The 144,179-nt window shown below is 40.9% G+C and overlaps 2 protein-coding genes across 6 annotated transcripts in view; one reads left to right on the plus strand and one right to left on the minus strand.

The window, feature by feature from the left end:
- The first annotated feature begins 224 nt into the window (after positions 1–224).
- MAP3K4 (mitogen-activated protein kinase kinase kinase 4) lies at positions 225–109,515 on the plus strand. 5 transcript variants are annotated; one of them, XR_011235508.1, is made up of 28 exons: positions 225–524; positions 34,417–34,607; positions 45,649–47,012; positions 64,599–64,841; positions 67,355–67,501; positions 73,804–73,961; positions 77,529–77,645; positions 79,120–79,219; positions 79,325–79,408; positions 80,400–80,666; positions 81,929–82,078; positions 84,025–84,186; positions 84,669–84,802; positions 85,637–85,715; positions 86,794–86,872; positions 89,935–90,031; positions 90,800–90,937; positions 94,386–94,486; positions 95,225–95,305; positions 98,479–98,670; positions 99,783–99,853; positions 101,130–101,246; positions 101,339–101,429; positions 102,145–102,304; positions 104,223–104,345; positions 104,972–105,078; positions 107,054–107,233; positions 108,808–109,515. XR_011235508.1 is itself a non-coding variant. In XM_069487658.1 (27 exons), the coding sequence occupies exons 1-27, from the start codon at positions 394–396 to the stop codon at positions 108,826–108,828; spliced, it is 4,794 nt and encodes a 1,597-aa protein (XP_069343759.1). In that variant the 5' UTR covers positions 225–393; the 3' UTR covers positions 108,829–109,515. The 5 variants fall into 5 exon arrangements, 4 of the variants coding, with proteins under 4 accessions (XP_069343759.1, XP_069343760.1, XP_069343761.1 ...); XM_069487658.1 differs by lacking the exon at positions 101,339–101,429; XM_069487659.1 differs by lacking the exon at positions 101,339–101,429 and having other exon boundaries at positions 86,794–86,860.
- Positions 109,516–121,634: 12,119 nt separating this feature from the next.
- The window catches only part of AGPAT4 (1-acylglycerol-3-phosphate O-acyltransferase 4), a 65,471-nt gene continuing 42,926 nt past the window's right edge, over positions 121,635–144,179 (minus strand). Inside the window, exons 3-8 of the mRNA XM_069488368.1 lie at positions 132,319–132,480; positions 131,857–132,010; positions 129,890–129,992; positions 127,197–127,272; positions 125,174–125,372; positions 121,635–121,845 (exon numbers count right to left, since the gene is read on the minus strand). Of these exons, the coding sequence (XP_069344469.1) occupies positions 121,751–121,845; positions 125,174–125,372; positions 127,197–127,272; positions 129,890–129,992; positions 131,857–132,010; positions 132,319–132,480 (789 nt within the window). The 3' untranslated portion in view covers positions 121,635–121,750. The remainder of the gene's footprint in view (positions 121,846–125,173; positions 125,373–127,196; positions 127,273–129,889; positions 129,993–131,856; positions 132,011–132,318; positions 132,481–144,179) is intronic.

The raw sequence follows: 144,179 nt of genomic DNA on the forward strand, positions 1-144,179 counted from the left end.
AGGGCTCCGCAGTCACGGCTAGCGAGCGAAACCAGGCGCGCGGGCGAGCCCCGACCGGGGCGGAATCGCGCTGACACCTGCAGGCCTCCGGGACCCGGGCGCCGGGACCCGGGCGCCGGGACCGGCTTTCCTCCGCCCCGCCCCCTGGCCGACCCCGCCCCGGCCGATCCCGCCGCCGCCGCCGCCCTGGGAGGCTTGTCCCTCGCCGCCCGCCGTAGCCCGGCGCTCGGCCGGTCGCCGTTTCCAAGATGGCTGCGGCGCGCGCGGCTCCTGCGGCGGGCTAGAGGCAGAGGCGGAGGCGGAGCCGAGTCACTCCCGCACTTCGGCGCCCCGGTCCCCCGCGCCAGGCTGCAGCTTACTGCCCGCCGCGGCCATGCGGGGCTTCGTGCACGGATGAGAGAAGACGCCGCCGAGCTGGCCCCCCCGCCCGCCTTCGCCGTCACTCCTGCCGCCGCCATGGAGGAGCCGCCGCCGCAGCCGGAACCAGAGCCCGAGCCCGAGCCCGACTGCTGCCTGACGGCGAGGTGAGTGTGGCGGCCGCAGCAGGCTGCTCGCTGAAAGCGGGCTGGGTCCTGGCCGGAGCTCGGCCGGGGTCTGAGGGCCTCTGCTTCCCACCAGGTGGGGAGGGAAGCATCCAGGCTCTGCGGTCTGGGGCGGGAGGGGCGCGGTGCATCTCTGGGTCCCAGGGAACCGCGACGGAGTCCGCCGAGCGACTCCCCCGGGGTTGCGGCGTCGCAGGGGTCCGCTGGAGTGCACAGCCTGCTGGCCTCACTGCAGGCTTCACCAGCTCACCCTGAGCGTGGCGGGGGCTGGGAGCAGAGTGCGGCACCCTCTCCCCCGCCACGAGCTTCTGAAGAGTGGCCGCGCTGAAATTCCTCTCAGCATTACTGAACGAAAGTGGTCCCTCTTTTCCGCCCCCATTCGGGTAAAGGAGACACTCGGGAATCGAATGCACACTGGCGGTATCCTCGCGTTCTCCTTCCCTCCTTTTGCCTGCTCCAGAGAATGCCTTCTGCCTCTCCGGAGAGAAACTGCACATAGACTATGCAGACAGGCAGGTTGTTTTCTTTTCCTCAGGGTTCTTTACTGTCCTTTAATGGTAGCATTGTGCAGATTGTTGCTCGCACGTGCACGTAAAGTAAGGATTGATTTGTCTCAAACTTTGCTACCGCAGGAAGCTCGAAGATGGAACTTTGGTACCCAAAGCATTTATTGCGTTCTCTCATGGTGACTCTATTAATTACATTTATGTCTTTATTTTTTAATTGGAAGAACAAACTCACTATAATTAAGAATTTTTCTTTTTATGTGCCTATGTTTATGTTTCTATGTTCGAATGTCCTCTTACTCCTTGTCCTTTTGCATCCCAGAGTAAACTTGCAAACTGCTGCCCCCTGTCCCCTACACTGAAAATACTTCGACAGTTCTTGTTGCATCTTAACCATCTTGCTCTGTAGTTCTAAGAATAAGGCAGTAAAGTGTCCTCTTTCTTTTTCTTACTTAAAGAAATTGTAAATCCGTAGCTGTACTTAGAACTGAACACAGGAACCACATTCTTGCTTGTTGTCATCGTCCAGTTGGCCCAGACAAATTTGTTTTATAAGCTGTGTACAAAGTCGTTGCTTCACTTTCCTTAATTCTGAGATACTTCTGTGAACTTTTAAGGAATAACTTCTCTAATGGTACAGGGTGTAATGAGACTTCCTTTTGTTCAATTTGAATACATCTGATATTTTAGAAGTTTTGTCAGAAGTTTATTATATAAACTTGTTAATGGATTCAGTTGTTGAGCAATTTTGACTCCTTTAAGTTTTTCTTTAAAAATAATAGCGAATACTTGTCATCTGCTGGTTTGTCTAAAAAATAAAAAAATGATGAACACTTATGAATTGCTTAAAATAGGCCATTGCCTTTACTTTTATTAACTCATTTAATCCTTACAACAGCCCTATGAGATAGGTGCCATTATTGTCTCCCTTTTGCAGATGAGGAAACTGAGGCACACAGGTTAAATATCTTGTCCAAAGTTTCACAAGTTGGTAATGACCAAAGGTCTGGCTGCACAGTTCATGTCCTTAACCAGCATGAAGAATCCATTATCCAAATGGTCAGATCAAAAGTTATAATTCTATATAACCATATTCTGGGAAGCAATGGACATGAACATTCTTAGTTAAAAGTTAAAAAGGGCAGAGGAATGAAAATATGCTGTAAAAACGACTGCTTCTCCAGTGATAAAAAGAAACCTTGATTTTTCAGCCAGGTTTCTGTCTGTCTTTGTTATAATAAAAATAGGTCAGGATAATGGGCTTCATCCAACTTTAAATGAACAGCAGTGTACGGAACAAGAAGATCTTAGAAATATTTTTCTTAGCAACATTGCAGTTAATTTTACAATAGCAAATGTATAAAGCAGATTATTTGACAAAGCTGTTATTTTCTCTTTTGTATGCCCTTGTCACCATCTCTTTAACACAGAGCTAACCTCTGACAAACTTCAGTAGATCTTTGGTAAAAGATGTTGCAGGGGTTATCCAATTGTTTAAGTGAATTTTTTTTTTATGTTTTTACCATTTTAGAGAAGCTCAATATACATGTTCAAAATGTGCTGAATGCTACCTTTTAAAACATTAGAGACCAATAATGTGGTAATTTGTGCTACCAGGTTAACTGGTTTTGCCACAGACCTGAATAGATGCTCTCTCTGCCATCTTTGTCATGTTATGTCTGTGTGTCATTGATTAGAAAGGTATTAATGCACAGGGCTTTTGTAGAATTCAGGCCTGTACATGCTGGCTTTCAAAGCTGTACCGCAAGTGCACCACTGCAGGAGATGCCAGCCAGCCCAGCACATCTGTTCCGTGTGTACTCTCCTCCTGACGTGAGAATTATGCAATGATTAAAGAACACAAAACAGGCTGAGAGGTGATAGTACTCTATTATAGTTTTACTGCTTATTGTTAGTTGTGAATACCTCTTGTCCTTATTTTTGAAAAGAATTCATGATAAAGAGAGCAGTTGTGATTGTTAGTGATTAAACTTTGAAATAAACCTTACTTATAATTTTTTTAAGCTTCTGGGTCAGTTTTAGGAGGATCCTGAGATTACTAGGAGAGCTATTAAAACTAATTTGGAACCATGTACCTTTGTGATTTCTTGGGTCTATGCACTTAAAGAGACTAAATTGCATATTTAGGGTGATATAATGCTCTTGTCTACTGTAACCTTTCATTTAAACTATTATTAATATATTTATGTTAAAGATAGCCTCACTGTTCTCACTTGCTGACCCTGTAAGTACATGTTACATGAATTTAACAGTAACTTTTTTAAACCAATGACTTTATTATTTACTTTATGTAATATGGTTCTTGTAAATCCATTTGAAAAAATGGGCTTCACTACTAAGAAGGTACTTGAATATCATCTCACCTAGGCGATTTGCTATCTCTCTCTCTCTCTCTCTCTCTCTCGACTTGAATGCCCACTTTGAGCCTGCTTGTTTCAGTCTTGAGATTGGATGTCACCTGTTCTCCCTGGTGAAGTCAGCCTTTTGTGAAGCTCCAGATTGTTGGTGCAGCATCGGTCATGGATGTGCCTTTAGACCACTGTAGCAATAGATATCATTGGTGGGTGTGGCAGAGAGGAGGAGTCACCAAGCAGCAGTAAGAAAAGGCTCCAGTGATGGCAGAAACTTCATGTTTTGATAAGGGGACAGCTCAGCTCTCAAGAAGACTTTGTGGTTCCTTTTAATTGTCTGTCATATTGTTAGAAGTTGCTCTACTTCCTTCATGTGTGCTCTCTTGGTGTCCTGCATATCTTGTTCTGAGCTCTACTGAAACATAGGGTTATAAAGGTCTTACTGCTTACTGGATACATTTGCCTTAATAACTTCCTGTTACTTAATAATTCCTCATTCCTCAATGATTATCTTTTTACTCATAGCATTCTATTGTCTCAGCCCTCTCATTTGACCAGGTGGTATGTATTGTTTAAAGACTCTTTAATGTTGCCTATCAGTCAGGCTACTGGAACTAGTTTCTTTAAAGAGAAAATGGAAGCACTGTCAGAAATAGGAGATAGGTTAACGACTCTGCAGGTGTTCATAAGCTGGCATTACCTTGGCAGGATAATCAAGGTCCAGCACTCAAGGTGCTTCAGCTTCTCAGGCACAGATACTCAGCTTTGTACACCTGGTTAGTCAGTGTGTTCTCTTGTCTGTAGAAAGCCAAAGTATAATTAAGAGATTGATTGGTAAGCATGACATTAGCAGGGGAAGTGAGTTGAGTGACCTTAGTGACTGATGTTAGCAGACCAGCAAGGTTGGCTTGCATCCCTGTCAGGCGCACCCTTGTTTCTGGTATGAAAGGTAGTGTAACAAAGTCTTATTCGGAGGATTTTATTTTCTAGGCGTCACACAGGCTGCTTTCTTCCCTCTTGTTACAAACTTCCCTCAGTTGGTTGGGTTATAGTGTGTTTGTTTTTAATCTTCAGTCTTTAATTAGATTTATGACAAATCTTGCTTTTCCTGCTTGAAGGGACAAGAATATAATATAGCCCAAATTAAAGACATTTGTTTAAAAAAAAAAAAACAACCCTCAGATTTTTACTAATGGTAAGTCTCAAGATCACCTATTGTTTCCACCCTTCCTGTAATCTCTCCCACCCCCCAAAGAATCCTTTGGCATAGTTTCTGAAAAAGGTGTGACAAAGATGTCAGTGGTTGGCGTTTTCATAAAATTCTTTTTGAGTATTGTGTTCAAAAAGGATCATGATGGCATGTGGTTTTTCTGGATTTAAGTCATAAAATTAAAAAACTTAGAGCCACATCAGAATTCTGTACAGTTTTTAGAAACTGTTTTTAAAGACTATTTAGTGACATGGGAAAATGTTCATGGTACAAGTCCTTTTGGGTGGGACCTGAATATCTATTTTCAAAAAGCTTCTCAAGTACTTCTGTTGTATACATAGCTACCACTGTGTTCAATGCAAAAAGCAGATTATGGAGCGGTATTTGCAGAAGTTGGTGGCCAAAATTTGAGGTGACTGCTCAGCTCATACATATTTCTCCACCAGCTCTGTCCTTCCCCCATTTTTTCCCTCTCCTTCATTTGGGGAAATCCTTCTCTTAGCTCTAGCTGCATGGTACAAATTGGAGCTGTGCTCTTCTCACAGACTCCTGTCTGTAGGGATGGACACTTGGAAATAGTCTCTTTAAAGAGAAAACAGCCATTAGGGTTCTTCCCTGGGATTTTTCAAATTGGTGTTGGATGAGATAAATGCTTATTTTCATAAGTGAAATACATACTGTGAAGTCATGAGCCCAGAGACAGCTCCCTGAAACTGTGGTCAATCTCACAGGGAGGTAGTTTGGTCTCAAACAGTGATGTTAACACCCAGAGAAAAGCAGAGAGGCTGAAAGAGGTCTATGGCCAGTTGCCCTTTATGCTAGATTCATCCGTTTTATCCCTCTTGATATGTGAACTAATAGATTCTCAATTTGTACTTACAATAGTATTAGGTCATTAAATATGAAATGTCCAATTTTGAATCAAAGTTTAGTTTATTATAGCTCAGACAAGAAGCAGTACAATTAACATATGCGCCTAAACCAGGGGTCCCCAACCTATGGTGAGTTGTATAATTATTTCAATGTATATTACAATGTAATAATAGAAATAAAGTGCACAATAAATATAATGCTCTTGAATCATCCCCAAACCATCCTCTCCATCCCCCCCAGTACATGGAAAAATTATCTTCTATGAAAATGGTCACTGGTACCAAAAAGGTTGGGGGACCGCTGGCTTAAACTATCCACACAGTTTTGCCATCTTAACAGTAACTTGTTTATACCAGCAATGAAAAAGCCTGGAGAGCAAGTGGCAATGAAATCGCAAAAGGCGTTTCCACGACTTATTGAGAATTGAGTATTTTTCCTTGCAAGAAGTGATCCAAAGCCTGGAAGAAGTGTTAGTCAGTTGGTGCAAGGTCTGGTGAATACAGTGGATGACAGTTTCCAAGTTCAGCCTCTGTAGTTTGAGCAGCATTGTTTGGGCGACATGTGGTCGAGCGTTGTCTTGCAAGAGGATTGGCCTGTCTCTATTGACCAGTCTCAGCTACTTAATCACAAGCATCCTCATCATTTCATCCAATTGATTGTAGCAGACCTCCAGTGTAATAGATTGACCAGGTTTTATGAAGCTGTTAGTGGATAATACCAGTGCTGGGCCACCATTCGCTTTTTTTGATGAATATTGTTTTGGACTGTGTTTCAGCACTTCATCTTTATCCAACCTTTGTGCCAAATGCTTGTGATTGTCAAAAAGAATCCTTTTTTTTTTTTTTTTTTTTTGAGACAGAGTCTCGCTTTGTTGCCCGGGCTAGAGTGAGTGCCGTGGCATCAGCCTAGCTCACAGCAACCTCAAACTCCTGGGCTTAAGCGATCCTACCGCCTCAGCCTCCCGAGTAGCTGGGACTACAGGCATGCGCCACCATGCCCGGCTAATTTTTTTTTTTTCTATATATGTTTTAGTTGGCCATATAATTTCTTTCTATTTTTAGTAGAGACGGGGTCTCGCTCTTGCTCAGGCTGGTCTTGAACTCCTGACCTTGAGCGATCCACCCGCCTCGGCCTCCCAGAGTGCTAGGATTACAGGCGTGAGCCACCGTGCCCGGCCAGAATCCATTTTTCATCACATGTAACAATATGGTGTAGAAATGGTTCGCTTATGTTGTGACAGCAAAGAAAGACAAGCTTCAGACTATTTCTGATGCTCGTTTAATTCACGTGGAACCAACCCATCTATCCAACTTGTTTACTTTGCCGATTTTGTTTCAAATGCTCTAATATTATTGGAATAGTAATGTCAAACCTTGCCGCTAATTCAAACGTAGGTTGAGCTGGATTCACTTCAACTATAGCTTCCAGCTCATCATTATCCACCTTGGTCTGAGGTCGCCCACATGGCTCATTTTCAAGATTAAAATCACCAGAATGGAACTTCTTAAACCATTGATGTACTGTACATTCATTAGCCACGTCCTTCCTGAACACTTCGCTGGTATTTTGAGCTGTCTATGTATCAGTGGTTCCACGGCAGAACTCATGTTCAAAAATAATACGAATTTTTGACTTATCCATGGTTCCACAAAAATTGCTCTAAACAAAAATTTGAAAGCTAATCCTAAGTCAAACTGTACATTTAAAAGACCGAGGATGTTCCTTCACAATAAAAATAAAGCCAAACGTGTCAAAATGAAATGTTACAGATTTCAACTGTCAAACTCAGTACTTAAGGAAATCAGACATTTCATACTTAATAACCTAATAATTTAAGTTGGGCTTCTTAAAATCTTAACTAATACTCAATATCCCATTTTAAAAAAAAGTGTATGGGCATAGAAAAAAAATTAAAGGATACATACTAATTTTTCCTAAAATTTTTTTATAATGAACACATTACATGTTTTTATACTTTAAAATAAAAAGTTACAGAGCCCAAATTCTTAACTAGTACATTATAATTTTAAGCCTCCTTTGAATTGTTACTAAAGTTGAAATTGATGAGATTCCATATGTCACGTAAAGAAAATATGTTGCCAGATTTTATATAAACTTTTATTTATTTTTGGTATCTGAACTATCTGAGCTGACTATAGCAAGCTGGTCCAGCTAGTTTTCTTTAATTATTTAGTTCATCCTGGGTAACAGAATTTGTAGATTAGAAACAACTTCAATAACAAAACAGACACACAGCTAGGATTATGATGGTCTTTTATATTTATAGAACTATTTAAAATCTATAACTGTGTTCTCAACATGTATATTATGTTAAAATGCTTTCCCCCTTTTAAGAGGTGTATTTTCAATGACCATATTTTAAAAGGAGCATTATAGCATTGGCAGTAGGTGTGGTAGGTGCATTGTTAGATCCCTGCAGACCTCATGCTTGTGTGATGGAGTGCCGTTGGCCTTTACAATATTTATTACAAATGTTTATTCACTAACAGGCAAAATGAAGATTTGTTTTTGACTTACAAGTACATTCATTTGTTGTATTTTGTAGACCTCAGTAGAAGTATTAGTCTCATGGATCATATGGATGCCACATGTTTATAAAGTAGCAGGGAAAGCTATTAAAAATATACTAGGCAGTCTATCAAAAGCATTTCATAAATGGATTTCATTCAGCATTATTTCAGAAGAAATAAGCCAGTGGAGAAAAGTAGATACTAAGCTTTAAAGCTCATCAGATTCGATGTTTTTAGTGGAAGCTTCTTTGCATTAGAGCAAGCTATTTGACAATACTGCTGAACTGCAGAACTTTCTGAATAAGGCTTGTTAGAGGACAGCTAGTTTAGAAATGTCAAATTAATAGAAATTGACAACCTTTTTAATCTTTCAGTGGGGAAATTTTGGAAGAAAATTTGATAACATTAATTTCATTTAAAATCCTAAAGTCTTTATGTAGGAACATAAAAATGTCGGTATAACTTGTTTTCTTGCAAAAATTTTGAAGTTGAATGTGAAAGTATTTAGGTCTTACATAAGGAAGTAAGCATTTGCTAATGCAAATCTTATGGGTGGGAGGACTCTTAATGTTCATTTTGTGGGGAACCTGTGGCTTCAAGGCCACATGTAGCCCTCCAGATCCCCAAGAGTGGCCCCTTGATCAAATCCAAACTTCATAGAACAAATCCCTTTATTACAAAGACTTGTTCTATAACATTTCGATTCAGTCAAAAGGCCGTACTCGAGGATCCAGAAGGCCGCATGTGGCCCCACGGCCACAGGTTCCTTACCCTCATGCCTCTCATTTTAGAGACAAGACACCTGCCTGGCGAGGCTGCAGCTTCCCTAGGGCTGGGCTGAGGGCACAGGTGTGCAGGCCCTTGCTGCCCTTGGCTAGGCTGAGCTACCCTGGTTAGGGTCCAAAGCCAGAGATGTTCTTCTGCTACTTGACTTACCTAGCCCAGCTTCAGCTCAAACCCACATGAACAGTTACTTGGCAACTGTGGAATTCTATATTTTCTGGATTATTTAGACTTTATAGATCGAGTAGAAGTGAAAGATTCATTTTCGGAAGAAAAAATGCTAAGAAAAAATATGAAATCTCCCCAAAACTCACTGTACACAATTTTTTCCCCCATGAAAGTTTATTTCTTGTTCATGCAATAAAGAAGAGCCAATGCTCAAACTTTTTTATATATGTCGTTCTTTTCAGTGCTCAGTCTTTAGATCTAACAGGCAGTAAGATTCTAATTTCTGTCTGGGATAGTGGTTTTGAAACTGTGGTGATTGTGATTTACAGTAAGAAGTATATTTTACAAGAGTCTTATGTATGCTGTATAATTGAAACAAAAAATTTATGAAACAGTATTTAACTTTGCAATATATGATACACTCCAATAATTTTTATTCTGCTCTATTAAAAAAAGGTTCATCATGACCTACTAAATTGATTTTATTAACCATAAATGGGTTGTGACCTTCGGTTTGAAAAAGATGGCGCTACCAAAAATAAAAAAGATGCTATTATACTTTGTACCTTGTCTCTTGAGACTGAGTCAGGAGAACAAGTTACAGTATTTATCCACTAAATGATCAAATGGAATTGTGAAAAGCTCGGCACTGGATACTTTTCCTTGAAAATAGTATTATTACTTGAAGGCAAGAAGTAAGGATGCATGTATCCTTGTCTCTTAAGGTTGTTCTCTTGGTTGCATATTCTTAAAATACAGGAATTGTAAAGATCAGTCTAAAATTCTGGATTAATTTTAGAGTTACAATTGGGGTTGGAATATGTGAGTCCCTTAGGTAATTTATTCATTTTTCTCTAAAACACTGTGCTGTATTTAAAGTTTTTACATAGAGCAGTCCATAAGAAAAAAAGGAACTCATTCTTGATGTATACATATATATCTGATGTATATATCTCATGTATGAATGATATGTATACATTATATATGCCGTATATATACCTGTTTATGTCGTATATAACGTTAAGGTATAGCAGTTTTGCTGCATGTCTTCTCTCAAGCATTGCTTACTTTTAGGGTCAACTTTGAAATCTTCCTCCTTCCCCTTGGCTAAATTAGGTCCTTCTGTTATATGTCCTAAGAGCCCTTGTAGTTTTGTCCCCTAGTGCATGCCACCATTTGCCATTATGTATTTGTGCACATATTTATTGTCTTTGCCTTCAGTAAACTCCATGATATCCCAATTCCTGGCACAGTGCCTAGCGGTTAGTAGGCTCTTTGCCCATACTTGTTGGATGCGGGAGGTAGTGAATATAGTTGGTTAGAGCATGGGTTTTGGTATTAGAGAGGCTTTGAATGTCACCTCTCTTAGTCTGTTTCCTCATTTGAAGTAAAAATAATAGCACTTCTTAGCTTGCTATTACAATTAAACGAAATAATACCTCTTATAGTAAGTGCTCAGAATTAGCTGTCCTTGTTACATTTCTCTTTTCTTACTATTTTTTTTTTGGTTTAAAGTGAAAAGGAGGGTGTCCTGTGGTAATTTGCTTAAAAAGTCATCAAATATGCATTGAAACTAGATACTTTTAAAAATAGCTACAATAATCTCCATTATTCAAGAAACATTTTTTTTCCCCATTGTCTACAGAAGCCATAGAAATGAGAAAAGGTTTATGGGACCCAGCTTTTCCAAATTCCCTCTTTTGCTTTAATTGTGGTCTATTTTGCATGTTATTCTTACAGGTTTTTGGAATTCTGCCTTGGAAAGTCATAAATCATGCTACTAAACTCAGAAGTGTAACACTGCTGATTAAGTGACTTGTTTAGGTCAATAGGCACAGCTTTCTTTTTCTTTGGAAGTTTTTTTTAGTTCATTTAACTTGATGTGTCTTTATAGCTTGGATTAATACTCTTTTCATTTTTTTAAATGTTTGCACTATATTCAAGAGTAATGTTTTTCAGATCTAGCTGCTGCCTTAGAAAAGTGAATGGAATATGTTCACTCAATAAAACTAACAATCAGTTAGAAATCTGATTATAAAAGCAACACATGTCCATTATGGAAAAATATGGAAAGTATAAAGAAGAAAATAGGCCAGGCGTGGTGGCTCATGCCTCTAATCATAGCACTCTGGGAGGCTGAGACGGGTGGATTGTTTGAGCTCAGGAGTTCGAGACCAGCCTGAGCAAGAGTGAGACCCCGTCTCTACTAAGAAAAATGGAAAGAAATTATATGGACAACTAAAAATATATATAGAAAAAATTAGCTGGGCATGATGGCGCATTCCTGTAGTCCTAGCTACTCGGGAGGCTGAGGCAGGAAGATCGCTTGAGCCCAGGAGTTTGAGGTTGCGAGTTTGAGGTTGCTGTGAGCTAGGCTGACGCCATGGCACTCTAACTTGGGCAACAGAGACTCTGTCTCAAAAAAAAAAAAGAAAAGAAAATAACCAGTTTTAATCCTACCATCTGAAAATAGTCACCATTAACATTTTGGCATATTTCTTTTCTGGGCTTTATCTGTGTGTATATGTATTTTTTTTTTGTTTTTGTTTTTTGGAGTTTATAAACTATTACGAGCGTTTTCCTATGATAAACGATGGCAGACTGTATTCCTCTCACAATTTTAATTGTTTGAATTATTTGATAACATATTTAGAACAGTTTGTGACATACATGATTCCACTTATAATTAATGACTTGATAAAAATATTTTTGTAAACCTTTCAGTATTTCAGATTATTTCTTTAGGATAGATTCCTAGGTCATAAGATATTTAGAGTTTTAAGGCTCTTAAGATGTGTTGCTACATTTCTTTCTAGAAAAGTACTAAGTTACTTCATACCAGTATGAAAGACAAACTGCCCTGGACAATTTAGTTACAAAATTGTTAATGGTGTCTATTTTAGTTACACAAACATAGTCTACTAAATTGTAATGAGTTATAGATAGCTTAAGAGAAAAAAGAGAAAGGGATTCTTTACATATCCAGAAAATAAAACATTAATAACAACAACAGTGTTCCAAACAAAACCCACAGACATTCCCCATTCTTTCAGTCCTAGATAATTTCTTATTCCACTTGATCTTCAGGTAGCAGTCTCACGAATCCATCTTCTAGATTAGAGTTCTAGAAAGCCGGACACAGTCCACTGGTATCTTCTCAAAGCTGTTTAAACATGCATGCCATCAGCAGCCTTTACTCAAAAGTGTCTGGCATAGTCCTTTTCCATAGGCCCTGAGATCGCCCTCCATGGTTGGAGACACGCACTCTGGCCTGTAGCTGATTGCACGTGCTGTCAGGGAAACAGTAGAGTTAAACAAAAACCTATCTGTAGATGACAAAGTGGTTGTGGTTAATTTATTACTGATAATTTTCAAAAGTGAAAGATCTAATGAGAATTCATTACAAGAATAAAGTAATTGATAAAGATACTTGGTTGTTTCTGTGACATGCAAAACAATATATGTCCAAAATTTTTTGCCAGAATATTAACAAAGATAGTGATTAACTCTATTTTCAAGAAAGAGTGGGTATTGCATCTAATTTATAAAAATGGAAACACAATCTTTACTGAGGAAAAAATGTTCAGTTATAATTTATGATAGTCCTGATATATACCAAGAATATACCAAGCATATAGTTTAGAATATACCAAGAATATATCAAGTAAAGAGATTCTGTAAGTCTGGAATATGTCCCAAACATCTGTGTGTATTAATAAAATTCCACAGGTAAGTGATGAGAATCTCCAATTGAAAACCTAGCTTAGAAGGTTTTCCAATTGAAAAACTGGCCTAAAAGATGCTAGATTCAAATTAAAGAAATTATGTCATGTTTGTATCAATGACTTGAACATCCAGGATCTTGGTTTCCATGGGATCTTGGAACCAATTTCCTATGGACGTCAAAAGACAACTCTACTTATTTATCTGTAAGCCAGTCAGGATAGAACTCCTTTAAGAGATTTTATAATCCAATTTGGTAATACCATCTAGAGGTGAAAAATACACACACACACACACACACACACACACACAATGAGAAGTAAAGGTTTTTCTGAATTATAGACATAAACATACACAGAAAGCCTATATATTCAATTTTAAAATTTTAGCCATGAATCAAGCATCAATACAAATATAAAATTCACTAGTTCAGAGATCCTCTTCTTGGTGGGTGTGAAATTAATTGATTTGAGCTCAAAATAGACAACTAGAAAAAAAACTAACAAAACATCTTCTGTCATCTTTCTCTAGAGACAAGATCCCTATAACCTATTAATTTGTTTGTAGAGATTGACAAACCATGAAACCAAAAGAAGCCAGCGACAAAAATAAAGCAAATCTCAAAAAGAATCAAAATGAGTTCCTTAATCTGCTCCTGATAGCCAAGGGCCAAACCACAGGACCAGGACTCAGACTCACAGTTGGGTCCCTGGGTCACAGGTCAGGGACAGGGAACAGAGGATCCCAAAGGCCTTGTAAACCTGGATTGAGTCAACTGGGTTCTGAAGACAAGGTCTTAATCCCATACTTCTCTGAGTCCTGGCTTCAAAATGTGAAAAGCAAAGCAGTCTGAACCGTTAAGGAGATGATTTTATTCTGGCTATTGCAGTGATGAAAAATGTTCATTAATGAGGAATGTCTTGAGAAAGAAAACTTTGGGGTTTTAAAAATCATGGGAATCACTGAGAAAGATAGAAGTGGGTCTTATTTCAGAACATACCAGGACATGGAGGTCCTCTGAGGTTAGCCATTTCTTGGGATACAACAGGGTAAGGGTATTTCGTACCTATTGCTCTCTTAAGGAGCACAGGGCTCAAAGAAAATTCAGTAGTTATCAAAAGTGATGTTGGTGCCCAGCCCACTCTGTTCTTTACAGCATTGAGTATTTTCGTTTGTATCAAATAGTTTGAAATAATTTATTTAATTGTAAATACCTAGACACAATTCTTTATAGTCTCTGAAAATCTATAAAAAAAAGTTTTCTCTTTTTTTTAAAAAAAATGCTTTGGTTCATATTTGGTGCTTCTGCTCTTGCATAAACTTCATTTCTAGTAGTCATACTTAGCTTCTTGATATTGAGCTTTTAGAGCGTAATATTTCATCAAATATAAAATGCCATCAATTATAAGATGCACTGTAGTTTTATATATCACTAAGGAGAAAACACTGCAATGAAACTATGACATAGTACTGCTTTATGTCTTTTGTAGGATGTAGTGAACTATCAGAGATATTAAGATGTGGAAAAAATGTGTTTTAAAATCAGTGAAATATGGCCTTGAGTCTTTCTTGCTTTTAATTAAGCTTTTAATGTGATAAACATGGTAATGCAAAGCTGCTGGTTTCTTCGATGAAATCCTGGTAAATTTACGAAGCAGAAAGAAAATAGGAAGGCAGAAAGTGGGATAGAGTGGAAAATGGGATGCGGTGATTTTTATTACATAATATTTGGCATAACCTCAGTCTACTAGTAGGAACCTCTCTTGTGTAGCAACTGTGTACTGACTTCTGCCGAGTGTTTTTGATGTTTCTCTTCTAGGAAGCTGTTTGCGATCTTAATTTAACCAGTCTTCTGTTGGACTTTTAGTATGTTTCTATTTCTTTTGCTATATAAGCAACAATGTTAAAAGCATTGTTTTAGATCAATCTTTATGTCTATTCCAGATGTTTTATTAGAATAAAATCCTGGAAGTATAGTTGGTGTATAAAAGAGTGTATATATATATAAAATACATATTTTAAAGTTATCTGTTTTCATTCATAATTTCACGTATTGAATTTATATATGTTAATAATAGGGGCACCTCTGTAGCTGTTGACAGAATGTGGTAATACAGAGATAAAGGGGACAGTTGACTGATTTTTCCAGGACCTCATAGGTTCCCTTTTTTCTTTGTTTAAATTTTTGTATAGTATTTATTGTTATATAACACAGACATATGTACATATTAAATTTATAGTCTGATGAATTGTCCAAAAGTGAATACAGCCTTCTAAAGTTCACCTATGTGAAGAAATAGAAATGAGCAGCGTCCTAGAAAATCTCTCTTTGCCCCTATACGTACTACTCTCCCTTTCCGCTACGTACTACTCTCCCTTTCCGCGTTATCCTCACATTTACTGATATTTTATATCAGCTTCTGTCACTCAGCATGGTGCTTGTGAGGTTCATCTGTGTTGTTTTGGGTAGCAGTGGGTCGTACATTCTTGTTACTGTCAAATATTCCATTGTGTAAAAGTGTATTCAATTTTTTTTTAAACCATCTTAACTTTTGTTTTTTAAGAGACAGGGTCTTGCTCTGTCACCTGGGCTAGAATGCAGTGGTGTGATCATAGTTCACTGCAGCCTCCAACTCCTGGGTTCAAGTGATCCTCCTGCCTCAGCCTCCTGAGTACCTGGGACTATGGGCGTGTACCACCACGCCTGGCTAATTTTTTAATTTTTTATAGAGACCAGGTCTCGCTGTGTTACTCCAGGCTGGTCTTGAACTCCTGGCTTAAGCGTTCCTTCTGCCTTGGCCTCCCAAAGTGTTGCGTAAGCTACCACGCTCAGCCCTTCTTAACCATTTTTAAGTGTATAGTTCAGTAGTGTCAAGTACATTCGTTCACACTATTGTGCAGCTAATCTCCAGAACTCTCTTTATCTTGCAAAACTGAAACTCTATATCCATTAAACAGTAACTCCCCATTCCCCCTTGTCCCCCCCCAACCACTGTTCTACTTGTAGTCTCTCTGAACGTCACTGCTCTAGGCACCTCATTAAAAGTGAAATCATACAGTATTTGTCTTTTTGTGACTGGCTTATTTCATTTAGCATAATTTCCTTAAGGTACTTATATGTTATAGCATGTGTCAGAGTTTCCTTGCTTTTTAAGGCCGAATAATATTCTCTTGTACACTCATACCATACTTTGTTCATCCATCCATCGTTGGTAGACACTGTGGTTGTTTCCATCTTTTGGAGTGAACATTTTTTTAAGATCTTTGGTTTATATTGTCAAATGCTCAGAATATTTGTGCTGATTTCCACCAGGAATTTGAGTTTATTTTTGCCATTACAATTATAATTTTTAAGTTTTTGCCAGTTTGATAAGTTAAAGAAAGTTCTTAGTTTTAAATTCTTGCATTTTCTTAAATTATTTGTGAGATTGAATGCTATCTTATGCCAGTCATCTATTTACATTTCTTCCTATCATGTTTTAAAAATTATTCATGTGTCTGTCTTCTCTTGACTGTGAACTAGCTACTTGAGAAAAGTGGCCATCATCTTAGGCATTCTATCTTTCCCTGAAGTGCCTAGAACCATCCATCACATGAGAGGCTCAGGATGTTTGGTAAATGAATGAGTAAATTTGTTTGTGGACGTTTTGGAGCCTTATAAGATTGTATCCTTACACTATTTTTTGATATGACCCATTTTAAAAATATTTCTTAAAATAGTTACATAGTAAATAGTATTAAGTAGTATTTGATTAGAAATTATCTCTATTTTATAATTGTAATGGCTATCTCTTTTCCATGTCTTAGGTCAAAATAATACAGTCTATGTGTTTTTTCTCCCCAAATGGGCAGCCTTAGAAAATTCAGTTTAAATAAAAGTCATTTTTATCCATTAAATTTCTTTTTGCTACTTAGTTCTTAGCCCACCTAAGTTAATTGTGCAATTGCCTACTCTTTATTTTAAGTAGAGCAGAAAAGCTTGACAGTATTATTAAGCCTAGGTTTAGAATCAGATTACTAATCACTTTGCTGTATTTACTGTCATTAACCCTTGCTAAATAGTCAAACACGAAGAGTTGATTTGAAAATTTAAAGACGACTTTATCCTACCACATGTAGGTGTCTGATAGAAAGCACTTTATGCAATTTTTGAATTCATAATTCTGGAAATTTTGAGTTAGGGTTCATTGAAGGCTTTGAGATTATCTTTAGTGTATATAGCTTTGGTTGTGCTTTTTTTGATGCCTTGTATTCCTCAGGGTATTTGAAGTGTATGATCCTCAGTACCATAAGGCAGTCCCTAAAGTAAGAGCTGTACCACCACTTCATGCTTTTGCTTTAGATACTTCATTAGTGTGTAATTCTAGAAGTTCTTGTAAGGAGAGTGGATAAATGAAGAGAACAGTGGAAAGAGGGTGAGGAGTTTGGGACTGCAAAGAAGAAAGAGAAAGTGGGTAGAAAACAAGATGCTGTGTTGCTTCATGTGGCATTCATTGTCCCAGTAGGCTCATGAGAGGGAAGTCTAATGAAGAATTTTAAAGTAAAATGCTTTTAAGGAAAGTTTCTCTAGAAGAGTAAACCAAATTGACTCTTCTAGTGCAGAGGTTCCCAAACAGATGACGAAGTTATCAGCCTGCAGTAAATTGATAAAATGACAGTGTAGTGATTTTTGTTCTATAAAGTTAAATTTATTTTCCAGGATTAAATGTTTTCTTTTGGAAACAGTGGTGGCAGTAGATTTTATATATGTTTAAAGTCTACTTGGCAAAGTTAAATGGTGGCAGCCTTGTGTTGGTTGCCTTTCAGCCCCATCCCTCTACCAATCACATACTTAATTTTGGAGATTGCGTCTTGAAAAAAAAATAAGTGATATAGTAAGTGTTTCATTATATTCATTTATCTGAAAAAGTAGAATGTCAGAAGTAAATTGGGGAAAAGTACTTCTGGAAACACCAGAAACATTTGTCATGAAACTTCAACCCAAGAACTGTGCTTTTAGTTTGTAAAAGAAGCCCTTATCGTTTTACTTGGGCCTTTGAATATCTAAGAGCTGTTTAACAGAAAATAAAAAGGAGTATGTGTATATTGAGGAATGATTACTAAAAAGGGAAAATAATTAGCCTGACTGGGCGAATGAAATTTAAAAACTAAAACTTTGCTGACTCAGAGTCGACAGTGGCTTACTGCTTCAGCCCATCCTACCCTCCCATTTATCCATTTCCCTTGTAGACTCACTCATTTTTAAGTGCCTGCTATGTATCAAGCAGTGCTAGTGCTAGACCATGGGGCCCCCAGTGGTGAATACAATCGACATGGTCTCTACTTACTGACCAGGTCCTCTAAGACCGTTGATTAGGCCCAGAGAGCTTTCTGAATTGGAGATTTCTCCACCCTCAGATTTACCTAGAATTAGGGAGGCAATGAATTTTAAGTAGAGTCCACATTGTGAAAAAGCCTTCACTTGCATCCTGTATAAACTTGTTGCTCAACAGTAGTCCAGTTTGAGGCTCTTTTAGGCTTGAGGTCCAGGCCATATAGTCCTCACGAAGCCCTTGCCTGTTAGAATTGAGAGTCACTGGACATCTTCCCAGTTCCTGAACATTTTGTATTCTTTCTCAACTTCATGCCTTTGCATAGATGGGTTCCTGTATATCAGGTGCCCTTTCCTCTCTTTTCTTTTGGAGTCATTTCGGTTGGCACTTCTCTTGCGATTAGTCCCATACTCTCCAACCAGATAATCTTTTTATTATAAAAATAAAGCATATAATAAAGCATGCCCTGCTTTTGAAGAATTTATAATCCAGTTGAGAAGAAGATATATGGTTATTGAAAATGTGTAATTCACAGCCTGGCACAGAAATGATAAATTTACACCTATCATCTACCTGTATGCCATCATATGAGTGGTGTAACATATTTTATATAATTATTACAGTGAATTTTTAGGTGCACATTTTCAGATGAGGGAAGTGAGGCTTTAAGGGATGTATTATTACCGCATATGTGGAGCCTGGTCTCAAATAGATATTTGTTAATCTATTTTGTGTTATCTCCTTAGACATAAATGTGAAGAGATGTGGTGAAAGGTTTAAATAATACTTCATTACAGCAATAAGAGAGATCACAAGAATGATTAATTGCCAAATAAATTATACAGGGATGGGAAGAGGTCCCTTTAGGCTGAAGTGGGCAGTGATATCTGAATATATTGCAAGCGTTTGCCATGTTAGTAAAAATACTAAAACAACATTTTGAAACCATTTCATCATATTCCCTTTTATGGTTATACTGTAATCCATATAACTTATTACTAGTTTGTTATTATTCTAGATGACATTGCAGTGAACCTATTTGTATGCAAATCTGTCTGTTCTTCTGACGACTCTCTTAAAAGAATTTCCTGAAAGTAGAATTTGAAAGGAGTATGAACAATTTTAAGGATTTTAATATCTATTGTTAAAAATTTCCTTCTGGAATGATTGAAAGAGGTATAGGTCACATGTAGTGCTTACCTCACTATACTCTTTCTAGCTTTGGGTATTAGTTTAAAAGTGTTTGCTAATTTCATAGGCCAGAAAGAGCTATCTTGTCAATTTGGGTATCTGGTTATAAGAATATGTGAAACCTATTGCCATTTAAATGTTTCACTGCTCTTTAAATTTATTTTGTGAATAGTCTTTTTGTGTTTGCTCATTTTCTTATACAGTAGTTTTCATGTTTTATTGCCATTTATAGTTGTGAATTTTAGTGGTGTTTGCACATTTTCTTGTTGGTATCTTAGAGCTTTTCTTGCCAGTTTTAATGAGCCTTTTATAAATTAAGAGCAATATCTTTCTTTGGTTTAACATTTAATATGGCTTAGGTAATTTTTTTTTTACACATATTGAAGTTTTAAACATTCACATCATTAAATCTTTCCTTTTAAATCTTCTTCCTTTAAAGTTAGAAACTAACACATAAAATTAAGGGAAATAGTTTCAGATTTGTTTTCTGGAAAAATACCTTATTCTGTAAGCTATAAAAGAGCTTTTAATGTGGATTTTATGTATTTTGTATATCACTGTAAGTCTTGTTCAAGTAACCATGCACATAGTAGGCACTGAATAAGTAACTTGGTGGAATGAATAAGTTAATCCAGTGAGTTATCACTGACGTGACTTTTCTAATAACCTTGGCACCTCTTTGTATACTCAATATGCTTTCATTTTCTGAGAATTAGTGAACTAATAGGAGTGCCCTTTCTTTTTATGCTTCTATGCAAGATTTCTACTCCTTTTTGCACCACCAGGTACTATATCTTGTGTACCTGGTAAAAGTTTTTTTTCTTGGAAATGGTATTTGAAGAGTTAATGTAGAACTGTTCGTAAAATCCCCATTTCTCTTTGTTTTAACATAAATAGGATTGTCTTCCTTTCAAATCCTGTTAGTTTGCTGGTGGTTTTTCAAATTAATTTTCTGGAATTTGAATAATAGGTGATTAAAATGAGCTAATTTGGTTATGCATAGATCTGTACAGTTTCCCAAATTTATTGCTATTTATAATTTCTTCTACAAATAACAGGTGAGATTGCCTTTCTTTGATTTGGGTGTTGAAAGCTTATACTAATTTTAAAGTGTATATATTGGAACTATCAAAAAACATATCTCTAGGATATTAGAAAGTATTCTAACTGGAATTGGAATTTATATGGAGAGTAAGAGAACTATAGGAATAGGGATCTTGCCTTTACTTATTTTTTTAAAATAGCTTTCTTGAGATATAATTCATATACCATATGATCTACCCATTTAAAGTGTCCAAATCAATGGTTTTAGTATATTCACAGATATGTGCAACCATTACTGCAATTTTAGAACATTTTAACCACCTCAAAAAGAAACCCCGTACCCTTTAGCTATTATCCTCCCCCTGCGAAAACAAAACCTTATCCCTTCCAATCCTGCTGATCTACTTTTTACTATTTTGAACATTTTTGATAAGTTGAATCATATAATATGTGGTTTTTATTGTGACTGGCTTATTTGAGTTAGCATAATGTTTTCAAGTTTCATCAGAGCATAAATCATACTTCATTCCTTTATATGGCTAAATAATATTCCATTTAATGGGTGTCCTAGTCCATTTGTGTTCCTATAAAGGAACACGTGAGGCTGGGTAATTTATAAAACAAAAGAGGTTTATTTGGCTCACGGTTCTGCAGGCTGTACAAGAAGTATGGAGCCAGCATCTGTTTCTGATGAGGGCCTTGGGAAGCTTCCACTTGTGGCAGAAGGCAGAAGGGAGCTGGTGTGTGCAAATCACATGGTCAGAGAGGAAGTGAGAGAGTGATAGCGCAGGAGCCCTTGCTCCTGTTTGTGTGCGGGTGCCTGCGTGAAGGGCAGGTGCAGGGAGGTGCCAGACTCTTTAACAGCCAGCTCTTGGGGAACTCTTGTGGGAACTAATGGAACAAGAATTAGTTAAAATTAATTCTTGTAGAGGAGGGATACATTTATATAACTAAATGTAAGTTTTCAAAAATTGAGTGGCTTCTTAATTAGTATATTAGAATTTTTGTTTGGATGACCCTAGCCAAGTCAGAAAAACTTGGTGGCATACTTGTTTCTGTTAATGATTTTTCCCTCTCGGTAATGGCGATTAGAGCAATGGAATTACTTACTGTTTTTCTGACAGGCACATGAGGAAGTGCTGAAAGTGTTATTTGTTGGTCTTCTTGTACCATCTGTAGTTGAAAAGTACGTCATTTTTGTTTTATTAATTTGGATATTTTAAATGGTAACAGCTTTGTCTGTTAAATCCTAAGTTTTAGATTTTTTGTATTCTTTCTTAAAAGTTAGATTCACAAAGAAGATTTGTGATTTTTGTGTAAGTTGTGGAGACTAGGGCCCAAGAGGATAAATTGCTATAAAATAAATGGCTTGAATTTGACTACCTAAATATTTTAACTTCCATAATGAGATGATTTTTGCCTTTTTTAAATTTATTTTTGTTTTTAAACAAAATTTCCCCTCTCCTTTATTTTCTAAAGAAACTGCTATATAATCCTTTCATAAAATACTTAGCTACATTGTGGAATTAGTCACTTTGAAAGTCAAGTATTGTTTTCCTATATGTATGATGAAGTAGATAGTGCATCATTTCATTGTAACAGTAACAAATACACAGAACAATTTTTAAAATTAAAGTGTAAGTATACTGTGTTTTAAGAATATATGATCTAGTCCCATGATAATTGGAATAGACTTAAATATAGAACAACTGTTTCCAGACATTGGACAAAAGGCTATACATGATGGTAAAATCCCAGAGACAAGGGGCACAAATAAGGTGAGCCTTATGATTACCCTGGCTCTCTGCCTGGAAGCCTGTTCCAAACTGTGGTGCAGGGAGGGGAATCCCAGACAAAGTAAAGTAATCTTGCTGATTGGAGGAGGCAGATTGGAGTTTGGAGAGGATGAGGCAGTTGGAAGTTGAGGATAGAGTTCTGGAAAGGAAGGAGCAATGTAGAAAAAGATCTCCGGCAATCTATATAAGGCCCCCTTGAGTCTTTGATGAATAGACAGACTGTGTAAGGTAGACACTCTGCAAGATGAGGCAAAGAGCCTCTGAGGAGCTGTGAGCTGAAAGGCTCCCAGAGCTCACACAGGGTTGGGAGGCATTTGAGTACCAGTTGGTCAAAGTGGAAAGTCTTTGTTGAATTGATCATTCAGTACATAGAGCAAAGATTTGGAGGATTCATAGCTTTGTAGTGGGTCTAAACTATTCCTAAAGACTTCTCTGGAATTAACCTTAAGCAAGTTTGAAAACAAGTCTTGAAAGGATAAAAAGGAATTGGAAATAATTTAACAGCCTATAGAAAAGCAAAGCCTAATCCTTTTTAAAGGAAGACGGCAAATCCAGATAACAACATAAATTCATCATGTCCTACATCCAGTCAAAAATTACTAGACATGCTGACTGGTTTAGTCTCATTCTGTGTTCTTGGTTCTTGGCATGCTCATGGAGGAAGAGGGGGGAGCAAGATAGGATTATAGAGCAAGAGCAAGATGTAGGTTTACAGAACAAAAATCATACACCACAGATGATGACTGGACCCCTTGTTGTAGCAGAAAAAAGATAGTTTGGTTATGGCCTGGGTCTTGTTTTATGCCGTCTGGATAGGGATCTCCCCGTGGTTCAGATGTCACCATGGAACCACTTTGGACAGTTGGGCGTTGCATGACCCGAGTCTTACTATGCATGTGGGTTGTTCTAGGTCACTTTCTGAACCCTATCGTACCTATGCTGCTTGGCCCGTGGGCTAGAGAATCCTCTGCATGCTTTTGCAGTTGGTGTGCTCAGGTCTGACTGGCAGATTTGTAGGGTGTTCCCTCCTACCTCGGGTGTGGCAGTTACTCGGGACTGGATTAAGGTGGGGCAGGGCCAACATGGGGGCCTGGGACCCACTCCTGTCCTTCCCGGGTGGGGCAGTTGCACCAAGACAGGACACCCACTTTCATCCCTAGGAGATCTGGAGTCCCTTGATGATCTACGTAACAATGCCAGTAAGTGGGAAGATATGACCTGTTTTAACCAGGAGAAAAATCGGTAACAATTCTAGAAATGTAGAAAATGACAGAAATAGCAGAGTTGTTAATTGTAATTATTTCCTTACTTTAGATTCATTCTCTTTTAAAGAAGTCAAATTTATTTTAAAAGGAAACTTTATCATGATGGTAAATATGGAAACCCTAAAATAACTTTGTCATAAATAGAAAATAACTGTACTAGTAAGTGACTTAAACTATACATGTGCCTCCTGAAGTAAAACCAAATTATGAAAAACACTGCACATATGGTCTTCCATCATGCTGACCTAGAGCCATTATTAATCAGCATTTTTAGGTTATGCTTCTTCATCCTGCTCCTGGGTAAGAAATGGTAACTTTTCCATGAGGATTTAGGAATAGAATTTGCCATTTAAATGGGAACAAAATGCACTATTTATGACAGTTGCCAAGACTCTCACGGCACTGGACCATGGATCAGAAACTTCTGTAATGATTGTTAAAATAAGTATTTCCAAGCCCTGTTCCATACTTTCTGATCAGAATTTCTAGTGGAAGACATTGAAATCTGTATTTTTAACAGGAAGATTGTGAATTCTGATGTGCGTGCCAGTTTTGGGAGTCACTGTTTTAAATGGCTTTTCTTCAACCTGCCATTTAGAAATTGTTTACAACCATAATTATCAATGTTTTTATAAAGAATTGCTTAATTTTATAATTTTACATTTTTTATTTAGTTTTGGCTCTTAGTCTTTTGTATCTAGACAGCATATTTATTCAGCATTGTCATCAAACTGTTTCATATAGTGTGGTATAATTAATTTTTAAATAAAGTTTTAATTTTAGAATTGTTTTAGATTAGAGACAGTTGCAGAAATAGTACAGAGAATTCCCTTATGCCCAATTTCCCCTTTTGTTGAATCTTACATTACTGTGCACCTTTACCACAACTAATGACCATATTAGTGTCATTATTATTAACTAGGTACTTTATTCCTATTTCATTTGTTTTCCCCAGATGTTCTTTTTCTGTTCCCAGATCCTTCTTGGAGGATACCACATTAGTCATGCCACCTTAGGCTCCTCTTGGCTGTTACATTTTCTCAGACTTCCTTTGTTTTTGATGACTTTGACAGTTTTAAGGAGTAGCGGTTAGGTATTTTGCAGAATGTCCCTCAATTTGGGTTTTTATCGTGGTTTGACTGAGGTTGTGGGTTTTTGGGAGGAAGGCCACAGAGACGAAGTGCCCTTGTCATCATGTCATATCAGGGGCATGTGTTGGCAACGTGATTTACCACTGATGATGTTGACCTTTATCACCTGGTAATGTAGTGTTTGTCAGGTTTCTCCATTGTAAAGCTGCTTTTTTCTCCACCTTTCTACACTCATTGGAAGTAAGTCACTAAAAGTGCAGCCCGTACTTAAGGGGTGGAGAGTTAAGTTCCACCTCCTTGAGAGGTAATTGTCTACATAAATCATTTGGATTTTTTTATGTACAAGAGAGTTGTCTCTTCTCCCATTTATTTATTCATTCAGTAATTATTTATATGTACTCAGGGATCCATGGTTGTAATCCAGTACTACCTCATTTATTTTGTTGCTCAAATTGTTCCAGTTTTGGCTAAATGAGAGCTCTTTAAGTCTGCCCCTGTGTCCCTTTAGTATACCCTATTGTTTTGTTTTTTTGAATACTTTCTCAGTTGCTAGTACTGCAAGATGCTCAAGCTCATATTGCCCGAGTCCTAGAAATAGTCATTTCTCCAGAATTCTCTTTTATTGGAGAATGGTATTGGAAACCAAGGTCTGGCCCCCAGATAAATGAGCACTTTCGTGGTAATGTCAAAGCAGTAGTGAGAGATTTTCGTGTCCAAATTGTCCTCATTTGCTTTTCCCACTCTTTCCATTTTCCTTCACTGAAAACTCTGGGAGAAAATATCTCATATGCTTATATTTCCTTGATTTATCTTCCCAGCAGTTGGAGTTCATGGTTTTTTTTTTTTTTTTAATTAATTAATTAATTTATTTTGAGACAGTCTCACACTGTTGCCCAGGCTAGAGTGCTGTGGCGTCAGCCTAGCTCACAGCAACCTCAAACTCCCGGGCTCAAGCAACCCTCCTTCCTCAGCCTTGCGAATAGCTGGGACTACAGGCATGTGCCACCATGCCCGGCTAATTTTTTCTATATATATTTTTAGTTGTCCATATAATTTCTTTCTATTTTTAGTAGAGACGGGGGTCTTGCTCTTGCCCAGGCTGGTCTCGAACTCCTGAGCTCAAGTGATCCACCCTCCTCAGCCTCCCAGAGTGCTAGGATTACAGGTGTGAGCTACCACACCCCGCCTGGATTTCATGTTTTGAATGTATGATGTATGTCATAGGGCATATTTACAGTTAACTAATTTTACAATCCAAATTTTAAGAAAAGGTAACTAGAGCTAAGGAGATCTAGGTAGCTCCTCTGTTTCCTACAGAAAATGGCTCTTTAGTTACTTGATTTCTAAGAATACTAGGAAAGATAATTCATGACATAAAATGTTTTTTCAGAAATTCTGTTTAGAGTAAGGAGTTTTTTTTAATGTTCTTATTTGCAAAAGAGTAGGTCTAGAAGGAGATCATAATTCATTCTTTTTGCTACCTTTAGTGAAAGGTTTAAACATTTTGCTCGTTTTTCTTTAAACTTTTAATGTTTTGTCTTTGACATAAGCCCCTTTGTTTGTTTTTCCTCCTGGCTTTGACATAGTTTTTTATCTTCCAAATTTCCCTACCTTACCCCATAGTTCTCTTTTAAGCCTAAAACAACTGTTTGAATGAATCATCACTTTTATTTTATGTTTCTTTCCTTTGAATATTATTTGGTTGGCATTTCATTGTAGAATGTGTCCACAGTAATACTGATGCAATGATTATTTTCCCTTCTTGTATTTCAGGGACATGCTCCCACCTGTGTGCCCTGCTGCACTGCCCCTGTACAGTCAGGCGAGTCTGAGAAGGCTTTTCATGCAGTTTTGGTTTTCTTCTTGCTAATCTGTACACACATGGTCTGGTATTCATTCTCAAAACCTTAAATGAAGAGATATATATATATATATATATATATATATATATGTATATATAGTGCATATTTATATATACACACACACACATTTTTTGGAGGTATTATTAATAGATCTGGTAAAAGATAAGAAAGCACACCTGAAAAATATCTTATTCTTTGTCCCGTTTTTAAGTCGTCAACTATTTGCGGCAAAATTGCTAAAATAACAGAAATAATTACATTTGTCTTTTCACGTATAACATGAAATGTTATGTGTCTAAATGCCCAAAGGTTCTCTTTTTCTATTTTTTGTTCTAGTGTTTTTCAGAGTCTTTGTAGTTAAACGGAAGTGAAAGATTAGTATGAAGTCTTTAAAGCATTTTACTATTTTGTGTTTTTATGTTTTTTGAAGAGTTTATTTGCTGAAAGCCTTCATCTGAAAATATTTTTAAACAGCTTGTAATTACTTTTCTTTCTAATATTGAGTAAAATTTCTCCAAATGGGGTGGTATGTCTCTTTATATATATTTGTTTTCTATCTTTATGCATTCTTTTTTGTTATGCTTAGTTCAGGACTGATAAGATACACTTTGTGTAAATCTGTGAGTGGAACAAAAATATTTATACTAGAAGATAAAAGTCAGGCAGGCCTCATTCAGTCGTCTACCTTTCCAAGACCATTTCTGGCCATTTCTTCTATAAAACATACCAAATGATGTTCACAGCATCACAAATGCTTATGGCTGATAGACAACTCTGTAGAATGCCTGTGATTTTCTCTTCCCACCAATTGAACTCTATGTACTTATCGGGAGTTCTTGGTTTATTCCTAAATCTATTAAGATCTATTTTACTTTTTAATTGTAATTGCATAATTTAGTAGACTATTATACAAATCTATAAAATGTGAGTACACAAGAGAATTGTGTTTGTACATAATTTGGAATGCTTTGCAAAGTCTCAGTATAGGTGAGTCACATGTGAAAAAATTGCCATCAAAATAGTTTTAGGAGGCTGGGCATGGTGGCTTATGCCTGTAATCCTAGCACTCTGGGAGGCTGAGGCAGGAGGATTGTTTGAGGTGAGGAGTTAGAGACCAACTTGAACAAGAGCGAGATGCTGTCTCTACAAAAAATAGAAAAATTAGCTGGGCACAAGGGCAATACCTATAGTCCTAGCTGCTGGGGAGGCTGAGGCAGGAGAATTGCGTGAGCTGAGGAGTTTGAGCTATGATGACGCAACTGCACTCTAGCCTGGGTGACATAGCATGAGAGCGAGACTCTGTCTCAAAAAAAAAAAAAAAAAAAAAAAGTTATTGGAAAGAACTGTTAAAGTTTAGGAAGAGAAAATCGTGAACACCCAGAAAAATTCCTTCACAAAAGCCTTTAAATTTTTGTTCTTTTTAAAGAAATAGAAAGTAGAGATTGTGCGTCATCTGATATGCCATGAACTTGACTCTTTTTAACTTCTATCAGTGGACCTACACTAAAAGACAAGCCTGTAGCCTTAATCAAAATAGTAATTGATTAAAACCCACCGTGGATTTAAAGTGAAAATAAAATTGAAGGTTTGTATGTGTGCCAGTTATCTGTTACAGTTTAATAAACCATACCAATGCTTAATGGCTTAAAATAAAAACCACTTATTACCTGTCATGGTGTTAAGCGGTTTTTTAGCTGCTTGTGCTGTTGGCTGGCAGAGTGGGGACAACTGGAAGATCCAAAATAGCCTCACTCACCTCCCTCACAGGGCTAGCAAGTTGGTGCTGGCCGTCAGCTAGAGGCTCAGCTAGACTTTGACCTCGCTAGCTTCTCTTTGGTGCAGCCTCTCCACCTAGCTAGGTTGGGCTTCTCACAGGATGGGAGTACAAAGGTGGCCTTCTTAAGGCTTAGGCCTGAAGCTGGCCCAGTGTCATTTTTGCTACATTCCATTGGTTAAAGCAGTCACAGGGTCTTCCCAAATTCAAGAGGAGGTGATTATACAAGGGTGTGACTACCAAGCGGCCAGGTTCATCAAGGGTCACCAAAGTAACAGTCACTACAGTATATTTCAGTTTTTTATTTATGTATTTCATTTTTAATGCTTCTAATATATATATTTTTAATTCACTGGCCAACCATAAGTTTTAGTGGCATTGGATAAGACTTTTAAATTAAAGTGTTTGCAAGAAAACATACTAGTTTGGTTAGAACTTGTGTTCTTACTAATAACTATGAGGGCATAGGGGTTTCAGTCCATGTTAATCTCATTCCGAAACCATATTGCTCACACCGTACCTCACTGCTGTTAATTTGGTTAGTGGATAGTAATCTTCGCACCCAGGGTTGCAGTATCACTTAAACAACAATATTGTCAGAAATCAATAATCTTTAATTCTTGTAGCCTTATAAAAAATATATTCTAAAGTATAATGAATTGTGATTATCATAATCACAATTATATTAATGGATAATGAAATATTGTATCTTAATAAAATTTGAATAACAACTAAATCTAACATATCAAAGATAAAACCATTTAACTTGATTTGTTTTTTCAATTAACAAGTCGTTTTGATTCCATCGTTTGCACCAGGCACTGTTCTCTAGACACTGGTGAAACTGTGATAAGGAAGTCAAACAAGCTCATGTTCTTCAGTTATAGTTGAGATAGTTGCTTATTTATTTTCATAGGAAATCTATTTTTTACTCTACTTTTTAAAAATGAATTTTAGTTAAAAAAAAAAAAAAAAAGTCAGAGTGTCCATCCTGAAAAATAATCAAGACCAGTTAGGTTTGTAAAGACCCTGTGCTCTGAATCAATGCAGAAGTTTAATAGTGCGGGTTGGATAAGCTTGAGGTTTGACGTTCACTTGGAGCTTAGCTGATAAATGTTCAACTATAGGCTGATAATAAAGGTTAACAAACTTATTAATAAAGTTGTTGGCTTTTGTAATGTGAACCAGCCGTGCAGCCTCAAACTTAAGTTAGCTTCCTTTGATTTATACTGCAGGCAAAGCAAACTATACAAATTCTTAAAAGAAACCTAGAAAATCTACTCACTTTGCCCACATCCCACTCCCCTTTCCCCCAATAGCAGAAATCTCCCTTTAACTAATACATAATACGGAACAGGTTAATGGGGAGGTGGAGGTGTGGTGGTGGATGAGAGACGCTCACACAGATGAGTACTGTACTTCAAATGTGAATAAAATACCCTTCTAATTCTAAGGAGATTGCTAAAGAACTTTTATTGAAGTTAAAAAAATTTTTAGGGCTTTTGCAGAACCACAGATGTTTTTGAACTCATCTTATCCAACTTTGTAATTTTACAGATGAGCTATTTTGGGCACCATTGTGGTTTACCTAATGTCCAGAGCAGAACTATTTAACTCCAGGTTACTTGAATTTTTCTCTTGTTTCTTTTTCACACATTTTTCATTAAAAACTATACCAAACTCCCTTGAGTTGAGTTCAAGCCTGACTTTTCTTAGACCAGAGATAGTGTAAAGTGTATTCACTTTAGCAGGGTTTTATGTTAAAAGAGTGAAGCATTGTTTTATGTGACTGTCTGAGGTTTAGTACCAGAAAGACATTTCACATTTTTATGTTTTTAAACACAAGCAAGGCAAATGTTTCAGGGGCAGCTGATGTAGACCTTGCTCTACTTTCCTCATCCAAAATAATTGGTATCCATGTAAACATTCTGAACTGGTCAACTGACCACATTAGCTCATCTCACATGAGCTATTACAAAATGAGGTTTTGGATGCTTATGGTTAGTTAAGTGAAATGATGTAAGTTCTTTTGAACTTACCACTAGTATTTTTCTAGATTTTGTGCATAAATTTTTTTTTTTAAGAAAAATGAATAAACTTTTGCTTGATGTCTTTCCCCCCATTTTGTAGTACTTCTAAGACTCCCAAACTAAATGGTTTTTCTCTGGCTACTTTTCACATTTTTCTCATCACTGATTTTCAGCAATTTGGTTATGATGTGCGTAAGAAAAAAACTGGCAGTTTTCTTTGTAGTTCTGCTGCTTGGGGATCTTGTTGTATCTGTGAGCTCATGGTTTTCTTCAGATTTGAAAAAATTTTCGAGCCTTCAAAGATTTTTTTTCTGTGCTTCTCCTCTCTAGTTTTGGGTTCCAGTAACACGTTAGACTGCTTGTGGTCGTCACACAGGGTACTAGTGCTTTATATTTCTCTCCAGTCTTTTTCTCTCTGATTCATTTTGGTTACTTTCTGTTGCTGTGTCTTCAAGTTCACTGATTTTTTTCACCACTGTATCTAATCTGTTAAACACATCCAGGGTATTTTTTATTCCAGATAAAAATATTATTTCATCTCTAAGTTATGTTTGAGTCATTTTTGGTCTATTGGTTTTTCTTCTGGTTTGGGCCCTATTTTTCTTTGATAGGGTGGCAGACATTGTGAATTTGGTTTACTGAGTGCTAGACTTAAAAAACATTCCTTTAAATAATGTTGGATTTTATTCTGACATGTAGTTAAGTTACTAAGTTACTTGGATGGAATGTAAACTAGTATCATTTCCAACAAGTGTGAATACCATTTTGACTAAGTAAATTCTAAGAAAGTATTAAATGCATAGCTTCACCTTTGTGTAATGCCTGTCCTAAAACTCATTTTAATTATAAGTGATAAATATAATAACTGATAGTACCACATGACATTTTTCCTAACTCCTTTTCTGTGATGCATAATGAACAAGGAAGGGTGAAATGTATTATCTTTTGTCTTATTTTAATATATTGCTTATGACAGTATTTATCTTCATTTCAATGTGATTTTTAAGTGTTTGCTGTTAGAATAATTATATAATTTGGAAATACTTTGAAGTCAGTAGTTTATTTTGTCCATGTGAAGAAATAAAGACTAAGGTAGGTGACTTTTTGTTTCGTAATAGATACAGCTTGGAAAACAGGGGTTTGTCAGCTTCTGTAGAATTATTACAAGGATTTATTCTTCTACTTTTATTTGGGGAGTACAGCCAAATTAATTTTTCCATGTGTGAAGAAATAACTTGTCCACAGTTGGAGGACATCACAACACAAATAATCTTTTCCTGCTTCCTTAAGTTAAAGTCTTCATAAAAGTTAACCGGTTTATTATATGTGCTTTCCTAGACTCTGTTTATGTGCTAAAGCACAGGATTCATTTCCATGATATACAGACCAGACACGGATACCTATTTATTTTAAAAAATCAGCTCTGCTTGTCTTTTTAGGTTATGACTCTGTCCTCAGTCAGGGGGCTTGCCATTTGGATCACTCGAATTTGATATTGTCAGTTCCTCTTCAGAAAAATCCTCTTCTGCTTTTACTTTGTATCGTATTAATTTATTCATCCATGCAATACTGCTGGATACTAGTAAAACAGACCACTTTATATTTTGCATAGCCCTTTATTTCCATTATTTTGTTTAATTAAAAAAATCTTCACTGAATTTCCTGTAATATTTCAGAAGGTAGACCTTAAAATTTCTAAATTATTGTTCTTATGAGTCTTAGAAAGATTCAATAATGAATGCTTCACCCATGCAGGAAGGCTGGGACGTGACCTTAGCTACTGAGTTCACATCCTACTACTGCAGAGGATGTGTTCTGAAAGAGTTTTTGTTTGCTGTTTCATATCTGACTCCATTTTTCTGTTTATCCTGGTATTCCCTGCTGTCTGGCTTTGATGTATTTAACTGACTAAATGTTTGTGCCATAGTTTCCTAGCGATCACCATTCTAATATATGAAATGCATTATTGTGGAAAAGCACTGAGTGTTTGTGACCACTATGCTGGACACCCCTGGAGATAGCAAAGTAATAAAGTACAAAGTCCTTCCTTACCATTCACTTTAAGTATTTTAGTGAGGAAATGAAATAAAAACAGAAACCTTGTAATACTGAGTTTGAGAGAATTTAAAAGATGCTAAAAATGTTAAAATGGGGCCAGGTGAGGTGGCTCACACCTGTAATGCTAGCATTCTGGGAGGCCGTGGCTGGAGGATAGCTTGAGCTCAGCAGTTCGAGACCAGCCTGAGCTAGAGCAAGATCAGTCTCTACGAAAAATAGAAAAAATTAGCCTAGTGTGGTGATGCAAGCCCGTAGTCCCAGCTACTGGGGAGGCTGAGGCAGGAGGATCGCTTGAGCCCAGGAGTTTTGAGGTTGCAGTGAGCTATGATGATGCCACTGAACTCTATCCTAGGCAACAGAGCAAGACCCTGTCTCAAAAAAGGAAGAAAAAAAAAAAAAAGTGTTAAAATGGTTTCCAGGCCTGTACCATGCTGAACTCAAGGTGGGCTTCTCTCTTAAGGTGAAGCAGATGAGCAAAGAACTTGGGTTCTCTTAGTGGATGGTGAGTCGGGTTTAATCCTTACAGGAATGGAGTCTAAGTATTCATTATCCTTATTTTGTAAATGTTCAGAGGAGAGATTTTAAATAATTTGTTCCAGGCCCACACAGCTAGTAGTCAATACAGCAAGATTTGAACGTAGGGCCATCACACCACAAAGCCTGTGCTGTTAACCACTCCAAAGCCTGTGCCATTAGCCACTGAAACACATAGAAAAGAAATAAATGACCTTGGCATTTATGGCCATGTGCTTTAATCAGAAGAATCAACTATTACACCGTGAGCATAGAAGAAATAGATATAAGAAATTTCAAGTTAATCTGTAAGTTATGCTGTGTGTTGTATGGCTTTATGAGACTTAATAAATGTAGTTAGCCCAAGGGAATAGGTAGGAGCATTTAAAACTTCTAAATTTGTGTATGGTTTGTTTCAGTTAGCTTTCAGGGCATTTAACATGTTTGGGAACATGTATGTGTTCTCATAAAGTATCTAGATGGTCTTAAAAATGTGATCCCTAAAAAACTGGTTTTTGATCTGCCAGGGATCTTTTTTATAGATTTCAGCACTGTAAATTTGTGTAATCCTGTACCATTTTTATTTTTCAAAAGGTAATTTCTTTTCTGAAGTTTTGTCAGTCTAATTCAATAATAATAATAGCACTTATTTTAGAGTGGTTTTTCTTTTTCCCTTGTGATTTTGAAACAGCTTTGATTTTATATCAACCTATAAATTTCCAGGAAGAAAACTGGTTGTATACTGGATGTAATTTGGAGTTATGCCTATAAAATATAAAGCATATTTTATAAAGAAGGTTCAGAATAAGGTAGACTGTGATAATACATACTTGGAAAGAGTTTCATGGTTGATTCCTTCTAGTTTGCTGTTTTAGAATTGGATTTACTCTCAGTTTGTGTCATTAAATTTTGTTAGCTTTGCAGAAATAGAACTTTTTCAAAGTACTGATATTGAGAAGCTGTCTGGGGATATAGAATTGGCAGGCAGTGTTTTCAGAGAACAAGTTAAAGAGAACTTGCACTTTGAAGGAGAAGAAAAAGAATTTCCTATTTCTTTTCCACCTCATCCTTCTCCCCCGTACTACACCTGAACTGTACACTGTGGGGTTTCGCCCCAATTTTTTTATTGTGTTAAAGTACACACAACAAAATTTACTGTCTTAACCATTTTTAAGTGGTTCAGTGGTTTAAATACAAACACAATGTTGTGTGCACTGGAATTTTTGTTAGAGAACTTAGAAACGTTGACCTACCCTACTCTATCTGTACTCTGTGCTTTGGTGTGTGGATCATAGCAAAGTGTTCCTATACCTTCTGTTCTGTGTGTTTCAGGGAAAGCAACAAGGCACGGAACTTTCTCACTCGTCAATTAAACTTGTCAGTACCTAGCATATAAGTACATTTTTAGTTCTGTCTGATTAATATCTTCCAGTCCTTTGCCATTTTTCCCTTTAATTCATAAGTTTTTAGTTTTAAACTTCATTCATGGTAGAAAGAGTTCCATGAACAACAGAGACAGCGTATCTGTCCTACCCATGTGGTACTCCTTACAGTTCATGGTAAGAGCAGCAGCAATCACAATCATTGCTCCCTTTGAGAGCAGGAAAAGTTCTTGGGAGTTTTCACAAGTGAAATAGAGAAGGATTACAATACTGAAGAGACATATACCCAGAAAAGTTTTACAAAAAGTTCTTTACAAAATTGTAAGTAATATAAATTTGAATTCAGTTAATATGTTACTGAATATTTTCTCTTCTTGCTGTCTTTCGTAGGCAAGAGTGCACGTTGGGAGATTCAGCTAGTAGGAGTCCTGACTCTGATCCAGAGGACTTCTCAGATGAAACAAACACAGAAAATCTGTATGGCACCTCTCCCCCCAGCACACCGCGACAGATGAAACGCCTGTCAGCCAAACACCAGAGGAATAATGTTGGGAGGCCTGCCAGTCGATCTAATTTGAAAGGTGAGTCTTGTACTTAAAAAGGTGTACGTGAGAGGACATGGCACTTTTGGTCCACAATTTTTATGTGACATGTAACTACTGATTGATCCTTTCTACAGTAAGGTTAGTAATTCCTTTTATTTTAAATTTGACTTTAATGTTGCTTTTAAATTCTACTTTTTAATTTTTGAATTATTACCATTAGCAATGTTCTTAACAAAGGAGACAAATAATTCTCCAGAGGTAGAAAAGCTTATCCTGAACAATGGTCACAGTCAGCGTCATGAGGCATTTGCAGATGTGAAAGAGGCCAAGTGTTTCTCAGCGTGCTAATCTAAGATGGCTACTGGTTATACGGGATAGATGGCCTTCTTTTATTTTTTTAATCTCCTAGGCTGAGGTTTCTAGATTCTGTCTGTCTAGAAATGTTATAGTGAGAATTTTAGGAAAGACAGAGCCAGGCTTTCTTCCCCTGGATTCCCTAGCCCACCTGAGACATCTGCTCTCTGCCAGTGACTTGTGGTGCTGCCTTAGTGTGTAGGGCTCTGTTTCTTGGTGAGTACAGTCACCAGATGGTACCCCACACCTTATAACCGTGGATAGAACCTGTTCTCTACTTTTTTGTTCAGGATCCCAAAGCCCAGGTAGTGCTCTGCTCCTAGAAGCTGAGTGTATTCACTCTTTTTATTTCTCTCCTCCTTTCGGTAAGTCACACCTATTCTTTTTTCAGGGAGATGAATTGAATGAAGCTGAGCTGCTGCCTCCTTTTGCCCTACACAATGGCCTGGAACTTTATGGTTTTAGACTTTCCCTGTTAGCAGACTACTTGTCCTGAAACAGATCCCATAGCTACCTGGAATCTGTTCAGCTATTACTGCACAAGGTGCAGATTTCGTTCTTCATCTCGTCTGAGAAGTTTCTCCCTGTTGATTTCACATTCATTCCCATCTCTCCCTTTCTTTAGCCCATGTTAGTTCTTCCTCTTTGGTTAGATTCCTCTCCCTGGAGATTTCTTCAATATATTGACCTCTCAGGGTTGTAAGTTAGCATGTCCACTCTGCATTCCCGGCAGAGCACTTCCTCAAAAAAGGAGGGCAAGAGAAGTGGGTTTTTTGTATATTTGCTTGAGTGAAAATCTTAGCCAAGGAGGAGTTTCTAAGCAGTAAAGAGTGTTTCTTTCCCACAAATGATTTTCCCACAGAAGATGGTTTTTTTTTTTTTTTAACTTAAAACGTTATTTGCATTAAGATATTAACCTGTGGCCTGTATGTACCGCTTTGGAAACCAATAGCTTTCCATTATAATTTGTCATCTTGAAAATCAATCTTTGTCCATTTTCTCAAGGAAATTTTTCAGATGGCTATAGAAGTTTCTTATCTATGATAGAGATCAGTGAAGTAGCATCTCCTGCGTCAATGTTAGTTAATAGATATTTACTTTGTGGTGATAAAGTGAGAAGATGCCAATAGTATGTCCTTATCCTCTTTTTCTTCACTTTTTGGTCCATACTGTTTTAGAACAGGAGTTGAGAGCACAATTCCCCTAATTTATAGATTGAAAAACTGAGGCCCAGGGTTTTAAAACAAGTTCTTTAAGCCAGAAGGCTTGAGTTCTCATGATACTCAATTTGGACTTTTTTGTAGCACAAGCAACAGGGGTTAAGCTTAGCTGAAGGCACTACTTGAGTTGACTCTACCTTCTGTCACTAATCAGGCAGACAACCAGTCACCGGATATTTATTGAGCTCCTGCGGTCCTTCTGGGCTGTGTGGGAGATAGAGGGAAGAGAGAAGTTTGTCTCTTTTCTTCCACAATTTTTAAAATTGTTTATTTCATAAAATTACAAAATCTTAGAGCTGGAAATGATCTTAGAACACTTAAGTTCCTGCTATTTTTCAGATAAAGAAGCTAATGCTTGTAGACCTTCTGATTTATAGCTATCTAATAGCAGACCTAGGACACCAAAATCCTTAATAATTTATTCTTTTTCTTATTGCAAAAGATTACCCATAAACACAACACACAAAAATAACTTCTTTTACCATCTGTAAAAGCCAAACTGCGGAGCGTGTAGTCTCTTTGTTGCATATGTTTATGTTGTCATACTGTATTTACTATTTTATAACTGGCTGCTTTTTTCATTTAAAGTTTTATGAACTTTTTTTTTCTTTCTGAGACAGGCTCTCGCTCTGTTGCCTGTGCTAGAGTGCAGTGGTGTCATCATAGTTTACTGCAACCTTAAGTCTTGGGCTCAAGTGATCCTCCTGCCTCAGCCTCCTGAGTGACTGGTACTACAGGCATGCACTACCATGCCTAGCTAATTTTTGTATTTTTTGTAGAGACAAGGTCTCACTACATTGCTCAGGTTGGTCTTAAACTTCTGGCGTCAAGCAATCCTCTCTGCTCGACCTTCCGAAGTGCTAGGATTATAGGTGTGAGCCAGTGCACCTGGCCTGAACTTTTTATGTAGTAGAATAACCTGTACTATTAATTTAAATGGCTGCCGTATCATTTGTAGCAGGATCTTCTCAGTTATCGCTGACAATTACTGAGTGCTTATTGTGTGCTAAACACTGTGCTTAGCACCTCAAAAGAATTATCTTTTAAATACCGTAGCAACCTAATGAGGCATAGGTCTTACATAATACAAACTGAGTATCCCTAATCCGAAATGGTCCAAAATTCAAAACTTCTTGAGCGCCAACATGACACTCAAAGGAAATGCTCATTGGAGCATTTTGGATTTCAGATTTTCAGATTTGTGATGCTTAACAGGCAAGGATAATGCAAATATTCCAAAATCCAAAACACTTCTGGCCCCAAGCATTTCAGATAAGGGGTACTCAACCTGTATTTATTTTACAATTGAGGAAACTGAGCTTCAAGAATTTCCAGGGTTTTTAGTTTTAAACGTCCCAGTCATGCATATCATGTGTTTGCCATTTGGTGAATTATTTTTTGCCAGAATTCTTGTTCATGAATACAAGAAAAGATGGGAATGAAGCACACATGTTGGGCAGTGGTGATACGATACTTGTGCTGTGATGGTATGGTGGTCCTAGAGAACTTACTTGCTGTCAGACTGTAGCAGCATAGCATGGTGGACAGGAGCACGAACTTGGTTGCCAGGTTGTCTGGATTCCAGGTTTGGTTCTACCACCTCCTGTATATGCAACCTCTGTGTCTCATTTTCTTTATCTGTAAGATAATCTGCCTTACAATGTGAGGATTATACATTCAGTAAGCATTAGTTGTTATTATTATAAACTAAAGATTTCTTCCCAATACTTATTACTTTTTTTCTTGCCTTAAATCTTAAAGCAAGATTAAATAATTCTATTGTTTCCATATCCTTATTAATTGGTGTCCCCATTTTCCAGACCCTGACTCTTAAGTTAAATGATCGTCTCAAGTCATATAGCTACTGTGCCTACACCTGTCCTGCGTGGACTACACATTTCCTTGTACCTCTTCCTAGTCCTTTTTCTTTCTCTCTATATATGCTGCTACCATAGTTTTCCCCTATTGTTGTTAAGTCTTTCTTTCATCCATCCATTCCTCCGTTCCTCTCTCCCTTTCTTTTTTCCTCTTTTTCTCTTTTCTCTTCTACCTTCTTCACACAGTTTCTCTTCTCATTCCTTTTTTCCTTTCCTCCCTCTGTTCTTTCCTTATTTCTCCTTCATTCTTTCCGCTGAATTGGGTTGAGTGACTCAGTAGGCATGTACTGTTTTAGGTGATGAATAAGACCTGGTCCCATCTCTCGGAGGAGTGCACAAATCCCAGGCAGCCCAACCTCGTGTGCTCGGGCTGGGATGAAGACCGCTGTGGGTGCACACAGGAGGGGTATTGAGAAGACCCGAGGTTGGGAAGGTTTCTGGAACAAGTGACATCTGTACTGTGACCTCAAGGCTGAGTCAGGGGGACCAGTATTTCAAACTAGCATGTGATTCATAATAATATATTCATCCCTCAGTGTTAAGGAGCTTTTTAGAATTAACCAGGTTGGTCAGATTTATTTTAAAAGCTTTCTAAGGAAATGTGAACTGGTACTTTATTTCTTTCTCACTGCAACAAGCAAAGACTTCTCTGAATCACACAATTAATTTTGGAACTGCAGTCAAAGTTGGACTCATCTTTTTAACAATTAGTCACCAATAATATTTGCAGTTTTCTGGTTGTCTGTTGTGTAACAAACCACCTAGAAGCGTAGTGGTGTGAAATGGCAACCATTTTATTGCTCACGAGTCTGTGGTTCAGGTATTTAGGCAGGGTACAGGTCATCTGTACCCCATGATATCTGGAGCCTTAGATGGCACAATTGGCTGGAAATGTCCTGTCTTGGCGGAGGCACTATAAGTAAGAGCCCCCAGCTCTTCTCCACATGCTGTCTGCTGGGTCTCAAGTGTCCAAAATGGCTCTTCACTCACATGTCTGGCAACTGGGCTGAGAGGGCAAGAACAGCTGAGGGCTGGCTGGCATTGTTTTCTTTCCATGTGGTCTTCCACATGGCTAGCCTGGGCGAGTCCCCGTGTAATGGGACTTCTTACATGGCAGCTGGCTTCCTTCAGAGCAAATGTTTTGAGAGGCCAAGGTGGAAGTTCCAAGGCTTCCTATGACTTAGCTGCGGAAGTCATGCAGTATCACTTCTCCTGCATTCTTTTAGTTACACGAGGCTGGCCAAAATTCAGTGTGGGAGGGGACTACTCAGGCAACAGGACCAGGAGGTGTAATTCGTTGGCTACTTTGGGAGATTGGCTCCTACATGCATTCATTGTAAAGCTTTGGGGATTTAGAATCTGGTCAGTCTTTGCTTCCTCCAGCCTCTTTTCCTCAAAAATACAAAAATACCAAGAGCATTCCTGAAAGAACAAAAGGACTTGAAAGGTAACTGAGGGCACACTATTTGAAGGAGGGGACAATAACCAGTAGTACTGTTTTTAGCGGTGGTAGCCATTGTCGTGAACTTACTATGTGGATATGATTCTTAGGCTCAGAGTAGCTACTAATGCTATAGGTTTATTTTTATAATTGTAAATTCAGATCTTGAGAAAATTGGTAGCTCTAATTTTGGTGCATATATGTGATTAGAAAATTGACTCTTACTGAAGTTATTTGATGGAATTATGATAGTGCTAAGTTCCTGCAGACCTGTATCAATGATAAAGAGAGAAGTTACAATTTAACATTGGTACTAAGAAGACCACTTAGCTAATAATAAGCTCTTTGATATGAGAGATGCACACCATAAATCAGTATTGTAGAATTTTATAAAAGTAGTTGAATTAGAACATCCAGTATATGTTACAGCTGCTTTTTTCTACTTAGCAGTAGGTGGAGGCTCTTGTTCTGTATGAGCACATTTAAACTAAGGCATTCTTTTGTTCACTGCAAACATTTTCCTTATAGGATGTTTCCATATTTTCAAATAAAAAATCCTATTGTGGGGAGCATACCTATTCATTTATCTTTGATCTTATGTGGAGTATTTTTATGGACTAAATATCTAGCGGTGGAATTGCTGTATCATATAGTATGCGCGTTTAAAATTGGCAGATACTGTGCCTGTCATTCTTCAAAAGGACTATTCATTCTTATACTCCTACCAACAGTGTATGAGTACCTGGTTCCCTTGTATTTTCCACATTATTAATGTTTAAAATTTCTGCCAGTCTACTTTAGTTGTATAAATTTTCTTATTTTTAATTTTATAATTATCTTTACAAGGAGAATATAATTGGTAATTGTGGTTGATGCATAAGGCCAATATGATTACTGGAAATATGAGGCTCAATATAAATACCACGTGTGTGTGTATAGTTTCAGAAAAGAAATGTCTCAAATCACAATATTTAATTAAATGCAACCATTTACAAAATGTTAGGAATCAAAGAACATTAAAGTTGTCAGTGCTCTGTTACTTTATATTGTATTCGTGAGGAATATGAGTCCATTGAAACTGAGTGCAGATTTTATTATGTGCAAGTGTGCAGTTTTCTGAGTAGAGTCCATAGTTTTCATCAGATTTTCAAATGCAGGCTGTGACCCAAAAAAGGTTAAGAAGCACTGACCTAGATAGATAATATTTACCACATGTTTAGCAAGGTTTTCTTCAAAAACAGCTCATCCTGAGATGTGTTACACTCAAAGGATAAAACTGAATAACAAATTCAAAATCAATTTGAAAACTACAATGGTCCTTTCCACACTAGCCAAGACAGAGACACTCCCCCAACTCCAGCTCCATACACTGGTTTTACAGGAAATGATTTTAAAACAGCCCATGAATGTCGTCAAGTTTGCCCAGTAAGAGTAATTTCCAACCCTTTGTGCAGGTAGGGATGGAAGGGAGGCAGGGGCTCTTGTGAGGCACACCCACCTTCTCCCTGTTGAGCAAATGCTCATCTTCATGCTATTGGCAGGTGGAATTAACCTCCCTAACCCACTGATGTTGAGTTAATGAAAGGGAGATTGTCCCCACCAGGCTGACTTAATCAGAAGCTGGGGAGCCACTTAGAGGAAAAGACGAAGCAGCCATGGCCAGAGCACTAACTGTGAGAATGCTGTGGGTAAGAGAAGGCCAAGGTGAGAGCCAGAGCTTGAAGTGTGATGCCTTGGGAGGAGAGGATGGTGGCTTCCAGCCTAGGTAACAGCAGGAGGTCCAGCCCCATCTCTAGCGCCTGCCTGAGGGCATCTACCTTGAGGATTCACTTTCCTGGGACCCAACTTGACCACTTGTGGCGAAAGTCCATGGGTGTTGACCAATCCAGCACCTTCCCAGCACCTGCCTGTGGGCATCTAGTTCTAGGGGGTATGCAGGCTGCTGGCACCCCTGGGTTGCTGGTGACCCCTGGTCCTCCCCTGGCCCTGTTGAGGCCCAGAACCCCCAGCTGACAGGTATCTGGGAGGGAATAGAGGGGTGAGCCCCCAGAGTCTGCCCACTCACAGGGTTGTGCAGGGAGGACATTGGCTTCAGGCGCTCACTTGGCACAGGGTGAAGGTAGGGCTGGGAGCTGGCAGCTTATCGTGGGTGAAGGTTCCAGGGAGGACTACAGCCATCGTGGCAGCAGCTCCAGACCAGGTGACATGAGAGAGCAGGACACCTTCTCCTCAGATGCCTCCCACATGGCTGCCAGGTGCACTTGGGCCTTGAAGGGACTGCCCTGTGCAATCAGTCCCATGACAACCTGTCCAGGGCTCTATCTATACAGTGCCTTGTCCTGGACCTCCTAGTCCAGTGTGGGCGTTTCATGGAGAGTTGGCCAGCAGAAACTGTGGCTCCACTTCAGGTGTAACTACCTGTGATGACAGATGGACAGAGGGTGTACAGACCCAGCCATAGACTGACAGTTGGCCTCAGGGAGGGTCAAGACCTTTTATTTTTCATTTTTTAGAGACGATTTTTTGTTCTATTGCCTGGGCTGGCCTTGAACTCCTGGGCTCAAGGAATCCTCCTGCCTCAGCTTCTCAAGTCACTTGGGATTATAGGCACATGGCATGGTGGCAGGTCTAAGGCCTTTTAAAGGACTTCCATGTGATTAAATCAGCCCCACTCAAGAAAATCTCCCTTTTGATTAGGCTAAAGTCAACTGATTAGGGACTTTAGTTACATCTACACAGTCCCTTCTTAGCAACAGAGATATTAGTGTTTAAATAATTGGGAGGAGGTGCTGTAAACTGCCACACGGGCACTGCCCCTCCCGTGGCCCAGCCTTCACCAAAAGTTGAAAGTTACTGTTTTATTGGGAAACCTTTCTCACAGTTGTGAGATATTTAAAAAATCATTTTGTGTAACTGCTGTGTTTTAGCATTGGTATTTTGTGCTGTAATTTTTACTATTTATAAATAAAACATATCTGTAGAATCATTTTCATAGTTATTGACCACCTTTTTTTTTAAGATAGCTTATTTTGTTCAAAATTTTGTTTCTGGTCCACTGTTGTTCAATTTTTTTGTTTCCCCTCTCCACCCCCGTCCCCCACCCCTCTTCATTTTGAACCTTTGCCTTTGTTCATTCTGAAGCAGAGTTTGATAGTTACAACTCCCTAATCTAGATGTCAGGATACATTATTTGCAGCGTTTATGACTATTTTATTTTACATTACATTTACATATAATAGAATTGAAATAATGAGCAATATCATATACTAGCAAAAATGAGAAAATGGCAGCTTTTGTACAAGGCTGGTGGGAGTGTGAATTGTCTCAATCCCTGGGGGATGATAATCTGTTAATACAATCAACTTGAGGCTAGTTGTGTCTTTGACCCAGCAGATCTACTTCTGGTAGTAGACATTGGAGAAGTTCTTGCAAATGGATACAAAGAGTCTTGCAAAAAGATTAATTATATCATTCACTGTTTGTGATTTCTAGATAGTTCCTGACTTAGGATGTCAAGTCTGACTTAATGATTTTTTGACTATTATGATGTGCAAAAGTGATATGCATTTAGTACATACCATACTTTGAATTTTGATTCAGAGTTCCTAATAATAACTTTAAAATGGATTTTGTGTTAGATGATTTTGTCCAACTGTAGGCCAAATGAAGTGTTCTGAGCATGTTTAAGATAAGCTAGGCTAATGTTTGGTAGGTTAGGTGATATTAAATGCATTTTTGTCTTAAGATATTTTCAACTTACACTGGATTTATCAGGATATAACACCTTCATAAGTTGAGGAGCATCTGTATAATATGTCAGTCTGTAACCCTTAGATAAGAAAGTTAAAAAAATTGGTCATAGTGGTTGTCCTTGAGAGAGGAAGAGGACTGGGGTGTGGGAACTGGACATATAGGATAACAATGAGGTCAATGTTGTTTGCAATGTTTTCTTCCTCTGTTTTGATGGACTTAAAATGTTTGCCAGTTAGATGTGTGCAAAACCATATATTACCCAATTTTTGCATTTTCCTGATATTGTTTCCCTGTAAATGTTCAAGACATTTTTCAAAGTATTAACATTTGTTTTTTAAAAGCTGTGAGAAGTATCGTAACAATGTTATGATATCTGGGTAAGGATGATTAGCTCCTTATTCTCTAAAAGAAGTCTGCATCTGACATTCTAACTAATGCAACCTACCAGTAAGCTCTTGAATTAACTCCCTGACCAGGCTTGATGTCATAGTTTGATGAGTAATAGAATTTAGCTGTGGTGTTATTTGAGATTATACTGTTGGATAATAGTAACTCATTACCAATTACAGCAATTAGGATTTTGTGAAGTTCTGGGTAGTTAGATACAGCTGTTCTTAAGATTGGTTTAAGAGAAAGACAGTCAAACCATCTTATATTTAAATTTTTGTTTATTTTTTTAATATAGCAGAAGAAAGTAAATTCAGTTTGTTTTGTAGTTTAAATAGGTTAAATAGGAATTTAAAAGACAACCTAAGCCAATGCCCTTTTCAGAGTGAATCTGCCTTGTAATCATTATCAGCTTCATTTTGCAGCACTATTAAAAGACTGCTACAGGCAGATTATAGAGATAGAGCAAATATTTTGTTATATCAGAATTTGTGCATATATATACACACTAATTTCCCTATCATTAGCAAATATGTCAAAGAGGGTGTGTGTACATATGTACTTGTATATGTGTGTGTCAATGTGTGTCTTTGCTAACAGTAGTGAAATTAGAATGTGTATTTTTAAAGAATATAATACTGATGTAAAATGGAGCTGGTAAAAATGATCATGTAAGATTCAATCTGTATAGCTAGAGAAATGTTTATTGTTAACCAGAGTGGAATTGAATCCGTATTTCAACTCTGTAGTCCAAACTTAGCCTATCAAGATTCTAATTTATGTTTCTAGGCTAACCATATACAGAATCACTGTTCCAGTCAAATTCTTCTATTTTCTGCCTGTGTGTCTTGTCATGTTCTTCTTTGCTGGCTTGAAACATCCTCTTGCCTTCCTTGCTATCCTTATTTAAGCCGAATCCATTCTTCAAGGTCCCAAGTCAAGTGCTTGCTCTTGCAGTAATCTTTTTTTTTTTTTTTTGTTGAGACAGAGTCTCACTTTGTTGCCCAGGCTAGAGTGAGTGCCGTGGTGTCAGCTTAGCTCACAGCAACCTCAAACTCCTGGGCTTAAGCGATCCTACTGCCTCAGCCTCCCGAGTAGCTGGGACTACAGGCATGCGCCACTATGCCTGGCTAATTTTTTCTATATAGATTTTTAGGTGTCCATATAATGTCTTTCTATTTTTAGTAGAGACGGGGTCTCGCTCAGGCTGGTCTCGAACTCCTGACCTTGAGCAATCCACCCGCCTCGGCCTCCCAGAGTGCTAGGATTACAGGCGTGAGCCACCGCGCCCGGCCATTGCAGTAATCTTTTATGGCACTCAGCGTGGTAGCCTTTCCTTGGTCAGTCAGTACTTCCTGGTGAGCACCTTTGACAAGTGTAAGGCTGGTGCGATGGCACCAATATGGGTTAGGATCCCTGTTTTAATGTTTACCATCTGTCCAACCATCTGTGTTCTGTGGCATTCTTCATCATAATGTTGTTATGAAGGTTATTACAATCTCTGTAAAGCCTGTACCTGGAAAATAAAAGAATTGGGTAAAGTGGGTTCCCAAAATGTGCTATTCTAGCCATGTTGAATCAGAGACAATGGGAGTGGCCCCAGGAATGCGCATGTTAGGACGAACCTAAGAGATTCTCAATGTATATGGAAATTTGAGAACTTTGAATTAGAAGATCTGTAAGCCCGTTCAGATTACTAACATTGTTTGATATTCTAGGACATCTCTACCTTAGTAATCATCTCACACTTAAAGGTATGAATCACACATCTGTTTATGATTTCTAGCATAGAGCTAGATTTAGGTTATTGTGAATACAAGAGAATACAGCAAGTATGTTATAGCAAGGAAAATGAATAAAATATTTTTTTAAATTTAGAAATATGCATATATTTTGATTCTTTTAATTTTCAGCATATATGATTTTCTTCTTTCAGTAGCAGCCTGAAAGTGTGAGTACATGTGAACATCAGTTTAATTGAAAATACTGAGAGTAGCTTTGTATTTTTAGAGTTATATAATATTCTGTTTATTTTTTTTTAATAGAAAAAATGAATGCACCAAATCAGCCTCCACATAAAGACACTGGAAAAACAGTGGAGAATGTGGAAGAATACAGCTATAAGCAGGAGAAAAAGATCCGAGCAACTCTTAGAACAACTGAGCGTGATCATAAAAAAAATGCACAGTGCTCATTCATGTTGGACTCAGTGGGTGGGTCTTTGCCAAAAAAATCAATTCCAGATGTGGATCTCAATAAGCCTTACCTCAGCCTTGGCTGTAGCAACGCTAAGCTTCCGGTATCTGTGCCCATGCCTATAGCCAGAACTGCTCGTCAGACTTCTAGGACTGATTGCCCAGCAGATCGTTTAAAGTTTTTTGAAACATTACGACTTTTACTAAAGCTTACCTCAGTCTCAAAGAAGAAGGACAGGGAGCAAAGAGGACAAGAAAATACATCTGCTTTCTGGTTTAACCGATCTAACGAACTGATCTGGTTAGAGCTACAAGCCTGGCATGCAGGACGGACCATTAATGACCAAGACCTCTTTTTATATACAGCCCGTCAAGCCATCCCAGATATTATCAATGAAATCCTTACTTTCAAAGTTAATTATGGGAGCTTTGCTTTTGGTAGAAATGGAGCTAGTTTTAATGGTACTTCAGTAGAAGGGCAGGGCAAAGCCCCTCATGGAACACAGACTATGGGTTACTCAACATATCATGAGCATCTCCAACGCCAGAGGGTCTCATTTGAGCAGGTGAAACGGATAATGGAGCTGCTAGAATACATAGAAGCACTTTATCCATCATTGCAGGCTCTTCAAAAAGACTATGAAAAGTATGCTGCAAAAGACTTCCAGGACAGGGTGCAGGCACTCTGCTTGTGGTTAAACATCACAAAAGACTTAAATCAGAAATTAAGGATTATGGGCACTGTTTTGGGCATCAAGAATTTATCAGACATTGGCTGGCCAGTGTTTGAAATCCCTTCCCCTCGACCATCCAAAGGTAATGAGCCGGAATATGAGGGTGATGACACAGAAGGAGAATTGAAGGAATTGGAAAGTAGTACAGATGAGAGTGAAGAAGAACAAATCTCTGATCCCAGGGTACCAAAAATCAGACAGCCTGTAGACAACAGTTTTGATGTCCAGTCTCAGGACTACATTTCCAAGAAGCTTGAGAGGCTTGAATCTGAGGATGATTCTGTTGGCTGGGGAGCACCAGACTGCAGCACAGAAGCAGGCTTTAGTAGACATTGTCTGACTTCGATTTATAGACCATTTGTAGACAAAGCACTGAAGCAGATGGGGTTAAGAAAGTTGATTTTAAGACTTCACAAGCTAATGGATGGTTCCTTGCAAAGGGCACGTATAGCATTGGTGAAGAATGATTGCCCAGTGGAGGTAGGTTTCCAGTAGGCATTAGTATGATGTTCTTAGTTCTGTTATTTACTGTAAATTACACTGTATGCTGTGTTGATTATTAAGTACTTCATTTTCTAATATTTGAAGATATAAATGGCAGTTATAAATTATAGATTTAAGCATTTCTATAAAGTGCTGTGACAAATGGGGGAAATGGATCTATAAAAACCATATGAAATTTAAGTTCAGGGTGGTATGTGTAGAGAGTAAGTTCAACCATATAAATACAGGACGGAGACGGACAGGCCATATATAACTAAAGAGGCAAGGAAGAAAGCCACGATCACAGATGACCATAAGCTGCATATGGGTTGGTAAAAAAGTCAATATCATGCTCAGATATTTTTAAATGAGTATGGCATCCAAGGTCTCGGATATATTTCTTTATTCTTTGAAATCATGTATTCCCTTTTGAGTAGCATGTCCAGTTTTGATCACTGTATTTTAAACAAATGTGAATTGTAGAGAAATGGAAGACTGATCAAAGGAAAAAAGTGTACACTATTTGATAAGTTTTTAAATGTTCAGTGTAGATGATAGAAATTTAAGGGAAGTCTTGGTTATTATCACATACATGTTTTGGTATGTAAAGATTTTTGTAAGAGAAACATGTCCATTAGAGGAAGTGGCTTGAAAACAGTACAAATTTGATTTTGATAGCTTAACAGCGCGTATATTTCTTACGATAATATTAAAGGTGGTAAAACTTAGAAAGGGGCATATTGTGGGATATTGTTCATGAGAGTCCAAAATAGTACTGTACAAGCAATTTTTATCTTCTGATGAGTTTGCATGTTCATCTGGCGAAAAGTAAAAGCACCCAGGTCTTTGAAATTCCTTACACCTGTGTTAGTGTGTGATTTTTACATTGTAGTAGCTGTATGCATACATATGTACAATTGTCCCTCAGTCTCACAGGGGTATTGGTTCCAGGACCTCCCTCGGATACCATAATCCTCAGATGCTCAAGTCCCTAATATAAAAGGATGTAGTATTTGAATATAACCTATGCACGTTCTCCTGTATATTTTAAATCACCTCTAGATTATGAATATTACCTAATACAATGTAAATGGTTGTTAAACTGTATGGTTTAGGAAATAATGACAAACAAGTTTACATTTTCAGTACAGATGCAGGTTTTTTTCCTGAATATTTTTGATCTCTGGTTGGTTGAATCCATGGATGTGGAACACACAGATACAGAGAGCTGACTGTATATACTTGTTATATTTATTTTTTTAACTTCAGTTTATTATACAGTCTGGCTTGCTTTAAAGTCAGAAATGATAAAATGGAAGGCATTTCTTAAAGATGGAAAACATCTAAAGAGAGCCTGAGTTTGCAAGGTTTTTATTTTTTATTCTGATAGCCAGATCAGGAACTCTTTTTTTTTTTTTTTTTTTTTTTTTTTTGAGACAGAGTCTCACTCTGTTGCCCAGGCTAGAGTGAGTGCCGTGGCGTCAGCCTAGCTCACAGCAACCTCAAACTCCTGAGCTCAAGCGATCCTCCTGTCTCAGCCTCCCGAGTAGCTGGGACTACAGGCATGCGCCACCATGCCCGGCTAATTTTTTCTATATATATTTTTAGCTGTCCATATAATTTCTTTCTATTTTTTTTTGGTAGAGGTGGGGGTCTCGCTCTTGCTCAGGCTGGTCTCGAACTCCTGAGCTCAAACGATCCGCCCACCTCGGCCTCCCAGAGTGCTAGGATTACAGGCGTGAGCCACCGCGCCCGGCCCAGATCAGGAACTCTTAAGAGGAAGGAGGTCAAACACTCACATAAATACAGCAAGATGTTTACAAAATGAACCAATACTTTGTAGCTAGAGGTTAATGTAGTTTGAGTATTACTTTGATTAGAAATCTTAAAAACGAATTTGTATATGTCATTTTCTTTGAAAAGTATTTTAACTTTGTGAATGATGTGAATGATTTTTTGATGTACGTCTTTTTATTAGAGCAAATAAACTTTTTTCATCTTAGTCCATGAATAACTATAAGATTTTATTAGAGTGCAGGTTTCAAAATCAGTATAGGAAAACCGTAGATATGTAATAACAATTTGTCTTATACTTCAGATGGTGAATTGACTTACTTTGGTCTAGATTTCTGGCTAGAGTGGTTTGATTCCATCAAGGACACATGGGGCAAGACACAGTTGGTGTTGAATTTTTATCGTGAAGTGCTAGTTTTGAAGTAATACGAATGAAACAAAGCCCAGCAGTAGATTCATCCCTCGGTATTATGGGGGCATCGGTTCCAGGATCCCCACAAATACCAAAACCCTCAGATGCTCAAGTCCCTTATGCAAAATGGTGTAGTATTTGGGTACAACCTACACTCGTGGTCCTGTATGCTTTAAATCATCTTTAGATTACTTATAATACCTAATGCAATGTAAATGCTGTGTAAATTGTTATACTATATTGTATTTTATTTGTATTTTTAATTTTTTTTTCAAATATTTTCCGTCGAGGTTGGTGGAATCCATGGAAACATATCCTGTGGTTACATAGGGTCTGCTGTGTAACCTCATCTCTAATTTGGTGGTTCTCCTAGGGAAGAGTGCTTGGGGGGTGAGGGCAGGGTGGGCACGTGAGGCTTTTGTAAACTTCTTTACATGCCTTCCCCAAATTGTCTCCTTCTCCCTTCCAGACTCTTTGTGGCAATTAACCAGTACTACCAATGGGAATGTGTTGCATCCCTTAGATGTGCTATGACAAGAAAAGATTGAGAATGAATGCCCTCCATTTTATTTTATTATATTATTATTATTATTATTATTATTTTTTTTTTTTGAGACAAGTTCTCACTCTGTTGCCCAGGCTAGAATGCAATGGCATCATCATAGGTCACTACAACCTCCAACTCCTGGGCTAAAGTGATCCTGCCTCAGCCTGCCAAATAGCTGGGACTACAGGTGTGCACCACCATGCCCAGATAATTTTTCTACTTTTTGTAGAAATGGGATCTATGTTGCCCAGGCTGGTCTCAAACTCCTGGCCTCAAGCAGTACTCCCACCTGAGTCTTTCAAAATGTTAGCATTATAGGTGTAAGCCACTGCACCCAGCCCTAGCCCTACATTTTATACTAGAACTCATATTGGAAAGGACAATAATATATTTACCTATAGTTTTGAATTCCCATCAAACTTGTGTGTTCCTTTGGTTTGACCAATTGAGATTGAACTAAAGAAGTTATCTTATCAAAAAACCCCACAAATTCAAAGCTGATAAAGTATATGAACTAAACACTGTTTATTAGAATTGTCTTTAGATTATTTGCTTTTCAAAAAATGAACTACAGAAGCCCATGTTGTTTTAAATTTTGGTTGATAAAATGTTAAATGTTTGTCAAATAATGAAAGAGTAACAGCTAAAACAGGAATTGTGTGTTAGGGATTAATCCAAGCTAACAAAAGGTGAGGCTCTGAAATTACAATTAACTCAGTGGGAAAGTAAGATTTTATTTTTATTCCTATTTCAGGAACAATTTCTATAAGGGGAGGCATTTATATGTGCATATGAACATGAACTCCCCAGTTTATTTTGTTTTAGTTGTTTTACTAAGTATGTTGGGGAAAGAGCCACATTTTGAAGTCCAGTATTTGGGATCCATTCCTTGCTATGGCTCTATTTTACCACATAACTTTGTAAATGACAATCTTCCCAACTTTAAGTCTCTGTGTCTATAAAATGGGTGTAAGAACACCTTTCTACCTACCTCACAGGGTTGTTGTGAGGCTTAAAAAAATACTTGTATAAATGGTAAAATGCTGTACAAGTGAAATATAAACTATTTTATTTTTTAAAGTTTTGTTGCAGTTTTTTCCGCTTGAAGCTAACTATAAATTGATATAGGTTAGACTGTTCTTTTACTTTTAAAATGTATTCTACTTTTTAGTCTCTGCCAAATAATATGCATTTCAAGGGCATATTTAGGCAGTATAACTTTGTAAGTTTGAGGACTATTTTGTTTTTATTCTTGTTGGAAACATCTGGACTGAGTAGTACCACAGATTATACATAGTGCAGGTCTTATATTTTGCACTGTTTTTATGGTTTCTTTGATAATAGAAATGAATATTGTTGAAGGATTTTATAGAAACTCATTTTTACTTTCCTTATGAAATGTATATATTTTCAGAAGAATAAAATGAATACTTATATTTTAATGTATAAAAAATTTTTTTAACAATCTTTCGCTGCATATTACCCTACATATTACCTCAAATACTAGGAATATTTTTTGGCTGCTTTCTTGCTTTTTTAAAAAAATTAGAAATGATCATGTAATTATTATAAGTTTAATGGCAGATTAAATAGTGCTTGTCTTTGGATTCTAACAATAATTATGCTAATTTTTTCCTGCAAACACAAGAAACTTTTATATTCAAAGTGGACAAAGCATGCAGAAACTAGGAAATGAATAGTAACAGCTACCATTTATTAAGTCTTACCTTGCGCTAGACACAACACCCCTATAAAGTAGTGGTGTTATCTCTACACTTTACAAATAAGGAAACGGGTTTAGGGAGAATAGGTAACTTTCACAAAATCACAGTGTTATAGATGGATTCTGGGGCACCAGACTCCACACTGTGTGTGCCACATGGTGTCCAAACCTGGCTGCACATGAGCATTACCCGTAGTGAGCTCTGGAGTGGGCCAAGTCAGACCCTCCCAGCACAGGATGTGAGCACTGGCCTTCTTAACAGACCCTCCTACGTGTCTCATGGGGAGCCAGACCAGCACCAGTGGAGTTCCGAGTCAGCCACTGGAAAGACTACCTAGCCTGCAGTACTCCCCCACTCCCTGCCTTTAAGGTCAGTGCTTATTAATGCGGTTATTATAGCTAATTTTTTATTTGCTCCAATCATGCCATCTGATTTAATAAAGTTACAAGAACTTTTTAAGTGACACCTTAACAAGCACATACTTGCTCATTTGCCTATAGGTTTTCTGTTCTTAAAAGACACATATGAAGGAAAATAGGAAATTGTGCTATATTATTTTTAACTGCACTGAGCCAACTGACTCAAACTTGATATAGAATCAGATATAAGTCGCCAGCTTTCAGCTGAGAATTGGATCCCATGGTAACACAGCCACCACAACAGTAATGTGAAGAAGACTAGTAGCCAGCGTTAACTGAATATTGGCTATGTGCCTGGGTGAGGGTTAAGTAATTTGATCAAGGTCGCACATCCAGTAAGTGGCAGAACCAGGATATGAACCCAGAACTGTGGCTATAAAATTCATGTATGCTCTTGACAGCCTTCCAGAGTCACATTCGTCCCATGTGATGTTTTAAATATTTTTTGACTCAGTGGCTAGCATTATAAAATAGGGAGATCTCACATGAAAATCAGGATTTTGGGGCTCCCTTGAATAGTGGGAGGTCTGTCAACACTGGGCCACATTCCCTCGTGGCAGCCACTGGCTGGAGCGGGCTAGTAGCACAGGTGCTCCCATGTACCTCAGTGCACATCCTTGTTATTCTCTTGGCCACCTGAGTCACCGTTTATGTCACCTGCCTGGCCCCTGTAGGAATTTCAGTTTGTGATATGATCCCTAGGATAGAATCACAGAAACTGACTTTTGAAGGGTAACATAAAGACTATTTGTGTCTAATCCTTCATTTTAAAAAACAATGTGCTTTCTTTTATTTATTTATTTATATAAAGAAACACCTTGTCTGTCCTCTACAGCTACTCAGAGTGGTGATTTTGGTTTGTAACTTCTAGACTTTTCTGTGCTTCTGTAAATATATATCTTTGTTATATAATGCATATTAGTTTTTAAAACAAATGTGATAATGCGGTACATCCCCTGCTACAACTTATGGGGTTCCCCCCATATTCTCTACTTTGGATCTGTCTGTATAGGTGTGTGTATATAGCTCTACCTCAATTCCATTTAACAACTAGATGATATTCCATTATATTAATATGAATGTACCATAATTTACCCATTTCACTTTTGATAGGCATTTAATTTTTTTGCTTTTGTAAACAATATTGCCATAAATATTCTTGCACATTCCCCATTGTGGACTTATTCTGTTTTTGTAAGAATGGTTAATTGAAATGGAATTGCTAGCTCATAGAGTATGCACATTTATGTCTTTGATAGATGCAGCCAAATTGCTCTCTAAAAATATACTAATTTATACTTTCCCCAACACTATAGGAGAAATCCATTTTTCCTCATTTTTCAACCATGATCAGTAGAAAATGTGATTTCATTTTAATCTTTAATTTCCTTAATTTCTCGTGACATTGAGCCTGTTTTTCATGTTTAATGCTACTAGCATTTTTTTTTTTTTCAATTTTCTTTTTTACTTTGCCCATTTTCTGTTGGCTTGTCTTCCTATTACTGGTCTTTTGGAGCAGTCTGTATTTATGGGTCTTCATTTTTCTATGAAGGCTGTAAATATTTTGATTTGTCTTTTAACTTGTTTTTGATGCTTTATGCTATATTGAAATGTAAAGTTTTGCTGTAGTCATGTCAGTTACTATTTTATGACTATCTTGTTTTATGTATACCGAAGATTATAAAAAATTCTATATTATTTTTTCATTGTTTAAAAATTTTTTGTTACGGGAAATATTAAGCATATGTAAAAGTAGACAGCATAATACCATGACCCCCACGAATCTGTATCCCAGCACAGTAGTTGTCAACTCGTGGCCACTACCTGCAGCCACTTGACACCTTCCTCTGTCATTTTTAAGAAAACCCAGATATCACCATATTTTATTCATTGCAGTATGTTTCTCTGAAAGGTGCTGACTTGGTTTATTTGTATTTTGTTGTAAGAACATTTAACATGAGCTCTACCCTCTTAATTGATTTCTAAATGTACAGTACAGTATTGTTATCTATAGGAGGGCTTGTTTTAAAATTGCAACCACAATACCATTATCACACTTAAAAATAGTAATTCCTTGATATCATCAAATTCCAAGTTAATATTCATATTTCTATTGTATCATAATTGTAATGGTTTCCTTTTTAGAGTTTGAGTCAGTTTGCAAATAATGTCCCCATGTTGTAATTGTTCATTGTATTTCTGAAGTCTTTTTTTAGTCTGCAGATTTCCCTTCCTCCTTTTTTGCCACGTATTCATTAAAGAAATGGGGTCATTTATCCTGTAGGGTCTCCCACAGTCTGAATTTTGATGATTGTACCCCCAGTAGCCTTTAACATGTTTGTTATCTCTGTGTTCTCTGTGAATTGGCTGTAAAATTGGGCGACTTGATCAAATTCAAGGTTTCTTGATCTATCGTTGTTAACACCACTACATCAGGACACACAACGTCTGACTGTGTATTTGTGACGTTAGTAGTAGTTGATGATCATTGCCTACATTCCTTAATTCATTAAGGGTTGAAATGTGAGGATATTCTAGTTCTCTTGTTTCTTATTCATTGATTAGCGTCTTCATTTCTAATGCTTCACTTACTAGTTACTGCTGTAAGGAGAAACTTTTTGTCCTCCATTATTTGGTTACTCAGGGAAATAGCTGAACATGAATGACAAGATAAATGTGCTTGATTCTTTCCCTTTTATTTACAATTTTTTAAAAGAAAGAGTTGGTTTATTGGTGACTAGTATTTTATTAATATGATTTTGGACTCATGAATTTAGACAGATTTGATGTTTCAGTTTATTGAAGTCATTATTGTAATCTACCCAAGTAATTGTTATAATTAATGTTCACATTGTCCTATCTTTGGACAATGGGAACATATTCAAGTTGGCTTGACTCCTTGTTTTTTTACAACCCTAGTAAGTAGTCTTTCATAGCCCCCTGCTATCTGGTATAACAGACTATTCTAGGCTTGTGTTGCACATCTGCTCCAGATTAAGAATGAGGTATACTTTTAAGGAGCCCTGGTTCCTTTTATTAATGTTCCAGGACTGCAGTCGGGGCACCAACATTGTTCATTGCAACTGAAATGGTCAGTCATTGCTTTAGTTTAGTCCTTTTCAGCGGACAGAAGGAAACACACAGACACACACACACACACACACACCCCACAAGTTCATACTCATAGTTCCAATTCAAATTCAGTATTTAAGGTTTTTTACTTAATTGCCTTTTAATCTGTATATCATCTCCTTTCTTTTATAGTGAGAATCTCAATTTTCAGTGATACTGGGTATGATAGCATTAGAATATCAGATACTGGCTATATTCCAGAATGTACACACAACATATACAATTAGATTCTCTTCTCCTTTTGGTTGTATTTTAAAAATAACTATATTAAGATAGAATTTACATACCATGAAAATTACCATTTTATAGTGTTCAATTCAGTAGTTTTCCATATTTAGAGTTGTGCAACGATTGCTCCTGCAACCATCTTTTCTATTTAATTTTAGAATATTTTCCGTCATCCCTGAAAGAAGCCCTGTACACTTTAGCTATCACCTCCAAATCCCTGTGCCCACCATCCCCAGCCCTAAGCAACCACTCATCTACCTTCTGCCTCTTTATATTTGCCTACCCATATAAATGGAGTCATATAACATACGGTCTTTTGTGACTGCCTTCTTTCAGTTGCATAATGTTCATGCATGTTGTGGTGTGTATTAGTGCTTCATTCCTTCTTATGGCCAAATAATACTCCATTGTATGGTTATACCACATTTCATTTTTCCATTCATAGATTTCTTAAAGTTTTTTTTTATTTTTAAGTATTGGTTTTTAATTTGTCTTTTTATAAGAATTATGTAAAATACTTGGTTTTGAAAGTAAATCTAAAATAACGTATTTTCAAAGAAATCTAGCTTCCCTGATAGGGATAATCTTTTTTAAAAATTTTATGTTTTATCCTTCCATTTTTTTAATAGAAGCTTTTTTGGGTTATGTGGTTTTGTTTATTTATTTTTAGTAGTTAAGATGGGCTCATTTCCCCCAAGAGTATCTTTGTATATTAATATCTTTACATAATACCCTTATTGCCCCTCCCCCATGTTTTAGTTATGTTGATTCCCAACTCTGAACTATATTGGAATTATCCTTTTTTTCTCATGTTTTCATCTGAAGTAATTTTTTATTACTTCCAGTGAAATGCTAAGGTATTTTCTATGCCCACCTCTTTTTCTCCAGATTTTGATAGTTGTGGTATATCTATGTTGTGAGAGCATATAGCCATGTTGACAGTACTTCTATGAGCTGCCATTTAGTCTTAGTTGTGCAGGGGTATGTGTGTGTAGATAGATAGAATGTATGTGTAGATAGATAGGTTGATAGAAATTTATATAGAGAGATAGATGGAGTATTTGGATTTTGCTTTAAGGCTCATCTTTAATTCTTACATCCCAGTCTCTTGAGTCATTTTGGTTGTGTGACACTCGTTCCCTAGTAGATTCCTCAGTAAGGGCTCATGAGAACAGTATTTCCTGAGATCTTGGATGTTTCTAACAGTTTGCAACATTTATACTTGAAAGTCTGTTTGGCCGTAAAAATCTTTGGCTTATATTTTCTTTCCATGAATAAACTTACTATTCATTATCTTTTGGCATAAAGCATTGAGGTTGAAAAGTTGATGACAATGTGATTTTTTGTTTTTACTTAGCCTTGGTTTGTTTGCTGAATACCTAAAGGATTTCTTTTTCTTTAAACTCTACTAGCTTAACTTGGTATTGGTTTTTTCAGTTTGATACTTTTGAGTACATGGTGTACACTTTCAATACATAGTTTCAGAGGTTTTTTTTTTTTTTTTTTTTTTTTTTGTTGAGGCAGAGTCTCACTTTGTTGCCCAGGCTAGAGTGAGTGCCGTGGCGTCAGCTTAGCTCACAGCAACCTCAGACTCCTCGGCTTAAGCGATCCTACTGCCTCAGCCTCCCGAGTAGCTGGGACTACAGGCATGCGCCACTATGCCCGGCTAATTTTTTCTATATAGATTTTTAGTTGTCCATATAATGTCTTTCCATTTTTAGTAGAGACGGGGTCTCGCTCAGGCTGGTCTCGAACTCCTGACCTTGAGCAATCCACCCGCCTCGGCCTCCCAGAGTGCTAGGATTACAGGCGTGAGCCACCACGCCCGGCCCAGAGTTTTTGATTTCTGTCAGTTTTTAAGTCTCAAGTGAGTTTCTTCCAGTTTTATTTTTTTTGTTTCATTGATTTGGTTTTCTTTGGAAACTACTACTTATGTATTTTGGATCTACTTTGCCTATCTTCTCTTTCACTTCATGTCACATCTTTTTTTTTTCTTTGTTTCCTTTCAATTTATAAAATTTTCCTCATATTTACCTCATTTCTTTGAATGCATTATCTATTCTGATTATTTTGTCTTACCTTCCTTCCATTTTTGTTTTGTTTTTTGAGACAGTCTTGCTCTGTTGCCGGGGCTAGAGTGTCGTGGCGTTAGCCTAGCTCACAGCAACCTCAAACTCCTGGCCTCAAATGATCCTCCCACCTCGGCCTCTCAGAGTGCTGGGATTACAGGCGTGAGCCACCATGCCTGGCCTGTCTTGTTTTTGGCTTTTGAAATGATTTAAAATTTAAAAAATCGTTTTCTGAGTTCTATCAATTTGAGTTTTTCTGATTCTAATGTATGCCATTCTTTTATATTTTCTATTTTCATAATTTCTTTTAGCTCATTTCAGAAATTGGACTACAGTTCTTGTCCACTTAGTGGACATATTTTTCTGGCATGCTTTCATGGTCTGGAGGGCTGCTCTGCTCCTTTTTCTCTCTTTGCCGTGTACTAGATTCTACCACAGATTCTACCACAGAATCTACTACTAGATTCTACCACAGCCCTTTTCTGTTGCTTATTTTTAAACATGATAGCATGAACTTTAAGGAGAGAAGAGTTAGAAATGTGTTTAGGATTACAGCTTTGAGCTCCCTCTCTTGAAGCGCTAAACAGTGTGCTTTGTTGATTGAGATCTCTTGACTTTTCCTCTCCCCCTTTGCTGGATCTTCTCTTCTCTTTACTTCTGTTGTCCTTTATTGGTCAGTTGTATTTCACTCCAACAATTTTTTTTCTTGGTGTGAAGGTTTGTCCTGGAAGGGAATTTTGGGTGCCAGTTTTAAGAGTTCATGGGGCCTAAACCACTCTAGCCCCTTCCGACTTTATTGCCGACCCCTTGGCTTCACTCAAGAATTTGTGCCAGAATCATCCCAATATCACTGAAATTCTCACATAGACACAGAGAGCTTTCTATTGAGTACTCATTGGTGATTTTGGATTTTGCCCTTTTAGGCCCATCAGACACCCTGTTAATTCTTTCTGCTTTCCTTGCAGACATGCAGATACTGCATTGTTTTTCCCCTACTTTTTCTATGTTGGGGTTCATGAAGATACCTGTCCCCTAGTTTTATCATAGATATGTCTCAGAGCCTTCCACTGCCACCCCAGGAGATAACCTGAAGTCACAGGGCAAGCCCTGCTTGGAGCCAGGCAGGCTTGCCACTCACTGGGACCCTTCTCTGAGCCTCAGCTTTCCCAGGGGCTAATAACACCTGTTGCACCAGTGTTATGAGAATCCAGTGACCTTATAAAAGCAACCAGGTAACATTTACTGAGTTCCAGCCATGAGCAAGGCAGCTTTGAACCACCAGGTTCCACTGTTAACATCCACGTAGGACAGATAGGAAACTGAGGCGTGGGCACACAAGCAGGAGGAAGGTGCTGGAGCCTGGGTATGAATCTGAATTTCCCTGACTCCCAGATGCGTCGCACATTGTTGGTGTGCGCTGAATAGCAGCTGGGTTCGCTGTCCTAGTTGCTCTGTTTGTATGGGGGGGGCGGGGAGGGAAATTGAAACCCTGCTGCCACCACTGTCTCCCCAGAATTCTTACTAGTTTGACCTGTGCTAAATTACCAATATCTGATTATTTTTAACTGACTAAAATGGGAGTTTTATCTGGTCTAACCTAATACATAGCTCTATGTTTTGGTTTTAATACATTTGGAATCTCTTTTTCCAAACATATATGTTCAACATGTATTTTTGTATTTAAGTTAATAAATACTTTGGTTTCCCATAACAGGCGAGAATTTCTAAAATAGCTACATAATTTAAAAAATGATTACTTGTGACAGTGTGAGGTATCCTTTAATTGCCTGTGACATTCATTAAATAATGTGTTATTTTCTAACTTCTTAAACTGCTGCCTACCTTTTTTTTTTAATACTAAATTATCATAGATAATTGTGTATGTTTCTCTGTTCTGTTGATCTGTTTATTGCTGTGCCAGTACTTTTCTATTTTCAACAGAGTACGTTTATTAGGTAAGGTTTGGTATCCTGTAGGGCAATTCTCACCATTCATTCTGTCTTTTCAGAAGTTTCTGGGCTGTTTTAATTTTTGCACATTACTTTCTTGCACATGGACTTCATTATGGATTTGTTAAATCCACACAAAATGACATTGGAATTATGATTGCAATTACATTTCATTGTGTAATTCAGGATCTTTAAGATAGAGAGCACCCCTCCTGTGATTAGAAGAGCCACAGATGGAGAATTTTATTACTTACAGGTCCTCAGGGGTACAGGGCGTGCCTGGAGGCCACACATACAGAGGTCAGGGAGCACAGGCAGGGAGAGAGAGGGATCTGTGGACCAAGATTTTGTTGGGTGCAGGATGTTATCTAAACATGTTTCCCATGGGGAGGTTTACTTGGTGAGTCCAGAGCAAGTGGGCATGAATTCCAGGAGGTCACACTGTGACTGAGCAGTAGTCACTGCAGCATGTCTGCACAGTACAAATGAGTGTGAGGGTCAGGGCCAGTCGAGTGGGCTGTGTGTGGCTGTCTCATGTGGACGTGGTCACCAGGAGTAAGTTGTGTAAGGCGGATGTCTGGATTGACCACACTGAGGAACTGGGAGATGGTGTAGAACTAGAAACTGTGTCAGCGGTGACTTAACCCTGTTTCTGGTATGAGAAACATACTGAGTAATGAGGCAACATAAACTTATAAGAATCACTACACATTTTTATTAATGTCTTTATATTATCGAGTCTTCCTGGTTTGGCTGAATTGATCAGGGCATTTATACCATCTTTAACCCTGTACTCCTCACTGGAATGAAATAATAACAGATAGCCATTCCCACACCACACTGCCCCTGTCCCCACTCTGTGGTTTTATTGAAATAATCTAGAGTTTAGGATCAAGCTTCTTTCCTTATAGTGTGCTTTTAAAAATTTTTAAAAATATTCTATTCTAGAACTTGAATTATAGTCCATAACCAAATTATCATCCTGGAGTTGTATCTAACTGTACGGGTTGCGTATTCCTTATCTGCACTGTTTGGGGCTAGAAGTATTTCCAATTTCAGATTTTAGAATATTTGCAGAATACATACCAAGTGAGTATTCCAAATCTTTTATGTTGGCACTCAAGAAGTTTTGGATTTTGGATTTCACATTTTCGGATTTGGGATGCTCAATCTGTATAAGTTTTGTTAGATTTATGGCTTGTCACTTCCTTTGGTACTTTTCTTCCCCTGTTTTGAGACCTTTATTCTAATCCAATTTTCACTGGACTAGACCTATATCGTACTTCCTTGAGTAGTGTTTTAGAGAAGGTAAGTGAATTGTACTTTGAGTTCTTCCCTGTTCAGAGAGGTTTGGTTTTGTTTTCTTCACGTATTAATGACATCTTGAATATGCCAAAAGCTTACTTCGTCTTTTTTTTTCTTTATGGAACTCCTATTAGTCTTTTGTTAGACTGTCTAAATCTGACTTCCATGTTCTTTTTACTCAAAATTTTTATTCCTTTTTCCTTTTGCTTTGAGTTATAGTAGTACTTTGTGTAATTTATATATTATTAATTCAGTTTTTGGCAATATTCATTCTATTTTCATTGTTTTTATTGAATTTATTTCAAAAAATCTTAATTTATTATTTTCCAGAGGACTTTAATGAGATCTTGCATTAGGGTATCTTTATGGTTCCCTCTGTTTCCTTCAGTATTAATTGAAGCCAGCTGTTCTGATTTTTTACCTTGGTCTTCTCTTAAACTGCTTTTTCCTCTTAAGTGCTGGGTTTTTAATGTCTGTTCCTCTCTGTCTGGACTTGTACTGACTTACCATGTACCACCAACAGGAAAGAGTTTCCGCAGTGCCTCTGTAGGTCTGGCTGTGGGGTCTCCCAGGTGGAGTGGCCTTCCTGTTGAGCGGTAGGGATGGTTCTACCACCTGCCTGTAGCAGATGAGTTAACAGGCTGGGACTATAGAGAATTCCAAAAGAAGTCTTTAGAATTTTATAATAGAAAGTTGGCTGAATTTTATAGAGCTTTAAATAAACATTTTTTTCCTGATGTCATTATACTAGGAAAAAAAGCATTTATGGTGCCTAAAGTCTCTATACAGATATGTCTTAACCCTGACCATATTTATCACAAGTAATCATTTTAAAAATTACGCAGCTATTTTAGAAATTCTTGCTGTTAGAGAAATCCAAGTATGTACTAATTTAAATGCAGAAATACATGTTGAACATAAAAGTATAGACTAATTTTGTTTTCCTAGGTGCCATGCAGATTACTAAGTAGAAATACTCAAAGTGTTCCCCAATTCATATTTTAGTGGTTATATGTTAACATTTTATTGGTTGATGGCAGGTTATAATAGATTAAATGTCTACGTTTTAAGGAGCAGAGGAAATTTTTTCCTTTCAAGCATTTAATTGGGAATTTTATGCTGTCTAAGAAAACAATCTTTATTTTTGTCAAGTGTATCTCTGTTATGTCAAGTGTGTTATTTTTTTTACAAAGTATCCACTTTTAAAACTGTAGAGCTTGTCAACTTCTCACTAAAATAATTGCTATTGTCATTAAGGAGTATAATAATCTGAGAACTAAGAATTTATTAACAAGATTGATCTGGTCATATGTTCCATTCTTTCTTGTTAGATTACAAATAGCCAGAGAAGAAGCGATACTGACACTTTTGTAGGAGTATTTACCTGTTAATTTGTTCAGCATTTATCGTGTGGCAGGTACTCTGAGATAAGTGTTGGAAATCCACAGTTAATTAGAGATAAAGTCGTCTTTTTCATGGAGCCAATGGTCTAACAGGTAAATCTAATAGATAAAATAGCACATTATAGTAAAGCACGGTCAATACAACTGAGGAAGTATTTATTTGCAAGACACAAATATTGTGAGAAGGGGAGAGATTAAATGAATGTCTGAGGCAATCACAGAAGACTATAGAGGAGGGTGGCATCTGAGCTTCTTCCTAATGAGAGTAAGAGTTCACCAGGGACAGGGCGTTGTTAGCAGATCATAACCTCCAATAATAAAAGGTATTAATGTATGCAGAAGCACAGAGGCATGTTTCTTGACGTCAGGGAGATGTCAGAGGTGTATGGGTAAAGACCAAGGAGTGGCAGTAGGAGATAAGGATCAGGATCTCCATAGAGACCAGGCCATTAGGCTAAGTAAACATGCCTAATGCTTAGGGCTGCTAATGGAGCCATGTGTTTTAAATTAGAAGAAGGGTTAAGACATCCCTTAGAATAAAATCACTTTGGGGGTTGTTGTGAGGTCAGTGGATCGAAATGTTGGAATTGGAAAAGCAGTTAAAAAGCCAGTGTGAATTAAGGCAGTTAAGGTATAGAGGAGAAGGTAGATTTGAGGAGTATTTAAAAATAGGGCTAGTAAATTTGTTAAATGTCTGCATGTATATTTCAGCGGAAGAGAAGTGTGGCAGACTGTGTGAAATGTGATTAATGCAGGGACAGGGAACCATCCTGAAGAAGGTAATAGGTGTAAAACATAGCTCAGTCTACAGCTGAGGTTCTTTGCAATTCAGGTACTGAGTCCTCTGAAATGTGTAGTGTGGGGGTTTGCACAAATCTGACCTAAGATGTGGTTGCTTGCATTTGCTGCAAAGCAGTCATGGGCTAGTCCACATGTATGCAGTATTCTATTTAATCTTTAATTTTCAAAAGAAGTACAATGATTACGCTATGTTTCAGATGAAGAAACCACATATGAGAGACTACTCATTGCTTCCAGAATCACATGAGAAATTAACTGACTTGAAACCAGGTTTTCTGATTTTGGGACCTTGATTTTTTTTCTAATTAAGCCACACCGTCTCTATAAAGAAAGTCAAAATGAACTCAAAGTTTAGAGTTGCTTTAGTTGGCATGCTGTGTGTGGGGGGTGACATTAAAGTCTTTGGAAAGGTATCATGAGATGAGCCTTGAAAACTAGATTTCCAGTGGACAAATGAGGAGAGGAGCGTTTCCAGGTGAGGAAGCAGCGTGGGCAGAGGCAGACTGGTGAGGGCACATGTGTGTGAGGGGTGGCTGAGCCTGTCCTGTGGAGGACAAGACAGGCAAGGCTGCATGGGAAGGTGGGACTAGGTCAGGGAGGGTCTGCCGTATCAGGCTGGGTTCCTTGGGCCGTATTTGGTAGGTAGGCAGCGGGGAGGCCTAGAAAGTGTCAGATGAGGCTGTCATTCCTGAATTCAGCAACAAACATTTAGTGTGCCGTAATAAATGCCAGGCACTGGGCCGGTGGGTGAAATGTGAAATGCTCTGGTGGGGGGAAGGGAGCGAGAAGGACTGCAGGAGAAGCAGGGACACTGGACAGCCAGGGAGGAGGCAGAGGAAGGGAGGGTGCGCCCAGAAACAAGGTGGCCTGGCTCAGCCCCGGGGAGGGCTGCTGGACAGCGGAGTCCTGGGATGGAAGCCGGGGTAGACCGTGTGTGGGGCCCTTAAAGGCAAGGTCAGAGTTAGATTTTATTCAGGTGGATCCTGGAGTGCCATGAGCATATCTGAGGTGTGTTTTGAAATGGTCACTCTGGCACTATGTGGAGATCAAATTAAGGGTCCAGAAGGGAGCAGGGGAAACAATTAAGAGCTCGCAGTGACCCTCAGGGGATATATGAATGACATCACAAAAGCAGAATAGCTACAATTGGTGACATTGTAAGTTGAAGAAAAGTTGAGGTTTTCAAGTTTTGATGGCCTCAGTTTTCTCAATAGAAGGAAAAGACAAGGTTTTTGAAAGTGGTCAGATGATACTGCCAGAGGTTTAGGAACAGTGGAAAACTCCAAATCCCCTGTTTTATGATGAAAGGTAAAGGAATTTGAGGGGGACAACTAAAAGAATAGATTGAACCCACTAATTTTTATGTTTTCATCAGTGGCTACTTAGGATGAACTATTAATATTACCTGATTTTTGTAATGTTTTCTCCAATTTTAATAATTCTCTGGTTTTCTCAGTCTAGAGATAATTGTGGATATTACTGTATATAACCTTCAAACTAGTGTTCTGATCATTTTAAGTGTGATACAAAAATGTTAAAGATGAACTTCATTCTTTTTCTACTATACTTTTGATGAAAGTATTTATACTTTGGTTTTAGTTCGTTTTGGTTTTCCAGCATTCTTAGAAGTTTTTGTGTGTGTGGGAAAATGTTGAATTATTAAAGATTCTTTTCCCTCTGAAATTGGAATTTTGTGGATTTGCCAGCAAATTATAGAGAATAATAGTTTGTAACCATAATAACCATAGGATATTGTCCTGTATGCTCTTTTAATCTTTACCTGTTGAATTTTTTTTATAGTCTTCTGAATTTCCAGATCCCATGTGGAGTTCAGATTATGTGCAGTTGTCGAGGACACCGCCTTCCTCTGAGCAGAAATGCAGCGCCGTGTCGTGGGAAGAGCTGAAGGCCATGGATTTACCCTCATTCGAACCTGCCTTCTTAGTCCTCTGTCGAGTCCTTCTGAACGTTATACATGAGTGTCTGAAATTAAGATTGGAACAGAGACCTGCTGGAGAACCATCTCTCCTGAGTATTAAGCAGGTTTGCTTCAGAGACTGTTTGTAATATTTAGCAATTATTATATTCTACAGGCTTATTTTTATTTTGAGGGTTTTTTTTCTCCCTAATTGTTGCAAATAGTGGGAAATGAGTGTATGTTAGTGATTTTAAGCTGTGCTTTTTAGGATAATTTAAAATGTTCTTTACGTGCCATCCTCACAGATAGGATTATGGTTGAAGTTTTCTACCATCCATTTCCTTGTTCTAAAAGGATATAAAAATATGGTGATATTATGTCCCTCTACATTATTTGTTTCAGTCTTTGGAGACTGGAAGTTTAAAATTATTCATATTAATAAAAGAGTGTAAGTTCCTTAAATTTATTTTTTTGTTTTATTCAAGGTACATGTAAACAGATAAATGTCTTTAGAGTATGCAGAGGGGAGACGTTTGGACTTAAGCAGTGGTGTCATTTAAACAGTCGTGACAACTTCTGATTTACCAGTAGTTGTTTGTTTTGGATGGGATCTTAACGGGGGTTTGATATTCCAGGGGCAGGAGAAGAATGGCTGGAAGCAGTTGTATCTTGCAGAGTGAGTGCTGAAGAGGGACTGTGTTTGTCCTTTGTGATGTTAACATATTGACATCCACTGTATAAAAGAAAAAATTTCAGATCTAGTCCCCAAAAAAGAAAGGCTGGTGTGTTTTTCATGGACTACGCAGGTGTATCCCCCAGAGCCTGCTTGGCTCTATGAATGACAGGACTAAGCACAGGTGAGCGGTGGAGACTGAGGAAAGACGGTGAATACAGGTCATACAGCAGCACAACGGGATTCTTGTGTGTTTGCTCAGTAGGTACAGACTAGAGTGACCGCGGAGGCCAGTCGGAGATGGCCCCTGCCTCTCATTGCCTTCCCTTTGGTGTGCACCCAGCACTGACCAGAGCTCTTTCCACATAAGCTCTTCTTCTTCTCACCGTCTTGTTTCTGGTGAGAAGAGCCTAGCTTTCAACTTGTCCTCCATATTGCAGTGGTTATCTATGAACTCCTTTCCTCACAAAACAGATGCTTCAGAAATACAACCTGGTAAAACAAGGTGGAGTTTACTTTTTGCTGATGGGGCTATTGTGAGGATTAAATAGTAATATATGTTAAAAACACTTCAAAAAATAGAAAAGAATACTTAGATTAATAAAGCATTGCTAGACTAAGAAGAATAGAAATCTTGATTAAAATGCATTCAAAGTGTAGTCATAAGCACATAAATGACATCTTTAATATAGAAATTATATAATTTGAACAGAATACTTTTTAGTGCATTTAACTATAGCCATTAGCTTTCTTATTGTGGATAAGTACTTTTAAAACATTTATGGGAATGACTTCTGTCTATAAAAGTAATCCATGTTTATTTTAGAAAATTCAAAAAGTACAGAAAATGATACAAACAAAAATAAAAATCACCCAATTACACTACCACTCAGATAACCACTATAACATCTGGTATATTTCCATCCATTTGTTTTTCCTGCATATACCTAGTGTTTTTCCTGCACATATTTGCATACATAAGTAAGTCTGCATGTATGTGTGTGATTTTTTTTTTCCTTTCTTTAAATATTTTTCAAACACAAGCATTTAAGTGGCCGTAATAGTGTTCTACGGTATAGGTGCATCATAATTTATTCCCCATAATCTTAAATAATTTTGTGATAAATATGTTTGTACGTAAGTCTTAGTCTACATCTCTGATTACTTCTTGGATATAAGACGTAACAGTAAGTAAGTGAGTCATACATTTTTAGATTCTAGAAAGTTTGTACCAGTTTACTTTCCCACTAGCAGCACTGAAGGTTTGGCTCGTATGTATGGAAACGAGAGTAACTGCATAATTTCATACCACAGTCCCTGTCGACTCCACCTTGAAGGGGTCATGTCCCAGCCTTGTAGTAATGGGAAGGGCTTTCCGGGTTGTCTCTCTGCAGCCGCCTTCCCTTTTTGATGTGTTGCTTACCAGGCCTGTATATCGCACATTTTCCCATCATTTTGCTTTGTTTTTTCCTTGACTTCCATCTAAAGTCATTAGATGAATCTTAGGTTTGTTTGCTTGTTTTTGCTATTGTTAGAGTTTTTTGGTGGTAGACTAGGCCACATCAGCATAAGTAAACTATGCTAAATTATCACAAAGGCCACCCTGCTCTGTGGTGTGTAAGTATATTTGAATCTTCACTGTGTTTTTGGTTGAAATTTACCAGTTTCATTAGCACATTTGTTTCCTCTCATATCACTTGTCTTATAATGTAAATTAGTAGAAAAATTGACCTTATGCTGGTGGAATTTATTTTCTGTATAAATTTGCAGAATATATTTTAGCAAAGCAGTAGCTGCCTATGTGGTATTTTCTCACTGTATTCATGCTGTGATATTGAATCCTTTTATTTTCACTACTTTGTTTTCTTTCTGAGTTTTTTGAGGATTTAAGTGGAGAGGTGTGAAACTGACCAATAATCTGATCAGGATGTATAACTGATGAAGTCCGTGTCTGTTCTTTTGCAGCTGGTGAGAGAGTGTAAAGAGGTCCTGAAAGGTGGCCTTCTGATGAAGCAGTACTACCTGTTCATGCTGCAGGAGGTTCTAGATGACTTGGAGAAGACTGACTGCAACATTGATGCTTTCGAAGAAGATCTGCATAAAATGCTGATGGTCAGGAACAGGGGGGAGGAATTCCGTGTGCGTGTGTGTGTGTGTGTGTGTGTGTGTGCGCGCGCGCGCGCGCGCGCGCGCACGCGCGCGCGGTGATCTTATACCTGTCTTTCTATCTGGTATTAGATTGTACCTGTTCTTCCTAAATTCACATTCTAAAAATTCTCAATGGTTTTTAAGTTGGAATTTTTGACAAATGTTAACCTAGTTCATTTGCTAATTGTAGGATACTTTATCTTATGGCAGAATGGCCCAGAAATGGACTCAAAATCTGATCCTATTTTATTGAACCATCTGTCATCAGCCATTTTTATAATACCTGGAATGTGCTAGGGACCTTGCATGGCTCTGGGAATAGTGAAGCATGACAAGGAATGCATAGTCTAGTAGGAACTGGACTTGGTGGATACTTCTACCCCCGAGTGCTAAGTGCTAGGGGAGAAGTGTGCTGAGCTGGGGCACCTGAACGAGAGGAAGCTGAATCATAAAGAGGAGTCAAGGGTTAGTCAAGGAAACTGGCACATTCGAGCACTTGTAAATAGTTTGATTTGGCAGAAGTAGACCTATTTTTATTTCTTTCTGAAAGGAGAGCCCCAGTTGTCTTACATGCGTGGTGTTTGCTCTCTGCTTTCTAACCGCTGTAGTGTTGTTCATGTTCTTCTTCTTTCCTGTTAGAAATATCCCTCCTTATCTGCCCATGTAAGACTTACTTTCTGGTTTTTTTTTTTTCCCCTCTGGAAAGCTTAATCTGACAGTTTTAACCTTTAGCCTACATTTATCTGTACTTTCTTTGAACTTTTTTAGCAGTTATAATTAGAACTGTACTATTTAACATTTAAACAGAGACTCTGTTCTCAGGTTTCCCTAATTATACTGAAAGCTTTATGAGCCAGGGGCTATAACTTGAAATTCTTCTGTTGTCCATAATGTCTGGTAGAGGGTTATGTATAGTAAGCACACGTTAGTTCCATTAGGGTCTATGCACAGATGATTACATGATGTGGCGGGTTAAGGAAATAACATAGAAAGCTACTTGCTTGTGGGCATATTGTTTTGGGGGTGCTTTCATCCTTGCTTAACATTCACTGTGTCCTACCTCAAGATGTCTACGGCTCCTCCGAATACCCGCCTCACTTTCTAGGCTGGAAGAAAAGGGGAAAAGAACCTTTCCAGCTAAGTCCAAACTGTTTCATGAGAACAGTATGAGCTCTTCTGGAAGCCACATCCAGGAGATTTTCCTCCATCTTATTGACCAGACTTGTTGCAGGGCCTCATTAATGTTATGGAAGCCAGGAATTCAAATAGTGAGCTTTCCAGCCTCTATAGTATTAATATTATAGAAGTAGAGAAGGAATAATGTGGCTTGGAATGGGACTTATCATACCTGACATATTATGAGAAATAATTTTAATGAGTTTGAAATTATTTTCTAATTGGGGAAAATACATAAAAGACCAGAGTGTGTAAAATGGTTGCATTTTGAAATACTATATATTTGTTATGTCCCAAAAAGTCTTTATCGTTGAAAAGTTATGGTAAAAAGCAATAAGCAAATCATTTTTTTCTCTCTTTCTATGGATGATTAAACCAGAAGTTTAAAAAGACAATGTTCTGTCAGTCAGGAGGAGCAGGATGAGGTGCATCAGGCAGGTGAACTGCTTTCCCGGACAGTCGGTTTCCGTGCCCTCCGTGTACCTGTGCTGTAGTGAAAGCCTAGGTTAAGTGAATTACCAGCGTTCCCAGCTAGTTAGTCTTAGAAATGCTTAGAGTCTAGTTTTGGCTTTGCTATCAATTATCTGCATGAGGCATAATCTCTAATCTCACAGATGAAAACACTAGAAATTATCACTGGTTTTAAATTTTGCCCTGGTATATGTTAGAAGGATCAGAGCAGGGGCGTGTTTTGAGAACTGGGGAACCCAAACAAAATTGTTGTTTCTATTAGGAAGGAAGGAGAGACTCACTATTGGATACGCAAGCATCCACATCTGTTTGCCACAGATCTGTTTATCACAGCCTCATTCTCTTGAAACTCACCAAAAACAGCAAAGAAAAAAAATTCCATGTTCAGAAAAGGAGGAAACTGGCCATAGTGTCAATTCCTGCACCCTTTCCAAAAACAAAAAGGCTGTTAGAATTATTTGCCTTGAAATGTCGACTAAAATGAGGGTGAACGCAAGCTCTAAATATTTTTCCACCTTAGACCTGGAGAGACCATCCAGGCATTAATTAGAACTGTGATATCTAGGGATATGAATAGCCGCGAGAGAAGCAGAGCATGTCCCTGCAGAGATCCTCTTGTTCACTGAAGATCTGCAGGACAAGGAGCTTCAGTAGAGACCCTACTGCCTGCAGCTTAACCTGTCAGCCAAGCAGGACTGCCCAATGGGAGCTCTGTTAGAAGCGGGAGGGGGAGCAGTGATTAGCAAGATCCGATGCAGGAAGTCTGTGACTTAGGGGGCTTTACTCAGTGTTACGTTATGCATTGTACTTAAAAAACTGAGGTGCTTAGATATACAGGCCAAAAGAAATAAAGGAAATAACTTGGAGAGTGTTTGAGGCATCAGTCCTAACGTAAAGCTATGGATTAGCTCATTTCCCTGATCCCTGGCCTCAAAAATTAACCCAAACAATACACATATTAATATGCGATGTAGGAGTATGTGATAGGCTTAAGAAAACCACATTAAAAAGAATTTGAAAAGAATGAAAATACAAAAATGATGACAAGATGTGATAGTTGTAGAAGACACACAAGAGAGAGCCCATGTATGCACAATTAGTGCTTCTGCAGAATAAAGAGCAAAGGAGCAGAAAAGATTTAATTTTTTATTCTACAGATTAATTATTGGGTATCTACTGTGTGCCAGGCAAGGTCATGCAGGGTACTGCGATGTAATGATGAGCATAAACTCCTCTTGGGATTCAAGAATGGTGGGGAAATGGCAGTTGTGTAGTCATGCAAACATAAAATTGCAACTGAAAAGTGCCACAAAGGAAAGGCACAGGTCTTTTGTGGACTCTAATGGTAAAATTTGAGTTTGTATAGATGTTCAAGAAGGCTTCTCTGAGAAAGGGGCACTGGAGTTTATCTGAAGCTTATCTATATTATAATCCAACTATGCAAAGCTTAGACAAAAATTGTACTTTGTATGTTGTAATTTATGTGATAACAAATTGTTTTAAAAAGCATACAAACTAGAAGGAAACATACTAAATTCATGATAATTGTCTCTGGGGAAGGAGGAAAGAGATAAAAGTGAAGAGAGAAACAGATTAACTTTCTGGTATCTGATTTCTTATTGAAAAAATATCTAAAGTAAATATGACAAAATCTTAACATTTGTTCATTCTGGGTGATATTTGTTAGAATATTTTTTAAACTCTTTGCTTTTTAATTGGAAAGAAACACTTTTTTGACAGAAGGCAGCAGAGACACACTCTCTGTTGGGAAGGAGCATGGCAGGAACAGAGGTTGCAAGGAAGGCCCTGTGAAGGGGTGATTCTAGATGCAGTTTGGAGAACAGGCTGGAGGGAACCAGAGCGGATGTGAGAAGGCCGGTTCGAGGCTCTTGCTGTAGTACATATGCTCGTCCTCAGATTAGAGTGGTGTCACATTCAGAAAGAAGTGTAAGGATTCAAAAGAAATTTAGAAAGTGAAATTGCCAGGACTCGGTGATGGATTGGAAATGGGAGAAGTATTGAGAGTGAGTGCTGGGTGTTGAGCTCGTGCAGCTGGGCGAATAGTGAAGGCGATGAGTCCAGTGAGGGGCTTTTAAATTGGCCTGAGACCATTTGAAAGCCTTTGAGACTGACTTTGTTAAGGGAAAGAGATGGAAGTGTGCGTGTGAGAGAGAGAGAGAGAAGTGCAGTTCCTCCTGCGTCTCAAACTCAAAACACAAATACTGAGATTAGGAGGAACAGTGGCTCCTCTACTGTAAAGAAGGGAATGAGGAGACTATGTAATAGTGTGTAGGTTTGCATTTCTGGCGTCAGGAAGATGAGAGAGTTTATATCAAATGACTTCTATTTTATTTTATTTTATTTTATTTTTTTTTTGCAAAGAGAGGTAAGATCATCTAAGAATGGGTGAGGGTGGATACTGGCGATTTGAGAAAAATGGGGACGTTTCAAACTAGTGGTTATGGAGAGAAGGAAAATGAGTTGAGTAGAGTTGTAAATATGATTACCAGAAATGTATGCCATGTGGTTGGTGATATGATTGTGTAGAACAGTGATTCTTCCCATCAGGTGACTTTCTGGTGGCCCCGGCTTCCTGAGTGTGGGCTTGACGAATGGGGTAGTTGGGCTCCAGCTGGCTTTGGGGTCTTGATAGACAAGTGAGATGAAAAGACAAGTGAGGGGCCACAGGGACTTCAGCATACTGACAGGAGTGCTGTTGAAAGGACAAGCCCATGGATCTGAACTGAATCGGGAGTAAAGTGAACAAAGGAAGCGGGGCCATGAGTTGGAGAAAGATGAGGAATTGCAATAGGAATTATTGGGCGTTTTGGATAAAGTGAACAGTACAGTTGTGGTGGTGGTGGCTGGACAAATCAACTGGAAGGAGCAGAGAAGGCTTCAGCATCGGGGTATTTGCGTTGATGATTTTGGGGTTGGAGCAGTTCTGGTAATGACAGGATCCGGGGTGGAGCCCTGTGGGGAAGTGGGAAGGGGGCAGTCAGGGGACTGAGCAGCAGTGGTGGTGGGTGGGCCGTGCACGTGGTTCCAGGTCACATGGCACAATGGCTGAGTCCGAGCTGGAGGGAGGGTGGTCAGTAAGAGGCCAGCGCTTGAAGGTGAGGTGATGAGAAGTCAGTAGGTGACAGCGTGAAGAGGGGGTTGATGATATGGTTGATGACATGAATCTTAAAGGGCAGGGGCTTTTCGTTTTGATTTTTAAATAAGAATGTGTGGAGTAGTGGCTTAAAAGGAGCAGCGGGAAGCAAGAGAGTGCCAGCCCTTTGCAGCTCTGGAGCATGCAGAAAGATAAGTAGTTGCCCCTTGAGAGGGTCTTGAAGGAGAAGTGCCGGCCCAGGGAGAGCCAGCTTTCAAGGGGCCAAGGAGATGGGGGGCACTGCAAGAAGGGGGGCAGCTCTGGGCCTGCTGTGGAAAAGACTTGTTTCGCTTGGGGAAGACGAGGGTAGACCCGTGAATGGCAGGTTCCCCGCATGCAGCTCTTGTGTAGCAGACCCCGGACTGCAGAGTCACTGCACGGCCTGGAGGGTGGAGGACCCGGATGCATTCAAAATACAACAGAAGAAATTTTTCTTGAAATAAAGACAAGACTTGAAATTTGCCTATGGAAAGTTATCATGGGATCTCAGAAAAAAAGAATCATGGGATCTCAAAAAAAAAAAAAAAAAAATCATTAAAGATGTAGCCTGGTGAAAAAACTGCAATCAAAGGATAGAGAAAGAATCCTGTAAACATCTGCGTGTGGAACCCTAAGTGTAGGCACCTTCAGGATACGGGAGAGTGGTGGCAGTGGGTGGTCAGGCTGGCATCAGTTCTTCACACCAGCATCACACTCGGTGGTAGAAGGGAATGTGTGACTCAAGTATTTTCTACCCAGTCACGTTATCCTTTAAGTAAGAGAGTCCACAGACAGTGATGTTTTATAATACAGCCGTTGTAAACCTGTTGAGAAAACCTGTTTGACTGTGAAACCCTACTAACCAACAGATAACTCAGAATGAGAATTTTGGAAGGGAAAGCTGTTGTGATAGGACTTGTGGGCATAAACCCCACTTCAGAACAACTGGATATTTTGGTTATAGATCATAATTTGTATGTCATGAACCTTGAAAAAATTGTATCACAAAATTCTGGATCAGGAAAGGGTGGTAGGAAGAAGTGTGCTCATTTCCTCCTCAGCACGTAAGATACCATGTCAAGCTAAACCAAATAATTAAACAAGTAAAGATCCTCACCTCTTAAAGGAATAATGTTTACAATATATTCATAATGAAAATTTCTAGGTGCTAGGGTTCCAATTTTTATTCCTCTGTTATACTTTTCTATACACTGTGAACAGTTTAGTTATTTTCTTAGGAATTTGAAGGGGTTGTGAATAGTGTTAAATTGTTGAGGAGTCAAGATTTTTGTAACTTTTTCAAAAATCATCATTTAGACATTTGCTAACAATGGTGAAGAATCCTGCTTCTCTCAGTGTTGCATGCTTTTAACTCTCTCTCTTCTGTCTTGCTCTTCTGAGTCATAGCTTTCGTTTTAATAGGTGAAAGTTGTGAGTTGCTGAATTCTACTCTCAAATATTTCCCTTTGCATTTTTGTATTTTAAGGTATATTTTGATTACATGAGAAGCTGGATCCAAATGCTACAGCAATTACCTCAAGCATCCCATAGTTTAAAAAATCTGTTAGAAGAAGAATGGAATTTCACCAAAGAAATAACTCACTACATACGGGGAGGAGAAGCACAGGCCGGAAAGCTCTTCTGGTAGGAATCCTTGTGCCTGAGTCTGGCTTCCTTCTTCCTCACTCTCACTCCCAGTTTCCTCATCGATTCTCTTCCACACGTTAAAATGTTTAGTTACTTGGAAATTATAATTTTTTACATCTTATCTGGGCCCCTGGAGGACTTTTGGCACTATCTGGAGACACTTTTGATTGTCGTGACTGGGAGATGCTGAGCATCTAGTGGGTAGAGGGCAGGGGTGCTGCTGAGTACCCCACAATGCACAGGACAGCCCCACCACAGAATTTTCCACTCAAAGTGTTGATTTTGACCTTGAGAAATCCTGCCTTAGAATAAACCCTCCCATTTGTTTCTCGTTTGTTTGTTTTTAATATGGAGGAGAATCTAAGTCCTTTAAGAGTAGACTATACCTGTGTGTAACAGGCTTGGTGGGGATGCTTAGCACTTACGAAGTACATGATTTTACTGTCACTATTTGGGAATAATCGTGGGGAGGAGAGTGCAACCACTGGTGTGTCTGTTCTAGGGAATGAATGTCTTTTCCTGAGTGCAAGGCCCTGGCCGTTGAGCACAGGGTGTATTTCCGTCGTCTTTCCTAGTGGCCGCTGCACCTTGGCCTTGCTTCAGTTCCATGAGGACTAGTGTTGTCCTGTGCTCCAGGTTCTGTTGCTTCTGTCAGTGCTACCTGCTCCCACCTGTCTCTCAGCCATTTTATCTCTTCCTTCGTCTTTCCCTGTGGTCTTTCATACCCAGCCCAGATGTTCTTGCCCTGCCTTCATGTGCATTCTGTGGGACTTCAGCAACTCACCCATCTGTGTCTCATGCCCCGTATCTCAAAATCCTGCATCCACTTCTCTGCCCCAGTTTCCAGTTCTTTTTACATCCTCTCTTTTTGTTTTGGGTGAGCAGGGAACTTGCTCTTGTCTCCTAACTCTTCCAGGCCTTCAGGCTGTGATCCCCAGGCTGACTGTCCTTTTAAACTAACCCCTTAAAAATGCATTCATTGCCATTTTTAACATCTCTCTTCTCTTAATTTTCATTAATTCTGCTTTGCCTGCAATTCTTTCTGTTTACATTTTCTGTTTCCAGCCTGTCGAGCTTTGTGGAAGCATAATTTTTAAAGGTTACTATTGAGTTTCACTACAAATTCCTGTTAGTAATTTCACTGTACCCTCACTTCCTCCCGTCAGTCTCTGTGTGTTTATCTTTTGCTGGTCCTCCAAGTTCCCTAGAGCACACTCCCTGGCCTTGGCCTTCGTGATCCTCGTTCTGAGAAGCTCCCAGGGCTTTTTCTCTGCACCTTGCAGACTGTGCACTTCTAGATCTGGACGCCGTTGCATTTTATCTGTTGAATTAGAGCAGCAGTTTCTGCTTTATATACTGTTTCTCCCAGCTCAGTCAACGTTGAAGTCAACCCTGACTTCTTTCTTTGTCACGCACACTACTCGAATCCTTTCGGCTGTCCCTTCAGGATACATCCAGAATCTGCCCTCTGCCCACCGAGCGTGGCGTGCTACCACTCTTCCGAGGTTGTTGGTGCTCACGCACATTATCACCGTGGCTCTCTAAGCAGTCTCGCTGCTTCTGCCCGTAATCTCCTGTAGTTTATTCTCAACATCGTAGCCAGAGTGATGTTTTTAAAATGTATGTCAGACCATTTTCTCCTCTCAGTACTCTAACTGCTCCCCGTCTTACTCAGTATGAAAGTGAGAGTGCCTGAAGGGTGGCCCGTAAGGCCTGGCACGTCTGACTTCTCATTAAGTCTCTGTTCTCCTGCCAGACCCTACTGTGCTTGCTCCACAGCCACGTGGTTTCCTTACTGTTTCTCACGGGCTGGGCGTGTTCCCGCCACAAGCCCTTTGCACGTACAGGTCCCTCTACGTGGCCTGCTCGTCCCCTGGTTATTTTCATGATTCATTTCCCCGCCTCCTTCAGGTCTTTGTCCAAATGTTACCTTCTCAGTATATTTAAAATTGAAATTCCTACCCACAAGTACTCTTGAGGTTTTTTTCCCCTATTTATTCTCTCCATAGCACTTATTAATATCTGAAATAAAATATATTTTCCTTTTTTGTTGTAGTTATTGTTTTTGTCCCTTCACTAGAGGGCTTTTGTCTCTTTTGTTCACTGCTGCTTAGTACATGCTAGGCACCCAGTATCTGTTGAGTAAGTCCATCCTGGATATGCTTGTATAATCTTCTTCTTAAAAGCGTGTTTCTAATCAGGTCCCTTTCCCGCTCGGATATCACAGTAATTAGCAGGCCACCCAGGGCCCTCCCCAGCATGGCTCCAGTTTACTCTCCTGGCCTCACTTCCTCTCCCTTTGTGGCATAAACACCCTCCACTCCTTTCAGATTGGGCAGGTTCTTTTTTCACAGACATGCCACTTGCTTGACATATCTTTATTACTTTTAATTGTATTTATTGTTCTTCCTGGACTTCGTTTCCCCCTCCTTCATTTTATTCCCGACAGATCCCCTCTTCGCACTATCGTTCTACCTGTTAAAATTCTGCATTTGCCTCCAAGGCCCATTGCAGTGCTTTCTAGCCACGAAACTCTGCCTTCAGCTGGGTTTGATCTTTCTCCTCTGACGACAACCCTAGCACTTTCCTTCTACCACCTCTGATCCTGGTTATATATTAATACTTACCTGCGCTTTTACTAGATCATAGGTCTTTTCCTTGCTCATCGTGGAGGTGAGTAAACTATTGGATTTTTATGACACTCAGATTTATTTTGTACACTTGGGTGTACATTTTAACACTAGTATTTAGAATTGTGTATTCAGTGAGAAGAATCAGCTATGTAGCATTTCTTATTTACTGACTATAAAAAGCTAATGTGAGGAGGCCGGGCGCGGTGGCTCACGCCTGTAATCCTAGCACTCTGGGAGGCCGAGGCGGGTGGATTGCTCAAGGTCAGGAGTTCGAGACCAGCCTGAGTGAGACCCCGTCTCTACTAAAAATAGAAAGACATTATATGGACAACTAAAAATCTATATAGAAAAAAAAAAATTAGCCGGGCATAGTGGCGCATGCCTGTAGTCCCAGCTACTCGGGAGGCTGAGGCAGTAGGATCGCTTAAGCCGAGGAGTCTGAGGTTGCTGTGAGCTAAGCTGACGCCACGGCACTCACTCTAGCCTGGGCAACAAAGTGAGACTCTGTCTCAACAAAAAAAAAAAAAAAAGCTAATGTGAGGGAAATTTTTTAAAACAGTTGCTTTCCAGAAATTCACTTTTTTTTCCTATCGTTTATTTTATTTAAGGCCATTTTATACCATTTTGAACATTTAAGATTGAAATAACATTTGTGTAATAATCACCTAGCTACTGTGAATACAATTTAGGATTTTAAGGTTTATCATTAAATATGTGGTAATAGAACAAAGTTAGTTACATACATGCCATAATCCAGATTTCTCCTTTTTCACATTAATCATGATTTTATATTAGAAAAGAAAATTCTCATTGTTGATTTTTAAACTATTGAAGCAATAGCTGAGCTTTTCAGTTTCTCATTCAAGAATTAGGGTACGAGTGAGGACAATTTTTCTTCTCTGTTTTATTTTTGTTATTTTTGTTCCCTTAGTGACATTGCAGGAATGCTGCTGAAATCTACAGGCAGTTTTCTAGAATTTGGCTTACAGGAGAGCTGTGCTGAATTTTGGACCAGTGCAGACGATAGCAGTGCTTCAGATGAAATCAGGTTGGGGCTGTACTTTCTTTGCTCTTCCCTTTCTTATCTCATGTAGTGTTACCCTTGGTGATGAGCCTCGAGGGATAATATTTTGGGGGGAACCAGTTGTTCAATATTTACCAGACTTTGTTTAAACCTAGTTGTGTTGGACTGGAAGAGTTTGGGCAATAGACCTAAAAGGGTTTATTTGTTACTGTCTTGTCTTTTCATATGACCTCTTAGTTACGATTTTATGTGAAATTTTTTTTGAAAGTGAATTTAGAATTTATTAAGCACAATGAAAATAGTGCCTTTAGAGAAAGGGATAAAGTTGACTAAAAATGAATAGAATTTTGTTCATCTACATTTTCTGGGATGTCTTTAATACTATGTTTCTGTCCTTTAAAACCTGTGTAGTGGTCCATTAATATATTTTGATGACATTTGATACATTTTTATTTTTATACTTAGCTTATTCCATCTGTTCAACTTTATGAAACCATGGCTTACTCATCTGTTAATGTCCTCCAGTTCTATGTATGTAGTATTTATGTTGAAATTGGTGTTTTCTTGTGGCATATGTATCAGCCATGTAGCCACTCTGTGGCCATTTAATCAGCAATGTCTTATGATTCAACCTTAGTAAATGCTCAAGTAGAACTGACTTCTCCGGGGCTAAAATATTTTCTCTGACCATCCAAGGTTTGATGAAAAATACATTTGTTTTTATGCCAGGGTTAAAGAAAGAAGTGCCCACATAGATTCTTACCTGGGAAAATAGTGAATAACTGAGAAATGGAATGAATCAGTTTGTAGGTCTTGCAGTTTTAAGAGCTAGCATGGTGGTTTTAAAATACAAATGAGAATGTAAGAATTAAGATAATGAACTGGAGAATGGCTCTTATGATGCTCTAATTGTTTACTCAGGATGGGTCAAAAGGGGGGTTTTTTTCACAGCGGGTGCTGGGGCCAACAGTCCTGGTGAGAGAGAGTTGATTATACACATCTTTTCCCAAGTCATTCTGTGATGTCATACTGCTACCTCGAAATCAGTTGTGATGGGAGTATTTACACCAGAGAAATTGGCACGTACCACATAAGACAATATTTTGGGGGGAACCAGTTGTGAAATATTTATCAGACCGCACTGTATGTATGCATTTGTTTTAAATTAGATTATGAGCTGGAGGTCAAGAACTTATCTCAAACTCCCAGAAATTATTGTAATGAAATCTTTAGAAAATTGAGCTTCCTGTTATTTGAAGGTTATTAAATGTGCCCTACTTATATTTAAAGGATACAAGTATTTTCTGCAAAATGCTCAGGAGCAGGCTTCTGAATATTTTGAATACATGCTTAATAATTGCTTCTTCCCATTTAAAAAATCTATAGTTTGTGTTTATAACTGTGATTTGGAATTTGCTTCATCTTTATTGTTAAATACCTCTTGTACCCCTGGGGTATTCCCTATTGTGTTCCAACTGGACTTCAATCCCCTTGGCAGGAGGTCTGTTATAGAAATCAGCCGAGCACTGAAGGAACTCTTTCACGAAGCCAGAGAAAGAGCCTCGAAAGCACTAGGATTTGCCAAAATGTTGAGAAAGGTGAGTTTACAACCCCGATTAATTATTATCTTTTCTTATTTTTCTTTTATCTTATTTTTTAAGAAAGCTAACCCTAAAGAAGTTTCTTTGTAACTGTGATCCTAGGACCTGGAAATAGCAGCAGAATTCATACTTTCAGCCCCAGTTAGAGATCTCCTGGATGTTCTGAAATCAAAACAGTATGTTAAGGTAAGTATTTTAAGTGGTGTAATTAAAATATTTTGCCTTGCCTACTTTATTCTAAAACAGGCAAATTTTTTCTTAAACGTCCAGATAGTAAATATTTTAAGCTTTAGAGACTATACATTTTTAACCCAGTTGTAAGATCGTCACATAATTCCCAGTGAAATAATTGAAAAAAATGAATTTTTTCATCCTTATTCACTTGGCTTAAGAATGCAGACAAGTAATCAAATATTTACTCATACTGTTTAATTTATTAATTTAGCTACACATATGTATTTAACATAATGTATATGAGAAGATAATATTGATTTTAGATAATGGTTTTGTTTTATACCCTCATACTTCCCGAGGCAATTCAGAGGTTTTTACAATGAATCTTTGACATCAGTGTCTAGTTCATCACTAGAGCCACTTTTTGAGCAACCATCTTTACTCCCCTTTAAAGTTGTTTGAGATTTTAGCACGTTTAGAATCTGTGTATGAGGTCATCACTGGAAATTTTGTCCCAAGCCTACAATTTTACCCACTCACTTAACTAGGGTGACCTGCACAATATCATCATGTGTATTGCTTGTTAAAATGATCTTTAAGGAAGTTTTTATGATCACCCCCACCCCACCCCAGAATAGCTAGTGAATCTGTGTTAACATTTTTTGCCTTTTTCCGAAGTCAGATGACTTTCTATAAGCACTGCAAACTAGCATTGATTGAGGTTATTTCAGACTAACTTTCCTCCTTCAAGGAGTATTTTCTTTGTTGCTGAGATGAAACAGCCAGAGGGATGCTGTGTAGTGGGGGAGACTCCACAAGGGCCTCCCTCTCCCTCGGTCACACTGATCTGAGCTGCTTGCAGTTCTCGCTGCTCTGATTCATGCCTTTCCCACGTCTCCTTCCCCGAACCTGCGGGTTTTTCCTAGTTTGTTTTTTTTAAATAATGTATTTCTCTAATGTACACTGTTCCTTAATTTAAGATTTTGGATTATGTCTTTTCTAGGTACAAATTCCTGGGTTAGAAAACTTGCAAATGTTTGTTCCAGACACTCTTGCTGAGGAGAAGAATATTATTTTGCAGTTACTCAATGCAGCTGCAGGAAAGGATTGTTCAAAAGAGTCAGATGACGTGTTCTTCGATGCCTACCTACTTCTAACCAAGCAGAGCGATCGAGCCCGTGATTCAGAGGATAGCTGGGCCACATGGGAAGCACAGCCTGTCAAAATTGTGCCTCAGGTGGAGACTGTTGACACCCTGAGAAGCATGCAGGTACATCCACTCCCGTTGCCTCCCCAGCTCTCCCCACCCCAACCTTTCAGCAGTATTCCTTACTTAAAATACTTTTAGGAAAAATGGATTGCTAGCAGCTCAGGAATGATTCATTAACTGCCCGAGTAATCTCAAATATATACTTACCCAAAATGTGCCTCAATGTGTTAATAGGTAATTTTGCAGCATATTTTGTACCAAAATGGTCCATCAAATTCTATTAAGTATATTAAATTATACTGGAATATTTGAAATCATCTCTTTTATTTATACCTTTCCTTAGCTCAGTCATGTAGTTAGCTCTGTAAAGCTGTGATCCAAAGAAATTATGTAACTCGTTAATTAAAACTGTGAAAAGCCTCCTCCTGTTGCTTGTGTTCAGCTTTGGGGCAGTGATGGCGAACGTGCCTCTGTACCTCATGAGCACACTGGCCTGCTGTCTCTCTCCACCCCGACAAATCTGCTCTTATATTCCCTGTCTCAATGAATTGTGCTGGGTCCATGCACTTGTTTAAACCAGAAATGTGACGGTTAATATCTGTTCAACCTCCCACCCTTCCAGTTGACCATGAGCCCTGGCAGGCCAGAAGCATTTCCAGTAAATGACCCTTTCCTGCATCCCCAGAGTGCTGCCACGGTCAGAACTTCACCATCCCTTCCCTGAACTATTGTGGTTTCTTACTTGCAGTTTCACTACTTCAAGCCTCACCTCCGCTCCCTCCAATCCTGTATTTGTTTTTGTAATACGTACATCTGACCACAGATGTACTCAGAATACTGCAATGACACTCTATCTCTTAAAGAATAAAAGTAATAAAAGTCTTGATTTCTTAATGTTTCATACAAGGGCCCTCATTTGGTTCTCCTCTTACTGCTGACTGTTCCGTCTTCACTTGCTGCTCCAGCATACCCACATCCACACCCACCTCCACACCCACACACACCCACATACACCCACTGTCTCCCACTCTCCCACACTGCACCACCGGCATTGCACTACTTGGAGTTCTAGGATATTTCAAAGATGTCATTCCCACACTGTCCTTTGGGATCCTTCCCTACTGTGCTGAGGATCCTAGAGGTCAGTGCCCACTGCAGTTGTTGCCCTGTGGGAGCAGCTTTGCTTGAAAATGACTTTCTGATCAGATGGTTGTTGGCCTGGTAGCCCTGAGGCTGGCATTATTTTTGGACTGAGCATTTGACTGGAATGGGAAAACAGTATTGGGTCTGTTTTTATGCCCTATGTTTGATTTTCCTCCCAGGTGGATAATGTTTTACTGGTTGTCATGCAGTCTGCCCATCTCACCATTCAGAGAAAAGCTTTCCAGCAGTCCATCGAGGGACTTATGACTCTGTGCCAAGAGCAGACGTCCAGTCAGCCGGTCATCGCCAAAGCTTTGCAGCAGCTGAAGGTATTGCACCATTCCCTCTGCCTTGGCGAATCTGTTTCCTTTGGATTAATGCTGTGGAAGAATCAGGGTCTTGATGTCGTGATATGTGTAATATAGTATCTTTCAAGGAACTTGAGCTCTTATATTGCTCTCCCCATTCTCCCTCTCCCCAGTACACATTTTTTCATGTCTAAACTAAAAATTCCTGGATCTCTCTTTGAACTGCAGTAATTTAGATTTGGAGAAGTTAGAAAATTGAGCAATTATGTGACTTCATAATGGTCACATGGCTGGTTAGTAGCAAACCTGAGATTGGAATTTAGGTCTCTTCATTTCCAATGTAAATTTCTTTCTCCTTTAGCAGTTGCCAGAGGTATGTCATATTAGTAATGTGTAATCTGAAAGAAGATTTATTATTTTAACAAATAATTCAGCCAAATTGTACTAGGAAAAAAACCAGTTCTAGACAGGTGCAAAGGCTTTTCAAAGTTTGTGACAAGTTGGAGCCTTGCTGCCTTTCCCCATTATTTTCTGTTTTCACTACTTTCTATTTTGTTTGCCATTTATCAGTCTCGATCTCATCCACACTTTTCCGCAGGCCATCAATTATGTCTTCTCAGTCACAAAAGCAGCACTTTCTGAAATTATAAGTCATTTGATAAACATTTGTTTTTCTTCTGTCAATCTGATTTGTCTTATTTATCTATAAACATTTATTAACTCAATTTCTATCTTACCTTGCTTATAGGTTGTAATCCCACCCTCTTACCAGGGCAGGAGACTTTTTTCTTTTAGCTTGAGCCAGTGAACTCTGGAGAGTGCAAGATTATGTAAAATATTGATTATTCCTGAGTTTTCGGAATTTTTATAGCCCTAATGGCCTGAATTGTCACACTAAAGTACAGAGGATGGAGAAATTAGAGCCTCCTGATAGCCTCTGGGAATTGTACCATAGTAGCATTTCAGTTTGGGAGGTTCAAAAGATGCAAATTGAGAAGGAACTGACAAAAGGAGCATTTGGACGTTGATGTGCATGGATCGAGATTATGAGTTGCTCACTGAATGTCACATGGTCTAATTTGGCTGGGTCTTGATATATACAACGGAAAGCAGTAAGAGATAAGATTGGTAAAATAAGGTGGACAAAAATCAGATTGTTGAGAGATGTCAGGTTTTATTTTCTAAGCCTCAGGGAGTTGAAGATTTTGGAAGAATGTTTTGTAACAATATGTAGGGTGTTGCTTGATGGAGACCGTGTGTGCACACGTGTGATGAAGGGCGGGTGGAGAGGGAGACCACTTTGGAGCTACTGTGGTGTTGCTGAGAGAGGTGATGAAAGCTGGAGCCCAGGCAGGGCTTCTCAGCCTCAGCGCTGTGGACATTTGGGCCACCAATTCTTTGTTGTGGGTTCTGTCCTGTGCATTGTGTGATGGTTAGCAGCATCTCTGGCCTCTACCTGGCACCAGATGCCATTAGATTCTACCCTTCTAAGTTTTGACAATCACAAATATCTCGAGACTATGTCCCTAGACATCAGCCCCAGCTGAGAACCCCTGGGTGAGAGAGTAACCATGGAATAAGAAGGACAGTGTGATTTGATGACACTGTGGAGGCCATTTAGTACATGGGCTTTTTCACTCTGTGGGACTGAAACCATACTTACGCTGGAGCTACCATCTGGAGAGGAAAAGCAACAGGTGGTTAATAAAAATATTGAAGACATAAGCATCTATTCTAAGACCAGATTAGAATTATCATTTCAAATGCATTTGTTTTCTTGTATTTCATAAGATGTTAAAGAATGTCTAATACAAATAAAAATGAAAATATCATTTCCTCTATATTCGGTCATTCCTTTTGATACTAAATATGGCTGAAATGTATTGCAATGGTGAATGTCTTTAAAATGCAGTAAGTATTGTGTGATTTGCTTCGTTTTGGATTAATCATGATTTGGCACTCTTTAGAATGATGCATTAGAGCTGTGCAACAGAATAAGCAATGCCATTGACCGAGTGGACCACATGTTCACATCAGAATTTGATGCTGAAGTTGATGAATCTGAATCTGTCACATTGCAACAGTACTATCGAGAAGCAATGATTCAGGCGTACAATTTTGGGTTCGAGGTAAGTTCAAAATAAGAGGAAACATGTAGTGCAGTTTAGTAATTGCTTGGTAACTTACTTACAGAAAGTATTATGAATCTTTTACAGTAAATCTGATATTAATTGTAATCACAGCTTAATTAAGAATGTGATCCTATACCGCTGCTGAATATTAGAGTGTTAGTTTACTTTTAAACTGTCAGATAGTTGCCCATGTTTTATTTTGTGCTAACAGTTACCTACTTACATCTTAAAACTTTAAGAGATATTTAATATCCTAAAAGTACATTCTTAATTTAAACTTAGGAATAGAACTTTTATGAAATTGCATTTTGGGACACTTTATATAATTGTTCAAAATATATTAATATAAATCTTACATGCTTTTAATTGTATTTTTTTGTTTCTAGAAAATAACATTTTAGACATGCATTGTAGTGTGTGGGTATTACTACAGTGGTTGTTTTCTTCTTAATTTTGATATACATGAAATCTCCTTACAGTATCATAAAGAAGTTGTACGTTTGATGTCTGGAGAGTTTAGGCAGAAGATAGGAGACAAATACATAAGCTTCGCCCGGAAGTGGATGAATTATGTCCTGACTAAATGTGAGAGTGGTAGAGGTACAAGACCCAGGTAATAACCAAGTAGGATACTTCCTGAATGAGCCATGTGGGGTTGGCAGTACTTTGTGCATGTTATGTGAGATTTTTGAGCAGATGACACAAAAGGGAGCATTCTAAACTCTTTGGTGAACAGTTTTTTACATGAAAATATATACACAGAAAACCCCATAACTCTGGGGAAAAAAATTGATTAAATAATTTGTTCCAAACTGAGTTATCTTTAAGGGAGTTCACGTTCTCCCTGGACACGTCTTCCTGATTGCTTGTTTTCTTCCTCCCTCACGAAGTCTAGGGCTTGGTATAAATGGAAAACAGTTTGGTAACTTGTTTAATTAAGAAACCATTTTGGAATTTGCAGGGAGAAGTGTGTAAATCATCCGTGAGGCTCAAGAGTAGTTCCACTAAGTACACAGAGTTATTAAAGTATCGTGACTGTGTGGAAAGTAGCTGGGTGTTCTGTAGTTCACAATGGAGGGGCATCATCGGGCACTTTTTTAAAGCCATTAAACCATTACTCCAAGTTAGAGAAAATACACATTTGTTACACCTGTGACTACAAATAGGAACTTTATCTTACACAGCTCAAATAATTGTTGAATTACAAATGGCACCCATTTCATCTGAAATCTTCCATGCTTCCCAATTGCTTAAAAATCAAATTAAATTAAATCCTTAACCTTCTTTCCCGAAAGATCACACTATAAACTTGCGCAACTCAGGTATTTATATACAGACAGAAAAATGTGTTTTGTTCTAGGTAATAATTTTCCAATTATATACAGTCGAGAACTGCTGCAACATTTTCTTGGTGGTTTTGTGATTATTGAACTTTTTCACATAACAGGTGGGCAACTCAAGGATTTGATTTTCTACAAGCAATTGAACCTGCCTTTATTTCAGCTTTACCAGAAGATGACTTCTTGGTATGGAATATTCTAAAGTTTTCTTCATTTAAAAACAGGTTGATTGGCCGGGCGCGGTGGCTCACGCCTGTAATCCTAGCACTCTGGGAGGCCGAGGCGGGTGGATCACTCAAAGTCAGGAGTTCGAGACCAGCCTGAGCAAGAGCGAGACCCCATCTCTACCAAAAATAGAAAGAAATTATCTGGCCAACTAAAAAAATATATATATAGAAAAAATTAGCCGGGCATGGTGGTGCATGCCTGTAGTCCCAGCTACTCGGGAGGCTGAGGCAGGAGGATCGCTTAAGCCCAGGAGTTTGAGGTTGCTGTGAGCTAGGCTGACGCCACGGCACTCACTCTAGCCCGGGCAACAGAGTGAGACTCTATCTCAAAAAAAAAAACCAGGTTGATTACTCTCTGTTTCCTGGTTGTGTATGTTTTATATATATTATAATAGTGGTTCTTAATTTTTTTTATTAAATAGTAATTATAATGATAATGCTGAGAAGTGAAAGCACTCTTAATGGCATAGTAAGATATTCGGTGCTTTTCTTTTTGTAACAATAGTGTTCTAAGTCAATGTCTAGTTGTTTGTAAACCCTGGCATCTCTTAAATGTTAGTCTTGTATTTTATAAACTGCCATCGCAGTTGCTGCTTTTTGGCACTTTAATGAAGAGAGCAAGGATTAGCTATTTCACTTTGGTGTGCATCATTTGAGAGCATAATGCCAGTGTTAAATATTATCACTGTTAGTCTGATAAATTCCGTCAGATCAAAAAGATGTTGTTCAAAATGTTCCTTCATTCACTTTATTCTCCCAGCAGTAGAGATGATTACATGAAAAGTTCTTTGCTTATTGCGTTGTAGGAAATTGCTAATTTGCTTTTATTTATACAAATGGAATTATGTGCTATATTTTAAATTATATAAAGTTTATGTTTATATTTGTATTTATTTTCTTTTAGCCTAGCTTTGAAAATGTTTACTTAGGGTAGCATGTTTTTTAAAATATACTGAATACCTCATTTGTGTTACTGGTGTAATTAAGAGAGTATACATTTCTTCTCTTCTCCATTGCCATTTTCCTTTGGTTTCTAGAGTTTACAAGCCTTGATGAATGAATGCATTGGCCATGTCATAGGAAAACCGCACAGTCCTGTTACAGGTTTGTACCTTGGTAAGATGGCTGTTACAGCATTTCTCCTGGAACATACTGGTCTTGTGATTGCAGTCATTTAAAATGATGTAAGAGATGTTTTAAGACTATTCAGGAAAATGACATTGAAAGTGACAGAAATGAGGTTTATGCATATATAGAGAACTCCACAGTAATCTTTCTAAACCTGACAAGAAGGTTAAAATGCCAACCTAAGTTATTCCATACTAGCCAGCAGTGTTAAACTACAATTTTTTTTTTCCTACACCAACATTACCATTCTATTCTCTTCCTTAAAATCTTTTCTTACGGGAAGGACAGGCTGGAAGAGGTAGTTGTTTGCAAGTAGCAGGAGCCTACCCTGCTGTAGGTGGGCGAGGACAGTTTATCTGCTGCTCCTTCCTCATGTTTTGAAGGAGAGGGCCATCTGTGTTCTCCACAGCCTCTCTAAGTACTCATTTCCTCACTAACTGCAGTAAATTCTGATTTGGTTTTACTTTTAAAAAATCAAGTTACGCTACAATATACATTAATTACAGTTTTCAATTGCAGTTAATGTACTTTTGCAATGTATGTTGAATAATGTACAGTTTTACAGTAGACAGTGAAATTTTAAAACCAAAATATGTGTCAAGAAAAGGCTGTCTTATGCCATTCTTGAGATAGTTTGTAAATAAAACTATTTATATGTAACTTAGAGATCTGATGCAATTTAAATTACAAAAAATAATTCATTAAATAATAAATTATTAAACACTATATTTCTTAAAGGGTACTTGCTAGGTACAGAAAATTTAGTAAGAACACGTTTTAATTGTTGGTTTTTTATCTTTAAAATTCACTCAGTTTATACAACTCTTTTTCCTTCCAAGGCTGTTATGAAAATGAAAGTTATAAAACTTTGAGCATTTTATATAAAGCATGCTGCATTCTTATCAAAATTTTGCTTAAGCATATTATCATGAATAGATTTTGATTTTCTGATCTCAAACTATTTCTGTAAGAATACATTATCAATGATTCAGTAAAAATGACTTCTTTAAAATGTTATTACATAAGGAACCATTTTCATTGTAGACAAAGTACATATAAAAATGTGGAAGATGTACATTTAGAAAAAATTTCAATGTAGAAAAAAATTACTACAAAGAAAAAAATGCTCCCCTAATGCAGAGGTACTCACTGGTAACATTTGAGTCAGTAGCTTTCTGTGCCTGTGGGACAGTTAATTCATAGCGCCCTCTGCAGGCTCAGGTTGTCTTTTGTCCTCTCAGCCACTGTGGGATGGTGGAATTGAACTCAGAGTCAGGTTGCCCATCAGCAGTTGACCTGGGGCTCCTTATTTAACATCATTGAGGGTCCTCTTTTAATGCTTAAAATTGGATGCTAATGAGGATTAAATAAGGTAATAGTGTTTTGTAAACTCTAGTGTTCTGTATATAACAGGGGTCATCATTTGGTGTTGTGTTTTTTTTCTTACAAGAGAAATTAATGAAAATGAGACCACATCAACTGTCATTTTGTTGTTACTGTTGCTTTCTTCTTCTCCCTCTGCTCTGAGCATGCAAAAAATGGTAACAATCTGGAATATAACCTTCTGTATTTTCTGTGTAGTCCTGTAATTACATAAATGCATTCTACCATACCTTTTTCTATGCTCATTTAATCACACAACCATATAAAGAGTTGGTTTTTTTACTGTCATTGACCGTACAAAAATTGGGTCATTTTGGATATTAATCTCTTGCTTTTCATCTCTGACAATGGTAGAACTTTCAACATATCAACAGGTATAGATCTAAATCATTATCTTTGTTAGCCACATTGTGGCCATGGTGGATGTACCATTTCTTGATGGGATTTTGTTTGGGCCATGAACAACATCTCTATAATGTTCACCAATAAACAGAATGTCTGTATTTTATATCTTCATGGGAAAATTTTGTAGTAATTTTTGACTCTGTAGTTCCCAGTATTTGTGCTAAATTAAAGACATCATTCTCACCTAATCTTTTTTTTTCTTTTTACTTTTGTTACTATTGAATTTCTTCCATTTGGCATTGTAATAGCTGAGATAATGAACCAAAGACACAGTTTGCCTGAATTTTGTGTGAATAACTCCTTGATTTTTGTTTTGTAAATTTTGCAAGGGAACTTCAGATGTCTCCATTTTGGGTAATTCCATCTCTCATCTATATTATTATTAATAGGAAACAAAACCATGAAGCAAGATGATTTCCATTTAGGATAAAACATAAATAGACTAAAGTTATTACTATGAAGTGAAAACATGACATTTTAAAAAACTAAGGAGACTGTTAAAAGTAAAACAGATTGTTAAAAGTAGAGAAAAACATGTTAGGGAGAAATATACAAAATATAAGTCCTCTATTACTATTTACATTTAGATATTGGGAAAGTGGAATTGTCAGCATTTTTGTAATCACTAAATAAGATTTCTAGTTTTAAATTGTTATTTTAAATTTTATCTAGTGTTTAAAGTTCATTAAAAATTGTATCCATATTTACCTTCTACCAGCATATTTAAAAGAAAAAGAGAAGAAAACATACTCTGAAAAGAAAAATAACCCAAATAATTGTGCCCCATCCGCCTGGTTTGGTTTAAAGGAATTAATTAAAACTCCATGTATTCAAGAAAATGACAGAAATCCTAAATGCAGAACCTGTCGGTGTGTCACCACTGACTAAAATCTTTTTAAATCATAGATAACATAAAGAACTCCTTTTTATTAGGGATATGCCAAATAAGCCACATTTTCATTTATCTATAAAATTGGTTAAATCATTTGTTTAGCATACATTATGTACATTTCACTCTGGGATTTAAAAAATGTTTTTGATGGGGAAAAGTTTGAATGTGCAATATAGCTTTATTAACTTTTAAAAGGTGACATTTTCCATAACATTTGTATATGTAATATGATTTTTTACTTATATAAACTTATTTTTGGTCACTGGCAAAATTAAGTGACATTCTGTTTATATATTTATTAGTTGCTTGATTTGACAGTTTTCTATGGACCACTTTAACAAGTTTTATTTGTTGCCATTTTCACTGGCAGCCATTCATCGGAACAGCCCCCGTCCTGTGAAGGTACCTCGATGTCATAGTGACCCTCCTAACCCACATCTAATTATCCCAACTCCAGAGGGATTCAGGTATTTGGTGCTCATCTAGTCATTTGCTTTATGCAGTCTTCTCTGATGTGCATGCTCTTACTCTTGAAACTATTGGATGCTTGCTCTGAGAGCTAAATATTCATTCTCTGTTCTTGTTCATACACTTTTAAAAGCTCTTATTTGTGTTATCTTGAAGCCTTAGTTGCAAAAGAAAAGACATGTAAATTTAAAACAGATCTTTACCTTTCAAGATAACTTCATTTCTCAGCTTATTTGTAACCTCAAGCTACTAAATGCTTTCCAGTTTTGGAGTACTTCTTTCCTTTTCTTTCTCTGAAAAATTACATTGGGAAAGCAAATTTGAGTGTGCATAGCATAATAAACATTTGAAAAACAATACTAAATGCCACTTTAAAAGTGGAAATAAACTGGAATGACCTTTCCAATCTTGACTTTCATGTTTATGTGTAATTGTGAAGCAACTTAAACACTAAAGTGAGTTCAGAACCTATAGTATGTTCACAGTAATTTCCTTGAATGTGGTGGCATTTCTGCATCTTGAGGTAGTGAGCATCTTTTCTCCCCTGTGTAATCACTTTTTAAAAGTTAATTTTATTTGACAGTATTTGCTAGGTAAGGACCAGAATTATTTTTTTAAAAATCTTTGAAATTAGTTGTTTCTTTTTTACAGTTAGCCTTGAATGTCAGTCAAAGAAAAATTTGTGTTTTGTATTTTTAAATATTTTTCACTTCCTTGCCATATCTTATTTTTAATTGCAAGTCCATGCCCTTTTCTCCTCCCCATAGCACCCGGAGCGTGCCCTCGGATGCGCGGAGCCACAGCGGCCCTGCTGCTGCTACTGCTGCTGCCGCCGCTGGTCGCCCCAGCCCTGCTGGCGGTGACTCTGCGCCGCCCAAACCCATCAGCAGTGCCCATGATACCAGGTAGTCTCACTCCATCAGCGTCACGTCCCCTGCCTCCCCTCGTGTGCTCTTCCACAGTGACCTGAGCCCTAGGGCACGTTGCAGGGTCCACGTGGGCTGCTTTCCTGTGGGGTGTGAGTGTGCTCAGGGCCTTTGGTGGGTTATCACAGCCCCAGGGCTCTGGCACTGCCCAGCACAAATAGATCATTTGCCTGATGTTAGTATTTCTTTGGAGCTAGTATTAGCCAAAATGACCAGATCCTTTGCCGATAATAACTCCACAGAGAGCGTATCAGAAGAAAGAACCTGGCCCACAATAGAAGGGGACATGAGAATTTTGGCTAACAGAGCCCTCCCTGAGGAGTCACAGGGTAGTTCAAAGATGGTCTAGTTAATAACATTAGGTGGTGATTTTTTTTTTTTTTTTGAAGATCAATTTTCCAACCAGATTTCCTAATTTTGAATAATTATCGATTAAAAGTAGTTTTTAAGAATGGAAAAATGAGTGCATGGGATTTGTATGTCATGGAGAATAGATCTTTGCTAGAGAGAACTATCAGACATTTGGCAAACTCCTAAAAAATTTTAAGTCTCTTACATTAAGTCTTTTGTGTAAGTAAGGAGTTTTTTCCATTCTGGTTTTTTGGCAGAGGAGTTCATCAAGTTCTCATATACTTAATGGAGAAAGGACTTTTGATCTTTTTAAATTTCACCCTGTGTCTGAGTAGAAGAAACACTGTCAGTATTCTCATCTCCCAATAAGGAAGACAAATATGGTCAAGACTATTTGGGTTGGGGGTGATCTGACCAAAAAAGGTACAATTGTGATGGGACTCAGTGCTCTGTGTTCAGCTCTTAGGAGAAAATATTAGTATGATAGTTGGCAGAAGATGACATCAAGCTTTAGATTTTAAAATAGACTAAAATGGCTTTAGACTTAGTAACAGTCTAAAATTTCTGCAAACACTTTGTCTTCTCACTTGTTAAAATATTCCTAATTTTTAGTGATAGATGCCTATAACCTAAAAATATCCAAGTATTTGACAGCTTAAGCAGTCAACTAAAAAAAATTAACAACATTGAACAAATTTCCATTCACCCTCTATATGTTTTGAGCATCTCATGGCAAATATTTTCACGTACGCTTTCGTATCCCTCTGTGGGGGCTACTGAAGCTACCTTTTTATACATGCAATAAAGACTTAAGGGAAATGCTTTGGCTTAAAATGCAGATACACTTGAGAAAATTGACCAGACTCTGGCTCCCGACTCCCACACCTGCTGTGTCCATCTTCATGAGAGATTACTCCAGGACTAGACAATGGGAAGTGACCTCCCACTTTTTAAAATGTTAATGAACTGTGGTTTAAGGCATTTATGAGTGGTAGTGTGATACATTAAGTATATTTTAGTATAAGAATTAAATACCTGCCGTTGGCCTTCTCATACAATTTAGTCTTACACATTGCATAAGCAGTTTTTTAGCATGTTATGAATAGCATTTCATAGGTATTCCTCTTAAATTTGGACATATTTGGACAATCCTTGATGTTTAGGAATTTTAATAGCATCACAGTACGCTATATTGAAGGCCATTTTTTTACAGAGGGTCCAAGCTTTTTTTTTACTTTGTGACTGTGCATGTGGTGGTGGGTGGAGAAGAGCAAAGCCACTTGAATAGGTGACCGGGCTGGTTGTTAGACTCCCTCCTGCATTCAGGCCTTGCACACGCTTGATTTGACTTCGAGCCTCAGCACCGTCACGGTGAGCCTGGGTGGTGGGCCCCAGGAGTCACTGGTGGATTCGGGTCACTGCCCCTGAGGCTCACTGTGCATACTCAAGGGCCCGAGTCTCAACACGGCCATGGGTTTATGAATATGCTGTGGGGAGGCAGGGTGACATCGGTGATGACCAGTGTCCACAAGAATGCCACAGCCTACTGTGTGCAGGACTTGTCTGTCCTAGAGATGTATTAACTAAAATTCAGTTTCACTTGGTCCTTTTAGTTGACTTTATTTGGCCTAGAAAATATCTATTCTGGGCTTAAATTGTCTCACTATTGTTTATAAAAACATTTTTGCAATTGTGTGCTTGCTGGAGCTGGCTCCTAATGACTCATAAAAGCTGATTGTTAATTTTTCAGGAATCTTGCAAGCCAGTTGTTTCACCATAGAAATTGGCGAACTCTACAACCCACCCCTCCATCCCACCCCACAACTAGTTAAACATTCACCAGTGCATCACTTCACAAGTATATGTTCTTGCCTTTTACTCTTGCAAAACATCTCTGAAGGACATGGAATTGGCTAAATTCTCCTGTGGGAAATGAGGAAAATAGAGGTGTTGAATGACTTCTCCACAGTCCTGCCATCTCTGGTATTGCTTAGGAATGGAATATGTTTTTTCACTTCAACACCAGTGGTTTTTCTATCAAATAGTGCCAAGTTTTTGATGAGCTACATGGCAGTAGAAATGTCCTTCCTCACTTCAGACTTAAGTACTGTATTAGCACTTTATGATGAGGGTTTAGGGAAATACAAAAAATACTGCATATTTCATCATTTGTAAATGTCTATGCAATAGATTATGCTGCCTTCAACTTATTCAGTGTGTAATAAAAAAAGAGCATAAATGCTACCATACTTCATTATCTCATTCATTTAAAAATACATACTAAATGACTTTTTAATAAACTAATGCCATATTTATTTTGGGTTCTTTGATCACTTGAATTATAATTTTAACACTTTCGTATTTAATTTTAGTTTTTACTCTTTATGGGTTCACTCTGGTTGCTGAGCATTTAACTTTATTCTGGAAAAGCAGCTAATTAACTTTGTACTTTAGTATATTAAGCTTCTTGCTCTTTTGCACTTTTGCTTGGCTACTGCTTGAGAAATCATCAGGGATTCCCTTGCATTTTCTTGTTAAGAGATTTGAAATCTTTTGGACCGTGTAATGATCTTAGTACTTTAAATAGAAATAAATACATAAATAAAATTTGATAGTAACTTTAAATATTTGCCAGATTTGGCTTAAATATTTTTATTCATCCTGAGCTTAAATTATGGAGCTTTCCATGTATGTCAGTAACAAAGTGTTTTGTTTTTATTTCTGTTATCGTTGAATATAAAAGAAGGTATTAAGCAGGCAGATGCTCCCAGTCTTGTGTGTTAGCTGTGGAGAGATGAAAATGGAGCTCTCCTTCCAGACTCTAGAACCAGCAGACTCTAGAGAAGGTGCTTAGCAGCAGCACTCTTCATTCATCCTTGGACTGTCCTGTGCAGTGTCCTTTGCCCACTAGATGCCAGTAGCACCTGCCCAGGCGTGACAGTCAGAAGTGTCTCCAGACAGTGCCTCCCTGAGAGGCAAAATTACCCCCATTTGAAAATCACTGCACTAGAAGAATCTCACAGATCTTTTGAATTCTATGGAATTGATAGCTCAATTGTTAAAAATATTAACACAGGGGTTCCAGTGTCCCTGAAAATGATCGGTTGGCTTCCATAGCTGCTGAATTGCAGTTTAGGTCCTTGAGTCGTCACTCAAGCCCCACAGAGGAGCGAGATGGTGAGTGTTTTAAGATTCAACTGCATTCAAAACCAGCCTGTTCATCTGTCTCAGTGCACCAGTTTCTGTTGTTAGCACCTTCACGAGGGTTCCTTTATGATTCCTGTATTCATTCCTTTCTGAAGGAATGAAGAGTAAGAAGCAACGGGGCTTTATGAGAAGGTCTAATGCTAAACATGTTGGCTTTTTATTATAGGTGCCCTTTTTAGCTGTATTTGCATTTTCTAGGTTTGCTTTCTTTGCTTTTAAAAAAGTTATTCTTCCTAGTATTTCCATTGTTGAGTACTTTCGTTCACTTTAAAAGTACAAAACACACTGTGTGCGTTGATCATATGCAGAAGTTTTCTTACAATGCAGCCCTCGGGAGTGTTTGCCCAGGAAGTGGGTCACTGCTCTGATCCTAACAGGGCTGCACTCCTGAAGTCGACCTCTTGAGTGGGGTCCTCAAGGAATCCAGTTTCTGTGAAGTATTCTATTGTCCGTTACTTGTGGAAAGTTTGATATAATTAACATCCTGTTGCCCCATTAATAACTTCTTAGTTTGGTACAATTTTCTAGAATTGATTGTAGCGATAGTTTCTTGCATCCATATCATATACACTATAAGTTAATCACCAGAAAGGAGAGGTGGATGGTAACCATTGCCATTCACCATTTCAGGCTTGTTCTCAAGCATATTTATTTCATAAATCTTAATTTGCATAAATTTGCAAATCTTAATTTGCATACTTCTTGCAGAACCAGCGTATCCAAGAGGTGATTCAAGTGGGTCAACACGAAGAAGTTGGGAACTTCGGACACTTATCAGCCAGACTAAAGGTAAGACAAAGGATGTTGAATTCAAAATGTTTAAGCATAAGGTGAGCAATTTCAGTTATAAGTTGCTTTGGTTTCTTAATTATTAGACCTTCTACATTACTGTTTTGTGATCCCATTTACATCTCTGAGATCTCTTTTTATTATGTACTATATCTGTATATTTTCTATTTCTTTTAACGAATTATAAATTCCTTTGGATCAAGAATATGTTTTACTCGTCTTTATATTCTTAAAGCAGCTCAGCATAATTATTTGTACATGGAAGGATTATAATATTTGTGAAATAAATAACCATTCTTTTTTTATGCTAACAAGTTGAGGGAACGAACTTGTGAGTAGGGGATTGATTAATATTATCAAAAGAATAAATAGAAAAATCACTGTTCTAGAACTTTAGGGTCTGCAAAATGCTTTCATGTATTTTTTTGTCACAACAATCTTGAGCAATAGGCAGAATAGATCTTGCTGTCTTCTTAAATGATAAAACAGTTTCTGAGGGCTAATTTGGTCAAGGTGGTAAAGAGCTGGGACTGGAAGGCACTTCTGTGTCCGAGTGCAGTGCTCTCCCCACTGCAGTGCCCTTGTGAACTCTGTGGGACTGATCAGAAGAGTATTTGTCCCCCGAGGCCCAGCGCAGTCTGGAAGGATTTCATGGAGAAAGGAGGCTGAGCTGGCCCTTGAAGGGAAGACAGGTCTGCAGCAAGCCAAGAAGAAAGGTTTAGAAAGAAACATACTGGAGGCCTAGTGACTACAGAATAGACCAGCAGGGCTGGCCTGGCTGGTGTGGATGTAAATACAGGTGAAACTGCAGGAGTGAGGGGAGGTCAGATCGTGGACAACCTTCAGTGACTGGTTAATTAAGGCCTTACCCAGAGGTGGCGGCCACTCCCTGAAGGCTCTTGAGCACCTGGTGTGTGTGGGAAGCAGGAGGATGGGGATTTAAGACGCTCAGAGATAGATTCACCTGCCGGCAAGAATTGGGGAGGAAATGGGAAGATGAGTTAGAACACCACTGCAGTAATTCAGTGTAAATATAGGATACTGGACTAAAGTGGGAGTTAAAAAAGGGAATGGCGACAAGAAACAACTTTGTTGTCGTGATTGACAAGCCCGGTGACAGATTAGGTGTGTGTCCAGGGAGTTCAGGCTCACATGTAACCAGCAGTTCCCCCGGATCCCAGGTCTTCGCCATGCTTTTCAAAACGAATACTTGGTGGTCAAGTAAACTTGGGAACCACGTGGAACTGTGGTCCTCTTGGGAAGTAACAGTTCATATTGACATACTAAAGACTGAGAAATCTTGAGAAATTGTTACTGAAAAAAAAAAAGCCTTTCCCAGAAATATTTGGCAGTGGACAGCTGTTAAAAGCTTGTCTGGTGCTGGGTGACATAGGAAGGAAACAAGCTAGGATCCATGTTTTAAAGAAGTGATTGTAGTAAGAAACTGTAACTAGAACATTATGAATTTTTGGGAATTCCTCTTCTTAGATTAACCTTACATTCATCTTGATCTTCAAGGATCTCTTTGTCTGCCAGAAAAACTCAGGGTCTTAGGACACAGTATGAGAAGTACTGTCATAGAGATGTGCACAAACCAGTGGTTTTCCAGTTACGGGCTGTGACTCACTGGTGGGTTGTAAAATTTTAGTGAACATGATCAGCATTTTTTAAAAAAGAACAGGCTGGTGTCATAATCACTTGTAGTAAGGGTGATAATGTTTCATGAAACTGTCATTTTGGATATCTATATGTGTGAAAGGTATGTTTACTGTAAATCATGATAAATTAGTTGGAGAAACAGAGATGTAGAGCCTGAAAAGAAAATGAGGAATAATAATAATAGGTGGTATTTAGTGAGTATTCCTGTGTTCCAGGCACTGAACTAAATGCTTTACAAGTATTATTTCATGAAATCCTCACAATAGTTCTGTGAATCAGGTATTATTACCTTCATTTTACTGATTAAGTATTTAATGTATAAGGAAGTCAATTAACTTGCCCATTTTCAAACACCTAGAAAATGGTGAGGCCAGGATTTTATCCCAGGCATTCTAATCATAACTTCCTAGAAGAGGGATGGCATTTCAGCTGAGCTGTGTAAGCAGGGTTTACTCACCAGGTTCTGTGGTAGGAAGAAGATATTTTAGGCAGAGGGAAAAGTGTGAAGGAGTCATGGAAGTGAGAAACAGTTTGGTGTGTTTCACGAGTGTTTAGTTTGGCTAGTGTGAAGATTCAGAAAAGCTAAACTGGGTCCAAATTCTGCAGAGCCTTGAGTCCCGTGTGAAGGAGTTTGGGTTTTTGGTTAATAGGTAGTGGAGAACTGTGAAATAAATTATGTAGGAAAGTAACATAATCACATTTTATGTTCTAATAATTCTGGCAAACAAGAGTGGATTGGAGAGAGGAGAAACTAGAGCCAGGTTGGTAACTGCAGTAGTCTAACCCAGTGGTCCCCAACCTTTTTGGTACCAGGAACCAGTTTCATGGAAGGCAGTTTTTCCACAGGGGGGTGGGAGGTGTGCGGGGATGGTTTCAGGATGATTCAGGCGTGTTACATTTACTGTGCAGTCAGACCTCTCTGCTAATGATAATCTGTATTTGTAGCCGCTCCCCAGCGCTAGCATCACTGCCTCAACACCTCAGATCATCAAGCGTTAGATTCTCATAGGGAGTGCGCACGTAGATCCCTCACATGTGCAGTTTACAGTAGGGTTTGCGCTCCTGTGAGAATCTAATGCTGCCGCTGATCTGACAGGAGGCGGAGCTTATGCAGTAGTGCTAGCGACGGGGAAGGGCTGTAAACACAGATGAAGCTTCGCGGGCTCACCTGCTGCTCACCTCGTGCTGTGTGGCCCAGTTCCTAACAGGCCAGCGACCTGTACTGGTCTGTGGCCAGGGGATTGGGAACCACAGGTTTAACCGACAATTTGGGAGGGGAAATAGTTTTTGTCTGAGTAGCTTATATTTTGTGTGTGTATTGTATAATGGGTAGTATATGCTGGAATTACTAGATTTTGAAGCACTTTAATTCACCTGCTGTTTATCTCAGTATATAATGATAAACCTTGCTATAATGGAGTACTAATGTATATTGCTCAGTTTTTATTGGTATTTGTTGGAAATTGACTTGATAACAGTGATTGAGACTAATGAGTTTGCTGTTCTCTCTGCAGATTCTGCTTCTAAACAAGGACCCATAGAAGCTATCCAGAAATCAGTCCGATTGTTTGAAGAAAAGAGGTACCGAGAAATGAGAAGAAAGAATATCATTGGTCAAGTTTGTGATACTCCTAAATCCTATGATAATGTTATGCATGTTGGCTTGAGGAAGGTGACCTTCAAGTGGCAAAGAGGAAACAAAATTGGTAAGGAAACTAAGGACCATAATATGAAGTTTGTCTCTGTAAGAAATAGCGATAGTTACACTTCTTTAGGTTAAGTCCTATATAGTTGGCCATTTTTCTTATAGATGTGGCAAATATATTAATATATTGTGTCTTTTTGCAGAGGGGGGCTAGTTTTTTTGTTGTTTAATTTGTAAGATGTATTCTAAGGGCAATACAAAATGAGATTTTAGAAAGATTTTTAAATGGTTCATTAAATTGAATCATTTTGCGTTGTGACTCCAGAAGTTGCCAGTGGAGAAGTACCGAAATTTTACCTATTTGTTCTAGTCTGTATTCTTTTTACCTGTTCCCAGAACATTATTTGAAGAGAGGCTGGATACAAATAAGGACAGGAGAATCTTCTTTTCTCAAAAATTGCCTAATTAATTTCCAGGTAAAACTGCTTCCTGTAAAATAACGAGGGCAGATTGTGTGAGGGAAGAAGCCTGATTACATTTCAGACCCTCCCCCTATTTAAATGCATTTATCTGTCAAGCAGTTAGGTCTGAAGGGGAAACACAGTTGTCATATAGGACTCTGGTAGCCTCAGGAAACCTGAGGATCCCTTAGAGATGTCTGGTAGGGAAAAAGACACTAAAAATCAAGAACTTTATAAATTTTATTAATTATTGTTGTATTGTTCAGCTGTATGTCCCCTTGGCTTAACATCCCAGAAGGTCTGTCAGGAGAAGGTCTGCTCCCGCACCCCACTGCAGGTGCACCAGTGAGCTCACTCCCGGCTGCTTGCTCGTGCCCCCCAGCCCATCCCTCCTTGAGGGGCATGAGGGCTCAGCAGTGTGCACCAGGGCTGCTTACTGGTCATCGTTATGGCTCTCCTGGCATTTGCCCAAGTCAGTTCTACTCTATTTAAAGATATTTACAGATAAGACATAGTGAAGAGATTGCCTAAGACTTCAGTTATTAATATTAGGGAACATTCAGAACTATTTTGAGTCTTACAGTAGTAAACTATAGCAAACATAATTATATATAAATATGCATCCAGAATAATTGGACAATATTATTATAAGTTTAAATAACTTAACCTAGCTGTGATGACTGAAAGAGGAACCTGTTCCTGTCGTTCACAGGGGAAGGCCAGTATGGGAAGGTCTACACCTGCATCAGCGTTGACACGGGGGAGCTGATGGCCATGAAGGAGGTGAGTCGTCGGCTCACTGGGGCTTGACAGCTCTGGGCGATAGAGGTTCCGTAAAGACACTGGTGGTCATTCAGTTCTTTGTGCGTAGAGCCTGCTTCAGTACCATCTGTAGTGAGTTGTCTAGGCCTAAGTCCTGCTTTTTAGCATTTAGACAGTAAGGACCAACCAGGCAGGTGTACTTAGGTAACATTTATGGACAGTGAAGGTGCTTATGATTTTAGTGAGGATGATGATACACAAATAATTCTAACACAGCACAGGTATCAGAAGTGCCATACAGAAGGAGACAGAAATAAAGTCTGATAAAAGCTTAGAGGAGAGTAGTTACAATAACATCTTACAGAGCAGATTGAGGGGGGAGAAGATAACATTTGTGATAAGCTTCAAAAATAATTAGGATTTTCATAGCTAGAGTTAGAGTGGGGAAGAGTAGGGCAAATCCTGGGAACTAAGGCTTGTTGCTGTCCAGTGTGACTCGGGAGGGAGAGAGGGGTGGCGGTGAGCTGGGAGGTGTTCCCAGCAGCCACCCTCTCCCTGGAGCGCTGCCTCCCTCACCCCACGCCTCTCCAGAGCTGCTGCACTGTTTCTTCTGTGCTGCACTTTCCTGCACTTCTGTGCCTTCCTCCAGCTTGGTTGTAAACTTTTCTTTATTTTTTATTATTTTTAATTGGCACATAATTATATGTATTTATGGGGTACAACGTGTCTTGGTATCTGTATATGATGTGGAATGATTGAATCAAGCTAATATATTCATTAGGTCACTTACCTTTTTTTTTTATAGTGAGACATTTAAAATTTACTCTCTTAGCAGTTTTGAAATACATTAGTATTTACTGTAGTCACCTTTGTGACAATATGGATGAACCTGGAAGATGACATGCTAAGTGCGATCAGCCAGGCACAGAAACAGAAATACCACATGATGTCCCTTACATGGGAATCTAAAAAAGTTGGAAGCTTCTTAAGGGCAAAATCATATCTGTTTATCTTGCCCAGAACCTAAACAGCAGCGATTGCTTACTGAATGTTTAATGATTTTGGTAATTCAGTTTGCAGTTGCGATAGTGATCTTGTTAGCTGTTATCTCGTCAGATACTCCAAGGCAAGTTTGTTTAATTCATAAGGGACAACAAAGCAAAGAAGACTTGGAAGTAAAGTCACAAACAGACTGACTGTAGTCCTGTGGGTTGATGTTGAAGGTGTCAGGGACTCGAGGTGGTAGTGTTCTGGTTTGATGCAGCACCAATGGTGATCCGTAATTTTCCTTTCACAGATTCGATTTCAACCTAATGACCATAAGACTATCAAGGAAACCGCAGACGAACTGAAAATATTCGAAGGCATCAAACACCCCAATCTGGTTCGGTATTTTGGTGTGGAGCTTCATAGAGTAAGCCGACCCTAATGACACTGCTTTGTGTGAGGAATCAGTGAGGGCACAAAATGGAGTCCTGTTCTACATCACAGGTCTTCTCATTTCAGAGCACAGTAACTTTGCCTAATTCTCAGGAAATCTCCATGAGTTACATCATTTCTGCCTTCTCTCTGAAACTAGAGGAGTTCTTCCTAAAATGTAAGTTGTAGACTGTAGTCTCAACCCGACATAAAGCACTGAAACCCATCCTGCCAGTCAGAAGATCTTCTAAAAAGCCCCTTACACCGCCTCTTGTGACTTGTTCTCTCCACTTTTTGCTGAACCCACTGTTGAGTACACTGCTAAGTAATACTGAGTTTTTCTTTCATATGTATTTAAGGAACTTGTGAAATGGGAGAAAATTCAGACCTCAAATTCATTTTCCCCCTTGTGTTTAGAGAGAAACACATTGAGGGAAGGCGGATAACCTCAAGTATCTTGGTGCAGAGCACGAGCTTTCAGGGGAAGTTGGATATTGATAATTTTTAATGTTTTCACAAATAAATTCATGTTTGAAAAGGATGTGTTTCAGTACTTAATAATATATTTGTAGGAACAGCCCTGTTGGTCCCTGTCTGAGATTATAAAGCAGACTTAATTTCAGAGGATTATAGAATTTTATCCTCTGTGATTTGGCGATGTTCTTATCCCGACAGGCTGTGTAATTCCAGACAGAGGAGGCAGGCAGACACCTTGGTAGGAGATTGAGAAACGACTGTTGTAGGACACATTCAGTACTCAGGATGGCAAGTGTAGTACACCGTTAGAAAGAAGCTTCCTCTGGGGCGTGGCCTATGACGTTTTTCAGACTTTTCACTTAGCCTGCGTGTAAGGAGAATCATAAACACAGGGCTGCGTTCTGTTCCTCCCGCAGGAAGAAATGTACATCTTCATGGAGTACTGTGATGAGGGCACATTAGAAGAAGTGTCGAGGCTGGGACTTCAGGAACATGTGATTAGGCTGTATTCGAAGCAGATCACCATTGCGATCAATGTCCTCCATGAGCATGGCATCGTTCACCGTGACATTAAAGGTAATCCCCACACGTGCCATGCTGCTGTGCATGAGAGTCGCTTGGTATCCAGCACACAGTGGGTGCTCCAGAGATGCGTGTTTCCACTCCCACATATTATTTCTCTAGATTGAAATACCTTTACTTCAAATGTGCTTTATAAAGACTCCTGTATTAAGAAACAGTGTAGAACCCATGTCACCATCCAGTAAAGTCTGCTCTTTCTGCTTTTAGAGAATCTGTTTGCCAGAAATGAAGTTCGCTGTTTTTATAGGCTGATTTGGCATAGCCTCTGTACTTACTAGACATTCGTGATTAAAGCTGCCTTTCTTTTTCCTGGGTCCAGACTTCCTGTATATTTCTATATGAATGTCATGAATATGTAAAGGGACAGTACATGAGAAATGCCTGTATAAGTCATAAGATGAGGCTATGTTTTTAGAGACAAGAATAAGGTTTATTTACACCAGCCTCCAAATTAGAGTTCTGCTAACGGTTAATTTGGTCATGCTGATTGATTAAAAGTGCTTTCCTCTTCTGGCATGAGGGAAATAACTATGCTTGTGTCTCAGAACTGTCCCTGTGGCATTTGTCTTAACCACATCATGCCCTGGACCTTTGTATTTGGGAGTCTCAGAGATGACTAAAGTGGGAAAGTATTTTTGTGTCTAATTGGCCCTAGACTGAAGAGTTTCATTCTATTATATATCTGAGGTTAACCTAATTAAACACATGCACTTAAAAATTGGCCTGACTTCTGACCAGGGACCAGACCCAGTCTGGGGGGCTGTTCTGGATCACACCAGAGTCTACTTTGGTCTGAGTGTAAGACATTGTTCGAGCTCTGTACTGCGGCTCACGCAGCATATGCCAGTCTTAGTGGCTGCCTGTGCACCACGTTGCTTTGTTACCTGGGGTCATTCTGGGCGTTCGCTTAATTGGCTCTTTATCAGGCCATGGCATTGCCCATTTCTAGTTATCCTGCACAAACATCATACTCAGTCTTTGTTCACTGTCACAAAATGGTATCTTCTTGTTATATTCCATGGCACAAAGAGAATTTCTCAGAGTCCTTGAATCAGGTCAGCTCACTGGTATCCTTATCAAATACTTCATGGTTGGTCATGGCTAAGAATGAGCAATGTAGACTGAACTAGACTTCACCAGAAGGTGAAGTCACCACTGTGTCATCCATTGTGGGGACCATCAACTCTGGGGGCACGCAAGTCATGAGGACTAACTCTTAGACTTCACTCGTCGTATGGCTGCTTGTCTAACTCGAGTGGCTGTGTGTTGCTTTTTGAAGGAGGTACCATAGGACATGATGCCAGCAATGCATGACTTAGTTGGAGTGATAATATCTTATACCCTATAGCAAAAGGCCAAGCTGAGAGATGAGCAATAACCCCAGATTCCAACTAGAAGACCAGTTAGGCATGTATATTGCTTGTAGAAATATTTGAAAATTACAGAACGTTGTTTTCAGTCACATTCAAAAAAATCCAAAAGTGGCCTCAGCTAGGACTCTAAAAAACTGCAGTGTACCAGTTCTTGTCTACATGGCGCTTCCTGTAAAAGAAGCTGCTAACTGCGTACAACTCTGATTTTCAGGGACTTCCATCACAAGCATTTGTGTTCTGTATGCAATTTCTTTTTAAGTGTTTCTGTGGGTTTTTAATGTTAGAATTTATGCGTACATTTCAGTTCAGAATTTATTGGTCAAAGCTACCTGCACTGACGTTAAAATTTTGTTGCTTTGTATTAATGTTTGTGAATAAGACTCACAGATGTTTTTGTGATTGTACTTTTTAAGTAAAGTTTCATAAACTTTTCTATTAGTTTGTGAATGAAGTTCCTGGTAGTTTAGATTACCATGTAAACTTTAAAATGCTCACATTGTGTTTTGGAGGCTGTTTAACAACTGGTTGTTTCTTGTTAGGTGCCAATATCTTCCTTACCTCATCTGGACTAATCAAACTGGGAGATTTTGGATGCTCAGTAAAACTTAAAAACAATGCCCAGACCATGCCTGGTGAAGTGAATAGCACACTGGGGACAGCAGGTAGGGACCAGCTCGGTCAGTCTTTGCACTCCGACTTACGCAGTGTACGTGGTGCCTGGGCTTAGCCTTCACCTTTCTTTGTCAGTGGGGACTGGGAGAGCAGGTAAAGGTTTCCAAGTACAAAATGGACTGCCGCTCCCTCATGCACTTGGGCTTGTACCTGAGAGCAATTGTCAGATTGGTAAATTAAATTTCTCCTTTAAAGTTAGAGGCGGAAAGCCTCTTTTTTCCCCCCAGAAAAACACTTCTTGTTTGCATTGGTTTTATTAAAATTATTCTAATCAAAACAACACTATGGTTAAATGATAATTTCTTTGTTTTGATCATTTAGTGTAATAAAATTTTGTCTCCTCCTCTGCAGTTTAAATTTCCTAGTTTAATTGTGAATACAATTTATTTGAAAATTTTCACATTCAAAAATTGTCTTTTAAGAGAGGATTTGGCCCCTAAAAAGTCCATTCAACAAGTAGATTTGAATCATCTATTAATTTTTGCAAGCTTTTGATATTTTCTATTATGTAACTCAGGGAAAGAATATTATACAATATTAATTTATGGCTTGGCTCTATTAATACATGATGCTGTGTTTATAACCCATGACTAAACACTGTGTCTGACTTTTAAAGCATACATGGCACCTGAAGTCATCACTCGCGCTAAAGGAGAAGGCCATGGGCGAGCGGCTGACATCTGGAGTCTGGGGTGTGTTGTCATAGAGATGGTTACTGGGAAGGTGAGCAGAGCCCACACCTGGAGGCGGGACTTCAGGAGGGCATTGTACATTGGCAGAACAGTAACTATAGTTTGACTGTTACCAGTACTGTGGACATATTTTCTGCATTTAAGGCATCATGATTAAAGATAAAAATGTGACTTGTCAAAAGACACAATAAGATTAAGACAGACGGCAAACTAGGAAACAGATATTTATAACATATGTGCCATAAAGAACTCTTATGAGTAAAGTTACAGAAGCATAGACCTTGAATTAAGACACACAGAAGTAAGCGATTACAAAAAGAGACCATGAATTTGAAAATGCAGGTCACACAGAAGCCTGCACATCAATGCTAATAGCTCTATTCATAATTGCCAGAGCTCAGAAGCAGCCAAGATGTCCTTCAGCAAGTAAAGGGACAAACAGTTATACCCATGCAAAGAAATACTATTCAGTGATAAAAAGAAATTGTGCTACATAAGCCACAAAAGACATAGAGGAAGCTTAAATGCATATGGCTAAGTGGTGAAAGACACCAGCCTGAAGAGGCTACATACTGTGTGATTCCATCTATATGACATTCTGGAAGAGGCAAAACTATTGGGACAGTAAAAAGATCAGTGGTTGCCAGGAATTTGGGGAGGGAGGGATGAACAGGTAGAGCCACAGGGGATTTTTAGGGCAGTGAAACTCTTCTGTAGGATACAGTGATGATGGATGCACATTAGTGTGCTTACGTCCAAACCCACAGAATGTGCAACACAGAGCGAACCCTGATGTAATCTGCAGGCTTCAGTTAACAGTGTTAACATTGGTTCATCAGTGGTAAGGAATGGATCACACTAATGCCAGGTGTAGATAACAGAGGACACTGTGTGGGGAGCAGGAGGGAGTATGTGAGAACTCTCTGTATCTTCAAATTTTTCTGTAAATGCAAAACTGCTCTAAAAAATTGTCTTTTAGTTTCAAAAAGACATGAAAAGATGATCAGCCTTTTATTTAGTGTGTAAGTGACATTTTTAAAAATTGGTAATACCTTTAGGGTGTAAGGAGAAACACATTATGGACAGAAATTCAGAATGGTAACAATGCTCTGGAGAACAATTTCTAATCTCTATCAAAATTTAAGAAATTTGTACTTCTGAAAATTTATCTTCTGATGGAGATAAAACTAATGAGCAAGTATACAACATGTATACACAGTGTATGTCAGTGTAGCATTGTTTATACAGCAAAAAAGTTAGAAATCTCTTAAGTGTTATTAGTAGGAAATTAGTTAAATCGTTATCAGCTGTACCTTGTAGTGGCTGAAAAAGATCACACATAATAAGTGCTCAATAAATATTACCTAATGTTATTTCTATTAGCATTAAAATAGGAAGATGGCCATGATCTCTGTTATTTCAGCCAAGCCATACATTAGAGAACAGATTCTCACACTGAAGAATACATATTGGCTGTAACTATAGTAGATGAATCAGAATGCCATACAAACTTAGTTCTTTCCACTGTGAATCTCTTTTTTCATACGGTTATAATAAAATAATCTAAACTTTGCTTTGCATTAATGGAATTTTTATTTTTCAGCAAGATAGCATATTAAACATCCCTATAAGAGAATTGTTGGGTTTTATATGTTATGTATTACATTTTTTAGTTGCATGAGATGATTTCTAGATAAAGGTGGACTGGTGGCACATCCCAAATAGGGTGGGCAAACTGTTTTTATAAATAAAATTTTATTGGAACAGTCATACCCATTCATTTATATATTGTAGGTAGCTGCTTTCATGCTACCGTGAGAGAACTGAATAGTTGTAACAGAGACCATATGACCTGGAAGCCTAAAGTATTAACTATTTGGCCCTTTCAGCAAAAGTTTGCTGACTCTTGATACACATTAATTTTGAGATGCTTAAAAAGAGATTGGGCATTTGCATTTTTTATGGCCACATAATATTAAAACTTGATTTTTTCCCTGTCTTTTTAGAGGCCTTGGCATGAGTATGAACACAACTTTCAGATTATGTATAAAGTGGGAATGGGGCATAAGCCCCCAATTCCTGAAAGATTAAGCCCTGAAGGAAAGGACTTCCTTTCTCACTGCCTTGAAAGTGACCCAAAGATGAGGTGGACAGCCAGCCAGCTCCTCGACCATTCGTTTGTCAAGGTTTGTCAGATTGCTGGATAGTTGTCTTCGTGTTTAAATGTTTGAGTTCTATTTTGCATATGGTCCTTGGGGCAATTTGGAAACTTAAATATAAAATACTTATGTCTGAAATGGGAAAGAACTAAATGTATTATTATGCTGCAGATTTTTGTATATGTTCTTTTCATTTGGAAAATGTTCATTCAAGTTCTACTTAGTCGATTTTGATGGAGCGTTTGAGATGCACTTGAGACAGTTAAATGGAATTTTAAATGGGACTGGATGAAAGACGTAATTTTCACTCTCAAGAATATATAGTCTACTTGGAGGGTAGACAGGTTAGTAATGACTGCAGGTTAGCAACAACTAATCATTATGTTAAGAACGGTCAGAATGCTATGTAGGGTTATGAGAAGAGGAATTTAATGCAGTCAGGTAATCTCATTATTTTCTCTAGGAGGAGCTGCCTCAGCTATTTGAGAGGGTCTGGCCTGGTCAGGAATGGCAGGAGGGGTACGGCAGGCAAAGGGAAGAGGTGGGGAAAGCTCCCTCGTGGAGGGTGATGCAGTTAAGGAACTCGTGTAGGTACATCCCATCCCAAAGAGCACAGGGTGTGGAAAATGGCAAAAGGGAAGGCTGGAAAAGTAAGTGGGAGCAACATGAAGGAATTTCAATTTTATTGTAAACATAACATGATTTAATAGTGTTTTAGAAAGATCATTCTGCAGGAGGCAAGAGACTAGTTAGGAAGTTAAGTGCAGCTAAAGGATTGGGGATGGGCGTTCAGGGTGAGTTCTCAGCGATCTTTAGGAGTTACAGTGGCCCTGACTGACCCCTGGTTGGATGTGAAGGTGAGTGAAGGGAAGAGTCTATGGTGGCTCCCAGGTTTCTGGTTTGTGTCACCAGGTCGTAGACTCCATTCACCAAAACAGGGAAAGAGGCAGCTGGGTGAGGGGCAGGTCAGGGAGGTGATGGGTCCTCTCTGGTAGATGAAGCTTGAGGTGTGTTTGGAACATCTTCCGGGAGATTTCAGATGGGCATTTGGAGAGTTTGAGCTGGCACTCAAGAGGGATTTGAGCTAGTGTACAGATTTAGGAGACAGAAGTGTTGCTGGGAGAGGCTGTAGACAAGAAAAGGATGAGAATGGAACCGTGGTGGAAACAGCATCATGAGGGCCCTGCAGAGGAGCTTCTAGCAAAGGGAAGGAAGGTGCAGAAGAGTGGGTGGCATTCTTCCTGGTGAGTGGGGTTACGCACCAAGCAAGTGGATTAGCTGTGGAGACGTTAGGGAGTTGTAGTTAAATAAATTTAGGCCTTACTTAGGCCTAAGTACAGAAACAATTTGTATTGACCTGAAATTGTACTTAGACATTTAAAAAAATGCTTTCAGTAGTCAATTCCCAGGCTGAACTTTGGAGCAGTAACTTAGCACTGCCATCGTTGGCTGCATTGCTCAAGCCCTGCCCTCTGTGCCCAGCGCAGCACCGGGAGCGTGAGGATGGGTCAGTGGGGCCTTCCTGTGAGAACTGTGCCGTGTGCGTGCACATGTACACACCTGCCTCTGCAAGGGCTCAGCTCTGTCCTGCTTCCTCACAGGTTTGCACAGATGAAGAATGAAGCTAATCAGTCTGTGGCCTAGTAGTGTGTGGACTTGGAAAATTCTCTTAATCACTACTGTATGTAATATTTACATAAAGACTGTGCTGAGAAGCAGTATAAGCCTTTTTAACCTTCCAAGACTGAAGACTGCACAGGTGACAAACGTCACTTCTCCTGCTGCTCCTGTTTATCTGACGTGGCACAGGGTCCTCTGGAGGGATGGTGTCCACGAGGTTAAAGAAGCTGCATGTTAAGTGCCATTACTACTGTACACGGACCATCGCCTCTGTCTCCTCTGTTTTTCGCGTGACTGAGAACCATGACATCAGTGTAGCGTTTTTGACCTTTCTAGGTTCAAAAGAAGTTGTAGTGTTATCAGGGCGTCCGGGACCTTGTTTTTAATCTCCTGTTTGTCGAGTGCACTGACTGTGAAACCTTACCTTTTTTTTTTTTGTTGTTGGCAAGCTGCAGGTTTGTTATGCAAAAGGCTGATTAATGAAATTTAAGAAAAAGGTTCTTTTTTCAATAAATGGTTTATTTTAGGAAGGCTCAGTTATATTGTCTTTTAATGGTTAACAGCTGATGAGCCAACACAGAGGTTGTTGTTTTCACCCATGTGTTCCTCAACAGAAGGCACATAATCAGGTGTGCTGAGAACGGGCACTGACTCATGTGCTCCTTTAGGATCTAGGACCTGCTCGCTGCAAGTGAAGGAAATAAATGAAACAACACTAATGATGTAAGATAGCCCTTTTAATTATTTTATATTAACTAGCAAATTTATAACACATAAAAGTTTAAGCCTTATTACCACATGTTGGGAGCTCAGTTTGTTTTTAAGCCAAGCTATTTAGGTGCTAGGTCAGTGTAAATACTGCTGAATGATCTGATAAGAAAGCCTCTTTTTCAGAATGTAAACATTTCAGCAGTTAGCTTTCAAAAATAGCCCAAATTATATGTCATTGATGGTGTTCTTTTATTTCTTTTTGCTATTAAATTTTTTTAAAGATTGACCTTAAAGCTTCCTGAAATCTTTTTGGAAGATCGTTGACTTACTCCTTACACATAGTAGCTGACCCTGGGTGAGTAATTTCTCAAGCAGCTTCTGTATTCACCTTCCTTCAGGGTAGTAGATCCTCTTAGCCAAGAAATTTAATTTCCGGAGAATGTTGGCATCACAGAAGGATTTTGTTTGAAGATTATATTTTTATACAGCTTTTTGAGTTATTTGTGTAATATTTGAAAGGTACAGTTCAATGATTTTTAGTGTAGTTATGTAGTTTTGCAGTTGTCATCCCAATCTCATTTTAGAACATTTCCATAACCCCAAAAAGAAATCTCAAATTTGCAGTCATTGCCTGTTCTTACCCCCAGCCTTAGCTGACCACTAAGCTATTTCCTGTCTCTGTAGATGTTTCTGTTCTGTACATTTCATATCAATAGAATCTTACAATGTGGTCTTTTGCATCTGGCTTCTTTCACTTAGCACAGTTCTGAAGTTTACCCATGTTGTAACATGCATCAGCACTTTGTTCCTTTTTATTGCTGGATACTGTTCCATTTTGTGTATATGCCACACATTTTGTTTATTCGTTTACTAGTTGATGGGTGTTTGAATTGCTCCCACTTTTTGGTTATTGTGGTTAATGCTGCTCTGAACATGTCTTTAGAAGTCTTCATGTAGATATCAGTTTTCATTTCTCTCGGGAGTAGATCTGCTAGGTCATACGGTAAATCCACGTTCAGCATTTTGAGAAACTTCCAAACTATCTTCCAAAGTGGTTCACCCTCTTATATTCCCACCAGCAACACACGAGGATTCCAGCTTCTCTGTACTTTCTCGAATACTTGTTACTGTCTTTCTTTTTGATAATAGCCATTCTAGTGAATGTGAAGTAGTATATCGTTTTGGTTTTGATTTGCATTTCCCTAATAATGGTGAACTTCTTTTCTTGGGCTTGTTGACTATCTGCATATCTTCTCTGGTAAAATACCTATTCAAATCTTTTGATGAAATGTCTATTCAAATCTTTTATTAAAATCATTTTAAAATGGGGTTATTCATCGTCATATTATTGAGTTGTAAGACTTGTTAAATATGTGCTGGATATAGGTCTCTTATTGGATACATGATTTGCAAGTTTTTTTTCTCCCCCTCTGTGGCTTGTCTTTTCATTTTCTTAAATGGTGTCTTTTGAAGCACAGAAATTATTAAATTTTTTGAAGTCTGGTTTATCAACTTGTTCTTTATTGCTTATGCTCTTGATATAGCTAAGAAATATCTCCTGACCCAAGGTCACGAAGGTTTACACCTAAGTTTTTTCTAAGAGTTTTAGAGTCAGTTTTAGCATTTACATTAGGCCTATTATCTATTCTTAGTTAATTTTTGTGTATGTTACCAGATTAAGGTCCGAATTTATTCTTTTGCATGTGGGTATTTATTTGACCCAACATTATTTGTAGAAAAAGACTATCCTCCATTGAATTGCCTTGGCATCCTTCTTGAAAATCAGTTGACCATAATTGTAAAGTAAATGTAAAATGTAAATTGAAATGTGGGCTTTCAGTTCTATTCTGTTAATCTATATCTGTCTACATCTCATGCAGCACCTACACTGTCTTGATTAGCATAGCTTTGTAGTAAGTTTTTAAAATGAGAAATGTGAGTCCTCCAACATTGTTCTTAAGTCATCCAGTCCATTAAAACAGGATATATCTCCATTTATTATATTTAGGTATTTAATTTCTCCAGCAATGCTTTGTGATTTTTGCTATATAACTCTTGAACTTGTTAAATTTATTCCTAAGTATTTTATTTTTCATGCTACTTTGAGTGAAAATATTAATTTCATTTTCAGATTGTTCATTACTAGTATATATAAATACAGTTGATTTTCGTATATTGATCTTTTTATCCTGTGGCCTTGCTGAACTCATTTAATAGTTCTAGTAGTTTTGTAGACTCTGTACTTCATAGGATTTTCTACACATAAAACATGTCCATAAATAGACAGTTTTACTTCCCTCTTTACAATCTAGATGCCTTTCATTTCTTTTTCTTGCCAAATTGCACTGGTAAGACCTTCCAGAACAGTGTTGAATAGTAGTGGTGAGGATGGACATCCTTGTCATGTTTTTTAGGTGGAAATCATTCATTCTGTCACCATGAAGTATGGTGTTGTAGGTTTTTCATTAATACCCTTTCTCCATTTGAGGAATTTTCCTTCTAGGTTGTTGAGAGTTTTTATTATGAACAGGTATTAAATTTTTCAAATACTTTCTTCATCTATCAAAGTTATCATATGGGTTTATCCTTTATTCTGTTAATATGGAATATTATATTAATTGATTTTGGGATGTTAATTACCTTGTATTCCTGGGGTAAATCCTAGTTGATCATTGTGTATATTCCTGTTTATGTGTTACTGCATTCATTGGCAATATTTTGTTGAGGGCATTTGCTTCCATATTAAATGAGGGATATTGCTCTGCAGTTTTTATTTTTTGTGGTATCTTTGTCTGGCTTTGGTGTCAGAGTAATACTGGCCTCTTACAGTGAGTTGGGAAATTTTTCTCATCCCCTATTTTCTTGAATAGATTGTGAAGGATTGGTGTATTTACCAAACTTCTTCAAGTGTTTGGTAAATTTCACTAGTGAAGCCAGTGGGCCTGGATTCTGTTTGTGGGAATATTTTTAATTACTAATCTAATCTCCTTCCTTCTTGCAGGTCTGTTCTGACTCTATTTCTCCTTTAGTCAGTTTCAGTAACTTAAGTCTATGTAGGAATTGGGACCAATTCCTTTGTTGATCATAGTATTCCCTAATAATACTTTTAATTTCTGTAAGGCTGGTAGTGATGTTGGCTTTTAATCCTGATTTTAGTAATTTATGTTTTTTCTCTTTTTCTTAGCTAAAGGTTTATCAACTTTGTTGACCTTTTCAAAACAATCCACTTCTGCTGTCATTAATATTCCCTATTGTTTTTCTGGCTTCCATTTCCATTTTTTTCATACTAATCTTTATCATTTCCTTCCTTCTGCCTGCTTTGGGATTAATATACTCGTCTTTTTTAAAGTTTCTTAAGACAGAAGGTGGTACACAAAAAAACAATAGTAAAAATAATCTGCCAGGCCATTTCTTTTCTTTTTTTTTTTTTTTTAATTGTACAAATATAGCCTATTTTTGAGCACATTCTAAAGGTGGCCTCTCAATAAGGAGAAACAAAGCATATAATATAAAAGCAAGGAGGAGATTTTTTTTCTTCTAAAAATAGCAGCCTGAATCTGCTGGCGTTATATTCTCTAGAGCAGGGTTGGCAAACTTTTTTAGTAAAGGCCCAGAGAGTAAATAGTTTTGGTTTTGTGGTCTATACAATCTTGGTCACAACAACTCAGCTCTGCTGTTGTAGCATGAAAGCAGCCATAGACAACGTGTAAATGAGTGGATATAGCTGCGTTCCAGTACGACTTTATTTGCAAAATGAGTTATAGGCCAGATATGCTCTAGGTCTGCCAACCTGTGCTCTAGAGCATTAAACAAAATTAAGAAACGGTATTTTCTTCTTAGCCTAGTAAAGATTATATAAAAGAGTATTATCTTTCCAAAGCAATCCCCTCTGGGAGCTTGATGTGTAATGCTACCTTCTGTGTACGTTTTATAATGACAATAAAAAGGTGGACTGCGTTCTGATCAGGTGTGGCAGCTATGTGATATCAAGACTGGTTTCATTGTGGGCTTGTACAGGATACTGAAGGCAGCTCTAAAGCAAGACTTTCAAGGGCATGTTGTACAGTGACACTTGGTTGAAATGAGGTATCATCTTCCAGGGCACAACAGCCATCAAGGTCCACGGACATGCCTTTATATTTAGATGCTGTTTAGGTTTTAAAAGGCTTCGTGCAAACATCCAAATGACAGAGAAGAGCTTCAGCTTGCTGTTCAAGTATGCATTTCTACTGGTGGAAGTTTGAGTCTGTCCTTTGAAGCATGTTCTTCTTTTCCTATTAAAAGGATCAGCATATTTTTTTCAAAATGGATCAGTTTATTTGTTACTGACAATGTGTTGATGCAGGTAACTCTCTCGTCTTGGTGTGGTGTCTGAGTCGCTGTCTTGGAAGCCACTCATTTAATGTTGTGATAGAAATGCCCATGACGTGCTCTTCTTGGTCATTTCGAAATGTTTATCACTTCCTCCCTCCCTGCAGCCTCACAGCCTCTCAAATTCCCGGCCTGCCCCTGCATGACCAGGTGGGGTAGCAGCTTTCCTCTGGAGCAGGTCCAGCGTGCCGCCATTTTGTCAAGTCACTTCTTGAACCAGCTATGGTCAATTGTAGAAGCACAGTTCCTTTCAGGTGTCGTTAGGTGATTTGTTCTTGGTCTGTTAGAATCATTCTTGCTTCAGAGTGACTTACTACAAACACGTGTACAAGCTCAGAGGTGGTTTCTAGACACTTTGCATTTCCTGTTATCTCCCTTCCTTGAAGTGGCTGGTGGCTGTGTTGCAAAGCTCCAGGATGCACTGCTGATGTTGTGTTTTATTCTTTACTCATCTTCCTCACTTGCCCCTTTCCATTTTAGAATCATTTTAATGGCTGTAAATTTTTTTTTTTTTTTTTTACTTTGAGCTGAAATCAAGCTCATCATATGACTGACTTGTACTCTGTGTACCTCACTGTTCCTACACATATTGAATATCGCTATTTGCCTTCACCCCAGGGCCTTCATCTCTGCCTCCCAAGTTCCTTCTGTAGTAGTTTCTAATTTTGAAACAATCTCGGCTTTCCCAGGCCCCACTTCAGTTTGTCAGTACCCTTCTAAATAATGTATCGGGCCAGGCATGGTGGTGTGCGCCTCTAATCCTAGTGCTTTGGGAGGCTGAGTGGGAGGATCACTTGAGTCCAGGAGTTTGAGGCTGCAGTGAGTTATGATGACGCCGCTGCACTCTAACTAAGGTGACAGAGCAAGACCCGTCTCCAAAACAGAAAAAGAAAAAAAAAAAAATGCGTCAGACTGATTGTTATTGTAAATGTTGTGACAATAGCAGGAGTGTTGCGTTCTGTGCTGCAGATACATACTAACGTTAGTGCAACAAAACAGACATGGTCCCTGCCTTCATGGACCATGTAGTCTGTGGTCAGGGAGACACTCCGACCCTCGGCCTCTCTCTCCCTCCCTCTCCCGGTGGCTTGTGTGGGGCAGCTGGCCCAGCGAGGGAAGTTAAGGGGAAGCCTCTGCGGAGTGAGAGTTGAACTGGGAGTGCAGTCACCCCAGGAGAGGGGAGCGAGTGCGTGCACATGTGGGGATGGAGGAGGAGCAGGGAGCAAGCCTGGGATCGTGGCAGGTGGGAAGAGGGGGTCGGCCACTGGGCGGCGGGCAGGACGGCGCGTTCCTTGCAGACAGTAAGCGAGGGAGGCCATGGAGAGCTCAGCACCTTCCTAGGTGTCATGTAAATTTTATTCCATCCAGTCCATCAAGCTGGGTCTTTTAGTGGTATCCACCATATACTTTATTTTATCTTTGTTCAACTGGTCAATAAAATTGAAAAGGTTGCTACACAACATGACAGAGAGGCCCCCAGATTGACTTGACAGTCCATTTGTCAGCTCTGTTTCACATGGAAAGCTACTGTTCACCCAGTCCACACATCCACCCAGTGCACACATTCTCCGAAGACTAGCACGGCTCCATCAGATCCCCTTCTGCAATTCCGATTCCCTAGTTCGCATAACTTATTTAAAAAGGCACATTTGGTCAGTCTAACATCATTCATTCTTGGGGTGTCTTTGCTCTCTCCTGGCCATTGCTACTTTTTTACGTACCCCAGAATCACCCAATTCACAATCTATTCCAGAATGTTGCTGCAAAGTAGTCTGTAAAATTCATTCATCTTCCCACTTTAAATTGCTTCCCTGCAAGTCTGTTTCCTCCAAGACCACCCCCTTAGTGGTCCACAAGAATCTCATGAACCCTGGGTGTAGGACTGATACAGGCCGAGGGGTGAGAATTCACTGTTGACTTGGAGCAACCCATTCCCTAACCTGAACTGGGTGGGTTCTACCCTTTCCCATTTTTAGACTCTCCCTGATAGGCAGAAGCAGCAAAAGAGAAGCTGCTCCGTCTCCCGCTAACATCCTGTCCTCTGCAGGAGGCCTGGGCCAGCCCTGGTGTTTTGCTTCAGACGCCAGTAAAAGAGCTCCAGGAGTAGCTCTGGGTTCGCTAGGCTGTGCCGTTCTTATGGGGCCACGGTTCTGCGGTGTTTTGACTTAAACAGTTTAAAAGTCTGAACCACCCTGTACTATTTCATCAACTTTTCTTCCTCATTGGCAGAGACACAGATAGAATAGTATTCCGACACTCCGTTGATGACTTTTCTGAATTTCCTAGCATGTTTGGCAAAGATATAGCTAAAGCTAATACTACGGAATATAAGAAGGAAAAGTGATATTTATATAATTTCATTCATTTATTTTTGAAATGGAAAGGCATTATTATTCAGCAATCTGACTTTGTATTCATATCACTCACCTTAAAATTCAACAGAACATTCAAAAATAGCTAGTTATTCTCACATGTAAAACAAGACTGTGCCTTTGTATGGGAAAAAACTTAAATGTAAAAATTGTGTGAGTCTTACCCAGTGAAAAGTTTTATTAATACAGCCCTAGGAGATATTTCTGGATAGTGAAAAGATCTAAGTGGGTGCTTAATAACTGCTTCTTAGTCCATTCACAGCCTTAAGGCTAAACTAGAACGAGGCTGCAGGTGCTAGGAATGCCTGGCTGGGAACTCGTGTCCTGGAGAACAGCTCTGCTCTGTCACTGGTGAGTCGGAAACTGCAGGGCATGGACTGTGTATGTAGTAGTTAAGTTTATTTGGACCTAATTGTTCTTAAGAAAAGTTCTCATTTACTTCAGGAAAGAGAATCAAAAGACAATTGAAATTCAGTTATCTGGCATCAAAACCAGCGTCCCTCTTAACGTAGTGAAGTGTTCATGGAGGCCGCCACGAGGGTTTGCGGGAGGTGCAGGCAGGGCAGTGAGCCGGGGCCACCCCTGCCCTTGGGGATGATGCACTGATGAGGACACACATGCCATTGGGGTCAAATTTCTGATGTCCTGTTTTCGACCAAAATAATGGTAATTTCAAACAGTGACTATCAGAGACACTCTGATTGGCGACCAGGCCACCAGTGCTGTGAGTGGTGCAGAGTGTCCTGGGCCTAGACAGACGGACACGTCCTCAGTCCGTGACCTTTCTCTCACGTTTTATGTCCAGTGCTTCCCGAAGCCACTGTGACGGCCTCACAACACCTGGAGTGTTTGGGTTTTGCTTAAATTTGCTTGTAACTCTGGAAACATTCAAACCCCAAGCCTGGGATGCAGGAGTGGGAGATGCTGAGGACACGAGTTAGAGAGCTGGGACGTGTGCTGACTCGGGGGTTCTGCGGTGACCAGGCCCCTCACCTTCCTTACGGGGTCCGGTGTCAGAGGGCAGAGGGACTGGCCCTTGCAGATATTTCTCGCCTTACTCTTTTGTCGAACATGTACACTAAGGATGTGATTTGAGCCTCATTTATCTTGGCAAAAAAAAAAAAAAAAAAAAGGTCAAGAAATTTCCAGTTAAATCTCTGAAGATATTTTTAGGAAAACACCCTTCTGAGATATAACTAATTTCTTATTCATCCACACAGCCACCCTGTCTTTATACAGACGGTGGGAATCCAGAGGAGGAGTTTAAGCCTGAGGTCCCTAAATGGTTCCTCGGCAGGGGCAGAGAAGGATCCCGAGTCTGAGAAGCAAGAAGCTGGTCTCTTCCGGATGCCGTCCTGGACACAGCGGGAGGCCTGCGGATGCCTCCCGCGTGAGCCTGGGAAGGCTGGTCATGTCCCCCAGACCTAGACACGCTCTCAGCTGGGGCAGTCCTGCTCTCTTATTCCAGCAGAACCATTTTGTCTTGAGGGTACTTATCAAAACAGCAGCCAGGAACATCGCAGCCGGCTGATCCTGGTCGGCACCACCTGTCGTCCCAGCTTGGTTCCTTCTCCGCCCCGAGCCAAAGCACGGTGAAGACTAGAGGCGTCAGAAAGTGAGTCGATGCCAACACATCAGTGAGCATGTTGCCTTTACACTGGATTTTATTCTCTGTAAACAGCACTTAAGAAGTGCTTTAGTTAAGGCATTGTAAAACAGCTGCTGGTGGAGGGGAGACACATACCTAACAGGACAGCATGAGGGACCTGCTGCACAGTAACTTGGAGGTTCACATTTTGGCAGGTGCTTCCCTAGAAGCTCTAGGAGAGGGACGTGATGGCCTAACAGTCAGCTGTAGGCACAGGCAGGCGGAGCTGTGGCCTGCCTTGCTTTCTTGCTGTTCTAAACACAAATGGCAGGTCATCGTAGCACTAAATGTTCCTCCATACGACCTGTGCCCCCCGCCTCAAAGACCTGCTAAACCCGCAGTATTTGTTTTTCTCATTCTAACCTAATAAATATGTGAAAAGTCTAGATCAGTGCTTTAGAAAAAGCTGGATTAAGTCTCTTGTTTTGAGCAGGAGTTAGGTACCCCATAGAATTTTCACTAGTCCTTTTGCAACGCTTTGTCCATATTTATGAATAAGTTCCAAAGCCTGTGCAAAGCCCCATCTGTTTTGCTTGGGGGCCATACAGACCACTGTTCCACTCCACTGGGGCAGTGACCAGAAACTGCTGGGACCCTTTTTGTAGTGTCACATCAGCCATTTCTAAGTTTTGGCTAGACAGTATCACTGGATTTCACATTTAAATCACTGTTCGACTTACAGATACATTAGAAAACCACTGATGTTTTTAAATTTTAAAACATCAGTAGCTACTCTTACAAGGTTTTGCATGTATTTAGAGGATACAGCAATCGAGATATTCCGGTACTACTGTGTGATCACATGAAAAAGTGTGTCTATAAAAGTAAACAGGGTGATCGACTCACACGTGCCTTAGTGCTTCCTCCATGGTTAATCACGTAAACTAAGTTACAGAATCCATCTGCTTTCCCCAAACTACAAGCTGCATCGTCCGAGTGATTGGTGTCTTTCAAAAAAGAGCCTCTCTGTGGGCTTGGTTTCCTAGAAGTTCATTAAATTCCTGCCTTTAGGCTGCAGGAGTCATCTAGGATATGGCCCTGAATACCCGGAGACTACCCTGCATTACTGTCCAGATTTCAGTACAAGTTTGTCTTGTTCTCCGCCACACTGACTTGCAGGACAGGCTCTCGGGCGGAGATGGAGATGTGAGAAAGACAGGAAGTGTCTTAGTGCGTGGTGCTCTACTTAGGGGACAGAAAGATGCCTTAAACTCTCCGTGGGCTTTTAATTCACAGAAAAATAAATACGCTGGGAGCCAAAACAGTACTTTGCTGGAGATTGTGGCCTCTATGTGACCTGAACATGGATTTGAGGAGTAACGAGATTCTTTGCAGAGGTACGAGTGCTCGTCTCTGTCATTAAAGCAGCAGGTGGAAGGAATGCCAGGTCCCTGTCACATTCTGCCTCTTGGAAGGGTCAAACAGCTGGTAAGGAAGATGTCGGGATCTCTCCCCAACACGCTGTGTGCTCTTCCCTGTTCTAGGGCAGCTCAGACAGCCGTGCCCACCTAGTTCTTTCCTAGGAGAAATTTTTGCCTGCATGCCTCCAACCTGGCATCTAAGGCATCGGCAAGCAGCCTTTCTTTGTTGTGTTTTGTGTTTGGTACCAGAGCTGATTCAGAAAAAGATTGAACGTTGGCACCATTTTAAGTCCCAGGTGGAAGGAGGGGGATGGACGTATGTTTTTAGAACTTGGATCACCACTTCTCTCTCTCTCTCTATATATATATATTTTTTTTTTTTTTTTTTGAGACAGAGTCTCACTCTGTTGCCCAGGCTAGAGTGCTGTGGCATCAGCCTAGCTCACAGCAACCTCAAACTCCTGGGCTCAAGCAATCCTCCTGCCTCAGCCTTCCGAGTAGCTGGGACTACAGGCATGCGTCACCATGCCCGGCTAATTTTTTATATATATTTTTAGTTGTCCAGCTAATTTCTGTTTTTTTTTTTTAGTAGAGACAGGGTTTCGCTCTTGCTCAGGCTGGTCTCAAACGATCCTCCCGCCTCGGCCTTCCAGAGTACTGGGGTTACAGGCGTGAGCCACCGTGCCCGGCCCACCACTACTATATTGAATGGAAGAATGACTAGTACCGTAAGGAAATTTCTGAGCATTTTTGAGAAGTAGCAACATGGAGGCAGCTTTCTAATCTTTCATCCCCTACTTCTTCATATTCTTAAAGTGAGCCTGTTTTTACCCTTGACACAACCAGGAAGTAGGTGTTCTCATCCCCATTTTGCAGATGGGGGCGTCTGGGAGGAAAAGGGCTTGCCCAAGTCTGACAGCAGTGAGCTGCAGAGTTGTGTGTGACTCACATGACAGACAGACACTTCAGGGGTCCCTCTGAGGGGGTGGACCCACCAGGGACGCCCACAGACACACAGGACTAGGCTTTCCCAAAGGCCCCTCTGGCTGAAGGTTGTCATCTTGGGCTTTTGCCCAGGGATCTCTGCGCTTTGGGGATGTGCCGGGCTCTTGGAGCCTGCCCTCAGGGGTGCTGCGAGCATGAACCCAGGCCCTGGGCTCTCCCCACAGGTAAGCTAGAATTTGTTCCTTTTTACTTCTGCAGATTCAAATTCATTCATATTGATATGTTATTGTCCCTTAAGCAGGGAGCTTTTGTAGGACTCCTGTAACTCCTCGGCTTAGCTACTTCAGTTGTGCTTGGTAAACACTTAGTGACCAAATGCGCAAACATCTAAACTATGACTCTGCAATATGCCTTTGATACGATGTTCGGCCAACTTTTATGTGGAACAGTTCATCCCTTCTGTCCCCACAGCGGACGTGAGGTCTGTACTAGGCAGCATGGAGCTGCACCCAAGGAGAGAGCCAGCTCCTGTTTAATTCTCATGCTCACACATCCAAGTGCCACCGGCGGCTCAGCCTAAGGTGACATGGCAGTATTTAATTGTTCTGCTTTGAAAATATCGCTGCCTTTTTTTCCTCCTCGTTTTGCATTTGGCCTCTGCTGGCTGACAGCAGTGAGCAGAGTCCTCGCAGTGGCCCTTACTGCAGAGACCACGGGAGACGCCGGTTGCTCTTCAGTGGAGTAAAGTGGGAGCCGGACAGAAGCCCAGGAGGAGCAGGGCTGCAGCTGAGCTCCCCGTGCCAGGAGAGGGCAAGGTATTTGTATAACGTGGACCGGCCCTTGTTCAGGGGATGCAAGCTCATCTCGCAAACCGCTACAGGATGCCCGGGCTTTATTTTTATAGTTCTTAGGTGTGAGATCAGTTTCTTCAGGGAGTTGGACACACCTTCGAGACTTTCTCCAGGACCGCGCACTGCAGTGAGACTGAGAACCACAGCTGCCTGCAGAGGACCGAGTGGAGGGGAGCGGTCTGTGTAAACATACACCACAGGTGACCCAGACGAGCACTTTAATTTTTTTTTTTGGAGGCTTAATTTAGTCATGTTATCTAAAGCGCTTTTCACTCTATCTCTGGCAATCAAGGGTTACAGAAAACTCAGCACCAGAGGATGAAAGGGAACACTTGCCCCTTTCGGTCCCCAGCCCTGCCTCTGCTGCAGCCTGAAACACCCTTGGAATTACCACAGGAGGAGGCTCAGTGGACCACACATCCATTCTCTCACACACACAAAAGGAAAGAAAACCGAAGCCCACTAAAGCACGTGGGGGCAAAAAAGATTTAAGAGCATCTTCCTCCCCGTCCGGCTTTGAGACCAAACCCCCAGGCTGGAGAGGCTGAGACTCCGCTCTTCCCAGCAGGGGCTCCCCCAGCCTTCGTCACTGTGTCCCAGGAAGGAGGATATGCAGAGGCCACCAGTTCCCCGAGGTTCCCTTTAGATGGTGACACGTCCCTGAGTCAGTCATTCTGTTTCTGCTTGCTGTCGAAGTTGCCGTAGGCAGAGCCCTTGTCAATTTCTGTCACACCGATCATCCACCGAACTCCCATAGAAGCTGCAGAGAGGGGAGAGCAGAGAGTTAAGAGGGGCCCGAACAGACTTCCGGGGCGATTTGCTACTAGAACCAGGAGAAGGCAGCTGCCTGCCCTTGCAAGCAGCGGCGGAGAGCTGGCGGATTTTGGGTGCCATTTCATAATCCCAGCTTCACCGTAACATCTAAGTGACATTAAAACAAACAGAGCAAGGCTGCAGTAGGATGGTTTTCATCCTCGGACCTTGGAGATGAATTTGGCAAACCGAGCTGTTCACAGGGGCACCTTCAGCAAAACTTTATAAAGAACATCCCAGGAGCCAGGAAAATGCAAGTAAGTGCTCAAGTATCTTACTTCGTGCCCACCAAGTTCCCAGATTGCTTTTGGTGCAAGTATCAGAACAGTAAACAAAGTCCCCGCACTAGCTAAGCCCCTCCGCTGAGAGCAGAATTTGGCCCACAGCAGACAAAGTGCTGGACCCCACGGGAGTCCAGTCTGACCACTGGGAAGCTTCCAGATGGGGCCCACTGCTCAGAAGTGGGTTTAAACTGCTGTTTCTGGAGCAGGCAGGTGAGCTCAGGTGCAGGGACCATGTCCTAATCACCCTGATGTGCCCAGCACCAAACACAGGGCCTGGTAAACCATCATCTATTTATGATAAATGCTTAAGAACTAATAGATGAGCAAGTGAACGAAATCTCCCAGGTCCTGGCACGCAAGTTCACAAAGCATTGGCATCATGGCCTCCAAACTTCCTCAGGCCCAGGGGGAGCAGACTGACAGCCAGCCCAAGACCCCGTCTGCCTGAGGTCACCTACAAATGGGGAGACTCCTGCTTGGGGCCCAACTCTAAGACCTCCATGGAGCGTGATGATGATACCAGAGCAGAGTGTGTAAAACACGGACTCCTGCTCAAAGACCTTGTCAGAGGAACAGGAACCAGGGCAGGGAGGGTCAGAGATGCCCCCTGTGGGTCCACACACCACACCCTAGACAGTGTTGGGGCCTTGGCAGCGTCACTAGAGTGGCCCCGGGCCTGTCTCTGGGGGGTTCTCCACATTCCTTCTGTATTGTTTCTCTACAAGGAGTGGATATTGTTTTAATATTTTAATTTTTAGCATTAAGATATATCTTTTAATTTGAAAAAAGTATACTTATTCAATAAATGGTGCTGGGAAAACTGGATAGCCACCTGTAGAAGACTGAAATAGGACCCACAGCTTTCACCTCTCACAAAAATCAACTCACAGTGGATAACAGACTTAAACCTTAGGTGTGAAACTACTAAAATTCTAGAAGAAAATGTGGGAAAGACTCTTACGGACATTGGCCTAGGCAAAGAATTTATGAAGAAGACCCCTAAGGCAATCACAGCAACAACAAAAATAAATAAATGGGACCTGATTAACCTACAGAATGGGAAAAAATTTTCGCATGCTACACATCCGATAAAGGACTGATAACAAGAATCTATTTAGAACTCAGGAAAATCAGCAAGAAAAAAATCAACCCTATCAAAAAGGACATGAACAGAAATTTTTCAAAAGAAGACTGGCCAACAAACATATGAAAAAATGCTCAACATCTCTAATCATCAGGGAAATGCAAATCAAAACCACAATGAGATATCACTTAACTCCAGTGAGAATGGCCTTTATCAAAAAGTCCCATAACTATACATGTTGGCGTGGATGCAGAGACAGGAACACGCATACACTGCTGGTGGGACTGCAAACTAGTGCAACCTCTGTGGAAAGCAATATGGAGATATCTTAAACAGATACAAGTAGACCTACCATTCGATCCTGCAATCCCATTATTGGGCATCTACCCAAAAAGACAGAAGACATTCTATAAAAAAGCCATCTGCACCCAAATGTTCATAGCAGCACAGTTCACAATTGCAAAGATGTGGAAACAACCCAAGTGCCTGTCCATACATAAGTGGATTAATAAAATGTGTTATATGTATACCATGGAGTATTACTCAGCTATAAGAAATAATGGGGATATAGAATCTCTTACGCTCTCCTGGAAAGAGTTGGAACCCATTCTACTAAGTGAAGTATCCCAAGAATAGAAAAATAAGCACCACATGTACTCACCAGCAAATTGGTTTCACTGATCATCACCTAAGAGTACATTCAGGAATAACATTAATCAGGTGTGGGGTGGGTGTATACATACATAATGAGTGCGATGTGCACTGTCTAGGGGATGGACATGTTTGAAACTCTAACTTGTGGTGGGGGGCAAGGGCAATATATGTAACCTAAACTTTTGTACCCCCACAATATACTGAAATAAAAAAAAAAAGTATAGTGGGGTCTATAGCCAGTTTGCCTATTGTAACCATACAGTTTAGAATTGGTTGGCTTTATCCCCAAAAATGAGACAGCTTTCTGTGTTGTAACATATCTAGGTGGTCCCAATTAGGTGAAAAAGTGAGTTAAAGAAGCTCCATGTATGTGAATTTATATACGCACATGTTTGAGACCAGAACCATGTGCACCAAACTGTCAATAATGGTTTTGTCCTAAGTCACTTTCAAGTGTATGCACTTTTATATGGCTTGGGTCTTTTTAGCATCTTTATGTTGCACAGGAAAGAGCTGAGATCTCTGCACCCTTGGGCTACGCGCCATTTCTCCTCAGTCTTGGAAAAGAAGGATGGACCCTGCCTAGGCTTCCCAGCCTTGGGAGAGGACGCCAGCCCCAGGGAGACAGGGCCTCTTGCAGGGAAATTCCCCTGGGTCTCCAGGAAACACGGCCCCAGCCCCCCCCCCATTGGTAGGGTAATAAGCCAGCGCACCAATACAGCTGCCCCACCTCAAAAGCAAGACAGCAGTGGGCACAGAGACTCACTGTGAAGATGTTTGAAAATACTGATCAAATAAAGTCAAAGTGGAACAAGAAAACAACTTCTACCAAACAACCCCACTCAACATCAGCCCCCTGCAACAAAGGGGAAGCGCACAGGCCTCTCCAGAGGACAAAGAGCCATCACCCGGTTCCTTGGCCTCCACCGCCCAGCTTTCTTGAGCAGAGCTGTCTGCAGGGGACAGGGAGGGGGCGCTCCTTGGAGGAGCTGGAGTGGCAGCTGCACCACGACCTGACGGGAAACGCGAGGGTATCCAGCAAAAGGCTGGACAAGCCGGCACGGGGGCCTTTGAGCTCTCCTCCTGAAACCTAGTCCCCAGGAAGCAGCAGGGTGTGCCTTCTTCTCTTGATCAGGGGCACAACTGCCTGTGCAGGACTTGTCCTGCATCCCCCCCACCCCCGTCTGGGTGGCAGGAGCCTCTCCCTGTAGCCCAGGGTGGGCACCACTGCCAGCCTCTTGCTCCCCACTTACCCACAAAGAAGACGAGGACAAAGCTGGCTAGCGTCAGGGACGACCCGCTGCTGACCATGCTGACCAGGAACTGGAAGAAAGGGTAGAGCAGCAGCGAGGCCCAGAACAGCCAATTCACGAGGGTCCAGGGCCGCCATGGTGGCACCAGCGGGCTCTCAGGGAAGGTGCCCGTCCTATAGTACTCCTCCTGAAAGGCGTCCTGTGGGACATGACACTGGGGTCAGCAGCCGGCCCTTCTTGAGGTCCCACTCCCAAGGGAAGCTCAGAGACACAAGGGGGCCACTGTGGGCTTGGCAGAACTGGAGTCGTGCAGCACCTTCCAGAAAGTGCCCTGTAGGCACCTACTATGTCTTCTCAATACCAGCTTGGCTGCCCACCTCCACAGGGACACAGGGAGAGTCGGGACAGCCACAGCCCTCACGGGGGAGAAGTCGGAGCCCCACGTCAGGCAGCCTGGGTTAGAGCTTCCCGACTCGGGGCGGGCACCCGGGCTATGAAACGGGGAGCAGTGCCCCCAGCAGAAACCTGAGCCGCAGTTGGGAGCACCCAACCCCAGCACAAACATTCTGGCCTCATCACACAGGTTAATTCCTGTTCCCAGGGCACCCCACCCACACCTGGAGGCCGCACAGATGACAAGATTTGGGGGTTGCAGGGCATTGCTTGCAGGAGGTAACTGAGAAAACTCAGGACTCTGGGTGCCCAGCCCTCCGTGGACAGAGAAAGGACCTGGCTAGAAGCCTGGGCCAATTACATCATTCTCTGGACCTTAATGTCCTCCTCAGTGGCGTAAGGGCTTTGGACTAGACCCTTTTCAGAAGCCCACCAGGTTGAACACTGTCATCAAATGCAAACACAGTTTAGAGAAAACATACTAAGAGACTAACAAGAAGGAAAGGTGGCCCTTATAGCTTGGTTTGCACAATGGCCACGGTTCTGCCCGAGCACAGGAAACTAAGGGCCTATCAGGAAAAATCTTTTAATTTGATGGGTTTTGGAACCTAAACTTACTGTGGAATTTTTTGTGTGGCTTTTTACAAAAGGATTCATTTCTTAAGCCTTTTCTTAGCACACTTTTCTTTTTGCTAAAAGTGACATTTTTTACACTGCCTCAATGATTAAACCAGAAAACAGCATAAGAAAAATCCTGCCTTGTGCATGAAACCAGAGGGGAAGAATTCATATTGTTTTGTGTTCCTCTGCTGGGGCACAGATGTGCATCAGCACAGAAGCTTGGTAACTCAGAATCTTGTTGTTAAAAAGCTTCGGGTCTCAGACCACCTGCAGCAGAAGCAGCTTCCTAGAAGCACACATTTCTAGGTTCCACCTTGTACTTTCCGAGTCAGAATCACTGGGGCTGGGTCCCAGGAATCTACCAATTACATGCTCTGGTGACAGGGTAAACTAGTCCCTATTTACTATTTGTCATCTGTCTTGTTTGTAAAAGGAGACCAGAGACCTGTGCCCGTAGCTCACATAGGAAAGAGGCTGAAATGGCCAGCTCTGTGCGGTGATGGTTTAAAAGCATCATCAGAAAAACGACTATCAGGGAGCTACAGCACAGACAGGAGCAGGGCAAGGCCGCCATAGCAGGTCTGAACCTGGCCGAGGACAAGGGGGATCCCTGCTTATGCTAGAGCTGTTCTGAGATTGGACAGCCAGCCAGACTCTTCATTCAGAGGCAATCCAGCCCATTCTCGTTGCTAAAGAGAACACCCAGCCCAGGAGAATATTCTGCCTTAGGACCAGAGGCAGGAACACAGCGGCCGTGGGGGCCATTACCTTCTTTGCTCCACTCTGCCTGTAAGATACTTTCATTGGTTTCGTGAAGCCCCTTTGCAGATTTTGCGATGTTCTTTTCCCTGTTGCCAAGTAGAGCATCAGCTCCAGGATCACTAACAACTGGCTGTAGGAGACCTCACCCAGTGGGAAAAGACTTGCTACCACTCTCAATCCCACAGGGCCGTGCGGTACGCCCACAGCTGTGACGGGAAAGGGACCCCCGAAGCCCCAATGCACTGACCTTCTCCTGGTAGAGCTTGTGGAGCCAGGCCGCACACTTGTCCTCATCCTCCGGGATGTCTTCCAGCGGGATGCGCCTGCAAAGGCAGAGAGCAGCTAGCAGGGAGGAAGCCAGCGCCCCAGCATTCACTTTCTAATAACAGTGCTTGCCACTTTCTGTTCTTTATCTAAGTAGCATAAATAACGTGGAAGGGAAGAGAGTAATTCAACTGATAGAGGTGACATTCCACATCCATATTGGGGAGATACAGGCCCAAATGCAATCATGGCCCACGAAGGAACGACCAAGGGTCCGATTCAGTGACACAAAGACATTGTCAGAAGAGGGGACAGATGCCTGCCTTATTCCATCTTCCCTGCCACCTCACAGAAACAGTCCCCAAAGCAAATGTTTGTCTCTCCCATAAAGGATAAATTCCACACGAGACAATCCTATATACACAGAATCTATGTATGAGCAGTAATATGCTAGTAACAACTTCTTAGCCAGGTAATGACTTAATGGTAGTAGCAAAGTATCTCCCAGCAAATGATTCCTCTGGCCTCTTGGAAAGTCTGAGGCAGACTTTCTCCAAGGGTTTTGACAAATCAGTGGTGTGGATGTTGGGGAACTAAAGTTCCCCCAGGATGGGAGAAGCCAGGCCACCTTCCCCAGGCTCTGTGGCTCAGACAGCGGCCCCTGAGTCCCTGCACCCCAGTGGTAGCTCAGCAACTCGGGTGGCTCCGAGGGCTGGTGCCGGCAAGGGCTTAAAGGCCCATCCATTGGCAAACAGCCCATTCTGAACAAGGGGAGAAGTCACCTTGCCGCGTTTCCTGTTCCATATATATTTCTCTTTGTTCTCAGGTTGCTGGCTTTTGTGATTTCAGGGAATGTTCCTTTACACCAGATTTTGTCCACATCAAAGTTCATATCTGGCATGATTTTCCATGGGTCATTGCACTCCCAACTGTAACCTACAACCTAGGACTATCTCAGAAGATACATTTTTAGAACTTATCTATCACACTGTAGTCTCAACTATGGGATTTCATCTTCTATAACAGATTACAGTGAGCCACTGCCATTAGAATAACGGCTTCCTCTTCAACGCAGTATTGTACAGAGGTCAGTTTTTCACATAATTAGAACTTACCCTATGAGCTCCTCCAGAAATACTCTTTCACTTTGTTCCCACATGTACTGCCCTTGCATGAATATCCCACATCTTTGCTCTTTCTGATCTATTCTGGTTTAGAAACCAGATCTCTAAAGCCTGCATAGTAATTCTGTATTTAGATAATGAGAATTTAGGCCATTTTGTTCTTTTCAATAACTTGACATTATTGTTGCCCTTAATGTTCTAGTACGTTGTATTGAAAATGATTAAATCATTTTCAATGGGCAACCTACAACGAGAGAAATTGTGTGATGAGTCCCATAAACGATAGTCTTCCTCTCAGTGACAGTGACCCGGCTTCGGTGGGTGAGCCCGACAGTCCTGTTTTGGCTGTGCGCTCCCTCGCTCCCACCTAAGCTTTGGAGAGTTGCAGTTACCTGTGAGGTCAAATAGTTTTGCAGCATTGCTTGCGGTTTCCCCAAGTAACTTGAGCCCAGCTGACCACTTAGTGGAGCTCATGCCAGGTGTCAAATGGGGGATAAAAACTCACTTTACCCTGGGAGGTTTTCTTTGGGAAGGCAGATGATTCTCCTGCCCTCATGGGCCATAGAACTGAGTTCACGAGGCGGACCGTCACTGGCACAGTTAGAAAACATAACGGTGGTGCTTCTTTCCTGTTTGTCATGGGAAAGTTTCTGGGGAGGAAGCTATTTAACTCAGGCGGCCAGTCCAGCAAAACATCTCCCCAGGACAGCTGGAACATTTTTATAGCCTACTGGGGATGATGGGCCACTGACTTTTCATCGTGCTGGGTTGTAATTTGGCAAGTGCAAGGTCTTTAATCAGAAGGTTATATACCACTTGACTAATAGGGACTTGTAGGTCTCCATTTGTGGCGTTTCCAGTTCTCCTGGTTAGCTTTCAGGGAAGGTGGCCTACGGCATAAGGAACCATCCCTGACCCACGTCACATTAGGTTTTAATGCATGAATCACTGTGTTCTACCATCTGCAGCATCTTTCAAATCTGTTTCCTACCCATCTTGGTGACATTCTGGAGGTGCTAGACCCATTCTGTAAGTTGATAAGTAGGCAAAGAGAACTGGTTTGTCTAATGTCTTCTGGATGCGTTTTCAATAAAATCACTAATGGTCTGCAATATGACACATAAGTGACATACTGCAAAAATGTTTTCCATTTGCTTCTAGGCCTCCTTATAAACCTGTATCTGTGTGTTTTTGGACACGGAAGACCCATCTTCCAAGAAACGGGGTCAACAAAGTAATCTCTTCATATTCAACCTCCAGACAACTATAAGGTCTTCCATTTGTCCAGCCTGAGCCCTGTGATAGGAAAGAGCTGGTGACAGAGGATCAGGAAGTAGCTGGGAGGGAAGGCGCCTTCCCCAGACTATTCACAGTAGGAAGATGTGTCTCGAGTCCATTGTATAAATGCAGACTGTAAACAAGTTCCATGCAGAACAGATCACAAACACGAAAGCGTTAACCAGATACTGCTGGAAGGAGGTCTCTGGGTCATCTGCGATGTGATTACTTTAGAACGGGCATTCTCTTTTCTGGGGAGGACGTGAGCACTTACCTAACGTACATGTCTGCATGGTATTTCTTTCCGTTTAGGACTCCCAGCAGTGTTGGATTTTCATTATTTCTGAAATTGAGTGTACAGTCATATACAGCTGAAACTATAAAAAATAAAACAAATACAAAGCAGTATATAGTGTGTGAACCCAATTTTGTTTTGTAGACACACACACTGGAAGACAATAATCAAATCACTAACTGGTTATCTAGGAATGGTGTGATTACAGATTTCTTCTTCGTGCTTTTCTGTATTGTCCAGATGTTCTACATAGAACATGTATCATCTTTTGTAACCAGAAAATCGCACTATAACTTAGTATTAGAAAGCAGAGGTCGTTACTGAGGTCAGATCAGCTATAAACTCATACTGCAATGTAGGAGCTAGATATACTACAACAGTGATTTGCAACTTTCTAATTGCACAGCCTATCATGGCCAACAAATACCGAACTTTAACACATTGACTGCCACACTAGAAAAAATTACTTTTTTCCTTGCGGCCACAGTGTTTTATTACATAGAATGAAAACTTCAAAAAGAAAACAATCCTTTCTAATTTAATGAAAAATTTGTTATTTTGGATTGTTTTCTGTGAGTTATATGCAATTAAGTTGTCAATATTAATTGTAACAATAAGAACATCAACAAGATTTTCACCAACCAACTGCAGGATTTTGCCCAGGGGTCCACCCATCACGTGACACATCCGCTACAGCGTGACATCAGTGTCCTGCACACCATGTGGCTCCCAAGGTAAAGAGACTTGTGAGTCACACATGTTTCACAAGGCCCTAAGCCCAAAACCAGTGTGAGTTAAACACAACTCACATGGCAGTTGATGTGTTACACAAATACAGACAGTAAGATAAATTAATCCCGAGTGTTCTCTCTAAGTTACAGCATCATCAGCATTCTATGAGCATTTTTTCCCCTAGAAAAATAAGATAGCTCTAAAAGTGTCCTATGACAAGATAGTGACGGGAGACTTTTTAAGGAATTGAATTGTAGTCAGTTGAAACGTGGCTGAGAACAAGTCTGTGATATTAATGAGTGAGCCTGTCACATACTGGAAGTCACATCAGAATCCACCGTCGCAGGCCTGGGACCTGGGCGGTGCGCAGTGAGTGCTGTGGGGTCAGAGGGCTAAAGAAGGCACCAGTGAACAAGGGGGTGACGGAGCAGAGAAACGCGCAGCGGAAACAGACGTCTACATGCTGCAGTGCAAGCCAGCGCCGCACGGTGGAAAGGACAGGAGTTTTGGCGTCAGGCTGGTGTGGATCCCAGCACCCGCCGCCAGCTCTTCCCAGCGGTAGATCAACCCTCCGCCTGGTCAGCCACTGAGCTGCCCCCAGGGACCACAGCCCGGATGGGAAGGCGGGAAGGGACACCTCCTTCAGAGCCGGGGCGAAGGGCAGTGGGGATTGGGAGGAGGTGGCTGCAGAAGGGTCTTGCTGAACTGGCAGAGGAGGATCAAAAAGGAGACAGACAAAAGCGTGACAAGAGGCCCGTGGCAAGTTGCTGCTGCTATTTTCTTGTTCTTACCGACCCAGAGGTCGGCTGCGACGGATCACAAGGTCAGAGTTCATCAGCTGCAGGTATCTGATGCCAGCAGGTGGGCAAGAAATGCCCCCCAAACCCAACTGGGCTCCCTGGGGTCTGCGGGCTACCCCAGGGGTCCGGCACTCTCATTCAGCTCATGGTGCTGCTGCTGACAGCAGGGTCTGTGTCGGCGTGGACACCCCAGACCAGAGCGCAGGCGACCAGGTGCCTGCCAGGTGTGCATGTGTCACCTGTCCCAGGTTCCCAGTCCCCCCAGAGACCCGATTTAGCAGCCGCTCCAAGCTCCTAGCCACAGGTTATCTGGGCAGCACGGCCAAGAAACAAGCTCTGCCTATCAGAGGGCGGCTGTGCTCGTTTGTCCTTGCTGGAGCGGGGAGGCCGCAGGGACACCGCGATCTTCCTTACCTACATTTCTCAAACTCCTCACGGTGACGACGAAGCCCTTGGTGCGTGGCAGCAGGTGGTGCTTGAGGCTGGGCAGCCCCTTGGCCTGGGCCACCTGCATGCTGATCTGGTGCTTCTTCTCCGTGAACCGGGTGCCCTCGCAGTGGATCAGGAACTGGAAGGCAGAGGGTAGCGGTCACGGTCACACAGGTCCTGCAGTCACACACGACCCCACAGTCACACGTCATCCCATGGGAGATACACAGGGTCCCTTGGTCAACACATAGCTCTGAGGTCACACTCGACCATGGTCACACACAGCCCCATGGACACAAAGCGTCCTATGGAAGGCACACAGGGTCCTTCGGTCACACCTAGTCCTGTGGTCGCATGGTCACACATGACCCCATGGTCACATGTCATCCCACAGAAGGCACACAGGGTCCCTTGGTCACACACACGGCTGCTCTGATGCCTACGTACGAAATACTTCTCAGGGTAATCCCGGAGGTGCATCAGGCTCGTGGCGACTGTCTTGCGATCTTGCTCCCACTTCCGCGTGCAGAAGACCATTTCTGTGAAGTACCACATCCAGCCAATTATCGGGACGTACGCCAGCTCTTTCTTGGCCAGGACTTTGGAGCCCTGAAACAGACGTCCGTGAAAAGAGAGATCAGAGTCATCTCCCGTGGCTGTTGGAGACCTCAGTAGAAAAAGAATAAACATGAATGCCCAAAGCCTCAGGGGACAGTTCCAGAACACAGCGAAGCCAAAGCCATTGGCCCTGGAGCCCAACTCCCCCGTCAGCCAGCGGCCAAGTTCGTGCCAACTCTGCTGGCGAGTGCCAGAGGCCGGAGGCCCGTTTCTCCATGGGGACAGCAGGAGTCTGGGAAGACACCAGGCCACCGGCTGAGGGCATTCAAGGGTCTCATTAAGCCCACCACACAGGCGTGTAGCCCTACTCCGTGCAGCTCTTTCCTACGCCTCACTCGAGCCTCGGCCAGGCCGGCTGAGCCCCGCAGGCAGGGCTGGCGGGGGCCCTGTCACAGCGCGGGGAGCGGGGCCTGCGGGCTCGGGCCAGCCGGCCGCACAGGGTGGGGCTGCGGGTGAAGCTCAGGCCCTCAGAGACACCATCACACCCACGGCCACTGCAACAACAGCTCGGCTCGGGGACAACAGCCATGACCCCCATGCCCCAACCCTGCAGAACTGAGAAGGTGTACACAGCCAATGGCTACCTTATTTTTAAAAAACAACTTCTTCCCGCATTCGGGGAAGAAAAAGCACAGATGCCTTCCAAGTATAGCATCTCCATCTTCTATGGATTTTGTTTTTCACACAAACCCATCATGCGAATTCCCTGGATGAGAACCTAAGCCATGAAACTGGGAGCCCTGCCCCAGGGGACTCGGGCAGTCCTCGTGGGTGAGGGAACTGGCCAGCGTGGGAGCCAGGGCACAGGGCCACACGCTTTCTGCAAATTGTATGTGATTCTGAACCCATAGGCATAGATACTCCCATTTTACAGATAACCAAACTGAGGCTCAGAGACACTGAGTGGCCCGGAATCGCATATCACATGGCTGACAGTGGACAAGCTAAGGATCTAGCCATGCAACTGAGGCTGAAGTCCCTGCTGTCACTCGGGTGAGCATCAAGGCCCCAGGCCAACATCCCCTGCCCGGCGCCTCCTGCATTCACAGATTCCCCATCTGGTTCCGAGGGCAACACACTCAGGGACAGAGGACCCTCTTCTGGGTCCCAGCGATGACCAGGATTGACAGAAGCCCACCCTGTCTCCCCAGCTGGTCATCAGCTCCAGGGCTGGTGTGGCCCCACGCCGGCCAACGTGACCCACAGGCCCGCTGAGGGCTGTGTGCGTGGCGGGGCCTCTGGGGAAGATTCTGCTGATGGAAGGACGGTGGCCAAGGGGCCTGGCCCATCTTCCTGCCTCCAGCATGGTCGCCAGCATGTCACAGCTTTGACCTCACGTTGTGACTCTTGAGACAACAGCCTAGAAATGCCGAGGCCCTCAGGCTGCTGCACCAACCCTGGCGGCCTCTGGCTGCCGCCCCACTGTCGCCGAGGCAACTCCGCGTCTTCACGGATGCGGCGTCTGTGCTGCACGTCTAGCTGGCCGGGCCTGAGGAAGTGCCATGCCTGGGCCAACGGCCACGCTACCATTCAGCTCCTCTCTCTTCTCAATACGGGGTTACTTTAAAGTCCTAAAAGGGTGATCTGACTGTCCTGGCTCCTGGAGTCATCTCCTTTCTCTTGCTATAACTGACAAGGAAATGCCTGTCACTCAAAAGCATGAACACGAATTGCACGAGGACCCCCCTCTCCCATGAGCGCCATCGACCCGTGTCCACACTGGGTTTCAGGCCAGGTGACGCCCCTCGCTGCCCCTCCCCCTGCCAGTGAGAGGCATTCTCCGCGTCCCCTACCCTCCTCTGTTTCTAGTCACAGCCTTTAAGACGAAAACAAAACAAACAAAAATCTTTACCAATAACCTAAACCTGTGTTCCTGGTAGGTTAAGACTATTTTTTTAAATTATGTTTACCCGAACTCATTCCAAACATAATTTGTGGCAGTGTGAAGGAGTCACAGAAGATGATCTGTTCCACAGCCGAGAGGGGGACCGTATCCTCTAGAGTAGCAGCCACTGGGAGTGGGAAGGTGAAGGGTCCCATGGGGTCCGTTGTGGCTGCCTGGGGGGAGAAGCACTCGCGGGTGTGTTTCTTACTAAGAGTTCTGTCCCACAACACCCAGTGGCTCTTAGTGGTTGGCCTTTGGTGACCTGCTGTCGAAAGGAAATAGCAGCTCTGACCTGACAGTGACATGGGTGTCTGGACCCAAAGACGGTACCCTCAGAGTCTGTATTTCCATCACTGTTAGATCACTGAAAACGGTTCACGTGTCCCGAGGTAGAAGCATTTCATGGGCTGTGGTCTGCACTACATGTCCAATATGGAACACCATAGACAGGTCAGCGCACTATCGCATGTGCCAAATCTGCTCTGCCACGTGACTGTGACACACACGGCCACTGCAGTGCACTTACGTGTGGTCTCCGGCTGCCGTCACACTGCAATGCGGGAGGTGAACAGCTGTGACAGGGACCGCATGGTCCACAAGGCCTACAATATTCACTATCTGGTCCATCACGGTTTGCCAACTCCTGATTTAGAGCCACGAAAGTTTGTTTTCTATGGAGACTTAATGGCTGGGGAAACACTTACTGTAAAACACCAAATTTTATAAAGCTCTGCAGTCAAAGCTGAGTCTGTGGCATGATTATGACTTTTGAATAAGGAAAGCAGAGGAGAAAAAGAGTAGCTATTGCTGAGTGGTCAGATTATAAGTGATTTTTGTTAGATTTTCCTTTTTTATTATAAAAATATTGTACTGTAACCCTCTAACCATGCCAGTTTTAAGGGCTGACATCAGCACGTTTTCACCATTTGCTGTGGGAACATACGTGAGGCTCTGGATCAAAAACAGGCTGCTGTAGTGATCAGAAAGGACAGAGAAGACGTTTCTGTCTTTATTCTGAATTAATGCATCTTCCAATCTCATCAGTGGGCCTAGGTCTTGATGTTTATTATGTTTGGTAGGAAACTTGTTAAAATAGTAAAGTAGAAACTTTTTACCTTCGAACTAAAGAAACTTCACTCAACTTCCTTTCCTTGGCAGCACTGGCGTGGAAAACTTTGGAATCAGACAGTCCTGGTTTTAACAAGGCTCTACCATGGCCCAGCTGTGTGACTTTGGTCAAGATGCTTAACCTTCCTGGGTTTCAGTTTTGCCAGCTATTATTATGAGGAAAATAATGCTTATCCCATGGTGTCCCTGTGAACATTTCATAACATATGGTAACATACACAAAAGCATGGACTGGAGAGCCCAACACAGGTGTTCCACAGTGTGGAGCTACTATTATCATTACAGAGTAAGCATGTGTCTGAACGTCTCTTTATTCAACCCATTTTCTAAGCCATGCTCTGGCATAACAGTATCAATGATTGGTTACATTTATTTAAGCACTATGAGATAGGCACTGTGTTCAGAGATTTACTCGAGTTAACTCATTTATGACCAAGAGACTAGAAACTAGGAAACCAGCCGACAGTCCCCCAGGGAGCAGGTTCAATGTCCTGCAGATATCAGGACTCTCCCAGGCCAAGCAAAGCCTTCCATGTACGGATGACAACAGCTTTAAGAGAAAATGTACAAGAAAATATACCAACTTCATTGATTCTGGGTTAAGTTTGGAGGTCAACCCGAGAGGATTTCCTGATGAGTTAGATTTGTCAACAGAGCCATCTAGATTCAAGTGTGTCTAGAAAATCTAAAATTTTCGCAGGCAGTACGGCGTGGTCCACAACCACAGGGGGCTGCAGTGGACCCCCTGGCCGATTTCTAGTTGCTGCCATCACGGCACATTCTCCACGTAAAAGTTTATACAGCTCTCGGAGAGAGAGAAAGGGTGAGAGTCGTTCTAGGGCGGCTGCTTAGGGCTCACGCAGTTAAGCAGCCCATCGTGAGGACCCCCCATCACTCAGGGGTCCCGAGAGCGGCTCAGCAACTCCAGCCGACTGGGCAAGCCCCACGCAGAGCCCAGTGCTGGGAGAGCTGCTTCGGGGGACACTGAGGGTCGGTGTGCACTGACCCTGAGATTTGGTGGCTCCGTGGCCTTTGTGGCCAGCAGTGATCGGAATGAGGCCTTTCTGGTTAAGGCTTTTCTCCACCACAGCCACCTGCAAGGTGTTAGGCGAAATACCCTGAGGATGGTCATGACCAAGAGTGCCTCTTCACACACCTCTGCTGCCCCACCCCCACAACTGCCCGGGCCCGAGACTGGCAGAGCCCATGGGGGCTGGGACCGGGCAGCAGGCGGCCCTGGCCGAGGCATTGCGTGCAAACATCCTACCATTCCTGAAGGTTTGCCAGTGTGGTCGCCAGTTAGTCATTTGGGTTCACCCAAGGTCACTTATTTCTATTAAATATATAAAATGGGGCATCTGAAGTTTAACTTTGGAAACAGGCGAGGCGTTCGTTAACAACGGGCAGGCCAAGTCCCCACTGGAACCCTTTGACCGTTTCCTGACTGCGAGCTGGAGACGCCGTAGCAAATGCTCCGTTCCACACAGCCCAGCCCAGCCGTCCAGCCCGACGCTGCAGACAACCCGCAGGCCAGCCGACGGCTCGGCCTCTGTTGGGACGTGTGACCCGTAAGCTCGTCTGATTGGGATCCTTAACCCACAGCTGCTGTGCCCGTGGGAAGGGACTGCGTAAGAGCCGCTGGACCGCAGGCGCCGTGCAGGTGCTGGGAACACAGTTGCATGTCACTGTCCATGCCCTTGAGGGGCTCAGAGTCTAGTGGGGAGAAAGACACAGGAAGCTAACAATTCCTGTGTTCCACCTCTGCCACTAAACCCTGCGCATAAACTGTTGAACAGACCTGCTCTCCCTCAAGAGAGGTAAGTGGAAGAAAGGACAGTGTGGGCTGGAGTGTCTCTGAAATCTGAGACTCCAGTTAAAATGCAGGAGGCAAGACTGGAGTGCAAAATAATAATGTGTGTGCACACGCGTGCGTGTGTCAAAAGGTGACACTACTCCTGCTGACTGGAGCGGCTCAGGTGTGCCCAGCCGCACTCATGCCCGTGCCTCTCTTGCTTTCTAACTCCTCTGATGCTGAGAGGAAATGCTGTGGACCTTAGACTACCAGAAAAATCTCAAGAGACTCCTTAAACGCAATGAACCCTGCTCTGCAATTAGTCACAGCCACAGGGGAAATGCATAAAGCAAACATGAAGCAAAGCTCTAAGAATTCCTCTCTTGGACTGGAGGGCACGGCGCGCCATGTGTCACGGTGGAGGGAATGCGGGGCCGGCTACACCACCCTCCCCAGGCCGGAGCACACGTGCAGGGAAAGGAGGGCACTTGGGGGACCAGCGAGGGGCCTTTGACCTACAGGGTACCTCTCGCAGCTGAGTCTGCTCTGGAGTCGCAGCTGCCAGGATGGAGCAGAGGAGAGGAGCTCCCTGCACCACACCCTCCACCCTTCCCGGACGCAGGTCCTCACGGCCCCCTCCTGGTGCTGTTCCTAGTGGCCAGCCCAGTCCTTCCTGGGATGGCCTTGGGCCCGAGTAGATGGAAGACGGAGCAGAGGTGTTAAGGGGCGGGTGGAGAACAGGACTCTCCAGGGGCAGAAGGTAACAGGAGCTATTTCCCTTGTGCCACGGTAGCCAGTAGGTGCCTGCGGAACAGCTGCAGGAAGCACAGGCGGATGGGGCCACGGGAAGGCTCTGAGCACGCAGGAGGTGGGCGTGAGAAAGGGGGCAGTCAGCGGGTGACACGGAGTCCATGCAGTGCGGATGCCACAGGCTGCGGCCCTTGCTGAGGGCCATATGCAGGGGGCAGGAAGCCCCACGCTGCCTGCTGCTTTAAGCAAGCCTGGATTTACAAACGGTCAGTGTGATAAAGACACTGCCAGAGGATTCTGTTCAATGAAAAATACAACCTTGGTGTGTCAAACATGGGACTAGACTTTTAAAGATGCAGCACGCACTGCTATTTCCAGGACTGGACTCGGTTGTTATGAGCTCAAGGTGCAGCTGCCCTTCCCCGGGCGGCCCACCCCTTTCCTGGGCCAAGGAGCCACCTGGCTACCCTGTTTGTCACCATTCCCTCGGATTCCGTATCCGCATGGTGCCAGATCTCGGCACGCCTGGCCCAGCTGGTGAGTGGTGAGAGGCAGAGCGCGGCCCCTGCCCAGCCCTGGTGTGACAGCCGCGCCTGCAGAGCAAGGCAGACAGAGCTGCCGGGACTGGTGCCGGGGTGGAGGGCGTTGGCCACATGCCCAGGTGACCCCAGCGTTGGGGGCAGGGTGCAAACCATGGCTGCAGCCGTGTCTGCCGAAAACACTCCTCCACACCTGGAAACCTCTAACTTCCCCTGAGCCCAAGAGCACTGGACGAGATTGTACGCAGGAAGAAGCTGGGTACAGTCGAATGGAACAATGTTTTGTGTCACACAGAAACGATGGGGCGTGTAGCTGCACGGGGCCTCGTGCAGGACGCCTGGGCCAGTCCCACTAGCAAAACATTCACGCTCCCTCCTGCACTCCACACCCTCATCCCCACTTTGCATGATACGAAACAGTCGGTGAAGGGGAGCTAATCAGGGGCAGGGAAATGAGTAATTATTTTATATCCACTTTGCGCCAGGCACTTCAACTAGGTATTTGCATACATTATTTCATCAAACTCCCATCACACTATGCGATGGAAATTAACAGAGGTTCAGAAAAGTCAGAAAACCTCCCCAAGGTCACATAGCTGATAAACGCAGGAACCCAAGTTCAAGTCCACATCTCTGGGACTCTAAGCCACTGTTGTTGGTTTTGCCCACACGTGTTCTGTCTCTGCCCTGCCACCCTTACCAGAGGATGGTTCTGGAATAAGTGGAAGAAAAAGAAATAATCGTTCTTGATGCCTGAGCACAGAAGATGTAGATTCATCTTTCAAAGGATCCCCCCCTTTTTTTTGCTAAATTTTGGATGTTCAAAGGTAAAGCACAAGAAGCCTGCAATTTGGGGGGATGTTCTAACTGGCAGGGGTTACAGGAAGTAACACTGGCATAGCCTTTATAAACAAATCTGCACTCGCATTTTTCCTATAGAGAAATTCTAGTTAGAAAAGAGATCCTTTTATAATTAAATTTCAAGCAATGTTGGTTTTCAAACATGTGTGATCTTGTACAGAAAGAGCCATACTTAATGTTAATGATCAGAAGTGTCCTGGCAAAGTTAGATCAGAACACCAGAAGTTTGGGCTCAGTCCTCCTTTCAGTTTCTGGGTGAATTTCGAGGGTTTTACGACACCGCCTGTTGTTTTACCAAGAGCTGTGTAGGGCATTCCTGCACTCAGCCAAGACAGCAGTGTTGACACCCAGACCCTCTGACTTGGTCCAACGGTGCAGTCACCCGACAGGGACCTGGAGACCCAGAGCTGGCAGCCTGTGAAGCGCAGCTGAGGGGGTGGATCACGTGTCACCAAGTGGAGCAGACTCTGCCACCACAGTCAGGACCAGGGCAACTGTGCACACCCTCACTGTGTGGGCCCGTCACCCTCATCTCCCTTCAGGACCTACCCTCGTGGCTTCTCACCTCTGTCCGTTCCTCATAATCACCCCTTTGCCTAGCCCCCCCATCCCCTCCTAAAGCCGAGCCCACTCTTGTGTCCCAATGCCGTCACCTTCGCCATCCCCAGGGCCAGCGGTCAAGGTGCCGGGACGACCAAAATGTTACACCAGTTGTTAAAATAGTGAAATTCTTCCCCACAGCTTGGTAAACACAAATGCCCAAAACACCAACCTCCCCCCACCCCCCCCTTCCTTCCTCACTCCCCCCAATATTCCGCTTTTGCCACAGTGGCCCAGGCCCTCCGGGACCTCCCCAGCACCCACCCAGAACCGACAGGGGACCTCCGGGTTGCCACTGTCACTGTTGCTATCGTACTGTGCTGCCTGCTCTGTGGTGAAATGCACAGCTTTCACCCCTGCCTGCCCACGCCCCGCCGCCCCAGGTGAAAATGTCCCCCCGTATCTGTTGCCCTCTTAACCGCCACCTTGTGTGGCAGGCACGTGTGTTCACCCCTTCGTAACCTCTCTTCATGCGCTGTGCAGTCCGGAGACAAGGACAGCACCTCGCAACCCAGAGTACCCCGCACAGCGTCTTCTGCAGAAAGTACACGCGACGCCCGCTGGACACGTTTTGAAGATACAGCCCCTGCTATCAATCATCACCAAGAACCCCTCTGTCGCGACCTCTGCTGAGGGATGACGCCTCAGTTCTCCTCCTCTCGTTTCTGTGCAAAGAGATACGACATCTCCATGTTTTCAGGCCCAGCTGTCTCACATCCCTACGAGAATTACTGAATGGGAAAAGTGACAGTCTCAGACTAGACGTCACATCATGGTGGCACAGGCAGTCTCCAAGGAGGTCCCGTGATCCCGGCCTCCTGGCATTCGGCCTGTGCAGCCCACCCTGCTTCCCCGGAGCGTGGCTGTGCTTACCGACGGTACACGATGGAAGTGGAAGGACGTCACTTCCGAGCGCTGGTTACAAAAGGCCTATGGCTTCTGCCTCGGGTGCTCCCACTCTCTTGCACGGCTCACCCTGGGGGGAGCAGCTGCCACGTCCCAGGGAAACCCCGTGGTGAGGGAGGGCGGCCTGGCAACAAGCCGTGAGCGAGCTTGGAGGCAGAGCACGCACCTGTGCCGCCACACCTGGATTCCTGACCACGCAGACGGAGACATTCTGGACATGCCTGTCGGTTTACGCCACTACACTGGGGGCTCATCGAGCTGCTTGGGTGACGGACCAATACGGCTGCTTTGAGGACCTGACGATAAATACCCGCTTGGCCCAAGAATTCAGACAAATATTGACACGACAGCTGCTGCTCACAGATGGCTGCTGGGCCTGGCACCGCGCAGAGACCTCACCATGGTGACCTCATGCGGCCTGCTGGGGTCTGCGGCAAGTGGCACATGCGTGTTTTACTGAGGCATGAAGGTGAGCAAACAGGCACCTGAAACTGCAAGGCCCCGGGCCTTTGCTCGCACACCTGTTCATTCGGCACCTTAGTGGCGTGTGGCCTCAGGTGCACACGTGTCACACTCAGCGCAGGGAGGAGAGTCAGCGTGGGAGTCCCTGGTCACAGCCAAAGCCTTTGGAGCCCGACCCACAACGGGTCCCTGGAATGACCACGGCCACACGGATCTTAAGTGTTTTGTTTTTAAAAGACCAAAAGCCTTTTTTTTTTTTTTAAGAGACTTCTATCACTTTTCCCCTAAAACCAATTTAACATTTAATAACACCACCTTCAAGAATTTCTGCAAATTTCATTTGACTTCAATTTAAACTCATTTCCACTTAGGCTGTCATAGGTGAGGATGAAAAACGCCTAGTCATGAACTTTCTTTGTTTCCTTGCTGCTTGAAAAAGCAAATTCCACAGACTCCAGAAGGATCTAAACATCATGTGTTATTTAAAAAAAAAAAAAAGAATAGGTAGAGTGGTTTTTTGGAAGGTCATTGAAGACAAAAGATACTGCTGAACAATTAATATTAATATTTATTCCAACAAGGTGCTGTTTCTTCCCCCTTCAAGGGCAGCAGAAATTAACAGGCACCTGGAAAGAGGCAGCTCAGCCGCCCCGTGTGCCCCACCTGCCGGCAGCCCCCCCAGCAGAGGGCAGGGCTGTGCCCTGGACGCGGGGAGGACGTCCCCTGGCAGGGCAGGGTCTGGTCCCCGGCACCCCAGCCGGCCAGCGCCCCCCAAAGGCTCCTGACTCCCTCATCCTCTCCTCTGGTGGAGCTGTGCCTCCTCATCAGAACTAGCGCAGCAGCGGCGCTGGCTGTTTCTCCGGTGTGAGGAGAAGAGGGGAAGGTGACTCGCCCCTCTCCGCTCTCCCTCCAGTTCCGATGGGAACTCAAGGCTCAAGGAAGCACGTTAGCAAGAAGCCAGAAAACCCGAGGGCCCCACCGAGCAAGGCTCCCAAACCTCCCGTGAGAGCGGAGAGGCATCAGCTTCGCGACCTGCCTACCTCACCCCAGGTAGAGTTTCCCAAGACTCAGAAACTCCTAGAAACAGTCTCCAAAATCAATGGCAGTGCTCCCACTCCTGCACCCGTGGCATGTTGTGTGGGTTTTCACAGCGACGAACACTGGTATTCATATAAGAGATCGGGGTGGAGGCGAGGAGTCTCCGTGCTGCGGGCAGGACGGGGTTCTGTCGACCTCTGCTCATCCACACTCACCCCGCGCACAGCTGCCGAGTGATCACGATTTCAAAGCCTTTGGGAGTAAATCCCTAAGTGGTACTGAGGTCCAGTTACTGCTGCACGGAAGCCTTGCGCTGTCTCTGGGCCTGGGTCCCTTCTCCATGTGTTGCTTCTCCCCCGTGCACTTTGTGGGGTTCACCTTTTCCACCTGTTCGTGCCCATCTCCCCCTGACGGCCACCTCTGGGCCAGTGTGTGCCTCTCTGAGCTCCTCTGCTGTGTCCCCGCTTGTCGGTTCCTGCCGGCTCCACCCCGACTGGAGGAGGGCAGTGACGGCCCTACCCCCAGGATGAGGCCTGGTCCTGCGGCAGTGGGGCTGCTCCTTCTGTGGCGGCCCAGGGCCGGGTCTCTGGGGCAGGTCTCTGGCCCCAGGGGCCGCTGCAGCCTGTCATCCCAGCACCTTCTGGGGGGGGGAGGGAAAGCCTTGAAACCAGACTTACTAGCTACCGTCCTTGGGCAAATTACTTAACGAAACTGAGGCTCTGAGAGTTTATTTATAAAACTCAGATAATAACATCATGAGGATTAGAAACAGCACAAAGGCAGCAAATGGCACACAGAGCGACCTCGTGGTCACAGACCGACCTTGTGGCCATAAAGCTCTGGGGGGTAGCAGGGATTTAAAAGTGTCCCCAAGTCCAACAGGCTTTTGCTCTATCTCAGGGACTCCAGCCCCACAAATCATAAATGTTCCCACATGTAAACACGAACACTCCCGGAAGCCACTTGGAAAGCCTGGAAAATCACCAGCTGCCTCCAGACTACCGCGTGTGTTCCAGGAGACGGGGAGGCAGCGAGACAGGTGTCCCCACGGCCGAGACGCAGGGGCACCGCACACCCTTCCCCCGGGAACAGAACCACTGGTGTCCATGGCAGGGCTATTAGGACTATGATAGGCTAAGGGGTGATCACACCTCAGGGAGAAAAAGGCCACAAAACTGTAACTGAGATCTCTGCCCAAGGTCTCTAAAACAGAGAAAGGAAGATACTACAATTTTTGCTTCTGTTGCTGAAAATATATTTGAACACACACACACACACACACACACACACACACAGTTAGCATTGGCTAAATAAATGGGAAAACGAAAGGAGAAACTGTTGGCAGGAGGCGATCCTCACCTGCCCCGAGGAATCAGACCCACGAAATCTATTTCCAGCTGTCCTCCCTGGTCTCCGAGGCCCTGTTTCCAATCTTCTACATTCTAAACGCCAAGATTTTGTCTGCACGGGCTACAGAAAACACGTGTGACACGAGCAGCCCCCAGGCCTGTAGGCAGGGCGTTGTTCCCAGATGCAAAACGTCATCTCCAAGTTCTGGTGCAAACTGCTGGGACCTTTCCCAGCTGGACCAACGTGCGCTGTGATTCCCGCTGGAACACCGAGTGCCAAAGATGAATTAGACTCGGTTATATGACACAGCTCAACCGCTATGCGCCTTGGTGTGTTAAAAATGACAAAAGTCAACTGAAGAGACCCAGTTCCAAAGGCA

The sequence above is a fragment of the Eulemur rufifrons genome, chromosome 15, assembly GCF_041146395.1.
Source record: "Eulemur rufifrons isolate Redbay chromosome 15, OSU_ERuf_1, whole genome shotgun sequence".
Classification (NCBI taxonomy): Eukaryota; Metazoa; Chordata; class Mammalia; order Primates; family Lemuridae; genus Eulemur; species Eulemur rufifrons.

Bases quoted from the DNA above. Each gene is read 5' to 3' on its own strand.
- MAP3K4 (XM_069487658.1), top strand. From the start codon at position 394: ATGAGAGAAGACGCCGCCGAGCTGGCCCCCCCGCCCGCCTTCGCCGTC. The intron at 67,502-73,803 runs GTCAGGAACAGG...TTGTATTTTAAG, and splicing joins ATCTGCATAAAATGCTGATG to GTATATTTTGATTACATGAG. The intron at 99,854-101,129 runs GTGAGTCGTCGG...TTCCTTTCACAG, and splicing joins AGCTGATGGCCATGAAGGAG to ATTCGATTTCAACCTAATGA.